The sequence below is a fragment of the Passer domesticus genome, chromosome Z, assembly GCF_036417665.1.
Source record: "Passer domesticus isolate bPasDom1 chromosome Z, bPasDom1.hap1, whole genome shotgun sequence".
Classification (NCBI taxonomy): Eukaryota; Metazoa; Chordata; class Aves; order Passeriformes; family Passeridae; genus Passer; species Passer domesticus.
In genome coordinates, this window is record NC_087512.1 from 62,712,709 (window position 1) to 62,856,887 (window position 144,179).

The window sequence follows — 144,179 nt, forward strand, 5'->3', positions numbered from 1 at the left end:
TGACAAAGGAGAATGATAAGTAGGGTTTACCAGAACTCAGAAATAGGTCACACTGTTTTGTAAACCTGCAAAAAGTAAATGAGTTGCATATGGGTTGTCTTGACATACAGAAAAAAACCCGCATTGGCTCTTCAGAGAGCAGGGGAAGATGTTGCACTAAATCTGCTCCTGACTAAAGTTGGTTAAAAATTACCTCTACATTCCCCCAGTATGCATTTTGCACTCTTGTCTTCTCCTTAAACTGTTGTTACATTTTATTAACTGCTGTTACCTTTGGTTGAAGCACAGTATGTCAAAGTAAGATCAAGTTTTTTACCAAGAGCAAGCCTTCCCCCAGCCTAGGCAGTGTTTGCATTATTTTAATAATTTAACTTTTATTTTGCCACAAGTGCTAAACTCCCAGAGAGTTAATTAAAAAATCTGTGTGGTTTTCATGATAATTTAAAATATGGGTACTGTATGGAAAAAAAATATTACGGCAGAATACCTGGGACAGATGCCAAAAAGGCTTAAGGAAGGAAATAGATACATTTGCTCTCTTATCTAAATAGACCAACAACAATATTTTCTAAGGGTCTTCATGGGAATTGAGAGAATTGGACATAATTTTAACATATTTAATTTTAACATTTTAACAATACTTACTTACTCCCACCTGTTTCTTCCTAATATACTCCCTCCTCTCTCCTAGTACCTCTTTTTATTCAGAAGGAAAAAAGCTGCTTCCTTTTTGCTTATTTTAAAATCATTAGACCATAGTGATGGCATCAATTATCTCTTTCAAGTCCATCTTTCATAATTTTTAAATTTTAAATTTCAGCATTTAAAATTTAAATTTTGTCTGCTGAAACCCAAAGCTGCATGAAGAAGCAAGTGATACAGAATGGAGACACACTAATGCTTTAGTGCACCATTTGGGTTTGATAGAGGGATTTCAAGTACTCAGGAAATTTCAAAGCCCGACATTTTGCATACTTACAGGGTTTAGGGATTGTTTTATTCAAATGTATCCATCATTAAAAAACATTATGGTTGTTTGGTGATGATTCTGTTCTGTAAGAGATCTACGGCTACCTGAAGGAGGTCATAGTGAGGTGGGTGCCAGTCTTTTCTCCTGGGTAACAAGTGGCAGGATGAGGGGAAATGGCCTCAAGGTGCACTAGAGGAGGTTTAGTTTAAATTTTTGGATTTTCTTTTTCACAGAAATGTTTGTAAAGTATGGTGGAGTCACTATCCCTGGAAGTGTTAAAAAAACCTGTGGATATGGCATTTGAGGATATGGTTTAATGGTGAACATGCTTGTGGTGCTGGGTTGACAGTGGGACTTAATGATCCTAAAGGTCTTTTCCAGCCTTATTTTTCTGTGGTCCTATGATCTACTGCTTTTATAGCTCAAAGGTGTTTGTGACCAGCCTGAGACTGAAAAGAATGTATTATGTGAGTTGTCTAAACTGTACATACATGTGCACTCCTATACACATATCTAATACAATATATTCAGTTTCAGACTGTTTAAGTATGTGGAAATGTTTTACTTTATGCCCCCTATATATAGTACTGGCAAAAACATCTGCACTTGGGTATCACTGAAACAACCTTTTTTTCCAGGCTTCTGGCTGAGAATGTTGATCAGCAGTCTGTATTTCTTCTTTCTTTAGACAGGTATATAAAATTACCTGTTCTGTTCCTTTCTAGTAGATAAGCAGTGCTTACCTTCAGTTTAATATCAGCCAAAGTAATTGGCAAATGTAAGTCTTCAGTTTGCATGTTTGTTGAAAAGTGGCAAAGCTTTGCAATTACACGTGTTAGAATGATTGTTCTGCTGGCCTAATAAAGAAAGAATAGAAATAGAGACACACTGTCAAAGCCAAGATGAAATTGTCTTATTCATACACCTACAGGGTTTCCTCTCTGTGATTTAGTGACAAAGGCAAGTTGGGAACTGTCTCAACCCGGTTTGTGTCTACATAGGCAAATATCTGTCTTGTGTCAATTACTGCTGTGACTCTTAGGCCTGAAGCTCAAGCTGTGCAGCAGAGCTGCAGTCACAGTCCCCACCTGAGCTAGAGCAGCTGCTCATTCCACCGCGGTCCCTGCCCACGGGCAGCTGCTGTTCACTGGTGCGATGGTTGGCAGTAAAACCGCTCCGCACCCTGCAGTCCTGGGGTGAAACACTGCAAGCAATGGACCCGACTGTCATCTCCAAGACTTCAGATTAATGAAGCTGATTTGCAGTCTCTTATTTAGGCGCTAGATGTCTCCGTGTGCTATAAGCACAACACACAGGCTGTGGTTACTATGCTTTAAACAAAGAGGAAATCGCTAGAGGCAAAGTTAGTAGGGCAGTATTCATAGACATACAAGTGAGTTATCACTTTGACTTCATCTGTTTGGAATATTCCCAAGGAAATAACTATGTTGGGAAATGCCTGTATTTCCTGTTTCCTAAAGCATTTCATTGAAGTATCTTGAATCCGATCAGGGCACGCTTTTTTTTTTTTTTTTTTTTTTTTTTCTTTTACTGGGTCATTTGTAATGAGTGTAGCCCAACCTTGCTGCGCGGAAATGGTGGGAGGTCCCAACTTAAGAGAAGCGCGTTGTCAGATTTGCATCAAAGCTGACAGCCTGAGGTGCCCTGAGGCTTCATAGTCCCTCTGGAATGTCTATACCAATTGATGCTCTTTGCTGTGTAACAGCTTCACGCAGGGATTCCCTGAAATTCAGAACATTTTGGGCTTTAGTTTGATTTTACTTAAAAAAACATTAGAACCCAAAACTAAATTAAAACACACACAAAAGCAAATCAGAAAGCGGAATCAGGTTCTCCAGTCGGCTCTTTCCCCTGGTGAGACTGCCCGGACTACAACGGCCGTAAGTAACTCTGTTCAGCCTGCACGTGCCCACAGCCGCCGCGAGTCTGTCTCTGCTCTCTGCCGCTGCCGCCTCTCATGCTCCGGGTGTCCCTCCATCCCTCCCCGCTGTCTCTTCCCTCGCTGCCGCCTGGCTCTCGCACCTGGCGCACACTGTACACCGCCCAGGCAGCACCTGCGCCTTTATAACTGTGGAATTATTATCATTACTATTATAAGTATTATTATCGTTATTATTAGTGGTAGTACTATTGCTGTTGTTACAATAACTTTAATAAGGACATCGGAATCTAACGGTGCGTCCGGTATCTGAGCTGCAAACCAGCTCTTTTCCATTCCGCCCAGAGGAGAGCCGTAGGTCAGGGCACGGATGCAAAGTACCCCCCTGCCTCCTCTTGGCCCCAAGAGTCGGGTGCTGCAGGAGCGGGCCCGGGTCAGCAGCGGGAGAGCCGGAGGGACGCAGCCCCGCGGGGCAGGAAGCGGCAGGCCGGGGCCGGGCAGCGCGGCGCCCGGGGAGCGCAGAGCGGAGGTGCGGCCGGGCCGGGCGAGGGGCGGGCGGGCGGCCCCGCTCCTCCCCCGGCGCGGGGGCGGCGGGAGCGCGGGAGGCGGGGCAGCGGCGGCGGGGCTCAGCCGCCTCCGCTCGGGGCCCGCGATCTGGGTCGCCCCGCGGGGCTTGCGGCCGCTGCCAGTTGCGTAAGGGCGGCAGCCGAGGCGGGGAGCGGCGGAGTTGGCGAGCAGCCGGCGGCCTCCCGCCGTGTCCGGGGCGGGGAGCGCTATGCCGCCGCCCTGAGCGCGCCGCCGCCGCCCCGAGCGCGCCGCCGCGCCGGGCCCAGGTGAGAGCGCGGCCGGGCCGGCCGGGGCCAGCGCGGGGCCGGGCCGTGCCGTGCCGGGCCGGCTGGGGCGCGGGCCGAGCCGCCGCGCCCGGCCGGCCGGGCTCCGCCGCACTGGCCTCTTTTGTTCCCGGGGCCGGCGGGAGGGGAGGGAAGGAGGGAGCGGGGGCGGCAGCGGTAGCAGCCGGCGGCGGGGCGGGAGGGCCGGCGGCGGGCGCGGCCGCCCTGAGGAGCCGCCCGGGGGCCGCGCGTGCCCGGCAGGTGTGGGCCCGCGCCGCTCCGCGGGGCCGCGGCAGGTGCCGCGGCGGGGCCGCGCTCCCGGGGCCGCGGCTTTGTTGGCGCGCCCGGTCGGATGCTGCCGGGATCGCGGTGGAGAGCGACCGCATCGCGGCATGACTGCACTGGGATTTGTCATAGGCATCGCCGAGTGCTTGGGCTGTCGTGGAATGCCGTCCTTATGACTGATAACCAACAGCTGCTTCACTTGCCCAGAGGCACGGAAGAAACAGTGAGAGTCGTACATCATCGCAGCCCCTCTAAGAAAGGAGGCTGTGCAGCGATTAATGCACTGCATTTGTGCTGTATCACGGCTAGATGAGGGCTGTGTACTGAAGATAATACCCTTGTTGGTATTTTAGTGTGTATTTAATGACACGGTTTCCTTGAAAAGGAAGAGATTTTATATTTCTGAGTAGTTCTAAAAGCAGAATAGCAGCTGTGGCTCGACAAAGACAATGTAATAAGGAGGATAAAGTAGTACTTGGTATTTTTTTTATGGCATTAGTCTGTTTTCATGGATCACAGAAAAAGATTTCCAGCTGCTTAGCTACTGATGTGAAATGGCCCATGGATAGCAGTAAAGAGAAGGGAGGTTCATCTTTGTTCTTAGGAGTCACCAGCTCTTTGAGGTGCTTTGTCTGCATGGGTCTTGCACACTGCCTGCACAAATGTGAAGTCGTCTGCCAGATCAAGTTTGTTGGGCCTGCTCCTCGTGAACTCTCTCTACTGCTATGGCATCCAGCAGACTATGCTGGGGGCTTGAGCTAGGCAAGAAGGCCTCTGAAATTTCTCTGAAATAAGTTATGTGTAAAGCATGAGAAATGCCCCCACATCCAAAGGGATTGAGGAAGAAAGGGAGTGTGGAGGAGAGAAGGACAAAGACAAGGGGTCTTGTGAGGTCCATGCTAAAATGAGAGTTATCTTTTGGAGTTCAGCGTATGGTCTCAGCTGGAGTTGTGGTGTGTCCTGTTTTGAGATGGGGATACGTGTTTTCCAGTGGCACACTGCAGGTTTTTTTAATTACAAATATTAACACATTGTCCACACAGTATTTTATGGGGAAAGTTGGCTGGAAGCTTTTAGCCAGTTTGCCTGACTTGTTGCTAGTTGTTAGAGACACTGACTAGTGGAAGATGGTGGCCCGTGTGTGTGAAGACCACTGCTTTCAGGAGCGCCTATGAAATCCTCTGAAGGTTTCCTAGCTGTTACAGGTCCTGTGACTGGAGGTAGAGTTCACTTTTCTTCCAAGTTTATAAACCAGGGGACCAAAAAACCGTTGTTTTTACTTTAAGGCATGAGTATAAAATTAGGTGGAGCACAAGCTGTTGGACTACTTTAGTTATTTTGCAGCTTTTCTTTCTTTCTTTCTTTTTTTTTTTTAAATTTGAATTGATGCATATTTGAGTAGCTTGTACTTCAGTGGAAGTTAGGAGGTTTGTTTCTTTAAGTACTGACAAGGGACAGTGGGATAGCTGCTTTTCAGTCTTACTTAAATACTTCAAAACAATATTCTTACCACCAAAGCTGTGAAGAAATGTCTGCATGCCTTGGGCAGTTGGGATTAGAAGTGTTATTTAATGATGGATAACTTTAAATGTGCTTTAAATACAAAGGACAGTCATTAACTTTCTTTATTGTATGTCCAGTGTGTTTCAGAAGATTTACTAAACAATTTTTGCATACTGTTTTTGTATGTTTTGAGATAAGTCCAGCTTCTAGCTGTGGAAGTCTTGACTGCAGAAAATGAGCAGTGACTCAGTTTTGTTTATCTTACCTGTTGAATAGGACAGAGCTGTTTGCTTCTGTACATGTGGGAAGGCTCTTGATTCTGCCTTGTACTGGAGCTGGGGGGAACCAGGGAGGAGAGGGAACCCATTGTCTGCTGGAGGCTGGTGCTGCAGCCTCCACAGCTGTGAGGGCACACCTCTGCTACCTCTGCCCTGCAGCTGAAGGAACTCCTTGGGTGATGGGCCACATCGTGTGTGACTTCAAGGCACGAGTCCCACAGTGCTTGTGATGAACTGTTCTTTACCTTCTGTGTGCATGCACCAGTGATTTAAAAACTTCAGACAGAAATCAGTGAGAAAATTGTCATATAGTAAATCCTGCCTTCTGTATATTAAAAAATTAAATCATAAGAATATAATCTGAAGTATATCAGTAAGGTTCATGCTTTGCATTAGTAAGGCTGTTCCATAGAATCACCTCAGTATGCATCAAAACATGATTAAAGTCTGTGTTGTAATTTGCAGTTTTCTTCTTTGGAGTTCAATTGTGATTAGACTTGATAGATTCTCAGCTTATTTTTACCAAAAGGAATTTCACTATTGATTTAATTGAGGTATTTTTGGCAAATGGGAATGAATTATTTGTAGATGTGGATGTAGAAATCCACAGAAATATTTTTGTGGAATAGTAATGCTGAGAAAGTGGAAAAGGAGTAGAAAAGTTGAGCAAAGACGTGAGGGAGAAAAGTTATATATTTGCCAATATGGAAAGAAAATACTGAAGACATTAAAGAGTCAAGTTCATACTTTAGAACTTGAAACTGATTTTATTGCTTTGTTGTGAAGTAGGTTAAAAGAAGGGATGTGCTAGTAGCTCTTTTATATTTTTGGCACATGGGATTAAGAAGAACATATAAAAAGGAGTAGTGCAGTCATGCAAGATGACTAGCTATACCTGGCAGGATGTTGCAGTACTTGGCAGTGGGGTGCAGAGTTCTTGGACTTTCCTAGAATGGAATTCACTGTAGGGAAGCCAAAATATGAGTGCAGCCACCAGCTCAGCAAGTGGCTAATGCATACCTAATGGTGGATTACAGGGCTTTGTTTTGCAGTTTGAAGATTGAGATTTTGCTGTTTTGAGATATCCTAAATATGCTGTTTGTGTTTTTTTTTCAAAGGAAAATTATAGAATTTTTTTTTTTTTCTTTTACAAAATTCTACAAAGGTATCATGTTGTGTAAGCTAAGTCACTGTTCCTTTTTCACCGGGTTCTCAACTCATGTAGTTCTGTGATTTCTGAGATACTTTAGAGCCATGGGTTATCTTGGCATTTAGATATACAGCCAAGTTACTCTTCTTAGTTCATCAGTAGAAACTCTTTTCACAAGACCTTGTACCCTCTTGTGTTAGCTGGTATTGCTGTGCCCTTCTGCTACATTGCCGCAATTCCTACAGCAAAATGAAAACTACTGTGTTTCAGCTACTGCGTATCAGTGTGGCATGTTAATGTAAGCAATCAGGTAAAGGTGTATTTTGTGTTGCTGATCTCAGCAGGCAATTGCAGTGACTGAGCTGAGGGGGATTTGGTCCTTAGAGGAGGAGAGGTGATTTTGGAAAAGTGAAGGTGAAAGACAGGTAAATGAGGTCTTAAAGCGTGGTAGAAGAGTGGCCACATCACATCAGGCCGAGTGTCCATCCAGGCAATTACCCAGGGTCTGATTACCCAGGGTCTGACAGTGGTGAGAAATAGTCAGCTGGTGAAGCTACAGCATTGTGTTGCTACTGCTTCCAGCATGTGTTTCAAGGACTTCCTAAAGTCGAGGCAGTGTTATTTATCCAATAAACCTCAACTGAATTCTCTTCAGCGCCTTGTTGCTCCCTGAAGTTGTGTAAATTCTTGATGTCCAAAGCATATAATACTGAAATGGGTTCAGAGACTTCTGTGTCAATTTTTTTTCCTCCTTGGAAGAGGCTTGAATCGTTGCATTCTACCAGCTATTTCTGATTCTATGGACCTGTGACATACAGCCTCTCAGTCATCCATCACCAGTCCTTTGCAGATTCAGAGTTCTCACTGGATGTGATTTGCAGCTCTTGATTATTTTTTAATGAAGACTTGGTTCTTAAAAAGGCAAGACAAAAGAATGTGGGTGTGCAGCTGCAACAATTCAGTTTTTTAGGTAGTATTTTTTTTGTAGTTGATGCACAGTTAAAATTTGCTGAGGCAGTCCTTCAAATAGGCAGAATGAGGGGTGACATATCATTTACTGAAGCTTGACTAGCACTGAAGAAAAAATTCTAAGAACTTTACAGCTTTGCCAAAGGAAGAAATCTGCATGCTGATGTGGAAGAGAGTGTGTTACTGTGCTGATTCTTGTTTTAAGTATAACTTAAACATGACAACCCTTTGATTAAGTGCTTATATGAGTACACTCAAGAGTGTTTTGCATATGTCAGTTTACCGAAGCTAAATATTGGATCTAATTCTTCTCCCCACTGCATGTTATAGTCTGCGCTTTCATGTATGCTTATAATCTATTTATAACAGCTTTTCTAATTTTAATAATAAATATCCAATCTTACTGTCCTTCTCTTAGGAGTAGGATTGTAGGCCCAGTGATTCAAACTAGTACCAGAACTCAACTTTATCTCTCTGAAGTGTTTTACCATTACATAAAAATTTTCTGCTTTGAAGTCCTAGGCTATAGCTGTTAGGTTGGGATTTGTGTTTTTCTAGAGATTGCAGATATCTGTATACAACTTCTTATTGTCTGTATGAGAAGTAGTTTAAATGCTTTTCCCTGATTTTTATTTGGATTTTTCCCTACCATCTTATTCAGGTTCCCTAAGGTGAATGTGGCAAATGCATCATTTTCATGTGAATGTTGTTGACTTAAGTGTAGCTATTTATTTACTTAAAAGTATGCTTGTACTCTGATGCATTACTGAGCTGAGGCCAAAGCGTTCTCTAAACTAACCCTCACAATGTCCCTGTCAGGTTAGTGACCACTTTTTTTTCTCGTGTTACAGGCTTGGGGCCCAAATAATCTGTGACTCATGCAGCAAGCTAATGACAGATGGGTGACTAAAATGCAAGTTTCCACTCTTGATCTTTTACACAAATTATTAAACGTTTTGTTTTTGAAAGTGTAGCAATAAAAATTATTCCATTCATTTTGCCTATTTCAGCACATGCCATATTTCCTAGTGTGCCCTTGGATGTGCTGTATTTAAGTTGTAGATAATTCACTGTTTCTGCATAGTTTCCTCCAGCAGAATATGCTGTTTTTTAAACAGTGAATGGAAAACAGAATAAACTTCCACCAGTTTATAATTTACAATGATAAACTGTGTCAAAAAGAAACAAAGGGCAGGAAAGTATAATTCACTGGAAATGTCAGATACCATTTTAGATACACTGACTACAGTTTGTTATGGCTGCTGGCTTATGTTTCTTTGTTTCAATGGGCAAAATCTGAAGCTACTACAGTTCTGCTTGAGCTGACTGAAAATTGAAGTATCTGCTATTCAATTTAGAATTCTTGAAAGCTTACCTAGAAGTTTGGTGTCTAGGAACTGGGAAAAAAAACATGTTCCTGCAGTTTCTGCAGTAAGATGCATATCTTCAGCACTACAAAAATCCCTAAGTTTTGTATTTAAACTTTCTGCAACATCAGATACTTCATCTGCTGCATTAAATGCTCTGTAAGTGAAACCAGGTGAGTGCTGCAACTTGTTCACACAAACTGTATCTGAAGGACAAAAGTCCACCTGTCATTTGAGCAGGGAACCATTTTTACTGTACAAATACCCTCTGGTCTTTGTCTCGTCCTTAATGGTGATCTGCCAAACACCTGCACAAGAGGATAGAAATGAAATTCATGGTTCTCCTGTATGCTGTCAGTGGTGGACATGAGAGTGGTTTTACTTGATCATAATTTTGTACTTACTCCCACAGCCAAGTTCTATTCCAGAGTATCCATTTACCTCTTTCCCTTGGAGTGCAATCTTTTCACCATCATCTCCCCCTCACCTCATCATCCTTTCTAATCCATAGATAATAGCTTAATTGTTTTGCATATCACCTAAACATATGTAGTCCAACTTTCCCTACCTGTATATAACTTTGAAATTTATTCTGGAGAGAGGCTTGTGTTCTTAAAGATTTCATTTCAGCTGATGAAGGTTTTTTTCTATTTATAAGCCTTCTCTACTGTAAATATAATGCATGCTTTCACTTCTGTTTCTTGATGTGTGGTACTGAAGTGGTTCTGTGATTCTGTATTTTGAAAGATTTGGTTTAAGAAATATGGACCTTGCAATTTTACATGTTTTCTACATGCCGAGAAATTCACTAAAGATTATTAATTGCTACGCAGGAAATGCAGAAAATCTAGTGCAGTAGAGCTTATCTTCCAAGTTTTGTAACTTTTACCATTCTTATCTCTTTGTTTCTTGCTGATTTTTCTTCTGAAAATGCAGAGGATTGGAGAAAACTTGGTGGAGGCGTGCAGAAAACAGCACATGTGTCTAGATGTCAGTAGAGTTTCTAAAGGGTTTTTTTTGTAACTCAGTTGAGATTTTTCAGGCTCTTCTAAATATTGTGATTTCCATCAGTTACTTAACTGTAGCAATACATTTTACTGTGCACGTATTCTTTCCAGTTTTTGTAAATGGGTGGAAAAGTAGGTTCCTTCCAATATGCTGTCTGTTGTCTTAGTGAATAGATGTAATTTCAAAATGAGGCAGGAGGAGAAAATATGAAACCAGGAAAGAAAGCATATGGGCACCCTCTCTGGAACTGTTTGTGCTACTGAGGTTGAGATTTGTTGAACTGGGGACTTCTAAGATGTTTGAAACATTGAAATTTGTATTTCTGTTGTAGTTGACCACCTTGAAGGTCAACAGAGGTGTGCAGGTCATGCTTTAGGAGCTTGCCTGACATCACATTTTGTTTAGTAATTGTTTCTGCTTAGGAGCTTTTTAATACTGAGTTCTTGTCCCTTTCCCTTTTCATGGGTTTCTCACTGCCCTTTGGTTTTATACCAGACAGATGGCTCTACCAGGAAAGCAGTAATAACTTTTGTTGTACAGAATCACTAGGTTGGAAGTGACCTTCAAGATCGAGTCCAGCCTATGCCCTAACACCTATACTGAACTATGGTGCCAGTTGCCACATCCAGTGTTTTTTTAAACACATCCAGGGATGGTGACTCCACTACCTCCCTGGGCAGACCATTCCAGTATTTTATCACTCTTTCTATAAAAAACTTTTTCCTAATAGCCAACCTGTATTTCATTTGGTGCAACTTGAGACTGTGTCCTCTTGTTCTGTCCATTGCTGCCTGGAGAAAGAGATTGACCCCCACCTGACTACAACCACTTTTCAGGAAGGTGTGGTAAGAGTGAGTCTCCTTTGCAGTAGGTAGAGATGTCCTTTAAATAGAGGGTGAGTCTCCTTTTCTCCAGCTGAACACCCCTAGCTCCCTCAGTCATTCTTCACAGGGCTTGTGTTCCAAACCCCTCACCAGCCTCATTGACCTCCCCTGGATGTGCTCAAGTGTCTCGATGTCCTTCCCAAACTGAGGGGCCCAGAACTGGACACAGCACTCAAGGTGCAGCCTCTGCAGTGCCAAGTACAGGGGAAGGATGACCTCCCTGCTCATGCTGGCCACACTACTCCTGATACAGGCCAGGATGCCCTTGGCCATCAGGGCACCTGCTGGCTCATGTTCAGCCGGCTGTTGACCAGCACCCCCAGCCACCTGGGCTCTGTCCAGCCACACCGTCCCCAGCCTGTAGCATTGCAGGGATTGTTGTGGCCAAAATGTAGGAGTTGTCACTTGGACTTACTAAACTTCATCATATTGGACTCTGCCCACCCATCCAACCATTCCAGGTCTCTCTGCAGAGGCATCCTACCTTCCAACAGATCGACATATGCTCTCAGCTTAATGTTGTCTGCAAATTTACTACTGTGTTGCATGGGGAAATATCTTTTGTGTATGTGTTGTTTTCTTCCACCCTTTGCTTGTCTTTTCCTTAGCGGTAATTATATATACTCTTAAGACTAGACAGTGTGGTAATAGGTCAGCACTAGAGCTGGTGTAGTTTGATGGCCCAGATCAACAGGAGTGTGTCATTTTTCCTGGTTTCTTTTAGTTTATTTTTTAAACCTGTGATCCTTAAAATGTGCTTAAAGGGATGCATGAATTATGAAGTAAGCAAATGTTCTATACCACACTTTCAGATGGTGCAAGTGTGGGAGTTTATTAGCATGGTTGACATGTTTTATTACACTTAGCATTTGACAACTCAGAAGTGTAAAATATCTTGGGTTTTTTCTCACTTTTTGGGTGGTGTCATATGACATTTTGAATTATCTGGTAAAATAAGCCAATTTCTTTCCAGGAAACCAGCCCCAAAATGAGTAATGGATAAGCATGCTACTTGCTTCTTAGCACACAGTCATGTCTCAGGAGGTTCATATGTTATGCCCTGGTTGTACAGTGCATATGTTTCCAGTTTCTGACTGTGTGGAACAATGTGGGCTTGTATGAGAGTGTGGTAGTGGCACAAGTTAAAAGTGGTGAAGGAATACTTGACAAGACGGGAGATGTTGCAGCCTGTTCATCGGCTCACTGCTGTCTGCATGCTGGGGTTTGCTGCCACATTTGTTTGCTCACTTGCTCTGTAGGCATATCCAGGCTTGCAAGTATTCACTGTTTTCACTTGGAAGCTGTAAAAAATAAACCTTTAATTTTTTTTTTTTTTTAATTTAAGGTGGTTTAATCTAGCTTGGCTGATGTGAGCAGTATGAGAAGTACTTGTTTGCTTGTTCATGCTGTAGGAAGGGGTGCATGAGCAGAAACCTGGATTGTGTGGAGTTGCATCACTCTTGCAAAAGCGCGATATGTAAATAGTGCAGTCATCCGGCAGATGGGTGGCAGTGAAATATCTGAGGTACTCCAGATACACCGTAGGCTGAAGCATCTGAGATTCTCCAGCTGAGTCTGTGCATTGGAAGCTTCCCTCTTACTGATGGGCTTGAAGCACATGTTTAAGTGTGGCTCTTACTAAAAGCTGTGTTGAATAGTGGATTTAAAATCTTGCATAATACTGTGTTGAAAGCTGATGTGCAAGAGGTTTGTGAGTAGTGAGAAAGCAGCATTTGTAATTGACATGACAAGTAACACATTTGTACAGATAGAGCTCTGTACAAATGTTAGGTAATTGGTTGTATATGGTGTGAGAACTTGACTGTTATTGGAAGCACACTGAAGCAAGCTGCAAAGTAAAATACTACACCATTGTGTGTACCACAATACAGAAGTGGTAGATGTTCATGTCTGGGACTGACCATCAGGATGAGATGCTCAGATCATGAGTTCCTTTAGGGGACCGTGGCACAGATCAAAGAAAATGTGGGAAAATTCAGGTACATAGGAATTTTCAATGTGGTATTTAAATAGTTCAGCAGTTTGGGTATTTTGTCCTGCATTTCACTCTGTAAATGCAGTTGCAGAGTAAAATTTGTGCTGTATTTGTGGCACACAAGCTGTATTTGTGCAGCCAAATAATTGCATTCTCTAGTGCATAACTGGCCATATAGACAAGTACTATACATACTTTTATGTGGTGCTCTTTGAGGGCTTCCACAGAATGGAAATAAACAAGCCAATAATTTGAATCAGATTATCAGTCTATCTTTCAAAAAAGCTAGTAGCTGCTCTACAGGATAGAAGACATCCTTTTTCAGCTAGAGAATTTCAAATAACGCATGAAGAGGGAAGGAAGTATTGCAATGGTTACACCTGTTGTAATGGAAAACTGTGTGGTAAGTCTTTAGAATGTACTGAGTATCTCCTTATTGGCTTAGTGTAATTATTTTTATTTTGTAATGGTTAAGACAGCAATTCTACCATCTCTTTCCCACCCAGCCTTGGGGTAGCCTGTGTTTTCACTTGAGTGGGACAGTTGAAAAGGTTTTACAGTTGCCAAAATGAGGGTTTTGCAAACAAAGCAGAATGCTTTGTACAACACAAAATATGTTTGAAATATGACACAAAGTGTTTCCAATAACTGCTGTAATTAATGTTCTTTGTTTTTTTTTCTTTAGAGGTCTGGCAGTACTTTAGGAGGCCTTGATGGGAAGAATTGTGGGGAAATTATTTTGTAAAGCTATTTCAAGTCTTGCATGGCTAATCTGGATTCAGTTGCTGTAGCTGAGTAGTTTAAAAACTTTTTAACAGTTGATATTACACTGTATCGAACACTGAAGTAATTTTGTCGGTGTCACAGAAGAATTTTCAGTCCTAACTGAAATATTAGCCAAGTTTAAGGAGTTGGGGTTTCAAACTATAAAAAAAGAAAATCTCAATGCTGGATCAGATTACTTAAAATGTTTAATTAAGAAGCTTGTCCAGCATTTGTTTAGCTAGACATAAATACTGTCTTTGAACTAGTTGAAAAGCTCCATCTCATCCCAGCTTTTAATACCACATCTAAAACACAGAAATTACTTTCATTTCTGAGAGGTGATAAGCTGAGTAAAAGCACATGAAGTTGAAGCCAACTGTTCCATAGTGCACGTAACTGGTTGGACAGTTAAGTTTGAGAGCAGAGGATTGGGTTTGTCAAAGAACAGAAAGGAGAATGCTGAAAATTAATTTGTTATAATGAACAGGTGCAAGAAGCACTTTTGGAGGACTTGGAATAATTTTTGCACTCTGGGATAGCCACTCCAGTTCATGTTTCAGTGCCTTCATTGTCTTTGTGCATATATCTGGAGGTGCATTGTCTCCCATGAAAGGGTAATCCAGCCTGTTCTATAGTAACAGCTCTTTTTCCTGGAAACAGTAAACTATCAGATTTTGCAGATTGTGGGACAAAAGGCTCCTTTGCTACTTCTCAGAATAAGATTACAGTTGTCACATTTCTCCTTCATCAGCGTGCCTGACACTTCAGAATATGGCTCAGACTTCCCTTTGTTAATGGAACAGAAAGAGGATCTTTATACTCTTCCATGATCAGTAGTTTTTATTTTTTCTACACTTTGCTGTTTAATGCACATGTCTTATGCCTAAATCCCCTTCAGGATTTAGTTTCAAAAGTTAGGTTTCAGTTAACTGAGACTTGAGCATCCTTCTCAAAAAATTTCATCTGTAAGAGGTGTTAATCGTAATCAGGTTAAAAAAAATTATGCCAGCTTTGTGAATACTCTGTGCAACACTGTTGACTGGAAAACCAGAGAAAACAGTCAGATGTAGGTTTGTCTCTTAAACTAGGCAAGTGTGGTGAGTTACATCTGCTGCAGAGGATGGGCCAGGCAGTGATGGCACTGGTATGCTTTCCTCTTGGTGTGTTTCAGAAGAAGGATGGAAACAATACTAGTAACTGAAATAAAAGCACTCACTTCTGGGCAATAGGTACAGAGATCTGGAGCAGGCATGTTGCTTCCAGGCTTTGTGTCCAAACCCAGGCATCTCAGCAGAAAAAAATCACGAGGTTTGCTGAATAAGATGTAGGTGACTTTCTTATAGAACCGTTCCTGATGTACTTTTACTAGCAATTGAATCTTGCTGTGAGTAAATCAAGAATTTTCTGGCTCTGTGCACCTCAGCTTATTAAAAGTGTTGAGTAAGTTGCATCAGCGTGACTAGAAATAAAAAAGTATTTGGTATTTTAATTTAAACAGCTTTTAGGGCTTCCAGTGTAGAAGTCAGGCTTGTCTTTTTCAGCTTCTTTTCCGAAGGGAAAGTGAGGAGTTTGTTCAGCCTCTGTGTACGGAAAAAATACATTTAGACATTCTTTGCATAACTGTGGGGAAGCAGGGGTTGCTAGCTTTCTCATTGTTCATCTGATTTCTTAATCTCATAATACAAGTTAACTGTAAAAATACTCAGTGAAAAATAACCACTGGAACTATGAAGAAATGGTCTGTGTTGTACTGGGCTGCCACACCACACGCTTTTGAGTTTAATTGTGTTGAAGATACATACGTTGTTCCATGCACTTAATACCATGGCAAGTGACCAGTAGCAACTGAGTAACAGATACTTTGTAAATAGTCACAGCTTCAGTGGCTGTTCTTGACCGATGTGGCTTAAAATTGCCTTTTGTTGGTTTTTTTTGTTTTGTTTTGTTTTGTGCATTTTGATCTGTATTCTGAAAGCCTGTCTCTTATTTTTTATCTGTCTCTGTGTGTGTGTGTGTTCCAGTGACTTTATAACATGCAAGGCACTGATTCCAGGGGGAGCTCCCCTGCATTTCTCCGTCCTCAGAACGGGAGCAGTCACAGGTCTTCGGGGTATGTCCCGGGGAGAATTGCGCCTCTCCGTCCCCCGCCGCCTTCGCAGAGCCATGCTGCAGCAGAATTTACCTCGGCAAGACAGGAAGCCCAGACAAGACTCCCATCCTTACCAGTGGAGCAGCACCGCCGACAGGCAGAAGCCAACAGACATAAAAATACTCTTATTTGTTCTGCCATTTCTAGCCTTTCACTTTTTGTTGCACTGGGGATTTTTTTGGGAATAGCTTCAAAATATGCTCCAGATGGTAAGTTCATTAAGAATATCACCCTAGAAGTTATGCTGTGAACATAATTCAATAATTCAGCGTCAGGATTATTGTTGAAAGATAATAGGACACTCATTGTGATTTTAAGATTGAAGGAGGGAGAGACTGGGGGCAAAGATCAGCTCTTTTTTTTTTTGTAATCAGTGTTGGTTTTTTAATGTATGGTTTGATTTACTTACATGAAACGGAAAGGCATAGCAGTAAATAAAGATTAGTGGTGGGGGAGAAAAAGACATGAATGTTTTATAAAGCACAGTTATTTTTATCTGCAGAAGCTGTCTCATATGTTCACAAATTGTAGGCAGAACTAAATCCTGTATAATTCAGCAATAACTAAGGAAGATAATAAAAAAATGTTCAAGTGAAATAATTTAAACAACTTTGAGAACCTGTGCTAATAGTATGTGTTTGTTTTGTTTTTATGCAAATTGGGCAGGGAACTTTTTTTATCTATTAGCCCTGATTTTTTGTTTTCACATAATTTTAGAAAACTGGGAACTCTTGGTATTTGGAGAATCTCTGAAATGTGTCCGTGATTTTAAGGCATCAACAGGTCATGTGATCACAAAGTGTACATCCCTCTAGTCAATTACTCCTGGAAGATGCTATGAGGTGTAGTTGCTAAATATTGGTGGTACAGTTTGAAGTGTGGGTTGTTTTGGTGACTTTGGAATTTTTGGCTGTTTTTAAGATAGTAGTCAGGTTTCTAGAAACAAAACAGGGTTTTTAATTGAAACTTTTGGCTACTTTAATAACAGACTTCTCAGTGGCTTTTGACATAGTAATCAAAAAGATGCTGTTTCCAAAGTCCATGCAGCACAGGCTGAACAAATCAGATAACCAACTGAAGTTTTCTGGTGACAGTACAAAATAAATGCACATATCCAACTGAAGTGCTCTTGTTGGTGGCTTGCTGAGATACCTCCTTGGGTGAAGTTGCTGAGCTTTCCTAATATGAAGGAAAATACCAAAACCTTAGGGACTAGTAAATGCAGGATCATTCCCTGTTACGGTACATATTGCTGGTAACGGGTACACATGCAGTAAGTACTTTTGTTACAGACAAATTCCAGAGGAGTTTGGAGGGTGACTTACCAGTTAACACTCTGAAGTACTTTGAAGTGCAGCCAGGCTCTTCTCAGTGCTTTTGTGCAGTAAGACAAGAGTTAATAAGAAGCTCCACCTTAATATGAGGAAGAACTTCACTGTGTGAGTGACCATGTGCTGGAGCGGATTGCCCAGAGAGGCTGTGGAGTATCACTGGATACACTCTATAACTGTCTGGACACAATTCCATGCAACGTGCTCTGGGATGGCCCTGCTTAAACAGGGAGTCTGGACCAGATGACCCACTGTGGTCCCTTCCAGCCCTGTTTATTCTGTGATGCTGTGAAACCCTGACATGAGAGAAATTCCTACAGGGACTAAGGAAAGCCTGGCTGCTGTTTTAATCTTGCAGTATAGTTGTTGCAGAAACTCCCCCAAAGTTCCCCAGCAGGTTGAAATGTTAGTATGCATAAACATGTGCATAGCAGCTCTGACCCAAGCACATGTGATGCTGCAGCGATCAGCACCAGTTCCACATAGGTGTGCTTTTCTTCAGGACTAGTTGGAAATCCATTTTGTCAGAACTTTTAATGGCTGTTTAAAAGGCAGTGGAAGGAATTACTTGGTAGTAAATGCATGTAAATTCTAAACCTCCACCGTACTTTCTCCAAAGGGAAGATGCTGCTTATCAGCATTTCTGTTTTTGCTTATCAGCTGGTTTCTGTTTCCTCCACACTTCTGTATTCCTGACTCATCTAAGGAGTCCTGAACACTGGAAATCAAGGAGAGCAATGGAAATGCAATTTCTTTCCCCATTTTTCCAGGCTTCTGATGCAAGGTTAAGCTGGGGAGACAGGGAAAAGTTCTTCAGTCTTCCAGCTCTCAGCTGGACCTTTCCCAGGGTAAACAGGATCCTCAGAAAATTTAGCTGCCGAAGTCTTACAGACTTTGCTGGGCATAATAGAACACTGATAAGTTTTTCCCAGAGGCCTTAAGAGTTCTAGACATGGTGTCTAAACAAGTAGAAAGTAACTATTTAGTTGTATCTTGAGAACTGTTCCCTGCCTGTCTTTTTCTCCTGTCAAATTTCATATGCTTGCTCCATGACAGGTTCTATCATTGAACTGGTTTTTTGGTCAGGATGCTTTGTTGTGGGTCCGATGGTGTACTTTTCCTCCACTACTTGCAGAAATTTTAGTTCTCCCCCCAGCTCTGATAGAAGCTAATAAATCTGAAGGAATGCTGATCCTATTTTAGAGAAATGTTTGAAGCAGAGGCTTGACTTAAAAAATTTTCAACATGGGTGCCTAGATTTGGCAAGGTCATCACTACCTAACGGTTTCTGTCTGTGCTTCTGTTTTTATTTAACTTTAAAGGCTCTAACTGTTATCTGTAAAATCTACTTGATAATTTTAGAGATAACATATGGTGAAGTTCTAAATATTTGATGTTTTCATGCAGCCCACCACAATTGGTAAGGGAGGATTTCAAAATACTTTTGCTAAACATCTGATCTGCTTGCCAAAAAGTTGATCCACTGTGCCCCAAAAGCATGTTTGCGTTACAGGAGTGCCTGTTCTGATTCTGAATGCTTTCTTGCTGGATTGTAATGTACAATAGATTTTAAAATAATATTTTTTTTTAATTACTGTTTTATACGTCTTCTTTCTGATTCAGCTAGAAAATACATGTTCACTAGATCTTCTCTTCCATGAATCACACTAAGTAGAAGTCACCAGGTTGCTGACTCATGGTTTCCTCACACTGCCCTTTGCTACCGGCCAGGAAATAAGTGTTTCTTCACAATGCTTGTGTGTGTGGTGTCTGGGGAAAAGGGATTAGGGACTCTGAGTGAATCAGGCAGTAGACTTTTCTTTATCTGGTGAATGCTCAGCAGTCTTGCTGATTGCAGCTCTCCTTACTTTTCAGCCTTCCCTCGTGTTGAATTACATTTTCTAAAAGCTGTCTTCATAGGATCTTCCCAAAAGACTTTTTGTTTTTATTTTCATAATACTGTTTGTCTGCCTTCTGCCCTTTCTGCAGTTTGCTAATTTTTCTCCACTGGTAGTCAAATCTTGGTTTATGTGGCTTTCCTGTGTTGGGAGGGATTTGAAATGTGGAGAGTTAATACCAAAGGAAAAACATTTATGTTAGCAAAACTAAGGCTGGCTTGTATTAAACTTGTGGATAGGTTTTGGTTTCATTAGTTATTGCAAGACTGGATAATTACTAATAGCTTTTTGCCTCCGAAGTAGCACTTCAGAAGTGTGGGTGTATTTCTTCAGAAGACAGGGTGTGAAAAAACTATTTTGGCTGTTAACCTCAGTTGGCTTGCTAACATGTTTATTTTAGCAATTTTTTCATTGTCTTTTGTACAGGAAAAAGATATCTTTAATGTTTAAATTTTTAATTTTTTTTTAATTTTGATAAGATAATCCAAGAAATCTACTTTCCAGTTTTTATGGTGTGTCTATGCTTCCCTGTTACTCAGATGCTTAATTTGTTTAAGAGATGCATGGTATAAATAGTACTACATTGCTGTAACTTTGTCTGAAATCATACAAGCCTGTCACTTCTTGCTGTTGCCTCTCCTTCTCTGGCCGTGTAGTTTGGTTTATAGCCTGTGTAGTGCCTCAGCTTTCAGCAAGGACTGCATGTGTCTTTGCTGTTGTGTGGTTCGTAGCCTGATATTTAAGCTCACTTCCTAAGGGATACAAATGTTTAAGTTAGATTCCAAATGTCTCATGTCCTGGGGAGCTGCTCTAGCTAGTTATGTTTTATACTAAATATGTTCAGGGTGTCTTGTCCTTCCTGCAAACTTCCACTGAGAGAATGATTTGAATGCTTAAAAGTAAGAAGGGATCAGCCTTTCTGACAGAGTTGAGACCTTGAGGAGGTGGGATATTTAGGTGCTTTGTAACCATGTTAGCCTAGTTAGCTGGCCTAAGGCTTCCAGTGCTCAGTGACTGCTCTCTGTCTAACTGCATTCCCTTTATCTCTTCTCATCTACTACAGGTGACCTAGCAAATAAGAGAAAAATCAGATGGGGTTCAAAAGTATCTATGGTCAATAATGTGTGGTCAGTAGTAGTTTAATTCAGTGAAATAATGCCTTCCTACCCCTGAGACTTCAGCGGTTTTCAGGTGTCTTCTTGGCTATTTCTGCAATGACTGCAGTCTTGAAAGCACAGAGGGATGTGGGAGTCCTTTGTGGGTGACTGACCCTTTCTTACTTGTGTTCATCCTAATGCTACCATGATTGGTGTGATGATGTTTGTTTTTTAAAAGTTGGATTTCACACTGTATTGCAGAGAATTGTCCTGATCAGAATCCTCGCCTTAAAAACTGGAGCCCTGGAAAAGATCCTGAAAAACGAGTTATTATCAAAAAAGGGGATTTGTTTCGTCTTAACTCAGATGCTACAGTACACTCTATAGTTATACAGGATGGAGGTATGAAATAGGAAGATGAACATCTTGCTTCAGTGTCCTGCATATTTTTTACTTCTGTGATTGCACAAAAATATGTTGAAACTTTTATCTAGCAGTTTATTGACCAGTTCCCAAGCTTTTTTACTTCTCAGCCTGCTGCCAGGTTGCATATATCGTTCAAAAGATGAATTCTGTATGATGATACTCCAGTATCTTTTCAGGATAGCATTGATGTAGTTTTCTGTGCAGTATAGGAAAGCAAGGTTGTTTAGTAGCCTGTGCAGTACTCAATCTGTTTGTCCTCCAATGGTAACTGTTGTATATTAGTAATCCTACCAAACAGGCAGAAAAAGAATAGGAATAAATCAGCAAATGCTTAGAAAGATGAATCACAATTGGTAGCAGTTACTTTCTCAAACATTCTTAAATATATGTAAGACCATAACACCTTAATTCATGGGTGTGAAAATAAATCTGTAATGTTTCTCTTGTTCTTTCTGAAAAAGGTGGTTGAGTCTCTCTGAATTTTGCTTCAATGTACAGAAATATCTTTTTTTTCCTTTAGGTTTACTTGTTTTTGGTGATGATAAAGAAGGTTCTAAAAACATTACCTTGAGAACTCAATTTATCCTGATAAAGGATGGTGGAATGCTTCATGTTGGAGCAGAGAAATGCCGCTATAAATCCAAAGCAACTATTATTTTGTATGGGAAGTCAAACGAAGGTGCTGATGTGCCAGAATTTGGCAAAAAATTTATTGGCGTGGGCCCTGAAGGAACGCTGGAGTTGCACGGGCACCAGAAGGTATCATGGACTCTTCTGTCAAAGACTGTATATTTCTCAGGGCTGGCCTATGGTCATTATACATTTAAAAAGAATTTTTCCCGAGGACTAAATGTTAGAGTGATCGATCAGGATACAGCGGAAGTTTTGGAAGTGCTGAAGTTTGATACTCATGAATTTGCAGAGGAAAGCTTAAAGCTCCAGAACTTACTGAAAAATGGGCATCCTGGTCGCATTATTGCTATTGCTGTAGGAGATTCAGCTGCTAAAAATCTTTTGGAGGAAACCAGAGTCACTATTCAAAATCTTCTGGGAAGTAGGTTTGTCAGAGGATTAAGTTACAGGTAAGTAATTTATTTTCCCTTTTGTGCTGATTAAAGATGGCATGCAGATTTCTGCTGTGGGGGATTTGTTAAACTTTGACAGTTCATAAAGTTTTCGGAGAGTTCTTGGTGTTGTACACAGTGTTGCAGTAATAGTATTCAGTTAGCAGTACAGTGCAGAGACTGGTGTCTGTGGGACAGACCTTTTTACTTGAAATTACTTGCTTTCACTGTTCTTTATAGAAATTAAACTAAGACATAGGTAAAAGTTGCTAGGTGAAGCTTTTAATTTGTATGACTTTGGAAGAGCAACAAGTGCAACTGAAGGATCTCTTAAGGTTTCTTCCAAACCAAAGTATTATTTCTAAGGGATATTAATCCCAGGTATCAAACATCTTATTCATACTCCTGCGCTGTTGAAATAAAAGTACATTGCCTCTCCATTGAGTTCTCAAAGGAGCTGACCTGTCAAATTATTTTGTGATTGAAATGTAGTTACAAGGTGTTTCTTTATCTTTTGACCGTCCTTTTCAGTTGGTCAGGATTTGGATGGTGAGACAGTAGAAGAAGTATAACAGGAGTTATTAAAACAAGAAACTTACACTGCTCCTCATTGCCCTTCATTTAGTTATTGCAAATGGATTTTTGCAGTGTGTATTCTGAATTTGGCTTTGTGCCACAGAGAGTTGTCCACATTGTTCTGGGCAACAAAAAGCAATGTGCCCTCATGGCCAGGAAGGTCCTGGCTAGTATCAGCAATAATGTGGCCAGCGGGACCAAGGTAGTGCTGTACTGGGCAGTGGTGAAGCCACACCTTGTGTCCTGTGTCCAGTTCTGGGCCCCTTACTACAATAAAGACTACCTTACTACAATAAAGACTAGTGCTGGAGTGTGTCCAGAGGAGGGCAACGGAGCTGAGGAAGCGTGTAGAGTGTAGTAAGTCATATGAGGAGCTGCTGAGGGAGCTGAGGCTGTTTAGCCTGAACTGAAGGAGGTTCAGAGGGACCTTATTGCTCTCTACAAGCCTGGTGGGGATCAGCATTTTCTGCTAGGCAACCAGTGACAGAGCAAGAGGATGTAACCTCAAGCTACATCAGAGGAGGTTTACAGATGAACATAGGAAGAATTAAGGGTTATTAAGCATTGGAACAGACTGTTCAGGGAGATGGTGGAGTCATCGTCCCTGGAGGTGTTAAAGGAATGTGGTACTTGGTACCATGGCTAGTTGACAAGATGGCCATCGGTCAAAGGCTAGACTTGATGATCTTAAAGGTATTTTCTAGCCTAAGTGATTCTGTGTTGGCAGTACAAGTGAAAAGTATATCCAGACTGTTGTTCTGTTGGGATGGTTGTATAACCTTTTGGTATTGTCCAGTGTTTTCCAGGAAATTGGTCATTTGGTTTTTCCGTTCTATTCTTATCCCTTGCTATCCCCTGACGTCTGGATTCCAGTTAGTTTCCTCCCTGTGCTTTGGCAGAGGCAGGCTGGCGTGTCAGTCAGGATGGCATGTTCTGACCTCAGTTCCTGTCAGGATTACATTTGTGTCACTGACTGTGTAAGCATAGGGGTGTGGAATGGAATGCTCTTGCCTCTGTAGCAGTTTGGCCAAAAGTGCCAAGACCTGGATGTTCTATTGTAGAATACCACTTCCTGAAAGCAGCAAAGCTTCACGTTGCTCAGGCTGTGGTGCAGCCAGCCCAGCATGTCCTGAGAGGTGCATGTTTCTGGGGTTGGTCTCTGCCCATAACTTCCACACCAGTTTGTCTGAAAGGAGGAACTTCATCTTGTAACTGGGAAGAAGCAGCCTTTTTTGTGTCTCTGCTGAACTGATCCTTGTCTGCTTTCCTTAGCCAGTAAAGGCTCTGTAAGCACGTAAAACTGTTTTGTTCTGCAGTAGCAGATAGGCAAGAAGCTGTCCCTGGTGGCTTGCTCAGGAAAAGCAGAGTCATTTTCTTAAGTCTCTAATGGTGGTGAAAAAGATGTCAGCATGGAGGTGAATACCTCATTACAGCCCTCTCCCCTTCTACATTTCTTCCTGCAACATGTGGAATGAAAGCATGCATCAAAATAACTTTATTTTGAATGTCAGTATGTGAAATGTTCAGCTTGTTTGCTGCTGCTACTAAAAAGCTGGCCCAGTATGTACTATTTCTTTGAACATGTTAATGCTGAAGTATTTTCAGGCTTTTTGATCCCAATCAACAAAAACATCAAGAAGGTTAAAATAAAGGCAACTGTATTGAAGGTGGCTTTACTATCTGCCGTTGAATTAATCATTAGCAACAGACTGCAGTCCAGCTAGCTGACACTGTTTTCACTTGGGGTGAATGATTCAACTTTAATGATGCAAAATTGTCTGGCTTTTTTGTAGATGATCTCTACTGCTTCCTTTGCACACGTGGTTATGGCATTACAGAGCAGTAAGGGACAGCAAAATAAACTTGTTTTTTTGAACTTGGTGGCACCTATCTGTGGTGCATGGTTTGGTTTAAACTTCTAAACACTCACACATGAATGGTATATTGTATGAAGGCTGTGTAACAGCATGGATTTCCTTTTCTGTGTCTGGGCATCCTGAAAGATTCAAAAGCTATTGCCTGTCTGGCACAGGGGGGAGCACCAGTGTCTGATGTGTTTCCACTGGTGCTCAGTGTGTCCATCCCTCCTGGCCTGAGGAGCATGTGCTCCTCTGGAGTCCTGACTGCTCCTTTGGGGTGTTGCTGGCAAATGGCAGGGGGCTATTGGTACTGACTTCTGCTCCTCCTGGGCCTTGCTAAAGTTGTTTGGGAGTAGGATCCTGTGTAGCTTTTGTCACACATCTGTAGCAATTTGCTTTTGGAAAAATGTGTATCTTGTTGAAGGTTTTACTAAAAATGTATATGACAGCCCTCCCCAGTAAGAGCTGTTGTTTGCCAATTTGTGTATAGGACACCCAGTTATTTTAAACTTTTTTTCTCTGCTGTTACATTTGCCCATTTCCTTCTACATTTTGAAGTTCTATTTTAAAATTAATTTGGAAGAACAAGCAAAAGGCTTTTTTATGACTTGTATACTCCTTGCCTTTCCTGGTTGTGTAAAGAATTTTTAAAGGGCCATTATATTTAAACATTTACTTTTGATTTTCACAGGCAAGCCTGGGCTTTAGTTGGTGTCATAGGTGGTGGAAATTCTTCCTGTAATGAATCAGTGAGAAACTATGAAAACCACAGCACTGGTGGGAAAGCTCTTGCTCAAAAAGAGTTTTTCACAGTGGATGGTCAGAAGTTTGTTGTGAGAGCTTACAGCGAATGGAATGATGGTAGGAAAGTGTTTTGTGAAATTCTGCATTTGAGGGGAAAAGAAAAAATACTTAATATGCCTTTTTTTCTCTAAAACTTCTGGTTGCAATTTAAATTTTTGAGTGTTGCTGTAAGTTGTTTTTTCTTGCTATGGATGAAATAGGAGGACGCAGTTCTTCAATACTACCTATTTCTCACTCTCACAGTATGTGAGCAGCATAATATTGCTCAATTTCTAGTCTTAAGTTCTAGTTTATTTAGATTAAGAGTCTTATAAGTTTTGACATTTTTAAAGTTTATTTTCGTAATTTGGCAGATCAAGTAGATTTTAAATCTGAGCTTCTGAGATGTTGGTTATGGTCCAAAAGAAAAAAAAAAACAAAAAACCAAAAAAACAAAAAAACAAACCCCAAACTTCAGAAGCCAAAAGAAATGTTTTATTCTTGTTACAATTTTTGGTTGGTCTTAGAGTGCTGAACTTTAGTCAGCTGTTCTGATACAAAGTTGAGTCTGTTCAAGCACAGAATTACAAAGTTGAGTCTGTGGTATAAAAAGCTAGACCTGCCACTTGCTTGCTTTTATCCTTTATTAATATTTTTTAAAATTTAAGATATATTTGATCCGAGTTTTTATGGGTAATAGTCTCTTTCTGTTTTTAGAATTACTAAATGCTATTGTGTTTTCTTCAAAATTTTTTATGGTAGTTAAAAATGTGTTTGTTAGGCAGTTGAGCTGTTACTACTCCTTTACTGTTCTTGATCGCCCCATGAAAATGTAAAGACTTACATAAAAAAAAATCTACCAAAATACATTTTTTACTTACTGGTGCTGTAGAGTTAGGTTCAAGAGTTAGCAAAGTGGCTGAACTTACGCAAATTCATCTTAAGCCAGTGAAATTCTGTGTCTGTGCAGTTTAGTCTGCCAAACTGTTCTATTACTTGTGCTTAAAAAAGAAAGTCCTCAACTTGGTTTTCCATGTCCTTGATTACATCTGTACAGTTCAAAATGGCAAAAAAATGTCACTTGAAACAAGCAGAGGCAGCTGGACCTACAAATTACTGCTATATGATACTAGGGTTTTTTGAAGGAGAAAAAATCATAGTTTATTCCAGTCACCATTAGTTCTGTGTTTTCCCTTTGTTTTGTTTGAGATCTAATAAGTAAACAGGCTTTAAAGGCATCTCACACTGGCATGTCTGAGGGCAAAGCAGTACTTTAGAGGGCTTTGGGGCCTGCAAAATCTCTTACCTATTTTGTTAGTATCTTCTTGGGAATTGTTTCATATGAAGGTGAATATAATATTTGTTTCCTTTTCTTTTATTTTTTAATTAGGTGTCCCAATATCAGGCTTCCAGGTGGAAGCAGTGGGTGGAGTAATACTGAATCTTCTGGATGATGTTAGTACTTGGGAGCCTGGAGACAGGATTGTCGTTGCGAGCACAGACTATTCGATGTATCAGACAGAGGAATTCACCCTCCTTCCCTGCATGGAGTGTACCAAGCATCAGGTTAAAGTCAAAGGTATGAGAGCAGTCACCATGTGAAATCTGTGTGAAATATGTGTTTGCTGCTGGACAGGCCCTTGCAGTGTAAGCAGTAAAGAGCAGCCATTTCTTGAATCACTGTATGGCTTTGTTGCCACATACACGGATGTGTAATTTTCCTTCCTATAAAATGACTCTGTATGTCAGGTCTGCCTCACAGCTCACCATGCTAACTTCTCTTTCTCATTGCTTCCAGGCTCAGTAATTGATGATGCCTTTTTTTTTTTTTTCCAGTAGGATTAGGCTTGTTTTCCTTCCTTGGCTCCTTTCTGTCTTTCCACATGCTTGAATAGCTGTTGCGGTAATTTCTTGTTTCCCTTGCCTTTAGTGTCATTTTCATCTGTTGAACTGTTAAAATATTTTTTTTTTCTTTTGTTGTTAAAAAGGTAGAACTAAAAACAGGAAGGAAAAAAGAAAATTGCAGTCTTTGAACCTGTACCTTTTTTCTTTTTTTCTCCTTTCCCTCAGTCTCCTTTTTCCCACCTCCCCTGGTGGGAAAATGGTTATAAAATAAGTGGCCCTTCCAAGATTCTGCTGTCACAGGATATCCCTGAGTAGTTGCAATCTGTTTTTCCTTTGGGTATGATGCATAAGTAAATGGTCATGAATGTTGTTGACGATTTCCTTTTTATTATCGGAGTCATTCTGTTTGACATCACAGGAGCCTCCCACGGGAATGGCTAGCCAGCTATGCTGGAGTCTCTGTTTTCCTTCTGCTGCTCCACACCTGCTCCATGGTACCGCCCTCCCCCTTGGTGTCCTCCAGCTTCTGCTCTGGAGTTTCCCCTCTTGCTCCTTCTGGGCTGCAGCATTAGTCTGAAGCACAAACTAACAAATTGTTCTGCAATGTTAGTTTGCAGCAGCTTGTGGTTGCTCTTCTCAGTCTGGTTTTGTCCCATTAATTTCTGCACAGTGCAACTTCCTCTTCTTCGAAGTGCTCTCCTTCATTCTCAGAAGTTTTCTGTCAAGACCTTCAAATTTCCCTGTACACCTCTGCCTTAAGGGACTGCCAGTCTCGCTGTCCTGCTGGTTGTGAAATTTGCTTCTCACATGTTTGTTACCATGTATCATGTATGTTTTACTGCATTGAGAAATCTCAAGTATGAGGAAAGCATATCCACATTCATGTGATTACACCATCAGAAAATGCCAGTTTGAGTGAAGCTGCAGAGCTAACCTAGTGCAATTGAATGTGATATTTCCTGAACTTTGTTCTTAAGCATTATGTTGAGTGTTTTATTGGGCACAGTGTTTTAAAGAGCAAACTTAACTGAAAAGTTGCAATATGAAGTTTAAGAAGTTTCTTGTCACCGCTGAGCAGTTTGTACATAGACTCTATTTCATCTTGGAAATTGTGCTGTGAAAAAGCAGCTGCTTTTAAAGGTTAAAAAAAAATCCTGTTTTCACAAGATATGGTGTAAAACTTGAAATCTTGGCTGCTTTTTGGTTTTTTCCCCCAAAAGTAAATCTTAATTAAAAAGATACTAAAGGAGGTGAACTTACCCAGTTGGGGTTCTTTGCCACCTTCAATGTAGTTTTCTTTGTCAAAGTAATGTATACTGTTTTAAAAAATCCACATGCCACCCTACATATTTGTTCCACAACAAATGAATTTTCTCTGTAATGGTAAACTTGACATGCTGATGAATGTGTAATCATTTGAAATTATTTCTTGCATCGTTTTGCTAGGTTTTTTGCTGGTTTCACCTTTCTTAGTAGGAAACAAGTATTGTGTTGTCGGAGCCCTGGTTGCTCTTTCTGAACTTGATTTCTTGAGTTTCTAGTCAAATACAGGGAAAAACAATAGGCAGGCCTTTAGGGCTGAGGAGTGCAGTCTCATGTACAGATGCCTCTTGTCTTTTTAAATCCTCAGAAGCAGATATAGTGTTGGTGTCACTCTTAGTTCTGCTTCATGTTGTGGTAGTTTAGGCTTATATCCTTTCTTTTAAAGGCTTGGAGAGATAGTGATAATCTGTATTCAGGATATCAATAAATGCATTTTTAAGGTTTACAGAACCAGATAATTTTCTTACTTTCAATGAGAAAGTGATTGGGTTTTTGAAGATGGGTGTAAAATCAGACTATCTTTTCTTCCCCAATTTCCTCTTTCTTAGGTAGCTATTCTGAAGATACATAAAGAGGAAATTTAGGAAATCAAGTCCTTTTTTCTTTCAGGAGGATATCAATACAGCATTTTCAAACAGTGTTTTGGCTTCACTTTCAGTTCTTAATTTGTTCTTGAAATAGATTAAGCAGCCAGCATATTTTTTTCTTCTAAAGCAAGTCTGCATCTGTGTTTCACTAAAAGTTTGATACATTGGATTAATAAACTCTTCTTTGTTTTTTTTCCCATTCTGTTCGCAAACTATTGGATCAAAACTCTAAGATGAACTTGCAAATAAAATATTGGTATTTTTTGAGGATCGATTTCTTATTAAAATGAAAAATACATCTACCATAAGAAAAGCTGAGAGAGACCAGCATGTTAAGGAAGAGGAATGCACAGGTTTTGTTGCTGCAGATATCTTTCTTATTTCTGTAAGTTGATTCTGGTTTTAATCAGTGTTGCCTTTTTTTCTTTTTCTTTTTTTTTTTTTCCTCCTGCTTCAAAACTTGTTGGACAGAAAACCCTCAGTTTCCTCATGTAGGAGAAGTAATTGATGGAGTGGACATGAGAGCAGAAGTTGGAGTTCTTACAAGAAACATCCTAATAAAGGGGGAGACAGAAAATGCCTGCTATCTTGAAAAGGAGTGTCAGTTCTTCAGTTATGATACATTTGGTGGACATATCAAGGTTTGAAAAGCATTTTAAATTAACTTTCTGTCATAGAAAGGCATATTAAGGACAAAAAGATTGATGTTTAACTTCAAGGGATTTGAAAACTTCAAGAATGTCAGTTCATTCAGTTGCTTTTTGTGGAAATTACTTCATTCTCAGCTTTACCCAGATTAGATTTAACTCCTCAAGTTAGTCTGCAGAATTGAAGGAAGGGATATCATGCTCAAACTGTTCTAGAAACGTCCAGCAGATGCTGTAACATTCTATGTCAGGGATTGAACAAGTGACATCCATGCATGTACATCCTATAACATTACAGAATAAAACTTGACCTCTCTCCCTTCCTTCCTTTCACTGCCTTTGTAGTGAAATCTGAATTAGGATTTCAGGTGATGAGCATTGAATCCTAATTCAGATTTCCCATCTGAACCTGAGCACTAGAGAGGCATGGAGGGGAAGAAACTGACTTGTACTATGGGGTTTTATATTTAGTTTCTTAAAAGTCTGAAAGTACTAAAGCTCTATAAAGGAAACTGCTTCAAATTTCTTGCATTCTGAATAAACAAAGCTGAGAGAAAGGAGGTTCTAGAAACTAGTATTTTAACTTGTGTTCACTTCTAGATGAAATATTTGAGCAGCAGTGCTTCAGTGATGCTAGAGAAGTTTGAGGCCTCAAATTTTAATTGCAAATATATTTTTGTTCATGATGTGGTCAACACAGTTTAAATCTCTTTCTAATGTATTTGTATACAGATTTTAATTTCATAGTGGTGGCCATAATAGTGGGAAAGAAAATAAGCCCTTTCCTACTATGTGGCAGCTTTTGTTTTGTGGAAGAAGGTAGGTGGGCTCAAGATGTCAAGGGTTCAAGATAACGTAATGAAAGAAGATAGTGACAAGCTGTGAATCTTGCTAAGGGCGACAAACTTATAAATAAGCAGACCTTCAGTTGTGTGGAAGGTAGAAAAGAAAACAAAGTTTTTGACTCATCAAAGCTAAATTGTTCCCAGGAGACTGAGTAGTGAGTGTCTGCTGCCAAATCTAGACTTCAGCACTGAAAGTATTTTTGGCTTATGCTAATCTTATATGCTCAAGCAGAGGGATCCTAGATGTTAAGAAATGTAATAGCTTTTGAGCATCCTGAATTTCCTACTGGTCACTGGTTCAGTAGCCTAAAGGGGGCTTAGTAGCAGTGAGGAGAGGCAATGGTTTGCAGTTTTGGTGCTTTTCAGTAGTTAAGAGCTAGAGATTAAAGATGCCTAAAAGGTCAGGTTTTGACCATCCCTCTGTATGTTAGGTATACAAACCCGAAGAGTTCAATTAGAGGAGGAGGAAAAAAGCTTAATCAGTTCCCTATGAAAATGGATATTTTTGATAATTACTCAGTACAGCTAAGTTAATGAAATTAAGTTACAAAAAAAAAAAAAGGTAGGGTTTGTTTTGGTTTGGTTTCTGATTTTTTTGTTGGGTTTTTAACTCCAGTTAGCTCCTTGCAGTTTAGCTGTTGCACTTGGTTTATGCTTTCATAGCAGGTTAGGTGGAAGAAAGTACTTTCCTGCATTACTGGTACAAGCCCATTATGACTTTACTTCATACATAGTAACATTACTGTGAAGTTGTATGGTGGTGAGGATTATTTCATATATTTCTTAGTAAAGATATTTCTCTGGAGTTCTCTGGAGTTCAGTTTTGGGTTCTCATTGCAATGAAAATGTAGATGCACTGGTCTGTGTGCTGGAAAGGTGGTGTGGCAGTGTATGATGATGAGTGATGGGGAGTTGAGAGGAGAGATCTTCAGGTACTGGTGAGGGTTCAGAGTGGCTACAGCAGTTCTTGCAGGTGCACAGCTGGAGGACAAGAGGCAATGGGACCAGGCTTAAAGAAGGCAAATAGTGCTCACATACTGCAAAAAAGAAAGGGTGGAACCAATTGACTCCATGAGCCTCTGTGTGACTGGAGCTATTCTCTGAGCAGCTGTTTTATGAAGCTGACCAAGCACCGAGCTCTCAGCTGGGCTAGGTATCTCAACAGGTTCCTTTGAATCTGCATTGTTCTGTGGTTTTTATTCAGCTAAGCCTGTCACAGATGGACCATGCAGGTGCAGCTTCCTTACTGACACTCCCAGATATGGGTGACTTCTGTTTGGTTGGACAGTACATGTAAGAATATTTAATCTGCCACTGGTAAAGACCAAATAGTAAAGTGTGGCAATATGTCTGGTGAAAATTCCTGTATTGTAGCCACATAGAGAAATCATATATGAGGGATACAGTTTTGTAAGGCTTGTAGAGCAAGACAGTAATGCTTGTTATAAGTTCTATTGTGTTGGCCTGTGACAACTGCGTACATCTAGCTTCTGTACATCCAGGGTAGATGATGTATTAAAAATTCCATTGATTAAAAGGCAAATTGGTTTTTCCCTCTGGACTTAATTTTTTTTCAGATTTTGAAGAATTTTACATCTGTTCACCTTTCCTATGTGGAATTGAAGCAAATGGGCCAGCAGCAGATTGGAAGTTACCCTGTTCACTTTCACCTTTGTGGGGATGTGGATGAAAAAGGAGGGTATACTTTTAAAACTTACCTGGAGGGTCTTTCCATTCATCACTGTTTCTCCAGATGTGTGACTGTTCATGCAACTAATGGTTTGCTGGTAGGTGCACAGAGAGTAAAACCTGTTATGTTGGAATAAATATTATAAAGAGCATTTAGAGGCTAAAATAATCCCATTCCTTATGTAAATCCAATGCTCAGCAATGGCTTTCTTATTTCAGTGGACAAATAAATTACTACAAACAGTAATTTACAGTTCTCACCATTCTGTTTTTTTTTCAGATTCTTACAGCAGCTAGCTGTAAGACAGCTGTAAGGCAGCTAAACTCTCCAGACAGCACTGTGTTTTTAAGGGATGAATAAAACCATGTGCTAGAATCATCTGAGCTGCTGATACTGACACTTTACTCTGCAGCTGTGCCAAGATAGTAAAACTAGATGGTATTTGTCAAATAAATGTCAGTAAATGCTGTTACTGCTGACATAATGAACTTATATTTCTACAGATAAAGGACACCATTGGCTATGACACATTGGGTCACTGTTTCTTCATAGAAGATGGTATTGAGCAGAGGAATACTTTGTTCCACAACCTTGGGCTAGTCACAAAACCAGGCACAATTCTACCTACAGACAGAAACAGCAGCATGTGTATTGGGATTAGGGATAAGGTATATGGAAGTTATGTCCCAGTGCCAGCCACAGACTGCATGTGAGTATGTCTTGATAAAAAGTAAAACCCAGCCAGCTGTAGCAGTTAAACTGCTGATGATCTTTTGACAAAGTACAGATGGAAACATTTTTATCTATAATTTAATCAATGTAGTTCATATAGTACTGGTATTTAAAAAGTAGCAATAAAAATAACACTTTGTCTTCTATTAAAGGAAAAAAATATTTCATAGGAACATTGTTGTTCTTGTGATACTTGGGACCTTAGAAGTCTGTTGAACGTATTCACTACTGCATGAACCTATGCATATTCTGAAGTTATAACCACTATTTTTTCTGAATACTACTTGTTTTTTGTGAAAGCTTCTTAAAAACAGTTTATCATTGCATGGGATAACTGCACAACATTAAGTACAATACTGTGCACTGAACTAAAAAAAGGCATTTTTGACTTCTAGATATGGAAGGTTTTCTGATTTGTATTTTGAATGTGAAGTAGTTACTTCATCAGTTTACCTTTTTCTGATGCTGTTAAAAAGGGAAGATATTTCTGTTGGAGATAGAGGTTGTCTTTAGTAACTAGTTTCTGAATAATATTTCAGGGCCGTTTCAACATTCTGGATTTCTCATCCCAATAATCATCTTATAAACAATGCAGCAGCAGGCTCACAGGTAAGGCATATGAGTATAATTAATGACAAACTACTTATGTTACTGGCGTTTGTAAAATCTGTAATATTTACACTGCCAGATTTACATATATTTTCTTTTTTTATATATGTATCTTTTTATGTTTGGCAGCATACTGGCATTGAAAATGCAGGGTGTATCTAGGTGTGCATTTAAGTGATGCCAAAAATCTTTGTTGTGGCTGCAACAGAGGAGATCCCTTCTTTGTATTTAATAGACCTGACAGTAGTGTCAGTGTAGAAAGGTAGTAGTGTCTGTGTAGAAATCCTTTTATTTTCACAGAATTAGTGCATTTCATATTTAGTCTTCTGTATTTTCTGTAGGTTGTCATGAGTTTAGTGACAGTTCTGCGAGAGCTGTAGTCACTGGAATGAAAAATTACTACAAAAAGTTGTTCATTGTGTAAGAAACAGCTAAAATGCTTATTTTCTGTCAGTGGTTAGGCAATTGTTTCCAGCCAGTTACTGCTGATATAGTTTTGCTTGTTCTGAACCTTATATTATTATATATATTAGCACAAATATCTTATCATAGCTGCCTGTGATATAAAGATATGTACATAATGTGGAGGAGGGGGCTGGAGTCTGTTCTGTATTGGATTAGAGGCTGAGATATGTAAGGTGTTTAATTGGACTTCTCTGAAGAGATCGGTGGGAATTGAAAACAGGAAAGGTTATTTATTGTTGTTGCAAAGGCTCTGGTATTGGAAGAGCCTATGTATTTTTAGCCCCAGATAACATTTGTCTACAAATGATAACATTTATATATGTAAATAATCTATTTATTAGCAGGTAACTGTTATTAAAAAATAGAATCAGATTCAAAATACTTACTCCAGATATTTCAATTCAGCTATTAAAAAAATCAGAAAATTTTATTCTGGTTTTTGTGTGGTCTAATTCTTGTTGCTTTTATTGTAGTGGGTTTGTTTCTGTTTGATTTTTTTTGACTGTCTATCACTAGAAGGAATCTGGACTCATCTCCCAGATTTAGCCAGTTGTTTTTTTGTCCAACACAATGTCTTTCTACTTTGCCAGATTTATGTAATATACCTAGTTTAGGCTTTGCAGGCTAAGTTAAACAGCTTTTTTTCTTCTTTATCTGGTGCTTAAGTCCTGCAAAGTCTTTTTCTGCCTGTGTAGCTCATCCCAATAGATGTTACTTCCTTTTGTTAGCAGGACTGGAACAAGCATTTGTGTCTTACAAAGTTTAGCCACTCTGATATACATCACTTGCATGGATGTAAACACATGAGTATAAAGGGACCACAGCTTATTGTTTCAGAAATAGAATAATTCAACTGTGTTAATACAGACTCTGCACTATGGAGCTTTTGCTGGTGTAAACTAGAGCAATTCACAGCCAAATAATTCCATTCCTCCCCAAGGTCCTTAATTATGCAGTGAAGCCTTTTGTAAGGCTCTATGGGCAGTAGATGTTTCTTTTGTTTTGGTGTGTATGAGAGAGAAAAGGGGAAAAAACCCAACCTTTTTCATATTTCTGAATGCTTGCAGATGCCTAACAAGCTTTTAAGTTTATTTAAGTCTATTTTTCAAGCTTCAGAGGGTGTTTTGGGTAAAATGAGTCTGCCAAACACAGAGCTGTACTTAATTATATGTGAGGTAAGATTTTGGTGTTTTTATTAATGGAACATCCATATTTGCTTTGTAATGGTTAATCAGAAATGTCAGTGCGTCATCATTACACACTGGGATGGGAACATTACTGTAAAGTAGAATTTCCAGCACTCATTGGAAAATTAGTATATTCTTGGAGTGAAATGCATGAAATCTTTAAGCCAGGGTGAATTGGCTTTATACATGATTCTTGGAAAGGTTGATGACTGTTTTTTATGAGATGGAGCACCCAGTGTTTCTTTAGCTACCATTTAATTCTTTAATGTGCCTTTTGGGGTGATTTTTTTTTTTAAATGGCACACAACCTATGGTCAGGCAAAGGTTTTGATGTCAGTAGGTATCTCCAGTGCAGATGTTGTCATGGTGCTACCTCTTGTGAATGCAGATGTAGTTGAAAGGGAAATTTTGTGGGTTTCATTTAGCAGATAAATCCAGCTTCTTTAAGAGAAGAAATATTTAGTATAGAAAATGAACAGATAATAAAATTATTACTGCATGTCATTGACACAGTGCCCTGAACTGGCCAGATTTCTTGGTGTGCTTTTTTGTTGTCTGCTGAAATCCCCTGAGGGTTTTTTTGGCTGTACCATTTAAATTTTGATGGGAGCAGAGATGAACCAACCTTAACAGACTGAAAGAGTAAAGATAGGAGGAATGATTTTGAGTATCTTACTCTGAGTAGTAGTATCTGTTAGTAAAGGAAAAATCTAGTGTGTGGTCTGACATAACTGAAATGCAGAAGTTACTTTAATTTAGACACTTTTCTACTTTGAAATATTAGAACATGTTAAATATGTGGTGTTGAATGGCTTCACTGACAAGCAAAACACTTTTTAGTTGATATTGGCCATGAGAATGTAGCCTTATTTGCAAAATCCCACGTTTTCACTATTTAAATTTTTGTTTGGAGTCTTTATTTTGAAATCTGTATCAGCACCAAAAATAGTATCAGAATCGCTTACACTATTCTCTCATTACTTGCAGGATGCTGGAATATGGTATTTGTTCCACAGGGTTGCTACAGGAGATTCTCATAGTCTAGCCATCGAAACCAAATCAGAGCTTACACCCCTAGGAATCTTCTATAACAACAGGGTTCATTCTAATTTTAAGGTAATGTAGTATGTTAATTAAAAAAAAAATGAAGTTTTTGTCTCTCTGTATTCTATATTACAACTTATCTGATCGCATTTTAAGCTGGGTAGGAGATTAGATTTTGTGCTGTGTTTGAACTCAACTGTAGAATAGTGTATAATCAGCATGGGTGCATTTTCTAGTTGCATTTTCGATATTCAGTGCTTCAGAGCTTTGTAAGACACAAACAACTAAAATCAATTAATGCTTCTGATAAAATACTTGTTTAAGAAGTAGCATTTCAGATGCTACTCTTTACAGCTTTGTTTCCTACTCAGAATAAAGCTGACCCTTGAAGAATCAAAGTTTATTATAGTAGTGATTCATCTAATAGCTTGCTGCAGTAGCTACAATTTATTTTTCTGAGTCTCAGGTGTTTGCACGTGGTGACGCAGTCTCTGGCTAGAGATCAAAGTATAATATTGCCTTCAGGAGCTCGCTTTTTTGCATCAGTTTTCTTATGAAGTTCTCAGCCTACAGTCATTGAGGAGTGTTCTGTTAGTATAACTTTTAAACCTTTTCCACATCTCAGCTAAAGTTACACTTCAGCTGAAGTCCTTAAAGTATTTAATTTGGAATCTAGTTGCTGTGGGTATGTATAAATATAATGACATTTTCAAAGCCATCTAACTCTAAATAAATAGTTGAATTTGTTTGCTGCATGAGATTCTCATAATTTAAACATTGAATCCTCATAAAATCGTTATTGGATTTTCTTTTTTCCAAGTGAAACGGATTTTGCCTTACAGTTGTCTGGGATATCAAGAAATGATGCAGTGTTTGATGGAAGTTGTGTTAATAATGTGTTTGGGACTGTAGGGCATTTTATTCAGATTGGAATTAGAACACACTCAATACAAAAGTGCATGGTGAAGAAAAGATTTTCACCTGTATAGCTATTATCATCTTTAAACAAGGGTAGCAATTTGTGTGCTAAAGTTCCATGTTGAAGGAGGGCTCCACTAGCAGGTCTGAGAATCTACTTGTGTACAAGACTCACTTGTAATCCTGATTTGGATCAGAGGTGAAAGTAGTCACAGGTATTTGTATATAGTTCAGGTAAAGGAGCACAAATGCTTCCTCATGCTTTTTTTTTTCTCAAGTCATACTGGATTATTGCATTTAAAGCTTATTACTGATCAAAAATAAAAAAAAAGATCAAAATAATCTTTTATGGTAAAGGTAGTTTAGTTTTAAAGTTAAACACAAAGATTTTTTCACAGTGGGTTTTGGGGTTTCTTTTCTTTTCCATTTATGATAATAATTCAAACTCACCACAAGATTGGCTTCCAGATCTTCCAGAACAGCAACTGGTAATAAATGGAAAACGTCAAACAGATGTTGTGAAATAAATCTGAAGTGACCATTGATAATTTTCATTGCCTTTTTTTAAAAAATCACAGATAATTCATATCATTTTAGCACTGACTGGTTTATTATATTAATTAGCTTGTTTTCCCTTAGACAATAGACCAGTTGAAACTAAACTGAAAGATCTAAGAGTTTCTAATATATGTATATAATGCAATGCCTAAATTTTTAAAATTTCATTTTTACTCTATCTTTAATTTGGGTTGTTATGGATTTTCTTTCCTTCTTTATTTCAGGCTGGTTTGTTCATTGATAAGGGTGTTAAAACAACTAATGCTAGCGCTGATGATCCCAGAGAATATCTCTGTTTGGACAACAATGCAAGGTAAAGGATATTTTCTGTCAAGTGGGTGAAAAATAGCCATGTTTTGAGACTGCTCTTCTATCCACATGGGGAAAAACCCTTTTAAAACAATAAGATAGTTTATAAATTATAACCAAGCAGTTAATATGTGTTATTTTCCTTCATTTATTCATCTGTTTTGGGAACAACAGAGATGGTGTCCCTTAAAGGGTTTGGGTTTCTTCTGAGCTTTGGCTCAGGATAGTTTCCATCCTCTTAGAGGACATTGTTTTAAACATGCTCTATTGTCGTGCTTAAAATGTTTCTGGAATTGCTGCTGATAGGAAAATATTCCTTTAAAATCTAATCTTGTGATTTATAACTGCGTTTTAACTAATTGTTAGAAAAAGGTTTCAGTAGTGCATCCACTCACCTTTCCTGCTGCTGAATGTTTCTGCTGTTCCTTCTAGACTTGGAAGTCATAGCTCGGTAGTACAGTTCTACTGAAGGCTCTTTGCAGAGGTGGTACAATCAACCACATTTTCTTCAGTTTACAAAGTGAGAGAAGGTAATGGAGAGTCTAGGAAAGTGCCAGGTTTATACTGTGCCTGGTTAGTCTTGTCCTGAACTTTAAATAAAATAGCCTGGGATATTGGTTATATGAATATTGGATAACTGTATCTGTCAACATTTTATTGTGTTAGCTAAGTATTAGCATTGAAAATATGGTTCATAGATTCTTTATTGACAGTTGACTTGTGTTTAAGACAAATGACTGCTGCAAATACAAAGAGGAAAGTTCAAAATTTTGATGATACTCAATACTTCATAATTTAGAAATGAACCTGCTATTCCATGTTTTGACAGAAAATCCATATAACCCTTGCGGTTTACCTCAGTCATAACAGTTAATTGAGAAGAGCTTGAGAGGGGCAAAATGCCCTTTGAGAGCCTGTAGTGTGTTGAGGATTCAAGAAACTCAGTGCATGAAGTGGGGTTGTGTTTCACAGCAGAAAGAAAAGGAATTGCCTACTGCATAACTATGTGAGGTCCCTAATCATTGTACATGGAACCAGACTGAAGGGATTTAAATGTTAATTGAGAAGACTGAGTCTATCAAAACCTAGCATTTACTTATCTTCCCATTTTTCCCTTGGATGGGGAGGAGGCAGATCCCCATCTCAACAAAAGAGTGTCAGGTGATTGGGATATCAGACTAGGTATCTTTACCTGCTCAAAATGCCTGTTTGCAGTTTATTAAAATGCATTAATTTTTGTCTGTTGTCCTGGGGGTAATCAAGTGAAAATGTCGCCAGTTCTTAATCAGACTGTTTCTTCCTACTGTTTAAACTAGATTCCAGTCATGATTTACTGTACAAGACCATCTTGGTAGCAATGCAATAAAAAAATCTCAGGCATGCCCAAAGAAGCAGCACTGCTGTATGTCAGAAAAACTTGAGCCATTTGAAGGATCAGTTAGACAAGTATCCAGACTGTTCTTGCATAACTAATGTCAGCCCTTTGTGTCCTTCCAAGGAGCTTATAATTCCCTTCATCAAACTTTCACATTAATGCTTCATTACAAGTGGGGAGGGCAGAAAGAAAAGGGGTATAAAGGGAGGCTAAAGGCAGGTAAAGAAATGTAGAGAGACTGAGCAAGAGCTTGTGAGAGTTACTGGAAAAGAGATATTTCACATTCCTGCTTCATGATATCCCACAGACGCTTTTCTAGCACTGGTGAGGACCAGAGGTGTACCTGCTTTTAGCTTCTTTCATTCCAAACATTAAGCAGAGTGAAACTTGCCCATCAGATGATTGTTTGTCTTTCAGGTTTACTCAGCTCAACATATATGGCGCATGTACAAAAAAGTACTTGTACTGAGTGTTTATCTCTTGTACTGAGTGTTGATCTCTCCCAGGTTTCGACCCCATCAAGATGCAGACCCTGAAAAGCCCCGAGTTGCTGCCTTGATTGACAGATTAATCTCTTTCAAAAATAATGATCATGGAGCCTGGGTCAGAGGAGGGGATATCCTCATTCGGAACTCTGGGTAGGTATTTGGAAGCAAACAGCTGCACACTGTTTTCTCTGAGGCTTTGTTTATGAAAGTGCATTACAACAGGGTTATAGGAGAGGATTGATGGTTAATTTTAGGAACTTCTCAGTATGATCAGCTCTCATACCATCCCACAACTTCAAGTATGCAGGTTTATATGTGGTTAGATGAGAACCTGCCTTAAACAGCAAAAAACCAGTTGTAGTAAAAAGAAGCCTGACAGTTGGTAGAGACAGTAAATTTGAACTGGGATTTCTGTTGTCTCCCTGAAGTTCTCAAGTCCTGTTTGAAATGTGTAGAAAATTATTTTACTACTTTTTAACAACAATGCTTTTAGAAAAGTTAACTGTGTGGTGGTTATACGTCCCATTAATAGAAAAATTCAATCCTTTTTCAGTGCATAGCAGGATGTACTCTTACATTAACCAGTTGTAGGATAATTCAGAAAAAACAACTGATGTTTTGGACTTTCTTGTAGGTTTGCAGACAATGGAATAGGTTTAACATTTGCAAGGTGAGTACACTTTAAATAATTTCTGTTATGTGTATTGTCCATAAACTCTATATTGCTTTGCTTGAGGAGGGCTGTTACAGAAGTAAAAATGGCGCTGGAGATTCTTGGCTAAAGATTTATCTTTGATGTTCTTTGATAGTGATGGGAGCTTCCCAAATGATGAAGGTGCCAGCCAGGAGGTATCAGAGTCGCTGTTCATAGGTGAGAGCAAGAATTATGGGTTTCAAGGTGGACAAAATAAATATGTGGGAACTGGAGGAATAGACAACAAGACACGCACTCTGCCTAGAAATCGGTAAGTATGTCATGAATGAAGGAAGTAGAACTGCAAGAAAAATTTGGTGTATCAGATGTAAAGTCCCTTCTTGGTTGAGCTGTCAGAGATTAAGACTGTTGAAAGTGATGCTCCCTTTTCTTTTTAATGCTATGTGTGCAGTTGTGTCACTCTCACCTTTTTACTGATGCAGGTTCATCTGATGCTTCCACAGGTTATTATTCTGTAGAAATTTAAGTTATCCTACTTAAATTAAACCTTAGACTTAACAAGTATTTGGGTCTAGAAGAGAGCTTTCAGGTAAGAGAATTTCAAAGGTCAGTTTGGGACTAGAGACTGCAGTCTGTCTGTGACAAACCACAGTCTGTGACCACGATCCTTCTCTTTTCTCTTTGACTTGGCCTGGTGCTTGTTTAACATAATGCCAAGTCCTACCCTTGCCACAGAAATAAGAAAGACTGTTTTGGTTTAAGCCCAGCTGGAAATTGAGCCCCATGTAGCCACTCCCCTTTCCTCACCTCCTCAGGTGAGAAAGACAAAAGACAGATCAAGCTGAGACAAGAGCAGTGTACTGGAAGCCATGAGATTAAGAATATTGACAATAATAGTGACAATATTAATAACAAAAGTGTACAAAACAAAGGTGATTTATGTGCAAAAAAAATTGCAAAATTCTCACAACTCAACATCCCAAAGTGCTCTCCTGTGGACAAATACTCTGGTCAGGACCAGTGTTACCTCACTGCTTCCCCAGAAAAAGTAATTATCTTCCTTCAGAAAATGAGAGAGTCCCACTTCCTAGGCATGATGTAAGATGGTATCAAGTAGCACAGTGTGTTGACCATGCCCACATGGCTCCAGGTTCTGTCCCTACACATGGAACAAGTAGGACAAAGGGTGAAGTGGGCCCCAGCCACCATAAGATTTTGCTGTTCAGCCATTTAAAGAGGAGAGATTAATGTAGTGGTGATATGAGGTGTTCAGTCTTGTTGAGTGGAATCACCTAACTGCTGGAAGGGGCCTCTGGAGGTGATCTTGTCCAATACCCCTGCTCAAGAACTGTCACCTAGGGCTCAGGTTCCAGGACTACATTCAGGTGTCTTTCCTATATCTCCAAGGGTGGATTCTCCATAAATTTCTGGGGCAACTTGTGCCAGTGGTCAATCGTTCTCTCAGTGAAAAGTTTCTCCTGTTGTTTAGCAGGGACATCTTATTTTTCATCTTGTGTGCATTGCTCCTGGTCTTGTCTCTGGGAATAGCCTGGCTCCATCTTGTTTACACCTTCCCTTCAGAGGATTGAGATTCCTGCCTGAGGCTTTTTTTACTCTAGGCTGAGCATGTCTCCTAGTGTTTCTTCCCATGAGAGATGCTCCAGGGACCTAATCATATTTGTGGCCCTTTGCTGCACTTTCCAGTATCTCCATATCTGCCTTGTACTGGGGACAAGCACTCCACATTGTCGCTTCACCAGTCCTGAAAAAATTAGAAGTATCACTTCCCTCTGTTTGCTGATAACACTTCTCACAGTGCAGCCTTGGATACTTTTTGCCTCTTTGTGGCAAGGGCACATTGTTTGGCTTATTGTTAATTTTGCTTCCTCTAGGACCCATAGGTCCTTTTCACTGGCACAAGAGGCTGTTGCTCCCAATGTGCAAGACCTTGCATTTTCCCATGTTAAACTTAATGAGGCTCCTATCCGCCCAGTTGTCCAGCCTGTCGGAGTCTGTCTGGGTGGTAGCACAACTCTCTGCTGCATCAGCTGCTTCCCTCTGTTGTGCCTTCTGCAAGCTTGGCCCATAGACTATACTTGGCCTAATCATCCAGATCTCTAATGAAAATAACAAACAAGACTAGACTTGGTATTGACCCCTGGGGTACATCACCTCTTATTAGTCACCAAGTAGGCTTTATGCCATCACTTTCTGGGCCCAGCCATTTATCCTCTCATCCCACCCATGCTTCATGAGGATCTTAGGGACAGTGTCAAAAGTCTTACTGCAGTTTGGGTAGACCCTGTCCTCTGCTCTCCCACAGCTCTACCAGGCAGTCATTTAATCACAGAAGTTTATCAGATTCTCCTTGGTGAATTCATGCTGATTATTCCTGATGACTTTGCAGTCCTCCTGGCACATGGAAGTGGTTTCTAGGATTAGCTGCTCTAGCATCTTCCTGAGGGTAAAGTTAAGCCTTACCAGCTAAATCTACCATTCTTTGTGTGCTCCTTCCTCAAGTTAGAAGTGACATTTGCTTTCCTCCTGTCTGCAGTCACTTTCAGTTGCCATGATCAATCAAAGAGCAGGTGGTATTACTTCTCTGCTGTATTTCTCATATTGAAAAAGTGGCACATTTGCACGTGCAGAGTGCAGCTCTGCTAACAGGAAAATATAGGAGTAGGGGATTTTTTGACTCATTAGAGAAGTGCTGAAACTGTATTTCTTTTGCTAAATTCTATCTTGTGAATCATTCTGTAATTGTTGCTTTATTGATTTCTGAGAAGAGATGTATTTGACACAGATTCAAGTGTACCATGAATTTTGTTACAGGATGGTATAAATATTTGCTTGCATCAACAGGACATTTCCAATCAGAGGCTTTCAGATTTATGATGGACCTATTCACCTTACCAAGTGCACATTTAAAAACTTCATGCCAACTCCAGACAGATTTACCAGTGCAATTGGGTTCTTGATGAAAAATCCGTGGCAGATGACTCCAAAAAATAACATTTCTCTTGTGAAGTTTGGTCCAAACGTAAGTTTACTACAAGCTTTCTTGAAGTCTGCAAATGGTTTTCTTTTCTTGTATTTAACATACACAAACAAGAGCTGTAGGTCATCCTTCCTACACATACCTACTTCAGAGTTTATCTCCTAGCTGGAGGGCACACACCTTTGTCTCCTGACCAAAAAATCCAATACCAACAGAGATGTAGGATATGTTACTCTAAATGATTCACAGCTTGTGGTAAAGCTGAAAAGAAATTTTTGTAAGGTTTGTAAGGTTTGGTATATCCTTAGTAACGAATTTTCTGCAGCAAACATTAACACTGTTCAGAAGCAAGGACTGGCCTGAGCCTATTAGTAAAACCCAGAATATCTGCTTTGCAAGATTCTGCTATCCTTGCTGTAAAGTTTTTAATCAGCTTTGTCAAATTCCTGTGTTTCTGCATAAGTGGAGATGTTAGTCTGTGTTTCACCTCAGGAAAAACAAAAACTTCTATTGTTGTTGTCAGGTTTCTTTGAAAGCCTTCTTTGGGAAGCCTGGTCCGTGGTTTGAAGAAGGAGATCTGGATGGTGACAAGAACTCAATATTTCATGATCTAGATGGCTCAGTGACTGACTACACAGATACCTATGTGGGCCGAATGGATAATTACTTGATTCAACACCCCAAATGCAATAACATCACAGAATGGAATGGAGTGGTTTGCAGTGGAAACTATGCACAGGCTAGTACTTTTGGCTTTCTCTTTGGGGCAAATCTATAATATGAACTACTTTTGGAGTCAGGTAGTGTAAGAAATAAAAAATTACCTGTCTTTGGATTTCAAAATTTTTTGACTTTTAAAAATACTTGTATACATATCACACCTTTGAACCAGTTGTCAATGCATCATGCTTCCTCTCAGCAGACTGAGGGTACAGTATCAGATGCTGCAAGATAAAACTAAATGTGTTTGTCAAGGATTCTATGTTGCAGCTGTATCTGCTAAAACATTTTTGTGTTGAAGGTGTCTTCTTCCACACAAGTTCTCTCTGCTTTTTTTCACAGAGTGGATTTTAAGAGGTTATTTTGTTGGTTTGTTTTCTGGATATGTTAAATATCACCTTCTGAATACAAGTCTTACGGGTTTGATTCCCATTCTGGTTCCTGCTCTGTGTGGCCAGGTGTTATAGCTGATTTTTTTTTTTCTCCTCCATACACTTTTTTGTCTGTAAGAATGGAAAAATCTATAATAGTTTTTAAAGAGGACTTTTATTCAGGAGAGATTTGTGTATTACATAACTCAGAACATCAGATTGCAGCATTTTGGTTAATAATATCCTGATCATGCTTCAAAATTTCATTTTCTTTTGCAAAGAGACCAAATTTTCCTATTTTCACCCTCTTAAATATCATATAGGTTTATGTCCAAACCTGGAATGGACAGAATCTTTCCATGACTATTGTCCGAGATGAGTATCCAGCCAATCCCATGGTTCTTCGAGGTATTAATCAGAGAGCAGCTGCCTTTCAGCAGTACCAGCCAGTGGTGATGCTCCAAAAGGGCTATACAATACATTGGAATGGAAAAGCTCCAAATGTCACCTATCTGTATCTCATTAACTTCAACAAGTATGTTTATTTTCTTTCGTGGCTTTGATCCATAAGGCTGAAGTTATGTCCTGCAAAATGATTGTGCATGAGTTTGCAACCATCTGGAAGACCAGAGCTTGAGTTTTGGGGTTTTTTTTCATAGTTACAAATACAGGATCTCCCCCGATGTTAAACACTTGTCCACTACAGGGTCTTTAAGGAAAAACCTTTGGAGAGGATGATGTAGCAATAGTCAAGTCGAGCAGAATTGCAGTTGAATAGCTTATCATACTTGATTTTGTTGGCAGATGAACTTATTAAATATCTCTGCAATATATAACCAAATATATCCTGCGAGAATCAGTTACTAAAATGTTTAATGAAAGGCTGTGCAGATTTGATCATCTGGTTGAGGGTTTAGGAGCTTTTTGTGTTCCTGTTTCTTGTATTTTTGGAGTGATCTCTTTGCTCTATATTGACACCTAAACTGTTCCTACAAGGACTCATACATTTCATTTTGGTTTAGGAATGACTGGATTCGTGTTGGTCTTTGTTACCAACCAAAGACAGATTTTCTTATAGTGCTGGAAACCTTTCAAAGGCGGTCCTCTGCTCTGTCAAGCAAGGTGGAGCGCTACATGCCTGTATCTTCAATGATGGAGCTTGAAAGAAATCGATCAGACAAGAGGTTTTACTTTGACAACAGTACTGGGTAACTCTTGTCATTTGACTCTACTAGAAGATGTTGTTTAACTTTGAAATGTCCAGTTTGAAAGTGTTAAAAGCAACTGGTTGAAGCACCTGCATAAGGGGAAAGCTGTTGAGAAGGACTCCAAAACTCTTTGGAATAATGTTCATATGTCTTCAAATCTCCAAACTACTATAGTTGCCATTGAAATACTTTCTATGAGCACCACAGTGGCCAAAGATATTTCCTAGCCCATGTCTGGGAAAAATATAGTATCTGGTGTGCTGCAGAGCAGTGCCTTTTAGGATTTAATTTCTTAGTCTTTAGAGAAAGCACCTGTTTTCTTGTTAAGCATAAAATTCTATAAATTTCCAAGAAACTTTCTCTTCCAACATTTAAAAATTACATTTTTTGAAAATCCTCATCTGTTTTCAGCTGTCTCAAAAGAACTTGAAAGTCCTAATCTCTCTTTCAAAAGTACTTTCAAAAGTACTTCTCACAGAGGCCACTAAGATCCTTCTGAGAGGTTTTAGATATCATCAGCTTCCAATAAATTAAGTCCTATGTACATCAGTTGTGAGTTTTGCAAACATTGATTCTAAATTTATAATTTTTGCTCTTACTTATTTTGTTCTGTTACCTGCTACTGTGCCTGTCTGTAATAAATACACAAATGAATGTAGTTTTTGAACAGACATTTATGTTGCTTTGTGTAAGAGATTTACACCCTAAATTGCCTTTCAGGCATTTGAAGTAGCACAACTATATTGTTCAGTCTTGATGGGTGAAACTGAATATTTCTGCTGCATGTCTGAAAAGATCTATGAACAAGGAAAAAATTCATGCTCTGCAATTTGGTTTTTGTTTTCTGTAAGCTGCTGATATGAGGACTGATTTTTCTTCGCAAAGCATCTACATTTATATTGATGTCTCCTTTAACTGTGAGGAATTTTAGATAAGTTGCTAGGGATTTCCTAACTCTAGTGAACTGTAAATACCTTGAAACCTTTGGACAGTGGTTCAGAAGTGAATACTGTAGTTTGTCTGCTTCTGAAAATCATGAAATATAGCTGCTAAGGTTAAATATAAGTACCTATATTTCACAAGTTAATTTAGATTATTTTTTCCCCTTTTTGTGTAGATTACTGTTTTTATTTCTTCAAGCCAAATATAATAGGGATGGTCACAGTTATTGCTCATCTCAGGGATGTGAAAGGATCAAGATTGTGACCAAAGATTCATCAAAAGGGATAAGTAATTGCATGACAAAAGCTTACCCAAAGTACTACCAAGTACCAACCGTCATAAAGCAGATGCCAGAGAAAACTACTGTACCATGTACAAAATGTGGCACAACTCAGGTAAAATAAAATAAGCTAAAACTTTCATGAACTGTAGAATTGGTGATGCTGTCTGCTCAATTTAAGTCCAAATTTCAATCTTCCAGCACAGAATACTGCATTTATCAAATTACAGTGGTCAGTTTGTTAATCTTCTTGGACTCCTTGAAGGTTTGGAGTCCTCCTTTCTGTAGCACAAAGGTTTCAGGGTTTTTTTTCCTTCTTTTGTTCAACTCTTGCTCCAAGTGCTACAGAAAAGGGACATAGGTGGATTGATGGCTTGCACTGCGGTGTTGTCTCTGCTACATGGAGAGCTTTGCTGCAGAGATCTACGTGGCAAACCTTTTCTCTGTTTGGATCTTTACTTATTAGCATGAACTTGAAATTGTCTCAGCTATAAAAGCTGAGAAAAATATTGAAATTAAGAGATAAAATAGGTTACACTATTTATCATTCTATTTATTAGGATTAGTAGTACCATAAATAATGCCACTGACAAATGGATATATTTGCTTTGGAGCATGGGCTGTCTGTTGTAAACTGATAAAGTGTTGAAGAAACAGTAATATGTGTACTTAACTGTTTTGTTTGATATCCAGATGGTATTCACCAGTGACCCTCACAGAAACTACCTCCTTGTGCAGATTAATTCATCTGATGAAAAAGAATCAAGCAGAAGTCAGAAAGCATTTATATATGTAAGTATTCTTTATGGTTTTCTTCTTAAATATCACTATAGCAGTTTGTATTATAGAAGTTGTACAGCTCTACATAATTTAGATCTCAGTTTTCTTCACTGGAATGAAAAGATAGGTTCATTTTTTAAAAACTAGAGTCAAAAAGCTTCTATTTAAACATTAGAAAGTGGGGCTTCAAAGCTGCATATTTGCTGAAGAGAAAAATGTTCCCATTAGAGTTTAAAATGTTTAGCTTATGTTTACATCTGTGTGGGTATACATTTATGGCTGGTTTTGGAAATAAACAGAACACATAAATTAATAATTTGTTAGTTAAATCCATTTTGTTGAAATTGTCCTCATTGCAAGCACATTAGTAAGTTAGTGAAATGGGTCACATGAACCATTAAGCTTTGTGGAAGTCCTCTACATGGCAATTGCTAAAGAATCAGTAGATTTCTGTATTTGTTCTGATATGGCCCAAATAAGCCCAGTCATCTGGTTCTGTATAACAAGTAGTTTAGTTTGAATTTTCCATCCAGATGCTGAAGTAGACTTGCATGTGAAGGTGAAATACCACTTAGTCTGCACATGCCTTTAATTCTGCTGTCATTGTTGGCCTGGCTGAACCTTCAGTTATTCAGGTAGACAAATGGCACATGAGCAAACTTCTCCAGGAACGTGTGTGCCATATGCAAAGCAGGAGGAAGAAACTGGGCTGGAACTAACCTGCTGCAGGGATCAATTTCAATTAATAATCAATGTATTACTGTAAAGATGTTCAGGGGATTTAGTATCTGAATTTTAGCTTCCCAAAGCAGGAGCAATCACTGAGGTAGGTAGTAAGTCACCTGGAATGTGCAATATTCCTGTGGAAGCTACAGGCTTAAGACGCCCATGCAATTTCATAAGTCACATTAAGCAGCGTCCTTTCAAAGGGAATACAGAAAAGTTTCTAGGGAGAAGCAAGTATTAGTAAGGAAATTACTGTGTCTAAACTAGAGTAAGATTGATTAACATTGAGCGCAGTAGAATTGCTGTTTGATTCATATTAACTTCTTTTTCTCTCTCTTTTTCTTGCAATTCAGGTCAATGATACCATGTTTTCCTTCAAGGATAATGGAATACTTATTGTTGTAGTAGATGCCTGCACTGGCACAGTGGTGGGAAACAAATTATTTTCTGGAGTAGACATTAGGCGTGTAGATGGATATTTAAAATCTGGAATTCCACAAAGGTATGTGCAATGATCAATCATTTCCAGTATGTCCTGCAAGCTGTAGCTCTGCTCTGTGACAAGGATTTAAATAATGATGAATAGATAATGATACCTGAGCGCTGAAAGTGAACAAAACATATGTCTAAGTTCAGGCAAAAGGAGAAACGGAGGAGCAATTTATTGGACAGTGTAGTTTCCTTTAACAAAACTAAGCAGATTTTGAGTGCTTAAATTTTTTCTGGTGTTGCCTTTTTCCTCAAAAATAATTTTCTTTAACAAAACATCATGTAATGAAACTGCTTTGCTTAAAACAAGAATAATCTTTTGTTTAATAAGGACAGTGGCAAGGGCTATGTGAAAGATGTCATACTGTTCTCCAGAAAATTATTTATCCCTAAATAAAGATCATTAGTGTCAGAAAATAATTAGGATTTTAATTCTCTAATTTTGGATCGGTATCCAAACTTGACTTTTCTGATACAAAATACTATACTGTATTTAAATAACACTTTCCAATAATCTTGAAGTTAAATTTAAAGTTACTTTAAAATCAAGAAATTCTGAGTCCTGCTTTCAGAAAGGGTTGACTATTTCCATGTGATAAGTATTCATGAGGAGTTGGACACTGAGGGCAGCTAGCTGGAAAGGTGTGTAGCAGAATATTAAAAAATATGTTTATAATAGCTGTTGTGTCATGCCATTCCTGTTGCAGGTCTATCATTCTGCTGAGCACAAGAGGTGATGTAGCAATTCCTAATAGTTTAGCTGAAGCCTTAATGTCCCTGGGGACAGCGAAACCACCTTATCTCCAGAGCAAAGGTTGGTGGAAATGTTGCATATTTCTTTGGCACCACCTTGGTCTTTGTGCTTGTGTTGGCGTGGTGGGTTTCTTACGGAGTGTTAGAGAAGGGTGCAGCTGGTGGCGGGTGGTTGCCAGTTTGTGCTGGTGTGGCTGCTGTGTGTCAGCTCTTGTTGAGAAGGGAGATGGGTAGCCCTCTAGCAGATGGGGCAGAAAAGCTCTTTATCCCATTGTGCGAAGCTTGTTGCAAACAGAGAAGTAACTAGCAGTTCTTTGTGCCTATGGATCACACAAGAGTCCCAGGCTTTTTTTCTGAAGCCTGTATTTTGTGCCTCACCCAGCAAATGTATCTTTAAGCAATCTCCTGTGCCTGCCTAGTATTTCCTGTTCTATAACAGCTTGAAGCTATAAATGAGAAGCTATTGGTATTTTGAGGGATGATGAGTTTATAGGCGGCATGGGGTAGCTGTGATCTGTTCAGGGTGATGTCACAAGTTGTGGTTGAGAAAACAGGTTTTATAACTGTCCAATTAGCTGTGTTTTTAAATTAAGATTTCAGGGTATTTAATACTAAGTATTGAGGCAGGAAATTGCAAATCATTATTTCCTTGTAAGGTGCATATAAAGCTGAGAGTGGATGAATGCCCTGAATAATGTGGGGGAAGGAATTTTGGGGGTGCATGCCTTTTCCTGCCTAACCAGTCCTGTATGATGCTGCAGTGAGCTTGCCGGTTTGCTAATGCTGAGCTTTTTCTGTCACAGGAAGCTTGGCCTTTCTGGGCTTCAGAGGAAACATTAAGCCATCCTGGATTAAGCTGTTTACCAGTCCTGCTGGGCATGGGCTCGTTCAGATAGAAAAGTATATTCCTCTGCAACTGGAAGAGTATGGCTGTGCCAGAGCAATTAAAAGGCGTCAGAAAGACCTTGAGCTTCTGAAGAAGGCTGCACGATCTCATTAAAGACTAAGATGTACATAAAATCTGGGGAAAAAAATGTGAACTAACTTATTTTTTAATTTATGGCATTTTAAACTATATTGTTATCCAAGTAAATCATGTTATTGTCTGACAGATGTTTGCCAGCATTGACTGCTTGAATGCCAATCTGTGCACCTTCTAGTTGTACAAAATATTAAAGAATTTATTAGTATTTGTATAAACAGGTTTCAGAGATTTTTCAGATGTTTGTATTTACTGTAAACAAGTTCCTTCTGTTTAATACTCCTTTTGTATGTAAGAGGGTATCCATAAAAGCCTTAAGTTTTTAGTAACAGGTGTTGGAGTGCATTTTGGATTACTTGAAAGATTAAAATCAATGTCTTCATAAACAGCTTGAATTGGTCATTATAACTTAAGCATTTTTCCCTCAGCTGTTTAGGTGTTTCCACCGGAGTTTATCTGTTAGCTCACTTACATTCTCAGTCTGCTTTCCAATGTGTTAAAATCCAATTTCCCCTATGTATGAGGCTGACTCAAGGGATTTTTAGCTGCAGTAAAAATTTTTGCTTTTCTATGGGAAAGATGGAGGGAGGAATTCAAAGATCCAGCCTGGGGCTGGGTGGGGATTGTGTAGCATTCAGCAGAGTTTTACAAGGCTTTGTGTACAAGCATGGCACACAGAGCAGGAAATTACTCCTGTTCTTTAGGATCATTGTTTATTATTCTTTCTAAAAACACAGGTGTGTCTGTAAGAGTTACTTTAATAAACAGTCTAGAAGTTAAGGCTGCAGTCTTCAGTACAGCTTGACTTCAGCTTAGTCTTTTAAAGCTTTTAGCCAGAAGGGCAAAGCTGAGACACTGTTACTCTCAATTTGTTAGGAAATGAGGCTTCTACTCTTGCAGTGGTGCATTTTTTTGTTTTGTTTTGATTTTGTTATTTTTTTGTTGTTTTGGGTGTTTGGTTGGTTGGTTGGTTTTGGGTTGTTTTTGTTTGTTTGTTTTTTGGTGTTGGTTTTTCTTTAATTATTTTTAAGGCTATCTCAGCTTTAAGTTCTAAGTGAATGGAAAGTGCTCTCAGTTCATTAAGTCATACCTTCTGCCTTAACTTTGATTCTTTCAGTATACTCATGTTGTTAATTCTTGTTGACTTTATATTAGGTCTGTTGATTTAATCTGGTTTTGTTGCAATTATTTGGCTGTGCCAATAGTGTAAAAATCATTTAGAACCGTGGCACAGATGCTCTTTTTCAGGATCCTTGTCTTTGAAATTAAATTTCAGGGATGGTAAAGATGCATTTCATAATAGGGAACAATAGGTGCCATAGGGCTAAAATGTAACCCTACTTCTAATAAAACTGACATATTTCCTTCTTCTTGTATATGTTCTCATTCATTTGAGCTGGTATAATGTATCTACCATTCATGGATGCTTTGTGCTTTGAATTCAAAATAGAATGGCTGTTGGAAATTAACTATACACCTGTCTTCTCCAAAGATGTTGAAAAACTGTGGGGATGTTTTTTTGTGCTTTAAAGGAGAAGAGGCACAATATCAAATGGATTACTCTGTTCAACTAAAATATGCTACCTCAGTGCTACAATTAAACTGCCTGGTCTAGTGTAATTTCCTAAGTGAGAAATGAAGGGGTAAGGAGTATGACACAAGAGCTGAAGTTAACAAATAGATGACTGATACTATTTTTATTGTAAAACCAAGCCAAATGGGTGATTGTGTATTTTGCAGTTGTTCCGATGCACAGTTCTCTTGTTATGTTCAAAAGAAAAGTAATTTTGTTAGGGGAAGCTGTGATAAATCTTTACAACTAACTGTAATGTTTGGTGTTATTATTGCAGGGCAGTGATGTAAATGCTCTGAGTGCAGTAGTGATAGTGTTTGGGGATTAAAATGGCTTTAAGGCTTCCTCTATTCTCATGCTCGGCAGAGAAATAGTGATGAGGTAGTGATCCTCAGGCTTGTGAAGTTAGCCATTATTTATAATATTCTGCTGTTCTAAGCGTCTTGTAAAAATTTTCCTTGGAAATATCAAGGTTATTCTGATGTAGGGCTTACTGATGAACAATTGGACCTGAAGTTAAAGTGTTTGTCTTTTGTGTAAATTTAAACACTTGACAAATAGCATAAATAAATTTTTACATCTGACAAGGCAATAAAATTATGGGTGTCTTCTGTTCTTGTATCAAGTAATTTTATAACGTGTTCTGTGTCAGTAATACAAACTATCTTATTTCACCACTGGTTTACGTGTGAAGTTCGCGGTGTATATCCTACTCTTCATTCAGAGACAAGCTAGCAACTCTGGAAAGGAGACGTTGATGGTGACTGAAGTTATGGGACTATCTTGAAAGCCAGATATCTCAAAATCTGTCTGAGCTGCTGGGTCTACAGTCATTTCAGCTCAAGGGAGCAAGGACCAGTCTTGTTACTGGCTTGGGCATCCTATCCATGTCTTTAACTACCTGGTGGGGGAGTGGAGAAGCTGAAGCCAGCCATGCTCAGTGGGGCCCAGTGGCAAAGAAAAAGAGTCTGTGGGGACACATTGAAATGCAGGCAGTTCCACAAGAACAGAGGGAAAGTTTTTATTGAGTCAGGCATTGGAATTGATTGGTAGTGCACCTGTGGAGTGTTTTTCTATGGAGGAGCAGTTTTAACTGACAGTGCTTTGGGACAGCAAGTGTCCTGGGCCCTCTCCAGTTGTGATTGCCAGCCAGGTGATCCTGTTATTGTGGGAAGTTAAGGCCACTGATGTACCTAAGCCTCTCTCTTCAAGTGCACCAGCTGTTGCAGCCTGCAAGGGCTGAGCAAGACACTTCTCATGTCTGAAACATGGCGAGTCCCCAGACCCATTACAAAAGGCATTGTAATTGCTTCCTTGTGCTCAGGCTTTATATACATGTAGGCTGATTTCCATTCCTGGCTCAAATTATGTCATCCTGCAGTAAAGAAATTTTAAAAAACAAGCCAAAGAACAAATTCCTTGGAGCCAGTAGCAGATTAAGTGTGGAATCAATAAGGCACTCTCTCTGACCAAAGGCACCACTGGAAATCCAGTATATGAAGGGCAAGAGACTCATCCCCAAAGAGCCAGAATGAGGGCAAGGACATGCTTAGGAAAATAGAGACTGAATTTTGTGTATTGTGGGACAGCAGTGACAGCTGAGGCCCCAGATAACTTCTGACCCAAGCCATGAGTTTCCTGTTCAGGGCAAGTCCCATGATTTCCTCTGCTTCCCCTCAATTCCTTTTCACCTTATGTAGGAAGGATGTGGATCTAAGGATAGTCATCCAGCTCTGACTGAAAAGCTAAGTCAGCTGGGTTTGATGCTCTCTATGTCTGTAGCTGCGCTGGTCAGTGAAGGTCTTAGTGTTTGTCATGGTTGTATTTGTATAAGGTAATTCTGATCTCACCTTAGTGCCAGAATATCTGTGAAAACCAGTAACTTTTTTCTATGTCAAAATGTGAGCTTTACCCAGTCATTATTTTTCTTTGTCTTCTGGTCATACTTGTTCTAGCACTTATGGGAAGGTTTTGATTCTTCCTAAAGTTCACAAAGATATTTTTCTTTCCTAATGCCTTTTCTTTTCCCTGTGTCTTGGGCTAGTTAAAGTTCTAAAATAATAATCAATATTGAAGTACTGGGGACTACTGCAATTTTACAGATCAAATTTGTACTAGCAATGGCAACATGCTAAATAAAAAAAAAAAAAGACTTGTCTGGCCACTGACTTGCATGGCTGGGAGTGATGGGACTGGTAAGTCATAGAATTCCCCTTCTATTTTTTTTTTCCATTATGAAATCCTGGAGGGTGCAGGGAGCGGGGGAAAACAGTTTTTGGATATAATAGGAACAATTTTAGAGAGAGGGGGTACTACCACTGCCTCCTAGTACCTGAAGGTACAGGATTGCTGGAGAGGGACTTCTTGTAAGGGCATGTGGTGATAGAACAAGGGGGAATGGCTTCAAACTGAAAGAGTGTAGGTCAGATATGAGAAAGAATCTTTTTACTATGAAGATGGTGAGACACAGGAACAGGTCACCCAGAGAAGCTGTGGATGCCCTGTCCTTGGCAGTGTTCAAGGCTAGGCTCTAGGCTAGATGGGGCTGTGAGCAGCCTGGTTTAACTGAAGGTGTCTCTGCTCATGGCAGGGGGTTGGAACTGGATGATCACTATGTCCCTTCCAACCCAAGCCATTCTGTCTGTGAAGCTGTGAATTTTGGGAGACAGCAATCTTGGGATCTTCTGAGATCAGGTTAGCCTTTTTGATAGATCATCTTGTGCTTTTAACACACAATGAAAAAATTCAGAGAAACTTTAGCTTTTCTTGAAAGGTTTGTAGCTGTCACATTTGATTTATTAGTGAGAAATTGGCGTGGTCAGATCACAGAGAAATTTCAAAACAATCAGTCTGTATAAACTTTCTCCTTAAAGGTGAACTTTGAAACTTTTTCTATTTCTGTTGTATTTACAAGTACCAAGCAGACTTAACTGCTTTGCCATGAGAGGGAATTCTTTGTTTCATCTTTATAATATTTTTTTGAGAAATTGTTCACAGAACATGCAAAGGCCTGACTTTATATATAGTTTATTCTAAATGGAGAATAAAAACAAAGTGGTATTTCAGGATTATTTTAATATGTGCAATTATTCTATGTAGAAAAGTTCTTTGCTAGAGCTACTATAAGCAGACGGAAACACAACCATCTCTTTCCATGCAGCATTTCCAGTGAAATGCCTTTTTTTTCCCCCCATTTTTTTCAACAGATACCCTAAAGTCAGTTCAGGGTGTGTTTTGTGTAATTGGTAGCTTTTGGGGATGGATGTCAGATGATATCATCTTTTTAATATCTGTGAAGTTCATGAGCAGAAGATGGCTTATCCCATCTGTAGGGTGTGAACCATGATCTAATAGTTTTCCTTCAGCTCCAGTGCAAGTGACTGGTGTATGTTCATAGTAACAGCAAACAAAACTATAGTTATCTGTGGTCTCATTTCTACTTCTGAAAAATAATTCTATGATGAGTATCACTCAGTACTATATATTGCACATTTCTGCTTTTCAATTTTTTATAGTGTAATGTAAATTTCCATATGCAGCATGTTTTGGTTACATGCTTCTTTTTAATGTTCTTCTGCTGATATCAGGTTTTTCTGTCCTTTACTACAGTGAAATACAAAGTGTTAGAAGATATGAGTATCTATAACCCCATGAATCATAGCAGCAAGCACAATTGCCACTGGGTTGATTCTGCTAGCCAGCAGAAAACATACAGTAAGAACTCATTGTCAGGCTTTAATAGCTGAACATGGAAGAAAATGAAGATATAAGAAAAAGTTCTTTGCAGTCTCTATTCTCTGTAAGCTGTTCACACCTTTCTCTTTTTGCTTTGTGGGGACCCCCACCATTTTCCTCTCAGTCCTTAAGGGCTGGGATGCTATTCTGGTTAAGTATCTTATTCCCATAGAGTTTTCCATTTCTGATATTTCCAATGTTTTGCCTGCAGATTTGAGTAACTGCCAATCCTTCTTTTCCATTAAATCTATTTTCAAAGTTTCTTAGAGAGGAGGTAGGCCTCTCTTGTTTTCCCATCCTTTTTGAGTTTCAGAATTTAACCTGTCTCTTTGTGCTGGTGCATCTCTCCTGCTGTCTCCTCGAGCTGCACTGACTTCAGAAATGCTCATTAGGCCTTTGCCTTGATGTGGGAAATTACTGTGGGTAAAGCAAATTTTCTTGCAGTCCTCAAAATAGTGGTGCCAAGTGAGACCCTTTGAATTCCCCTGGGCCACAGTGGGGTGTGACCAGAAATCTCTCAGGGAGTGGGCACCTTTTGGAGCCCCCTCCCTGAGTGAAGGATACTTGGGGGTCGCAGCAAGCACTGACCCCATCCTCAGGGCTCAACCCTTCACCCACTGGGGAGGTACAAAGGCATCCCATGTGAGTACTTCTCTGAGCTTGAGGGCAATTTTTCACAGGTATATGCCTTGTACATACTCCTCTGGGTCTGCGTGCATACAGGTGTGAATATGTTATAGCAAATGTGCTGTAACTATTGCCCTCTTAGATGCTTAGGTGCTTCAGATTTTTAAGTTAAACCTATAAGTGAGTTACTGTTGTGCTTGCAGTAAATTCTATAGAATCTTCTGACAAATTATTTAAGTCAGGCTATTGATTGAGTGCTGTTAAGTTTAAGTGATGTTAACATCTTAATCAAGTCCAAGGCTCAGTTTGGCAAAGACATTCACTCTGAATCCTGTGATTCAATAGGGGAGTCTCCCTTATTTCTTCCGATCCTTATCTTTGCCATCCTTACCCTTTCCCCATCCCAAGCTTCTATGTATGTAATTTTAAATTGATTTTGTTTTTAGACTGATTGATTCAGATTTTAGTCTGATTTTTCTGTGTGCTCTAACTATTCAATTAGTAATAGAGTGAACTTTGTCAACAAACTTTTTTACGCTTTCACTTCTATATTAAACCTTCTTTACCAATACCTTTGCCAGTGATTCCTTAAGCAACCTAATACACTCATTCATGACTCTCTAAACAGAGTCATCACTCAAAATATACTTATTTAATAAAATTCTCTGCTCCTTGTTACTCACACTGTAGCATCATGTTCAAAATCAAAGAGATGCGTAGAAATATCGTTGGTGAATAGGCAGCAGGTGTGGGGACATGCCCAAGTCACAGAATCACAGAATCAGTCACCTTGGAAGGGACTGCAGTGGATCATGTGGTCCAACCTCTCTACTCAAGCAGGGTTGTTCCAGAGCACATGGCATTGTATCCAGACAGTTCTCAAAAGATTATCTCAAATGAGGGAGACTCCACAACCTCTCAGCGTCAAGCTGAAGGAATTAATAGCACAGAACTTGTGTAAAAATGTTGCTTTCGCCTCCCTATTTTTATGTACAGTGTTGCTTGCTGAGCATCAAACAGGCCCTTTGTAATCTGTGAGTCAGGGTGGGTTTCAGTTCTTCCACAGGCATCATGTTGAATGAGCCAGATTAAACCCTTTGCAGTGCAGATTATGGAATTAGAATGAGTGTCAATATGAAGCTTAGAAATGTTGATATCCTCTCATTGTAGGAATAATTGGTTGAGGTTTTTTCTTTTTCTTCATCCTTGCTTTCATACTTCAGTCACTGTGCACTCTTTACCCCCTGCATGCTCCCACCCTGGGCAATTGTACACAAATAACATCATGGTTTGTAGTGACAAGCAAGATCAGTTTCCAAAATGAAGGTAATAAATAAAGTTAATACTAATACGTATATGTTTAACAGTTATTGATTATACAAGTAGAAAACAAGAGTCCTGAGTGAATTGCAGTTTCTAGATTTATGCATGTTTAATACATAAGTGGGTAAACAACTGTATTACTCTATTTTTCAGAGAAGATCCTAAAAATTACAAAAATATTTTTGTTTGCAAACAGTTCCCCTCTTTGCCTATGAAAGAGTAAATGATATTACAAATTGCCTAGAACTGAAGCTGATAAGGAAGGTCACTGCTGGATTGCCCAGAGCACGAAGTCTCAATACAGAGCTTAGCTGGGAAGCAAATGTTCTGTTAGGAGCACAGTGTATGGTAAATTTGAGTAAAAATCCTGTTTTCTCTCTCACAGGTGACTATACATACACTATAACCAGTGAACCCACACATACAGTTAACCAAATTATGGTCATGGGTTTAAAAAACTCAAACACACTGTATCTTAACTGTAAACATTAAGAATTCTCAGAAATGTTATACAAAAGTAACAAAGCTGTACAGAGACATGTCATTTGCTAGAATATGCCTGCATAATGTAAGTACAAAGTGAGATGAAGTTTCTCACTGGGCAGAGGTGCAACAATATAGTTACAGGCACATCCTTGATCTCTGAAGACAAGTAATTACCCTGGTCATCTTTGTAATTTTTTTTAGTTGTCATCCAGCAAATGTTTAACTTGTGCACAATCTGCTATGTGAAGTTAAGGTCATAGGAACAAGTGTTTGAATGGAAGTGTGGCATTTTGTTCATAATTGTTGCAGAAGTAATTTGGCCATTTGTACCTAAAGTGAGTGTTTAATTCTGCTTTTCTTTTTTTAGTCCATTAATTCTTGCTTTAAATTCTGCTCCTTGTAAACCAAGTTCTTATATTGGACCTGTGAACCTTCTTCATAAACAATTAATGAACCCAACTGTATCCAGAGGAGCCATTGGTGAGATTTAGAGGAAAAAAGCAAACAAAACCTGCCTTTCTCCATGTAACAGTGCATAGCAAGGTGTGGGGGGTGTGTGTATTTTCACTGACTTTTCACAGATTTCTTTGCCCTTCCTTGGCATTGATACATTTGCTGTAAAACAGGGGGTTTTTTATGTGATAGGTAAGTTACAGGAATACAATTGTACATAATTTTTTGGAAGATAGGAAACCAATGTTACTGTTACCAAGAATATGCAGTCCATATAATAATCGACTAGGAATGGGATATCCAGATCTTCAGGTCTGGTTTTGAAATCCAATGCAGTAGTTATATATAGACATATTTTCATTTCCAGCAAAGTCACCAAAGCTCATCCCCAAAGCTTCTTTTACTGGTTGTGTAGAGACTGTCCCAGAGAAAGTGCAGGGCTATCACAGGATAGAGATTTATCGTGGAAGAGAATTAGTTTAGGAAAGAAATGTTTGTAAAGGTTGGCATGATTTTTTTTTTTTTTTTTCAGATAAAGTATGTCACAAACAGGAACAGGTTCCTGTGCAGGAAACAGCTCTTCCATAAAATGGGCCAGGGAACAGAATGTGTTAGGCCAAGACAGTGGCAGAGCAAGCAAAACAAGTACAGTGGCTACTGATTTCCTTCCTCTGTCATGCATAATTCATAGCAAAACTGCAGAGAAGCAAATGCTCCAGCTTTCAACACGTCTGAATCAGACAAAGTAATGTATGCTCTCCTCTTAACTGATACTTAGGTCAAAAGGTAACAGATATGGAAAAACAAACGTGGGCAGATGAACACATTTGCCAGCAAAATAATTTTCCCAGAAGTATTACCAGAAAAATGAAAGTTCTCTTCTGAAGGAAGTTTTTCAAGAAAAGATTGGCATCAGGCTATGGATTGTTTTGACCAGTAGAATCTACATTTTTGTGCCTCCAGCAAGGTAATATTTGTGAAGCCAGAAGTGCTATGATCTGTAAAACTAAAATTTACTTCTATTGATTTTACAAGCATTGCCATCAGAAGCAGAGAAAACTCTTCATGGTCTGTGGTCTCATGCTCAGAGAAACCATAGACAAACTCACAGAAAAGTGTCACACCTGCCTGTCTGGAGCTAGCAGACAGAGAGAGAAAGAATATGGATGAGCAGCTCAGAAATTCAGTTCAAGAGAATCTGTAGCCGAGGATTTCTGGAGTTAAACGTTTTGGAGTGAGCCTTCTTTGAAACACAACTTTTCTTGAGCCTTTCAGGAGTGTTAGCCAGTGTATGGTATCTCAGACCCTGGGAGGCCTGTGATTGTTTGCAAAAGGTGGTTTTGGTGTGTCTCAGCTACAGCCTGTAATGGTGAGGAGTCGCTTGCTGGCGTATTGGCAGCTCCAGCATGCTCGGAGCCAGAAGAGGCAGTGCCAGATGGCAGGGGTTCTGGATTGCTTTACCACTTGGCGCCTGTCCAGCAGATACTGCAATTTCAGGAGATCTCCCTGCCAGGCAAAACAGCAAAGAAAGACTTGCCACCACATTAACTGGTTAAGATGAATTTGCTGTAATAAAAAAAAGGTCACTTTAATTAATGGTTTAGTGTAAGCCTCTAAATTGAAATCTTGATGGAAGGAATTAGAATAACCTTTGAGTGAGCTTAGCTGGAGCTATAATTTGAGCGCCACAATAAGAAACATAAAGTGTGCATTGCCATGAGCAGAGATTAAGGAGTATCTTGGATGGGAGTGCTGGGGAAATGAAGAAAGAATTTAAAGAGACAACACCATTTATTAAAGAAGGGATTTTTCTTGGGTCTGAGCTCCCACTACAACCGGAGCATTAAACTACAGATGTTACTCACAGAAAATCTGCACACATGTCCATCTTCAAACACCCTGAGAACAGGCTGGTGAGTAAAATCTGAGGCTGACTCTCAGCAAGATTGAGGATCATGGTTTAATCAACCAGCAGAGATGTTCTCAGATGTCTCTGCCATAGCTCTCATGCCATTTTACATTGCAATTAAAAAACACAGCAACAAAACCTTAGAAGCAGGTTGTATTGCCTCTTGTATAAAACATGGCAACAATCCGCTGGAGACAGGAGAAATTGAACGCGGTTGGGAGGTAGGAGTCTGGTTTTCCCATCCTGGGGTTTTTTTCTTTAGAAGCTATGCTTTCACCAAACATTAGTGTGTGGGCTCTGAAGAGCAGATATGCATGGCAATGAAGATAGCCTCTGCCTTTCAGTTGCAGATTGAAAGGTACAGATGGAGACAGAGGAGAGCAACTGCATTGGGATATTTGATGCCAGCTAATAATTGCAACCGCAGACTGCTCCAAACATGCTTGTAGCTGAGCCTGTGGAGTTGTTTGTTCCTAACCCACTGCCTATTTAACTTCTTTAAATACTGCGCAGGGAGTCAGGCCTCATGCATTGCCCAGCACACCATATCATGAGGGGCATCTGAAGTACTTTTTTCCTTGCCCATTACAGAGTTCTTCCTGCCGGATAAATTTTTTCAAGAGATGTCAAATTACTAAAGGTCATTAATTGACGTTAGTTCAGACTTAAACATCTATTAGACATTTTCCTCTCTCCTGGGCTTGGTCACCATTTTTCCCCTCAACCATAAGAAATAAGGCTCAAGAAAGTACTGGAACACCTGGGCTGGCCATGTAAGAGTGTGTACGAATCAGGTGGGGACCCGTCAGGTCACTGGAATGGCCACCATGAAGGGTGGTGGCCTCCATCCCAGCTGTGACAGGCCCTGGTGGTGGAAATGTGACTGTCAGAGTCTCGTGAATGGTCAGGCTGGCAAGGTCCCTTAACAAGGCTCTCTGGTGTTTGTTATGAGTTGTGCTGCACAGTTTTCATAGCAGAGCAGCAAGGTTGGAAACAAAATGTTTCCCAACAACATTGCTGTGAAAGGAAAACCTACAGTCCCAAACAGCTCTTCAAAACTACTTTTATCATTCATATTTGAATAGGAATTATGTTATTCTTATGCCTGTTTGGGTTTTTAAACATTGTTTATTTTTTGGTATAGGTCTTTATATTTCAGCAGAGGGCACTGTGACCATACATTGAATTCAATCCATTGATTGGGTCACATGAAAATGCAAAAATATTGTTCTGTTTTTACTCTGTCCTTAAGATACTGGGCTATACATGTAGAATTTACTTAATCTCCAGTTTAATCACTGCCTCTTTGTCATAGCTAAAAGATGGCAAACAAGTCAGAAAAACAACTTATTGAATTAATATATTTAAAAAGAAAATAATCTTCTCACTTTTCTGTAGGGAAAAATTAGCTAAGTAAAGGCTTGGACATTTTTCCTCTAGGGCAGCATAGTTTCTCACAGTAAAATGATGTACTGTGGGAAACTATGCTACTGACTGGGCATTTTAACACCAAAATGTAGGCATTTTAACAAAGAATTTACAGCAGCTACTGTATCAGACGATATGAACACAAAGGTCAAAAACCCCAAAACCAGCAGTTTGTCCCTGCTGTAGCCCAAGGTACACTGGCCACTACACCTCCAGCATCAGCTGCCAGGCTGCCCTTGCTCTGTCAAGGTCTGTGAGCTGAGCAGGTCCTGTGTGAATAGGAAGCAAAGGTGTTGCTATCAGTTGCACTTTGACTGATCCTATTCATTCAGCTACTACACAGAAAGTGCCAGCAAAAGGGTAGCAATAGAGATCTTTCATATGAGCCAGTTTAGGGAAAGAACCTAATATACACTAGTAAAACCATCCTTTAAATTTTCTGCATTGAGTCCAAAACTTATGTTTGTTTAATGCTATTTCATCTAAAGGTGGTATTTGCATTTCTCACAGACCATTCATGACTTGGCAGGATTGCTTTCAGCTCTCCAGATAGAAGATCTTATTCAAGATATCTCCAGTTGGTTTTGATGGTAGCATATGTCTGAGGAAAAACAACTTGTTTTTCAAGAATGATCCTCTTTCCCTTCTTCTCTGGATTAAACATTATATTTTTGCAAAACAGAAACATGAGCACCTTGTGTTTTAGACATCAGGTTTTTAATTCTGGGTTCTGCAGGGTGCTGTGGTGCTAGACACCTATCATTTTCTGTGGCACATGATCCACTCCCTGTGGTTGTCCTGCTGGTGTTGGCTCTGATCCATTATACAGGGCTTGTGCAAAAAGACCTTGGGAAAGTTGGGAGAGATCTTGGGAGGCTCTTTGTGGCTTACAGGTATCTAATGCCATTACTGAAAACAGGTAATACAAAAAGGGAGCTTTCCTGTGGGCTGTGTGGTAGAGTCCTGCTCTGATGGAATCATATGTCCTGAGAATTTTTTCTAGTCCCATGGATGTGCAACACACCTGACAAACACTAGTTGTGTACTGTTTTTAGGCAAAAGTTTATGGCGTACTTGCCCACCACCTTTTTGACAGGTTGCCTTAACAAAAAGCTGTCAGCAGGAACCTTCTAATGAGACAACTTTTTTCCTTCAAAATGTACTAAATAAAAAATCTACCTGTTTGTAGAGGTCAAACAACAGTGACCTCTATCTACCTCTAATTATTGTTCCTGTTCCACCCACAGGAAGAGCTGCAGTAGTACAATTTTTCTGAAATTGTTTATGTCTTTTATTTGGGGATAAACATGACAGCTGAGGCTAACAGAATCCTCAGTGACAATGTGAGAACAATGCCTGGTTTTTTTCACTTGTGCTTTTCATTTGACATGTTATCACCCTTGTTGCTTTCAGAGGATTGATGGGTTTTACTGTGTGACTCCATTCGTCCCCCCACTGACCCACAGAAATAACCTCCGTGACCATTCTTTCCTGCATGGCCAAACCAAGCAATTTAAAAAATGTACTTATCCCCATTTGTGATTCTAAATGATGCCATTCCCATTGTATTTAAAAGCCTCTCTCTGGTGTCTTCTTGTGAGCCTGTAGGTAGTGCAGGTCTCTAAGAGAGCAGTGTTGCCTTTGTACACTGACATTTACAATATAGCTGCCGCTTACTATTCATTCTTTTTGTCTTATAAAATACACAAAGAGATCCTACACTGCCTTTTACTTCTCACCCCCACGCTTGTATAAAATGGGAAGCATGGAAAATAAGGTTAGATGTTTAACTTTTTCAGAATTTTTTTAATGATTCAACTTATGTGAGAAGAAGAAGGAAAGGCGATAACACTGTGCATTTGTATTGGTTTGAAAAGAAACAGGTGATGAGCAGAGTGATGAGAATAAAAGATGACATAATTGGCATAAACATTTCCCGTCATGTGAAGATGGATTTTATGTAGCCATGTTGTCATCTAGATCTATGGATTTAACAAAAAAATCAAAACCGAACAAAAACATTTTTTATTGAGTTTTAGTAATTTGCAGCACATCCATTGCAACAGAAATTAATTAGAACTCTGGTCTGCCAGTGTAAATACAGCTCAGTCATCTAAGATCATCCCCTTGTATTTCTTGTGGGTAATACTGCGAATTGCCCCCATGAAAGTTCAGCTGTGCCCTGTCAGGCTGCAGCAGACTGCAGAAAAGGATGAGTTTGCTGGAGTTGCATTTCATGGAGGTGTGTCCTAGATGAAGAGTTGACCTGAGAGGGGGCAATATTGAAGATGAGAATCAGGTCATGGAGACATGGGAAACACAGGTGCAGGTTTGAGTGGCCCCATCAGCCACAGGAGCAGTTGGAGGGCCATAAGCAGCAGTGGGGGAAACAGCATTGCTCACAGTGGCCATGGACCACTGTGGCCCATGCCATGGCTGGCAGTGGAACTGATTGTCCCAGAGCCAGAGTGGGATGTCCAGGTCTCCCAAGGGCAGGAGTATCCTGTGGCAGAGCAGATTTCTGAGAGTCACACTCATCCACACACTTATGGCACACTTCTGCTGTGGCCATTGGTAGACAAAGGATATCCTGCAGGGCAGAAGAGAGGATGGAGACTAATGTGGGGATGTCAGGAAAGAGAAATATATCTGTTTCATTATTTGTTCCCCATCAGGTCCTTTCCTCAGCCCATTTCCTTAATTTCCTTGCAGGGGTGGCCTCTCTCCCAGTGTCCATATCAATCATGCTAGTTAGACTGATGACTCTGGATAAACTATTTAATTTAAACCATCAATCCTATTTGATTCTTGCAGTGCAAATGGTTTAAATGGCTCTATTCTGATTTTAATGCTCTTTCCTTCAGAAATATTGCAGACTCTCTGAGAATGGTTTTGATTAAGTTTTGATTTTAAAGTGATACAAGCATGCCACTAGATTGTAATTATTTATTTCATAATCAAGTTAACTGAATTTAGATCTGATGCCTGTAAGATTATTTCTTGCCTCACATTTAATACTGTCTGTGGCATCTCATTTTAATGTGTACACAAACCCACCAATTTTTGCTGATTTCATTCTGGTTATCTCCATCTTCCAATCTTTGATGCAGATTTTTCATTAGCCTGCTCAGCAATGTTTTTTTTTGCAAATTTTTGTAATATCTGCTGCTGTGTACACACACCTAGTCTAGTAGTTAGAAACTCTCAGGATGACTACACATATATTTCACTGTGTCATAAAAAGAGAGGTAGCTGAAAATTGCATACCTGTTTTCTTTATGCTGAGATGCTAGTAAATGTTGTCAGGCCATGGATGTTGTAATTTAATATGACTTGATTCTCTAAGAGGGCTTTTGCTTTTCTCAGCCTAAGCTGGTTACAAGGCAATCAAGTCTTTATGAAAATTTATTTAAATGGATATTGGCTGAAGAGAAGAATTGTCTTTATGTTTAGGCTTGGAAACTTTGACCTGAAAAGAGTGGTGTGGTAAGAAGAGCAAAATCTTGAGTCAGCCCAAGAGCAGCTGCCTATAAAAGTATGTCATTCAAACCCACCAGTTCTAAGCGCATGTTTAGCCCAGCAGGCAACACTGTATTATAAACGTTCTCAAACACAGCTGAGAGCCAAGAGCAGCAGACTGTGTTTACCTCAAGACCCAGCTTTGCTACCCTGCAATGCTGATGGCATGAAGATCTCCAGGCATGTCCACAGAGAATCATAGAACCACAGAACATCTCAGGTTGATAGCACCCATAAGGCTCCTTGAGTCCCAATGCCTGGACCTCAGAGAATTAAAACCGTATGACTCAGAGCATCCAGGTGCTCCTTGAACTCTGTCAGCCTGGGACAGCTGCTGGGACCACTTCCCTGGGGAGCCTGTTCCAGTGACCCTACTTAGTACTATCAGGATCTGATTAAATGATTACATTTTGAAAAAAAACCTTTTGGTGGAAAAGGCACTCATTTTGACATGTGCTGCTTTTGTAATAGCTTTGTTTCTCAGTTACTTGTTCTTGCTTTGTAATTGGTGGTTTTATATTCCAGAAAGAGTTTTGATGGCTACTTTTTCTATTTTTCCCAGGATAAAACTGTTAGACAAGTAGTTATTACAATACAAATATTTTAGAACATGTTATTTGGTACAGTTCAGGTACTGAGATACGCCCCGTATGACAGAGTAGGAATGGATGCAGATGGATAGATATACAAATATACAAACACTTGTCAGGATCCTGATGGTAAGTTTGGCTCTCAGTCCTCACATTCAGCAAGTACCACAGTGCTCTTTTGAGCCCTCATTTGCTCTATCTGAAGTATCATTGGATTAATGAAATTATCTCTGTTACATGGGAGATAATTACAGGAGAGGTTTTGTATTCAAACTCCAATTTCAGTCCTTTGTTTGTGCAGAAGGCTCTTCTCTGTTCAGCTCAATCCTCATGTATCATCTATCATTATCTTATCATCATAATGTTGATGGTAAGACTTCCTTTCCTGAAAATAAATTTTCCTGTCAAATCACGCTGCATCAAGTAAATAAATCTTGAATGGAGAATTTGGGAAAAAATATTTTGAAGCAAGATTTATTTTTTCATCAGCTATCTTCATGCATGTCACTACTCCATTGCATCTTATGTTGGACTTCATAAGTAACTGAATTTTTCTTACAATTTATTTCTGGGGAATTTATTGAGCAAATAGTTTTTCCTTTTTTCCTCATTCATTTTTTACTGTTCTCTCAATTTGCCATTATTTTTCTACTGCTCTTCCTTTCTCTGTGTTTGCAAAAGTAGCACAAAATAAACATACAGAAGAGTGTGTTCTATACCTAAAATCCGACAGACTAACAAAATTATTGGATTGCAAATTGGGCAGGTCTTTGCAATAGACAAGTCTTGCAAAGAGCAATATCAGCAGCCCTCATGTGCTAGGTTTCTTCTAATCAGGTAATCTAGCCCAACCAGCTGCCGAAGTAATTGAAGCCACTGCTCTGATATTTGAATAAGAAAAGGGAAATGATGAGGCTCTAGGCAGAGGGGTTTAAAGGCTGACTGCCCCTTGCTCCTCACTGATTTCCATAGATGACAGTGAGACAGCCCTGTGGGTTTTCCTGGCAGCCATTCCATAACCATCTTCTTTTCCTTCTGACATGGGTGTCATGCTGCTGCTCGGCTCCTTGGGTGCTCCAGCTGCAGTCCCCTTGCTGCTTTCTGCTCACAGCTCTGTATCCTTTGACCCAGGCCCTGGGGACAGGCCTTCCCAGGGCCTGTGATGCAGTATTCTATCTGTCTTGTGGCCACACTGCTATGCTGTAGGTCTCACAGCCTTTCCCATGGCCAGCCCTGTGCTGTTGTTACACAAATTCTCCTGGGAAGCGGTTGCTGGTGGGATGAGATTCATTCCTCTGTTTTCCTACTCTGCAGCTGCTGCTCTGGCTTTCATTTGGAGACACAGGAGATCCAGTAACATACCAGTACAAAACTCAGCCGAGCTCTGCCGAATGTCCTTGTAGCCCATAAATTCTACATTCTTTGTGTCTGATATGGTTGATACATCCTTCTTCCTAAGCTTTGTTAACTCCTACCTAGGTCTGAGATCATTAAAGTATGTCAAGCCCTAAACTTTAGCAAAGCTATTTTACCAAAAAGTAATTTATCTTTCAAGCACTTGGACATCAAAAGCACCACCAACCAGCAGAGACTTCAAACAGGCCCTGATGAAAACCTGTTGTGTTAGTAAGGGGAAGAGCTTTGAGGTAAATCACCTGGTGCATGAGGGAGGAAGGACACCCACACTTGGGAGTATGTTCCTCTGAGAACACCACAGCACTTTTTCTCCCTGCACCCCACCTGCTCCTTTTGTTTGCCTGATTTTCCTCTGAAAGTAACTTAGAGTCATTAAATATCACCAGTTACAGACCCTGCCAACCTGTTTTTTCCAGCATGGAAGACATTTAATGTAGCAGCTTTCTCCTACTTTTGTGAATTGTTCTGAAGAGGTTTTTCTTGACCACTTTGTGAGAGGTTTTACTTAAATTTTATAAGAATTATAAATATACTATATTTGTATGGCATGCTTCTGCTGTGCCTGCAAAAGAAATACAGCTTTTTGAAGCAAAATAAGGAGCATCCATTGGAATCTGTCACACTCAAACTTGTTAGCTAATTAAATTACATGTTGGGCTGCTGTCCCCACTAGCTTAACAGGTTTTTGCTTTGAAGTAATGCTTCTGCCCTTTGTCCTATCAGGTCCAGCTATCCTATCTATTCCTCTGTGTTCCTTCATATCTGTTAGAGTACTTTAATAATTAGTACATTAATCTGTGCTAGTGAAACCTTTTGCTATTCAATAATAAAAGGAGTAATTTTGTTTAAATTTTGATAGGTTAATCTTAATTTGTTGCAGTGTAGCAACCTGTTTTTATATAAATGAAAAGTCACACACAGAAGCATACATATGTGTCTGACCCTTCTGATATTTTTCCTCCAGTACATGTCTCAAAAGTTTTGCAGTGCAGGTAGAGAAACCCTTTGAAAATCTAGCACCTTGGCAGAAATTATTGAGCTATCATTGCAGATAACCTGAACATGTTTATATTGCAAAATACTTAAACTGTACAGGTCATTTCAGTCTTCTGGCTCAGTCTGAGAAATATGTAGAAACTAATAATGCAATTTTAGGTTTTGGGCAAAGACAGAATTGTAACAGATACATGGTAGTCTCCATTTGGTCTGATTGGAAAATAGACTTAAAACTTTACCTCAGGAAGAGCATCAGGCAGCAGAAAGAGAGATGGTTTTGAAGATGGAAACACAAATCAAAATCTCCCATTTTTTTTCCCAGTAGTTTTAAATGTCAGGAATTACTACCTTGCACATGGCTTTTAGAACTTTTCCCTCTAATTAAAGTCATGACGTTTTTAGGTATCACTAATTTTAAAGTGAACCCAAGCTTTGAGTATGCAGTGAAAGGTCCATTCATAAATGTTTCATGCATAATCATTAAATCAGAGTCATATTGTCAGTCCAGTTTCTCCATGGATAAAATTGCTTTCTTTTGGATTATTTTTCTCTCTCTTTTAAAGTAACTTAACAACACTTGGAAACTTGCGTGTACTGTTTCACAACCAGGATCCACTGCCTTGTTCTAATCTTAACACAGTGTGCTGATAATCACAGCTGCATCTTACACACAAGAAAGTTTTGGTTTCCTGAAGATACCAACCACTAGAAAGAAGATAGTGGAAATGAAGCAGCCATAATAGTCTAGGTACAGGCAAAGTTTGTGGAGAATGGTGAGTAGTTTTGGGGGAGGGAGAACACAAACTAAGAGGAACACGGCCCCCTTGGGAGTCAATGTGAGAGCAAAAACTGTTTGCTGTCTTTCAAGAAATCTTTGGTTACCTGGAGATGGAAATTTCTCTTCCTCTGCAGGTACTCTTTGAACAGAAAAGCATGTGCTGCATGTCTCCTTGGGAGGGGATGAGAGGCCTTGTGGTGCAGCCAGCACATCTTCTCACTGCACCATTGCCATCACTTTGCTCACACTCTCTAATGATGGTTTGTTTTCTGCAGAGCTCCAGAGGTTTGACCTGACTTCCTAGTCTGGCTTTTCCAGCCATGGCATGCTCATTTCAGTTTTTCATCTCTGTTTGGATGCTTCATGAGCCATCCTAAGAAATTTTGTGGATGGCAGAAGAAGGGATCTACAGTTGTGGGAAAAAAAAAAAAAAAAGTGGCATTTTGAAAATAAATTCAGTATAAAATAGAAACCTCTGAAGACAAACATGTGGTATATTTCAGTATACATTCAAACATTTCCAGATTGATAGCAATTTTATATAGAATACTCTGTTAGGGGGTCCTTATTGTGGATCCAATAAGGATTGTGGATCCTTTTTGTCCTCTTCTGTCAGCTGATTGTTGAGGCAAATTAACTGTATTTTCAAAGGCATGATCTAGTTTTCTCTTTGGGGCTTTTATTTTACATTATCTGCAGTGCCAGAAGCACCCTATATCCTGTGACTATATGCTGGAGAAAGCAAACCCGTTTCCAATCTGTAATTACTCTTCACTTCTCTTTGATCATTTAATCAGCAGAACCTGCAAATGCAAAAGAAACTATGTAAATATTTGTATGCATAGCATGGTCAGGACATAGTGGATCTCTTATCACACTTGTAAAGTGCAAATAGAGGGGAAAAAATGAAAGAGATTCAACATGGATCTCACAGAAGCCACACATCCTGGCATGCTGTTAAATAAAAGAATGACCTTCATGACCTTTTTTGCATATGTGCAGGGTGATTCAGATACCTTCTACTTGATGACTGACTTTTCCAAGTCCTCCATAGCCATAAAGTAGTGGCAGGGAAGATTATTAAAAATGTAGAAAATTGATTGACTCTCTACAGAACTAGGCAAGTACCTGTAATTAGTGTACAGAATAATGTTGAAATGTTGTTAAATTTTTTTAAAGTCATTCTGGTCTTGCTAAATGACAAACTGAGTAGTAGCCTAATTTTTTAATGAATCCATTTTCAAGTAAGTTGTTCCATCAATCTCCAGCTATTAATTTGAAGCTTAAATGAAAAATCCTATTAACATTTTGTCTGCGTCCTCTCACTTGTGATATTGAGAAACGTTGTTCTGAGAACAGGTGAGCAGTAAGACATGTGCAGTCTGGGATTCCTTGAGGGATGCATCCTCAATAATGCCAGCCCCTCTTGAAGATTTCCTGCACACTGGTGGTGGGTTAGGACAGCTGCTTTTCTTGTCTCAGCTATGGGCAGGATTCTCCTTTTGCCATCCAATGGCAAAACAAAGGGTTTGAAAATGCTGTGGTATCTTCCTGGAGGTCTGCACATAAGAGTGTGTGGGTGAGTGCTATTAAAAACCAACATGCCCTCTAGCTGGCTTCTTAAATATTGGTCCAGACTCTGTTTAAAGGATAAATTCTATACATGCTAAAACAAAATGAGATAAGCTTTCCAAACGAGTTTCTGATTTTAAAAGAATGGAAAAATGTGAAAGATCATGAGTGACTAAGATTGCCTATCCAATGGACTGTATTTCCTTCTCATTATGTAGTTGGAAAAAATGACATATTTGACCAATACAAAGCTCTGGTTCTGTTCAGAAGTGAAAACAGAATTTAATTTTCCAGGGTCAAAGGAGGGAGTAGCCCAGATAGGTTTTTTTGGGAGACACAAGCTACTTTGGTTTTGCTGTTTTAATATATACATTTTATTTGAAAAAATTGAAATTACTTTATAAAGCATCACTAATTCCATGCCAGTGCTGGGAAAAAAATAATTTCCTGCAATCACAAAATACATCAGAAGTAGAGTCTGTAGTGTAGATAGTCCTTGTGCATCTCATCTTCTTCACCTGAAAGCGCTGAGAATCTACAGAGGTCCTGTCATTAGGAAAAATATTAGCATAAGTGAACTTCAAAACTGCGTTGAGCAATTTATATTTTTTGATTATTAAAAAGGTTGTTTTTTCCTTTATAAATAAATCAAAGATAAAGTCCCAATAAAAAGGGAGACACACAGCTTTCCTCACTATTCAGACAGCTCAAGACACTTAACACCTTCAGTCTAATTTTGAAAGTGTTTTGTTTTATGGACCATTCACAAGACTATTGTGTTGATATTAACAAATTTATTACTTTGATTATTTTGATTGCTTACTCTGATCATATTAGAATCAACTACTGTCCAGAGAACTCTTGGTGACAAGAAAGTGGAATTCATGTATGGTGTTGAGATACAAGGTACAAAGGAAGACAAATAATTGGTTCAGATCTCTTATTTCTGTGGGGAAGAGTATGTTCAATAACTGCCCTTTAATATTTCAATACTTGAAATGCATTTGAAGTATACTGAGTGGCTGAGTTTCTTCAGTAAACTGTCCTGCATGTTTATAAATAGACCAAACATAGCAATCTTTACTGCATATCTTATAAACAATTTTGTATACAAATAACTGATTCTTAATCCAGCCCTGGTAAATTTGTAATTTTTTCTCCTTCACTTTATTGATGGAGAACTGGAAGCAGACAAATGTGTGATGATTTCCTCCATAAAACACAAGAGTGTGTTGGTCACAGCCCGGAGATGGGACTTACAGGTCCCTGATCGTGGGCTCTTCAGCAGCACAACCTGCCCTGAGCCTCCAGACTAGTTATGCTGCAACAATAGAGACTCATGGACTAGAATAATTTTCTGAGAAGAGCCCTAGAGGTTTCTGAAATGTCACCATAACCTCTGTGGGACACGAAATGTGCGCAGATGGCATTCTGTTCCGATACGGCAGTATGAATGTGTCGTTGGAGAAATGGTTCAGCTGTCATTAGCCGAAAGAAAGAAGAAGCCAAACCCTCTGGCTGAGGAGGGTGGCTCGTGCCTTGCTGCAGTGAACCCCAGCTCTGCTCTGATCTTCCACGCTCACCCGTGGCTCTGAGCACAACCAGCCTTGGGCAAGGCTCCTAGGAAAATAGAGGGAACGCCTGTCGGCTGGTCTACACGCAGATTTGGGGACATGTTTATGTTGATTTAGAAAGGTCTGTAGCTCTTTGGTTTGCATCAGTGAATTTATATTATCATCATGTGGCTTTCTAACACAATGGGTGATTGTTAAGATTCTCTGTTGGAAAATAAAATATGGAACATTGGCTAGCTAAAGAATTCCTCTTGCCTGCTGTTCTTCTGTTTGCCTAAGATTGCTGCATTTTTTTGTGAAAAAGGACACACCTTTAAAATAAATCCCAGCTGGAATATTTTCACTAATGTTAAAGGAAGGAAGGACTGGGTAGCAGCCTGGAGTTTTCACTGAAACTAATAAAAGTGCAAGCTCACATGGAGGGAAAGGCAGTTTAAGGCCATGTAAGGAAGAGGCACTTACCATTTAATGGATCTATCAGTTTCTCTCACAGAGGTCACAAAAAGACTCAAAATTGCATTTCTCTTTGCCATACTTATGTATATGTATACTTACTTTTAGAGTAAGAAGAGCTTGCAAGCTAGAACAAATGTCAAGGGTTTTTTGTTTAAATAGCTAAGAAAATTGGTGTAGTTTACTGATGATACAAAAAGCCTTCCCCGGATTTCAGGGCAGGTAAAACAACTGAACAGCAAGAATGCAATGCTGGTTTTAAAAACTATAATAAAGCCCTGATTTTTTCAGTACACTTATTTGCATCTTCTTCATGTCAACTTAAAGAGTAATTTAGAGAGCTCTTTCTCTCCTGGTGCAGAGTGAGCACTAGGCAGGGGTTCTGTGATGGCATGATGAAGTGGCTTGACAGCCTCAAGTCAAAGATAAATGGATGGGGAAAGGCATATGTCAATATTGATATGATTTTCTTTGAACTTGAGAAATCAAGCTGTCAAGCTGAGACAATCTAAGTGTAAAAAACCTTCAAAAATCCTTCTCATTTTTCTGTCAACAACATCACCACCACCTTTGCAATCCCCAGCAAGACTGGTGTTATAGCTTTTATAAAACTGTATTACTGTACAACAACAACACAGCAAACAAACATGTTTGTACAACAAACCCACCCCAAAATACTTTTTTTTATTAATTCAAGATTAAACATGAGGATGTCCCCTGTTTAATTTTGAACCTCTCCAAACCTAATGGCAATTTTAGGTCTCAGCTGTCTACTCAGCCTCTTCTCCATAAAAGCCTGCCTAGCTAGCACTTTCTTTTCTTTTTACAATAGCAAGGATTCAAGTCTTGCCTCATCTTCAGAGCGCAACTGAAGAGTACCTTATGCACTCAGCCCTGCTTTTCTCTGCATAGCTAGATTGAGCAGGCAGCTGGAAATACTGTAATCTGTTTAATTTAGGAAAATAAATTTCAGCTGAATTACTTTATATTTACTTTTCTTGTCAAGTTTTAAATGCCAAAAGATAGAATCTGTTGGCCCAGAGCCTGGCCAGGCCTTGCCTTCAAGACCTACCTGTTTCTAGAACATCAAAGATAAAAGAAGAGAAAAGGATATTAATCACATCTAAATTAATTTCTGCTTCACTGGCATGTAATTTAAATGTGCTCTCCTGTTACAGGGATTTTGCTATTAGATTTTAATTACAGATATGAGCTATATGCTAGTTGCAGAGTTTTAGCTCTGTGTGTCTGTTGGAAACAGAGATTTGATATGAAAATAGGTGTTTCTAGGCAGAAAGTATTGTTTTAGCTTTCTGGCTCTGTAAGAACACCATATTTAAAACTGTCTCAGATGAAAGGTATTTACTCTGCTTAACCTATAACATTGTGTGAATCAACATATACAAGTAACCTAGGGCAGCATCAAATCACAGCCAAAATGCTGAGTGGATTTATGTCATTACCTCACTAACAATGCTGGATGGGGGCACAGGCTCTTGTTCCCTGGGAACACAGGCTCTGTGCTCTCTGGGACACAGGCTCCTGTTCCCTGGGCACACAGGCACTAATTCACTAGGGACACAGGCTCCTGCTCCCTGGGGTCACAGGCTCCCTGGAGGTAGAGGATGAACAACATTAGGCATAATAAATGGCATTTTTTCATACTGACATTTTTAACATTCCCAGCTGCAAGGTCACTTTGAACCAAACTTCTCCCTCCTCCTCCCTAAGTCCTCCAGGTTTAGTTATTTTCTCCCAATAAACATTAAAACCTTTCTCTATATGTAATAATACATTCATGTAGCATCAAAATAATTTTGCCTGCATTAGGTTAATTTTACATTTTTTGTGCCTTTTTAACATTATTGTGTTTCAAGAACAGTATCTGTCATGTGAAAATTCCTGACAAATTTTAGACTTGCTAAACAAAACTGTTTTGATGAAATTCGTTCATAATGGGACTTCAATATATAGCATTTTGTGACATGCTACATCTGATACATTTAAGAACCTGGTTGTATGGTGGAGAAAATGAAATGTATATGTTGAAACTTTCCAAAGGCAACAGGCAAAGCCAAAAGCCTGTGTCTTTTATATCTCTTGAAGCCTGAAGGAAAAAATGGGTTTTCAGAACTGGGAAGACATGTGGGCAGGAAAATGCAGTATGAACAAACAGAGTACAACAGCTTTTATTTGCTTTGTTTTTACTCATATTTATCTTCCAGGATAATGTGCCCAAAGGTTCTGCAGAAATTCTCCTTGTGGCATATATAGCAGTGAGTTCATCTCCAGCTTACCATGGTCCAGGATCTTGTAAACACTCAAGCATCTGCAGAAACTTTGGTCTTTTTGTGTTGAAGCCATGATTGCATCCTCATTTATTTTTCTCATCTGAAAAAGGTCCTGGTCTTAGTTTTTTCCCTTTTTTCCTATTTTTTTTTTTTTCAAATGCCTTGAGAGTTGATGAAATTGGTTATAATTGAGTTAATCAGAGCTTCAAATTACACCCAAGGGTTGGATTAAACACAGCTTTGTCAATGTGTCATGGACTCCTTACCAGAAGCTGGATTTTGATGTCTGACTCAGCAGAAGCAGCCACAAGAGATTCCAATGTGCAGGCTGTTTACTCAAGGAACCACAGCATGTTAAATATTAAACAAAGAAGTTAGGCAAAAGATGCAGATTCAAGGGGAGCTTAAAAATAGCCAAACTGCAGACAAGATACAGTGCTACAGCAGAATAAACTCTGAGAGAACTGGTGGGGTTGTGGCAATCTCAGAGGTCTGTGAATGCTTGAATTTCTTCTGTGAGCTGCAGCATGCCTGTTTTGTAAGTATTTTGTAAGTACTACCAAAAGTGTGATGAATTTGTATTTGAATTTGAATGTTGTAATCCCAAATAGGCCCAATGTGTTAGTGTTGCAAAGAGCAGTAGAGTGTAGCTGGCTCCCCTCCCACACTTGATGTGCTATGCTCTGTTGAATCTTTTGGGCAGAGAAGATACCTACAGAATCTCTCTTTTTGGAATCCAGGAGTGTAAACTCTTCAATAGCTACACAGGAAATCTCATTACTTTCGGTATGTTCCTGCAGCTAATGAATATGTACAGAGAGAACAAAAAAAAAAAAAAAAAAAAAAAAAAAAAAAAAAAAAAAAAAAAGACAGGCCTGACAAATGCTGTATTTGCAACAAATAAGAAAGCTCCCACAATTTTGTTTTAGTTTTGCTGATGAATACTTTAGTTAGTGTCACAATAAACAGAAAAACTGTGTGAACTAATGCTCTGGTTTGAGATGAGAAGAAAGAGCTCAAGAAACATGGAGATTGCTAGTTTCAGAAACTAGGCAGAATTAAACAAGTTTGCACTTGTGTCTAAGGGTCCTGCTGAGAATCAGTTAACACAATAGATGCCATTTGAAGCTCTATTTAGTATAACTTGTCTTTCCCTCTTCTGGTGACAAATTTTTTTTCTAAAAATAACAATACATCTCTTGAATGTCCATTTCATCATCTCTTTATGTTACTACTAGACTTTGAGGGAAAGAAGGTAGCTTTCAGACAAAAGTGTCTTCCTGACTTTTCCACCATGCTTGTATCCAGAAGGTAACATTTACATTCCAAGGAAAGAAAAAAAAAAAAGTCAACAAATATGAAGACTGATTTTTTTAGCAATCAGATCAGGCAAAGTCTGGCAGTACAATTGCTTTATAAGGCTATATATCAGTGGGTCCTTCCCTTTGGAAAGCCTCGCTGTAGGCTCTGGGCTTGGCAGAACTTAGTCCTTTGAGTCCCACTCTCTAATGACAGAATGCAAGTTCAACAGTTTAGATAACTCCAGCTGTGAAGCTGTGTGTTTCATAATCATAGAATCACATAATGACCAGGGCTAGAAAGCACCTTAAAGTTCCAAACTTCTGCCTTGAGATCTTCAGGTAGCAACCTCTTTGCAGGTATTTGCTGACCCTTTTGGTTATCCCTGTTCACACCTATCCTTGCTTCCTGCGTGTGGTTGATACCTAATGTCCTGAAACCTTCTTTTCTGCCCTCTTCCCTTGTGACTCCCACAAGCCTGCACTCACATTGGCCTTCTCTTGCCTTTGATTATGTCCCATCTCTGTCAGACTGTGGTAACAAGTGTTCCTGTAATTGGTCAGTCCTGCACAGTCCTACCAGCACTGAGGCAGAAACAAGGGGGTTAGTTTGTCCCGCAGCAATAAATCCATTGAACCTATTTCCTTGGAAGCTAGGGGACAGGAAGAAAAGAAGCCAGGTTAAGCTTGTAGGGGGCGATTCACAGATTTGCATTTTATTTCTGAGGTTCCAGTGATTCCTTCTTCATATAAACTATCAGACAGGATTAAAAAGAGAGAGGATAAATAATGCATGGTGTTATTCACTGAAAAAATATTGCTAAAATTCACTTCAAACAGCATACTCTATTATATAGTCAGATTTTCCAGAGCCCTTCCATTAGTGCCCATTTAAACATGTAATATTTTCCAATTAAATGTGTTGGTAGGAATTATTCATTTTAATAATTAAAGCATTTCCAGAGCTCCCTGAAGAGCGTTACCATGGAGGATTGGACCCTCTGCTGGGAACACTCACAGCATGTTAGTGTACACTGGAGGCCAGCTGCTTAATCAGTCGTGCGGGAGCATGAAATCCAATCCTGAGGAACATTAACATTGGTTGCATATAGTTGTCCTGTCTGTGGCTGTGCCAAAGTTAGATTTTTGCAGCAGCTTTTGAATTCTGGGGCTTTTGAAGCACCTTAGTGTAAGCTGCAAATCTCTGTGTCTCCTGCTGTACCTTATGGCAATGGCTTCCTCAGAGATTTGGTCCTCTTAGATTTGGTCCTCTTAGATTGTTTATCAAGGACAAAGTGAAGGCTTTTATGCTCCAGTCATTTGCCTTGTCTCACTTCTGGAACACTGCTAGCCCAGACTATTGACAAGTTGGTCTTTCCTTCGACTAAGTTGTGTTCTTGGCATGAATGTTTAGAAATTAAGACACCTGCTCCTCACAGCTACTGAAAACCTTGTGGGATACTCTACAGAGGAGGGTTTGATGCAGCATCCCTGGCCAATATTCCCATTTGTCACTGCCATGAAGTGCTTTGGTTGGCTACCAGTAGGCTTGTGTGGCTGTCACCCTCCCACTGGAGATGGCTGATGCTCTGTGTGGGAGCATGAAATGAGACAGACAGACTGCAAAGTAGTTTAGAAGCAAGAGATATGATACAAAATTTGGTTTTGTATCATCAGATCTCCAGTTCATATTGAAAGACTTCAGCTAAACTAAAAAGAAACCTGAAAAACAGCTGAAGATGAGAATCCCAAGGTGCATAAGTCTCTTGAAATCAATAAATCTGCTTCTGGTTTTGTTTTGTATAAATAAAAAACGAAGAAGATCAGAAAAGTGGTTAAAATATCATGTTGTTTTAGGAAAGCTTAGCAATAATGCTATGAAATATTCAAATGTTTTCTTGGTTGATTTTTAATGCTTATTTCATACCCTTATATCCTTGGAATACTTACAAATAAAATTCACAGTTTCTATTTTTCAGGCTGTGATTTGGAGATGTATGAAAGTTTATCAACAGTGGGAAAATTATCAGTGGTCAAAGATAAAATATAATAATTTGGCATTGAAAGAATCCTTAAAAAAAGAGTTCTGAAGCCAGCAGAACCACTGGCAAGATCTGAGAGAACTTTTCATCTTGAAAATATCAGCCTAATTAAATAAAACATGCTAAAACCTAGACCAAACAATCAGGGCAATTGTTTAGTCATTCCAATAATAAACAGAAACCAAACTCTCATCTGAAATTGGGATAGACCCTGTTGAAAGGTTTCACAATAAACAGGAAGATAATTTTCTACCTATGTGCCATATATTTTAATTCACTGGAGGGTAAATGTAATTATAAAAAATCCTTCTGCTAGAAAGACCTTTTTTTACAAGGACAAATAAATTTCATTGGTCCATCTTTTCTGATAGCTATTTTCACATGAAAGTAAAAATTTGGAATTGGATTAACTGTTTACTGGTGGGATTTAGAATGCTTAAACTTCTCCTGCACTGTAACTGATGGCTAATGTGCATAGAATATATAAGTGGAAGTGTGCTTTTATACTTTATGCAACAAAAGCCATTCTACAGTCAGTACTGACATCAAACCTTGCCCCATTTCTTCTGCCTAGGTGTTGGCTGACAGTGCACCACTGCAGCAACCAAGGTAAATCAAGTCTTGGGCTGCACCCACAGGGACACTGCTGGTGACAGAGAGAGGATCATCCCAATCCTCTCAGAGCTTGTCAGGCTGCACCTGGAGTATTGCAGGCAGTTCTGGGCCCCACAGATCAAGAAAGATGCAGAAAGACTGGAGAAAGTCAAAGAAAGCTATGAAGGTGATCAAAGGGCTGAGGAAGTTTCCCTGGGAAAAAGCTGAAGGAGTTTTGTCTCTTCCTCCTGGAGAAGAGACTGCTCATGGAGACCACATCCCAGTATTTGGACACTTAGAGGGTGGACACAAAGAGAATGGAAGTTCTCTTCATAAGTAGACACAGGGTGACTGCAGGAGGCAATGGCATTTGCACTGGGAGAGATTTCATATTGACAGAAGAAAGAAAGTGTCCACAGTGAGGACAACCCATCACTGGAACAACTTCCCCAAGTATGTGGTAGAGAGGATACTGTTGCTGGAGATTTTCATGATGCTTTTGGACAGGGCAGTCATACAGCTTCCTTTACCCCAAATATTGGACCAGGTGTTCCTCTGAGGTCCTTACCAATCTGGACTGCTCTGTGATTCCACGATCCCACAGAACCAGAGAAATATTAAACAGCCAGAAAATTTTGCTTTGATAAATCCACTCATGTTTTGTTTGTTTTGTATGTATCAATCTCACAACTCCCTCTAGAATGTTACGTTTTCTTCATGTCATTACAGTTACTTCAGTGTGCAGAAATAACAATATATTTTATACTCAGCTTTACTTCAGTGTGCAGAAATAACAATACATTTTATACTCAGCTTGGTGTCTGTGAGACACAAGACTGAGCTATAATTATTTAACAAGCATATTCACTAAGGATAGCCAGGATATAGCTCTGGATCTGCTCTTCTGTAGCCTGAATAAGTGCACTGTGTTTCTGCTCCTTTCTTCAATGTTTCTTTGCCAAAGAAGTGACAGTCCATAACTTTGCATAAAAACTGTGTTTACCTGCATTTCAATATCACTTTGTAACTGTTATGAAACTAAGTTTGGAAAGTGCTGGCACTTAATTCTTCATGTTCTTTGTGTCCCTTAACTTATCACCGGCATTATCTGATGAAAACAGACTGAGCTTAGTAGCACTGAATGAAGTAACAGACAGTACTACTGGCTTGAAATAATTCTCATTTACAATTATCTGTATTGCAAAAATGACATTGCACTCATTGATGAGAGCAGAGAAAATAACTAATGTCACTTATATATCTAAGTTTTAGCCTTGAGCAGTGATTTGCACAATCAGTTTCCATCTTCACAATGACTTGCCTAGTTGTGCAGCTTGTAGCATCATTTAACACGCATTAGTTAAACTGTGATGGACTGGAAGAAGCGAATCAAACTAGGGACAAAAATAAGCAATTGATTTATAAAATGTATAAAATATAATCCACAAAATTGTCTTATTTTTTTCTTCCTTTGCTTTTATTTTCTGAATACTGCAGCTTCCTTCAGAGTTGCCTCTTATGACAGTACTCACTGGTGCCTCTGAACTGATGTAGTAAGGTCACAGGTACTTGGTCTTCTCTTTTAGAAGGGAGGACCTTGAAAGTGGATCCATGACAGAGGAGTCCACACTGACATCACTAAGGTGGCCACACATTGCTAGTAAATATGATACAGGAGTACCAGCAGCTGGGTACTCAAAGATGACCAACTATAACAGAGCAATATGCTCCCACCCACCTCTGGAAACCAGAACAGGACAATCAACAGTTGCCTTCTTCAGAATCTAGGGGCTTACTCCTAGTAAATATCCAAGACCAAGGTTGTTAAATCTAAAATCAGATGCTCGTCTGTCCTGTACTAGGAGCCCCTGCTGCTACTGCTCTAACTGTCAGCATTCAGTCTTTGGGAACCACATCCTCTCCCTGTGCCTGTCATGATCACAATCAACTTTCTTCCTTGTCAACATGGTCTAAGCTGTCCCTGTAGCTGAGACAAGATGGATGTCAGTGTGTCTTAGCTCAGACATGAGCAGGAAAGGTTCACTGGAAAGGCTGACAAGGTTAGTTATCCTCCAAAATAGAAATTGTTTGAAAATTTGCAAAATTGTTCTCAAACCTCTGAAGTTAACAGCACAGTATACAAAGGCAGACCAGCGCTCATTTCACTACCTCTGCCTTAATCCACCATAGCATGAGCTACAGCCAATAAGGAATGAATTTCCAAAAAGTTAAGGCCACAGGACCAGTTCTGATTCCATAGGTACTCTCTGTATCTAGTGCTCCTTTTGTAAGCCCAAGCTTGCAAATGTTCTTGGTTTATAATTAGATTCTCAGGCATGTGAAGGTGCATCAACAGACAATAAACAAGCTTAGTGGCTGATAAAAAATTAAAATGTTTGGCGAAACCATGTATGTCTCTGTAGTATTGCATTTTATTTAAATGACATGCTCTGTCTCACCCCTCCAAAATGTATGGTATATCTCAAGCCTGTGGTCCTGCCCTGAACCATCCTGTGTCTGTAATCCCATTGGCACAAGTCTGATTCCGCGCCCAATTTGAATCTGCCTCTTAAAGCATGCGAGCAAGACCAGCCGCTCTCTTAGCCTTTCCCCTCTCTTAGCCTTCCTCCCCTCTTGTCCCTTCCCTCCCCTAGGCTCCCCCTCCTTCCCCCTCCCCCTCTCCCCTTTCCCCCTCAGTAACCATGCTGTTCCTGGGGGTGGGACCCCCAATAAACTCCCATCTAATCAGCTTCCTCAAAGCCATGTGGAGTCTCCTTGCCTGCCTGCTGCTGCCCGCCAACTCACAGCCTGGGGGGCCCTCGGGGACTCCTCGGGGTGCCCCTCTCCAAAACAAACCACATCGTGTCTCCACAAATATTTTGCTTATCTTAGGTTCTCCACAACTCTTGGCCATGGGTTCCTTAAGGAGTCCAGGATGCCCCAAGCCTACAAGGAGTTTCCTTGTCAATGTGCAGTCTCAGGATCTCTTCTTGCCCCCTCACTTTCAATATTTTTCTTTTGACAGCCAGTCCCACCATTAAAAAAGAGCTCTGTACCAGGAAAGCACCTTTATTTCTCACTGCATTATCAGCTCCTGGCTTGTAAGACTAGTTGGCATATCTCAAGCTTTGCCTAACTTAAAAAAACTTCCAACATTATCTTGGACACCACTTTTTCTTGAAATTCCACCTGTCTTGTTTACACAAGCTTCACCTCAGTGGGAGATTTTCAAGAAAAGTGTGAGTCTGCACCATCACAGCTTGCATGAATGCCATTGTGTGGGAGAAGGTAAAGATGAAAAGTTTGTGTTCTGACAGAATCAAACTTAAGGACCAACTGCATCAAAGAGAATTTTATAGAAGTCCAGTAAGATATCCTCAATGCTACTGCATGCTTTATTCTTTTTTTTTCCCAATCAGACTTGTTGGCCAGTAAAGGCAACAAGTACGGGAAGTGTTTGTGGGGGAAAATGAGGAGAAGAGAGACAGCCAAGGAAACTTGTGCTGCTTGCCACTCCTTGTCTCAAGCAAAAAATGTCCGATGTGAAGCTTGGCTGTAAAGGCTTTGAACCAGGTTATCAGGTGCTGTGCTGCCAGAGCTGGTTCAAGGAGATGAGATGTTGAAGCAAGAGGCGTTGTTCGTACTGGAGAGCTGAAACACGTTTGTCTAACACTCTTCTTGGTATCTACCCTGACAGCTAATGAGTTAATTAGAATGCATGTATATATAGTCATTATTTACACCTTCCCCCAACTTTGTGGTATGGATCTGACCTGTTTCTTCTCCACTCATCTCCCACTCCACCCACCTCCAAATGGCTACCAATCTGTGACATTTTTTGCTCATTTGTTAACAGTTGTGCAAGCTGGCCTTCCTGTGCATGGAAAAACAAAGTGGTTCATTTCCTCTCTGCATTTCTACCCCATATGAACAGCATCAACAAGGGGCTCTCTTGGAAAATATTTCTATAGCAACTGGTCTCAGGTGTCTCCCAGCAAAAGCATTCAATACTGTAGAAAATCTATTCAGCTCAACATATTAATCCATTTGACCTCATTGCCAGTTTTGCTCCTGAGAAGAAAAAAGAAGTTTGAAATTAGAGAATTAATAAAATCACTGAGTACCTGGTAACAAATAGTAAGACAAATATATGAATAAGTAATCAAATAAGAATTAGTAACATTTACTTCCAAACTCTTACTTCAGGTGAAACATTCCACTTCAAGTTTTTCAGTAATCATATTCCAGCAACCCTTTTCAAAGCTACTTTCCACTGGCAATAATTGTGCAAGCTATGACAGGGAAGACTGTGCTTTATGAATTCTTGAGGGTGTTTTTCATTCTAAGTCAATTACTTAGTGTATCTCATGGTATTTAGCTACATGATTGCAACGAATGTTTCTTTGAGCACATGAGGATTAAGAAAGAAATATATTTTCAGTTTCAAATCTAATACATTACTTTGACAGGAAAAAGCTTTCTTAACGTCATTATTGTAAAGAAAATACTTTTAATACTTTTAACAAATACTAATTCTTATTAGTATCTAATAAGATTATTTCAAGGTTTTGTATTAATTACACTGGTGGATCAAAGTCTTTTTCAGCAGGTAAAGGACTCAAAAAAACCGTGTCAGATTGAACATGTGTGTGCACATTTACATACCCAAGCATAATATAAAAAAACAACATTGAACAACACAAGAAAAGCAGAAGTTTATAAAATGGTAAAGAAAATTTTAACTTACTCCTATTTGCCCAAGCTGCCAGTGGTCATCTCAACAAATCTGAAACAGCAAAGTCCAGAGATAAATACAGTGCATGCTTATGTCTGCTTGAAAACAGAATTGTTTTTTGTGTGGCTAAAAAAAGTAATGCAGTGAGTTATATTACACGTCTCCTTGTCATGTGTTACTTCTGCATGTCACTCACAATAGCAGATTTTAGCAAGGTTTGTGAAGTTGTGGTGGGATTACCCTGCTCCTTGCAGGGAAAAGACACACCCTCATTTAAAAACAAATATAATTTTGACTTCTACACAAGAAGTCATATTCATAGCATTATATTATTGTAATTCAAATCCAGAGAACAGCTATTGGCAGTCTGTGCTTTGTTTCTGGAGTTTACCGTGTCATTTTCTTTCACAGTAAAATTCCAGTGGCTACAGTATAATTAAGCCATTCTAATTATTATCTTGTAGTCTACATTCCAAACAAGTTAGAAGTCAGTCCACCAAAAAATGGAAGTTTGAAAACGAGCTTTTAAATACCCTAAAATATTTTATTTTTTTCCCCACTGCACAATAAATATATAAGTATACATAAAATTGAAAACTATTTCTCAAATAGTAACATGTTTGTAACTCAGACATTGCTGCATAGCTGAAGGAGAACATCATAAATAATACCATTATTTTCTTCCATTGCTACAAGTTAGAAAGTCTAAGTTGTAAAGAGCATACATTTTGTCTGGACAAATTCTTAACATTGATTGACTTTAGACATATTTGAGATGAGAGAGGTAAAGTATATTTTTGTATTGTAAATTTTTAAGTTTGTCATGTAGCTTTGTGTATTAATAAAACAAACTTAATTCCATAATTTTTTTTACCAATCCTTCTATCTTTTGTTTTAAAATAAACTAGATTGTAGTTGTTATTCTCTCCAGGATGAAATCTGGAGTAAGGTCTGACTCACACCTGCTGTTTTATCCACATGTTATCTTAGCTGTCAAAACCTTTATTGGAAGAAAGTAGTATGAGTGAGATGAAAAGGATAAAGAACCTTGTATGTCATAATGATAATGTCTTTCTCTGCTTTCTGTTTTCTTCAGTAATAATGTGATTAGAAATGTTTACTTTTTGCTGTAAAAAATGTAAGTTTCTGGAAATAGACAAAAAAATTAAGGCTTTGACTTTTATCAGTCTTTTGGAAAAAAAGGGAGAGGAGAGGAGAGGAGAGGAGAGGAGAGGAGAGGAGAGGAGAGGAGAGGAGAGGAGAGGAGAGGAGAGGAGAGGAGAGGAGAGGAGAGGAGAGGAGAGGAGAGGAGAGGAGAGGAGAGGAGAGGAGAGGAGAGGAGAGGAGAGGAGAGGAGAGGAGAGGAGAGGAGAGGAGAGGAGAGGAGAGGAGAGGAGAGGAGAGGAGAGGAGAGGAGAGGAGAGGAGAGGAGAGGAGAGGAGAGGAGAGGAGAGGAGAGGAGAGGAGATAGAGAAAGGGTCTGGATCTCCTGTATCTGGAAGAGGTTTTTTTCTTACCTGAAATCCAATTTTGCATGAAAACTCTTCAGGTATGGTACTCCTTAGACCTCAGTTCAAAGTCAGTTCACACAGAACAGCAAACTACCCCAGAAGAGCAAACTGACCCAGAACAGCACACCAACCTAGGACAGCACTGCCCCAAGTTAGTCAGGAAGAAACTGCTGATACGAACAGGGACTTTCATTAGACCTTTCAAATGCTACACTTAAAACTGCAGAAAGTTGTATACATGTGCTCCAGAATAAGTTCTTGGGTGGACCTAATCCTGATATTTTTCTTTTTCAAGCAAAATTTCCAGACTAACTTACAGATGTAGAAAGTAGTGTTTGGGTGTACCTGTATATAGTAGTGTCTAGCATTTCCTGAAAACAGGGAGAACTGTGGATATGCATACATAGAAATAGAAATGTGTGTGAATGCCTGTTGCCTGCTGTGGGGTGCAAATCGCTGGTGTCTGTGACAACCCAGGGACATCCCAGTGGGAACAGGCTGAGGAAACATTCAAGGTCTGCAGGGACAAGGAAATAGTTTACAAGAACAAGTGTTATGTGAGCAGAAAATTCTGCTCCATATTTCCGGGATGCCTAACATTTCTGGTGATTAAGGTAGCCACTGGATGTTATGGCATACGTAATAAGATTTCACATGGGAGTGAGAATCTGTACCTGCTCCAGGACACCTGGAGCTCACTGCTGCACTGAAGCACTGTCCTCAGTTTCTCTCAGTCCTGCATTAATCTCGACTCATGCACTGCAGTGAAGTGGTTAGGGTAAAAGTTGTGAGATGAGAGAGAAATTTTAAATGTGTAGAAGCAAAGAGAGGAAAGAAATTTGGGTTTGGTATATAAGAGGTGACCCAGCTTACTGACAGAAATGTTTTCCTCCTCTCAAGTTCTCAGTGATTATTTTAAATGAGGGCAGTTTAACAGCGTGTTCTGAGCAGACAGAGGTTCTTGCTAAAAGGTATTTATACAGTCTGAAGGATTGGTTGTCTAGCAGAGGGCATGGCTATGGAAGCAGAGGTCAGAGTGCTTCTGGCTAAATGTCACAGTCAGACCAATGGTGCAAAACCCGTACCAAGGTTCTTAGAGCTTCCTGGTATCTAGAAGGTTTAATAAAAAATTGAGGTATTTAAGAAACTTTGCCAAGTTTTAGAGAGTGGCAGAGAGAAAAAAACCACAGGTCTGGGTTTACTGAGTCACTGAACTTTTTCAGATTTGATAAAGTGAAATTCAATAAAGTCACATACAATGTATGGGGGAAAAAAGTCTCATTCTTACTACTGTTTCTGCTCAGGGTATTATTTTTTTGTAGTTGTATTTTTTACAAGTACGTTCTTCAATATTCTGATGCCTGTCCAAAGGCACCATCAGGCAAACTTCACCTTGAACAAATGCTTTTGGTCTATCTCTACCAGTGACTTGGAATTTCTCACTGCTTCTTCACCTGCTTACAAAGAGGTGAAATTATTTAATTAGTGTGTTGAATTTAAGGGCAATAAGCAATGCCTGAAAGCAGAGCTCAGGCTGCAGGGGTGATATGTCTGGTATATCATGCCCCTCTGCCTCTTAAGAAAATGCATCTTCTCCATCTGTGATACTGACAAAGCTGATTCAAGCCTTTATTTATAGAGTCATAAATAAATTGAATTGTTAAGTAAACACCACCTGTTTTATTGTAGTTTGCCATTAGTGTTAAAGGTTTGACAATTTATGCATGTAGTAAGCAATGATATCAACTAGGAAAAGAGGAAGCTCTTCTCTCAGGGGAAAACTCCTATCTCTCCCTGAATTCAACATGAATGTAAACAGAGTAAAAATTAATCTATAAATAAACCAAATGAACGCATATGCCACAATGCCTTTCACACCAGTTTTAATAATCATGATCAGTGTCATTTAGAAGCTGTTTTAAGAACCAGTTGAGGTAATTATCACTTGGCTTTGAATCCAACATTAGTACTAGAATTAGGAAATTGATCATTCTATCCCAGGTGCCAGGTGGCAAAACTTCTTTCCTCCCCAGGTTTTGATAAACCCCCAGGGCTTACTGCAGGAGACAGCCCGAGGTGCACAGTGATAAGCCTTGCTTTGCACTCTCCAGCTCTACAGGCAGCAATGTCAGAGGAGGGGAGATCAGCTAAAGCCAGTCATAGCAATCTGTGGCAATAACAACATGCCAGAACTCTTAAAGTGCTGTGAGGGCTGATTTTTCTCCTTCCACCTCTGCTTTTTCTGCTTCCCTGCTGTAGAAATGCACCAGCATTGCACTCTGCTGATAGACTTGAACCTTTCACATCTACATCTCCTAGAATGAGAGAAAGGCAGCTGGATTCATAGCACCTCATCTGCAGAGCTTTTGCTGCCCAAATGAAGAATAAACAGGTGAATTTGGTGAGTTTCTTGTTCTATTTAAATGTGTTGAAAAGAAGTAAGAGGGTTTTCTTAAAAGTTAATTTCAGATGTTGTGATTGCTCTTTCCTAAGTCTCTAGAGTGGTGTGGCTAGGAAACTCCGGAAATTTACTTTAATAGCTCATGCTGATCCTCTGAGATCAACTGCAGTAGAATGACTGCAAAGCTACAAATGCCTGAAAATATCACTCTTCTTGACTGATGCAGCATCAGGATACTAGAGACCTTGTATCATACAGCAATTAGCTCTTTATAGATTTGTTGCTCCAGAATGGGCAAACAAAGTGATGAATACAGAAAGGTTTCAAATGTCTTATATAAATGAGCACTGTCATGAACGGGAAAAATTAGTTCAAAACTGCTACCCAGTTTAATGTTATAGAACTGCATTAATTACTTCCCTATACTTTTAAATAATAGGAATGAAATAAACAAAAGTTACTTTTTCAGTTATGAAAGAATACTAGTGTCTTAACTTCTCTGATTGTTCTGATTGTTCAATGCTTAATTCTTGTACACAGAGTGCATATATAGAGTGCCTGTGTTTTGGTCTTTGTTACTTATAGAATTTATCTACTTTTTCAGCAGCATTTGTTATATGGGGTAGGAAGTTGATTAAATGACAGTTGGTTTCTGCACCCTGTTCTGGTACCAACATGCAAATGCATTTCTAGGGCTGATACTTAACTCTGTTGAGAACTTTGACCAACCGGAATTTGTTTTGGATGAGTGAGATGTTTTCATCGAGGGTTTTGATTGTTATTGCTTTGGACCTCACAGCTTATTAGACTAAAGAAACAAGGGTTTTCAGGTGCCGTAAAACTTTTTATGTTATTTGTGTGAAAAGAACGTAGAATTTTCTTGCTCTGTGAAATGAATTTTACACAGAACATGTTCTTCTGTAACTAAAACTGTACAAATAAAATAAATTTTCCCAAAGAAGGTTAATTTGGAAAGGTGCTCCAACTATGGTAAGTGATCTTACTGCTTCCTAAATTATTAACTGTGAAGTGAAATGTCTTGCTTCCTCTACTTTCCATATTATGACTTTGGTTTAGAGGCATTCTAAGTGAGGTAAGTGCTGAGAGCTGATGTCTGACAGCAGTGTTATGGGTGGGGACAGAAGGAGCTTCTTCAGAAAGAGTAGGGTTTGAGCAAGTTTAAAAACAAGCATTATATGGAACAGCCATGACAGCCCTCTGGCACAGAAGAGTGGGGACCTGAATTTTATTTTTGCAACTTTCTGTAAACATACAATTTGATTTATTGACAGCATTAAAACCTGTCTATAGATGGCTGGAAATTATAGCATTCTTATTATTGGGAGAATGGACAGATGAAATGTAAAATGGATTTTCTGTTACTATTCAGGTTAAGAGAAGAAATATTTTGAGATGCTAAATAGGCAGGTTTCTCTTGCTTGTGTGCAGCCTCAGAAGCAGAGATGCACAGGCTGTCATATTTTAAAGCATACCAAAGGAGATGAAGATATTCAGGAGTATTTCCCCAGCAAGTGAATAGCAAGGTCTAAAGATCTTGGTGTTTCTGAAAGATTCTTAAAAATACATGCTGTTTATGTTGTTAGTTATGCTAACTAAACTTGTATGGGGAAGAGGGCTTGGGGAGAAGTTAGGATTGGCATTTTGATTTGCCATTTCTGGATCCCAAACATAGTATGTTAAAATTATACATAAAGATTATTTTAGAGATCTTATTTTTATAACCCAGTGATAAAAATATATTTTTCTAATTCCACTCTCTTCATGCAATTAATGAATTGCATGAAAGTCACTAGCTTTTCATGAAGTTGTCTTGTAAAGGTCTGATATGCTTTTTGTATATTTTTATATTTCCTCTTTTAATGTAAAAAATTGCACATACTTAAGGTATCTTAACACCTGCTGATCTCAGTGTTCTCTGCAGCAGTCCTGTGACTGTTTTGTCACAAATGGTGAAGGGAATACATACATGGAGTACAGTACTGCTAAAACAATAAACATAAGTTCACTTGGGAACAAAATAATATTAAAGAAGAAGAAAAGTAAAACCCAATGTTGTCCAATATCAGGAATTTTTCTGAATGATTAGACTACTTTCAGAAAGACAACAGTATATTTTAAAATGGCTAGGAATGTAATTTGGAAGATATAATTTATAATAGAGATGAAAGGATTAATTGCTTGCAGGTTTTGTTTCTAGCCATTGAAAATGATACTTTAGCTGTGTGATTACATTCTTCCCTGCTTACATATCTTTATTACAAAAAGAGCAGTGTAGTCCTTACCTGTACTGCTGTATTTTTGACTTTTAGTAGTACTGTACTTTATTAGCATGAACAGTAGTGATCCTGTCTTCACATACACCCAAAAAAGTATTGAAAATTGTCATTGTTGTTTAAAGGAAGCATCTTGGAATAAGTCCTCTTAATGGTTGTAACAATATTTGGTTGAGGATATGATTCAAAAACTCCTGTTGTTGCACTCCTGTTTCCTCTTCTTCAAGAAACTGATATGTCAAGGTTGGCCAGGGAGGATCAGCTTGCCTAGGGTGGCTCTGGTAAAGATTTCCTGTGACTAGCACAAAAAGGAAAATGACCGGCTTTTCAGTATCATGTATCTTTAAAGTAGATTTCTGCTGCTTTGGTCTTTTTGAGTCTGCTTCTATTGGTGTCCTCCAGCTCCAGCCCATCCTGGGACTCATCGGCTCACAGGAGGGCCTTCAGAAAATCACCTAGAAAGGTATCTCAAGGAATACATTTTCAGTGCAGTCAGGCCCAAAACCATGTGCGAATTAGACATCACAACTTCTTCCATTCACAGATTTTAAAGGGATGGGTGCATCCCTGAGCAGTACCAGGTGGATCATTTTCTAGACTGTGGGCATAGCAGCCAATTTTCTTGCAGTGATTGTTAATACTGGCATTTTCCATACATCTGGTTATCGGCCTACTCCACTTTCTGACACTCTGCTCTGCTGGATGAAGGATTGCCTTTCTGCCTTTGGAGTGCTCATTGCTGCTGAGGTATGTTTCATGGATCTTCAGTTCATATGAGATCATATCTCACTGGAAAATAAGTGCTCTACCAACAAGCTGTAGGGGTGATATGCCAGTGTCTGGGTCAGCAGAAGTTTTGTCATGACTGAAAGCCAGCTGTGGTGATGTGTATGTGAGTGTGGTGTGAGAGTTGCTGGTTGTCTTGAGAAGCAGGTGTGAAGTTTTCATGGCATGCAACACCACTCCTCACTTTGCTATAAATGGCTGGTTACTGGATGGCACTCTTGCCTGAGAAACACTGTACTCACAAAATTACATCTAGAGTTACACTGACTGTGCTGATCATTAATTGTTTTTGTCTAATTGTTAATTTTCTTCGGTATGTATAGCACAGAGTCTCAGGGGAAAATATAAAATCTTAGGAAGACGCTGATCAGAAAGATAGAAGGGAAGCAGACTTTATGTGAAGCATCCGAATAGGTGTTTTGTCTGAAATACAGTGAGATGCCAGTGAGTTTTGGTTTCCGTTAAGTGGGACCTTTCCTTTAAAAGACAAGGTGCATGAAGGGTTTGAAATACATTTTGGGGACTGAATACATTCTATGGAATAAATGCATATTTGCTAGGTTTTTCTCATCAGCATCAAGTGAAAGGCATCCTCTAACCATCATTTTAAATAGGGTGGGTTGTCTTGTGATAGCTGGCTACCCTACCATGATTTTAAATGTGCCATATGAACAGGATGACAGTGTCTTGTTGAAATGGAGACTGCATCCAGGCTTGAGGGTCACTCCAATATAGAGCCAATGCTTCCAGAGATGAAGTTTCAATGCTTTTTCTCTCTAAATAGATTTCTAGATCAGAGTATTTTCTAATGAGTTCAAAACTAAGGGTGGAAGCGATATCTAATGTGAATTATTCCTTTAGTTCTTCTCATATTGTTCTTCTTAATTTCTTATAGCAAAATTTTGGGAATTCCCACAAATACCGAAAAAGGTTATCACAAGGTAATGAAGCTGTTGTTTAATTATGCTGCCAGGCCTTTAATTTAATATCCTGGAGATGCTGCGACCTTCCTGGAGACAGGGGGTGTTGGCTGGTGATTGCAATTAGTTGCAATTAGTGTGCGAACTGCGAGCGGCTCGTCCTGAAGCCCCTTCTCACTCCGGGCGGCGGGACTGAGCCGGGATGAGGTCGGGTGTTCCTGATCCGGCTTTGCCCTCTGGTGGTACCCGCTTGAAAGATTCCCTGAGGTCGAGAGAGATAAAGCCTCTGAAGACCCTGAAAAGATCTGGGGAAACAGCAGGTGTGTATGATGAATGTAAAAGTACACTAAAAGAAGGAAAGGTCTCGCAGATATCAGTGCTGTGGATGCCAAGGAAGTCAGAGGCAGCATGGTTCAGTGCTCCTTCATAGAGGTAAGCCTAACCAAGGAGTTTTTCTGACATGCAGTTCCTCACTGCTCTGACCAATCCTGCGACATGACAAATACACACACTTGAAAAATATCACAAGTATTGTCTTATTGAAGCTCAGTTCCTTTCCTGATTATAAGGACACCCCGAAAAGACTGTCCTGTATCTTGTATTGAGAGAACTTTAGGGAACTGGGAACTTTAATGGGAGAATTCCTGTCCCCAGCCTTCAGAAAGCTCTGAGTAATTCTAACGGGTTTTCATGGAGTGGCCTTTCAAATGAAAGGCCATTTTAACTGGCAGGTGTTTCCAATGGGAGACAGCTTTTTATTTTTACAACTTGGGTGTTTTACGTGCTGGCAGTTCTGCATGTGTGTGAATAAAATTTCTGCTTCTCCTCTTGAAGAAAAAAATACCAATTATTTATAGCCTATACGGGAAAGGAATGCAAAATACTTATCTAAGAATACAATTGAGGTGTAAATCTGGTGTTTAACAGCAATCAGAATAAAGAATGTTGTGGTTTGAGGGGAATAACTGCCTTAGGCAATATTTAAAAAAAAGTGCACATTTTGATGTCTAGATGCAGCTTTGTTTAATGTTTTTGCTGGTTTTTTTCCTACCTTAAATTAGGAAACAAAGAGATTAATGCCTTTCAGGTAAAGGATGGATTTTTTTTCTCCTGAATAAATTTTTTTTTAGTCTTAGGGAAAAAGTTTGGAGCAGTTGTTATATCCAGTCATGTAAAAAAGCAATACAGAACCTCCCTTTTGATTATTTTTTTTTAGCAAGTACACACAGAAATTACCAGTAAAAAGAGAATCAATGTACTTACAGAGGACATGCAAATGTAGGTTTAATCACTGCAATAATTTTGTGGAAATTGCTACTAAGATATTACTAAAAATCTACAGCCTGGCACAAATAATGTATTTTGACCACAATAATCTATTTCACCACATTCTGAAACAGCCTGGTTATAAGATACAGGCCTTGCTTGGACATTGCTGTTACTGTATCCTGTGTCATGGTCTTTGAAAGGAAGAGCAATAAAATAATCCTTCCCATCATCTATATGACCACCCTTCATATACCTCCCTTCTTTAAAAATTTGTTTTCTCTTTTATGTTTGATCCTGACTTTAATTATTTAAGCCTTGCAAATCACTGAGCTGGAAATGGACAATACAGTATAGTTTTGTTATTCTGGCAGTATCTCATGACCTGGAACCAAGGATCCATACAGTCAGAAAATGGTGTCCTGAGAAAGATGTCAAAGCACTACTAAAAAGCCTAAAGCCAAAAAACTCTGGAAGGCATTCCCTTCACACTGATCAGCAGTTTTTTGTTTTTACACCAGAAATTATAAGATTCTGTGTACCCAAAATGATGCTGCCTATTTAATTGCAGCAGAGTTCTCAAGGTATTTTGTACGCATGGTAGAAAAAAGAATAAATTAAAACCTGAAATATATATATTTCTGAACCTTTTCATGTCAAATGAGATCTTTGTGCTCTCATCTTCAACTTTCCTATTTAGCAACAAAAGAAAAACTACTTCTCTTTTATCTCAGTGTAAAGGATCCAGATTGTTATGTTCCGATTTCAGCATTCAAATTTTTGATGCTCTCTTTTAGTCAATAGGGCTTCTTCTTGACACAACCATGCCTGCAAAGCCCTGAAATAAATAATTACCAGAGATATAACCTATATCACCAGAGTTGCTATATTGGATGGCATCTGTGTATTTGGGAAGAATCACTGGCATGCTTTAAAATGTACAAATTTCTTACATTCTTTCTTACATTTCTTTTAGTTTCTTACATTGAAATTCTGGACAAAAGCATGAATGCTTCTTTAAACAGTCTGTTCAAAACACACCAATTTTTTTTTTTAAAGAGAAATAAATTTGAAATGCTACTCTCTTTAAAAACGTGCTTTTTCTTCTTGTTGAAGATGAATAAGCAATGTACTTCTGATTCTTCTTCTTTCTCTTAAAATTTCATGTGTTTACGTGGCCATTTTTCTCCTTTAAAGGATAAAAGAATATAAAGATTATTAATAACTGCATGAATATAGGCTTTCAAAGCAGACAATAATTCTGGATTTCTAAAGTAATTTGGTAAGATTAACACATATTCTGTACTTTGGAGCACTAGTTTTGGTAGCTAATATTTATGCAATTCACTTCCAAACAAAAATATAAGCTGCTTCTAATTACTCTTTGGTATCACTTCAGTTTTCTTAGTAGGTGTCTTCTAAAACACTATTAACCATGGAGAGATTTGTGGATGCTTAAAAGGAAGACTTTCCAGGTTTAGTGTACAGCATCTAAAACCACATGAAAAGGATGAGAAATGGGTAATTGAGACAGCGTGGGAAGAAAATTAGGAGAGATGAAATAAAGAATTGAACTTGAAGTTAGTATCACATTTTTGTATTTTGCAGTTGGAGGGATTCAAAAGTTTAAATATGGTGAAAATTGTCTATGAGGAAAATGGCTTATGACCGACGCTTGAGTGGGTGTGGGCAGAATGGTGAGGAGGAGAGAAAATCAAGACAAATACTGAGACCTGCAAGACCCAGACAAACACTTTGGTAATTAGGATTTGGTTTGGAAAGCCAACCTCATTCTCTCCACTGCAAATACCTACACTCTTCTACCTACAAAATCCCTTGCCATTTCCTTTAGCCCCATTCTTCTTCCAGTTCTGCAGGTTACTCTACAAAATAGTGTAGGAACAGTGAATTCCCTAGCAGGATCACTTAAGCTTAGTGGTTATTTCCAGATCATGATTGAAGACATCATCCTGCATATTTTAACAACGTATCCAAACAAATAATTCTCACAGTTCCCTGCTACTGACAAACATTTGCTGAAGACTTGAGAAGAATCTTCTACCTCAGCTGTTTAATCACAAACAATTGTAAGTAGATGATGGGTTGGCATTTATACAGCATGTAATGGTACTCTTCTTTCTCAGAGAATCTGATTTAAACTGTTGTCAGCTTCCTAAATATCCTAATAGGTGTAAATCTTTTTGTCCTTATATGGTTCTTATTTTTTGTAGCTTTCCAGTTTATACCCTACCTCTAATAAAGGGTATTAAAAAATCTTGTCTTTGAAGGACTATCAATGAACCTTTGACTTCAGGATACTTTTGCTGATTTGAAATTTTAGTAATGCAAAATAGTCAAGTAAGCGACCTGGAAAAGACTTAGGCCTGTTATAAGCTGTATTCCTGTTTGAGATGGATTCAATCCTACATAAGACTACATGGATGACAATTTTGAGAACTTTATTTACAGTTCTGGGATAAAATGTCTTCTCCTTTTTTTCCTATAGAGAAAATGCTGACACAGAACTCAGTCACACTAACTAACTTAAATACTGTAAACTGTTTCTACTTCTGCATTTTTTTTTAATTTTATTTTTCATGTCATTATTATGCTCTTAAAGCCAATACTTTCCATTTGAAACCAAAGAGGAGTAGAACAGACTAGATTTTTAGTTTTTGTCACTTTAGAGTAGGGACAAAATTGTAACTGAGGAATATTCTACCAAGGAGTGGACAGCTTCACATATAGAGGTATGTGAAGCTGCTTGCCTGGCTGTTTTGGCTACATTGCCAAATTGCTTCCTGGTCTCTTCCAATCTGAATCTCTCCAAGTTCACTTTCATCCCAAAGCAGGTTAATAATTGTGTTACAGGTGCCCGAGGACCCAGCCGGTCTCATTTAGTTATTCTTCATAGCTGATCTCACACAGACATACATGATTAGAGCCTTCCCAAAATACACAATTTTTTAGCAAAATTTCTTAAGGAGTGTGATCACTAGAGAAGGGGTTGATCGGCTCAACACCACCAGTCATGTTTGGAGTATTTACTCTGCCCAGGCTAACATGTTTTGAATACCTCCTGTAACCCCTGGGAGAGCCCTGCTTGATGATCAGGAAACTGGTTTGAGCAGGGGGAAAGTCCTTCACCTTCTTTCAGAGTGTGTAGAGTTAGGTTTATAGGATGGAGGATGTCCACAGGTGGGCTCACTTCCTATATGAGTGTTTTTTTTAAAGATCCCTGTGCTCTCCTGATGATGCTTTATCCACAATTCCACTGTTCTCTGCCTCCTTATAGAGGTGCACATTCTTTTTTTCATGTTCTCTTTAATGTCCTGGTACAAACTGTTTTAGAATGAGGGAATGGAATTTGCCTCTAAAGCAGAAAATGTTCAGTGAAACAAAGCTGGCTCTTTCAAATATATGTGCCATGAAGAATCTTCACCTTACCTGTGATAAACTAAAAACCTGTCAGAAACAACACTGCCCTTAGCTCCATAAAATCCTTGTCACAGAGGGTCTGGCATACATTCTGATTTAGACACTAAAATTGATTTTGGAGCATTAAGCCTTTTGTGACTCACTAACCTATTAGACAAATCCCAGATGCATTAGAATAACTTTAAAAAAGCTAAGTTATTTCCTCTTCAGGTATAATGAAGATCTAAAAATAATAATTTTTTAAGTTTGTAAATTTCAGGAAAAGATAATTGGTTTTATTAATGTTAAAGATTCTGTGAAGTACATCAAATTGTGATGTGATATTAATGCATAAGGATGTGAGCATAGCTGTTTGCCTACAAAGTAGGCAGATGCTGGAATAACACTTGAATCTCCTTGGAATGGGCTAAAATCCAGTAATCAAAACAGAAGATGAGAAGTAAGCATATGGAGAGGCAACACATTATCCACTACTCTATGCTTTAATTAGAGCTAATTATTCAAAGTGGGACGTTTCAGCTGTGGTGTCATAATTCTACATCATAATAATCGTGGACATATTAAATTTGCTATTTTCTATGGCAGCATGTACTGTGATTTAAACTGCAAGCACCTAATTACTTGTAGGTAAGTAAAACACAATAAAATGAAGTGAAATGCTGTTAAGAGAATTTTTTTTTCTATGGACTGGGATTTTCTCTTATAACCTCTACAGTGATTGCAACTGTAAATAATGGCAAGAGGGTTTATTTAACTCTGTCCTTTAAATGTAAGAGGAAGAGACTTCCAGTCTTCATGTAATTTTCTGTGAAATTTGAATGAGATTTAAAAAAATTTAGTCAGAAATTCTCAGTCTCCATGCTGAAGAATGGTCTTGCAGGCAGATGGTTTTCCAACTTGTATTACCAAATAAAGTCTGGCTAAAAGAAGTTGCATATAAGCTCAATTTATATTGGCTGATGAAACATAAAGTACTTGCAGCTTTTCTAGCAAGGCTGGGTTTTGGGTTATTTTGGTTTGTTTTTTTTTTTGTCCAGAAATTTAGACATTTTCAAAACTGAGCATTTGGGAATTAAGTTTTCTTATAAATTGACACTAAGCATGTAATATATATTTCAGGCTTTCTGCCCTCCTGATGATGAATAACAGAATATAGTTGAGCAGTTGTTTCTTTTAGCTTTAAAACAAATGTGTCCTTCAAAAGTATTTACATAGCTTTCATTCTATCTGTTAAACTTTCCTGCATCCTTTGTGTTTGGGTGGGGCTTTTCCCCTCCCTTTTCTCCTTTTTGTCTTCCAATAGACAGCAGTAAGTTTGTCAATTGTGGTTAATAGAGCAATACTACAGCTGCATTTGGAGAGCCCAGGTGGGACCAACAATCTTGCAATAGTAATCAAATTTTCCTATTTCTGACATCTTAGTAGCAGAAGGAAGCAGCAGGTCATTCTTTCACATCAGAAATGGAGAAAAGTGAAAATGTTTGTTTCGATTTTGACTTTTGAAATGGCAGAAGCAGATGTTAAGGAGAAAGGTCTTCCATCTTTTTCCCTACTCCCACCCGAATACAAGGGAGTCTTCAACCCCCAACCCAAAGCACATGGTGTCTTACGTGGGATGTTGAATCAGGGCTAGTGCATGAACATGGCTTGCTGATTGATTACTAGGAGTAGAGAGGATGAGTATCATGAAAACAGCAATCCTACAGAGGTTGGAGGGAGGTCAGAGCATCAGTGGATTAATCTACAGATATACATCTGTAGAACTTGGTGTAGATAGGGGTTTGTACAGAGGCATCTGTTTCATTAGCTATTATGATAACCATTACCAGTTTAATATTACACGACTATGGGTTGTTTTCTGTGAAATCACCAAAGAACTCTTATATCACTATATGTTATCACTAAGATTGTTAAATATACCACAAAAAATATTATTTCCTAGGTGGTGGTTGTTGGAGGTTAGGCATACTAATTGCTAACATTAAGACAGAAGTAGAAACTAAGTCAAAGTGCACTTTCCTAACTGAGCTGCATGCTGTTATTTGGAGAAGTTTTCAGCCTGCAAGTACTCATTCCCCACCCTCAGTGTGAGCTGCCTCATCCTTCTGCAGCAGGTTCAGAGGGGGGCCACAAAGATGATTAAAAAAATGGAGCATCTCTCCTGTGAGGAAAAGCTGAGGGAATTGGGATTGTTCAGCCGGCAGGAAAGATAGTACAGGGGAGACCTTGTTGTGGCCTTCCAGTATTTTTAGGGAGCCTTTAAGAAGGATGGGAACAAATGTTTCAGTGGGGCCTGTTGGACTGGGACAAGGGGAAATGTTTTTTACCTGAAAAGACAGTTAATTTGGACCATTATAAGGAGTAAGTTTTCTACAATGAGGGTGGTGAAAAACTGGCACATATTGCCTAGAGATGTGGTGAGTGCTGTATCCCTGGAAACTCTCAAGATCAGGTTGAACAAGGCTCTGAACCACTTGATCTACTTAAAGATGTTCCTGCTAATTGGAGGGGCTTTTGACTAGAAGGCTTTTGAAGGCCCCTTCCAATCCAAACTATTCTATGATTCCATGGCCCACCAGCTAAGAGCACTGGCGTAGCAGAGCATCACCTCGTCACCCTTCACCTTGCTGAAGGCAACAGGGCTGAGCAGAAAAGTCATAACAGACAGCTTCACACTTTCACATAATAGACCTGGCTTTATCATTTTCTCCCTGAGGGAGACAAACCTTTGAGGAACAAGTAAGGGAAGCTTGATTTTGCCTTGCTGCAATTTCATACACTCAGAATTGGAAATGAGGAGGCGAAAGGCTGTGGGGGCTCCACCTGTCCTCCTTTCCTCTCCCTTCTTTGCTCTTTAGAGCCCAAACTTTGTAGAAGAAGTGGGGAACAGAAAACAGTTGAAGAAATAGTTGTCACATACCTTTCTGTAAACTCTGGGTATTCTCAGGAACCTCTTGCTAAAAAAATATGTATGAAGTGAGTTCATTATAATCACAGGATCATGTAGGCCAAGTTCTAAAGAGTGTCCAGTAGCTAATGACCCTTTTGTCAAATATGTCATGTTGTTTACTTGTGTCATACTTAGGCTGTGCAGGCTCCCTGCTCCTGCTCTTGTTAGGATGATATATCATTAATATAACTCTTTTTATGCTTCTATTTCTTTCTTCTGAATACTGACCATTTGCCACTGATTGGAAGTAAAGGGGAGATGTATTCACATATCCACTGATACATATTTCCTGCATCATTATTCTATTTGCTAGCATCAGTTCTTTTTGTTTTTTAATGATCTGACTCATTGTTTACTTTCCATGCACCTTTGCTTAGGAAAAAACTTTTTAGGTCTTCCTTACTTAGGAATAAACATTGTGGTCTTAGGAAGAAACATATGCTGTAGCATTTCTTAGATCAAATATTTCTTGTAACTTCCCACACAGATTTTAACCTGCTAATCAAAATAGTGAATTAGCAGAGTTCCCTTTACTTTTTCCAGAAGAATTGAGGAAAGGGTGAAAGAGTGTCCTCTGGCATGGATAAAAGGAAGAACTCATGCTTATGAAAGTAGATATCAGGTTGACAGAGGTTTTCATTTACTTTCATATTTTAGGAATTAGAGAGACAATCAGTGCTATAACAGAAATGGGTTATCTGAGCCCACAAATGTTGGTGTGGCCCTCTAGAATAATGTACTGTCCTGCTGACACTATAACACAGCACTGAAGCTCAAAGTACCTGTCTACGTACACCATACATCATAGCCCTCCCCACTTTTGGTGTTTCGAGTCAGAGAGCCGATCCTGTCATTTGTGTCTCCATAACTGCTGTCAGGCATCTGAGCCCTGTTAATTGTCAGCCAGCCTGTGCTTGCAGGCAGTAGGATGTGTCCCTTGTGGGCTAAGCCCACATTAAGAGGGTAAAGATAAATCAAACTGATGTACACTTACCATGTCCTGTAGCTGAAAATACAGGCACTCAGAACAAGCCAGCTTCATGAACCATGGATAAGAGACCACATGCTGAAATTCAGCATAAGAATGTGCCCCAAGGATGCAAACTGGAACACATTTTATTGACTCCCTTTCACAGTGAATTCTGGTTTCTGCTGCTGCAGTCACTTTTGAAAGACATGGAATCATTAAAATCCTGTTTGGAAAAAAAAAAAAAAAGCAGCGGACTTCTCCCATGCAAACCTATAGGCATATTGCATTCTTCTACTCTCCTACTTGAATAGCAACTCCTACTTGGTGTATTGCACTATTCTACTCTCCTACAAGTAATGCTTTGCTGTTCAGTGAAATAGCTAGTAAACTAAAACAATAATTTTGCCTTTTTGCCCAAAGTCATTAGCTATGACTCCCCTTTATGTACTGTATCACTGTTAATGGCCAGTTAACTGTATCCTTCCCTTCTTCTCTGTGTTCTGAGTAAAAGGAAATAACAGCTCTGCAATTAAAGGAAATAGCAGCTCTGGTACATTATGTCATAATGTACCAGATTTATTTCCACTGACATTTAATTCTCATGTCTTTCTAAAGCTCTTTTAAGCTAACTGTTGCATGTGATTCAACTACAACTGCAATTTTTACTCTGTTACAACAAAAACCTTTTAAACTCTTTGCTACATTGTTTTGCTTCTACACTAATTGTTAAAGTAGTCACGTTTGACTTGCATTTAGGGTTAAGCGGCCAGCTGCACAATTTTCTTTTTAGTCTTTCATGAGTTTTAAGATAGGCCTCACTTACTGTCTGCCTGAGATTAATCTGTGCTGTAGGTCAAGAAAATATGATTGTATGCAGTTGCTATGATAACCATCTTACTGATGAAAAGGACCAGGGGGTGGGTGGGGGAGGAGAGGTCATACCAACTCAGAGCTCATCTCTTTGGATGAATGGACTCTTCAGGTTTGGATTTGCTCAGATACTTCAATTATTTAATTGTTTGTAGTCTAATCAATTTTAATATCATGAGACAAGTGAACCTATATTTTGCAATATCCTTTATTTTTTTATGTCTATGAGGGAAAATTATATTTGTAAACTCATACAGCTGCTGCTCAGTTAGCCCAGATATATCTTTTTCAGCCCTTTTTTTTTTTCCCTGAAACATACTTGCTGGTGAGTCTTATGCACAAACATGAGGAAAAAAGTTTACCAGAAGGCCATTAAATATTTGGTGTCTTTAGTATGGAAAGATAAACTCTAAAAACAGCTGATTTGGAAAGGGAGGAGCCTGAAAAAGTTTCATTCATATGAATGCTGATCCAGGTGTAAATGTCCCCTACAGGATGTGACCCAAAGAGTGCAGCCAACAGTCTGCAACCTCTGTGAAAAAATGTTTGTCTCAACCAGGAGGTATCAAAGCAGACAGAGTGGATACTTTTCCTTAAAAGTAGACTGTGGCAACTGGCACTCTCATTATGTATTTTCCTGAGAATGCTAAGGGAGTTTCTTAGATAAATGTAGTGATACTGAGGTTCTTAGTCATATTGAGTCATGCTGTTATCTTGCCTTTGTGTTCATTGGTGGATAAAAGCTCTTAGTTTCTGTCAAGAAGGGTTGCTGTCCTCCAGCCTCCAAACTTGGATGAGAAGTATGGAGGACACTGGTGACATGTTACTCTCCTCTTTAAATCAAGAATAGATGAGATTTATTTCATTCACTTTTTTGTTTTTGGCCTTGCAAGTAATGACAGAGACCTCACTAGAGCACAGCATTAAGTATAAAAAAGAGAGGGGGATAAAAAGATGAAATTGAGATATTTTTTGTTCTGTGTGTGTAAAACAGTGTATGAAAAAAGTATTAAACAAAAACAAAAATACTGGAGCTGTGCTGAAGGATTCCAAATGAGAAGTGTGTTAAATTAGAGTAGCTCAGTCAGTGCAAAACAATTCCCATGTTGACTGCTATTTAAGCCTGGCCTAAACAGCTCTCCATTTGAGGCCCATTCTCACCATTCTAGTGAATGCCCCTTGCTGATGTCAGTCAGACTTTGTGCTGTCACTGGAGGCTTTAACTTCACCCTGATGCAGAAATGAATGTCCTGCAGTGGAGAATTCCTGTGAGCACAGCAAGATAGGACAAGAGGAGAGATGAGGCATAGAAGTCTCATGAATTGCTCTTGTGGACAGTGTGTTCTATGTCATTTCACAATAAGTCCCAGAGCTTTTAAGCAATAAAATACATCTCTGTAATGACCTACTTTCCAGAGATACAAATTGGGGCAGGGGCGAGGGGGGATGTCCTTCTCTGCTCTTCAGCAAGAGATTGCAGGAACCATCCCTTTTATTAAATTTACTGAACTTACTGAAAACAGAATCTGTAAGTTACTCAAACTAAAAACCACAATATAGTGCCCTCTACTGAGGCATTTCACCTCTAAAGAGTTTTTGGGAAAGCTGTGGGAAGTTTTCACATTTACCAGGGCTAGCTGGTAATCGTAGCAGCTACACTGCTTCATTTTGTGCCAGATAACAGGCTCAGCAGAAGAAACATAGCACAAGTCATCAGAGCTGGATTATTTTCACCACTTGATTTTCAGCTCTGAGCCTAAAAATGCCAGTATGTATGCAATTTTTGTTTCATTAAGTTCTTTTAATGATTCATTCCTTTCTCCTTCTACAGCTGTAGGAAGGATAATCTGAGTTAGAAACATTAAAAAATAAGCAGGCAGGACTCTAACGGGAATTGATCTGTGTAAACACAATGGAAAACCATAATGTATTAGTTGTGTGAGTCTTTGCATGGGTGATTATGCTATACAGAACACTCTCATCTATTATCCTTTTGCATGTCTGTGTTACCTTTTTTTTCATTTTGGACTGAAGTCACTAAATTGTCTTCCTCATGCTTTATTGCTAAAGTTAATTTTCTCCTAAATTAATAAATAGAAATGAAAAGGGTGTGTTTGTTGTAGAAGAAGGAAGGAAGAATGCAACCATCTTGAAATTAATAAAAAAGCTCTTAAATCTTTAAACTGTGAGTGGCTGGTGCTTCACCCCCACATACCTCCTGCACACTGAACATCTGTATAAGACATCTGGATATTTGTCAGTTTTGAAATATCTTTGCCTGCACATCAAACATGGGCTCAGATGTGTTCTGGTACATATCATGTTCTCCAGTACTATCAGTAACAGAGAAACATCCTATAACATCTAATTATAGAAGGCTTAAATTTTTTGTATTTTTTACATGTCTTTCAATTTCAACCAAATTTACATAATTTTTGAAAATGTTCTGTATTACTAAGTCACCTTCAACTACTAGCAAAAAACATGCTGAGTACAGAGTTTTTTGCATTACTCTTTCAGCATTATAATGTATGGCAGACGTTTTGTAGTCTGTTTGAATGAAGTATCTTAATGTTCAACATAACCACACCTTTAACGTTGCTTCTTGTGAAATGGCGGACTCGATTCTTGTTTATTTTATTGAAGAATGTATTCCTTTTTTCCTCTCCCTCTCCTGTTTTTACTCTAGTTTAACTCTTAATGGGTTTCTAAGAAAAACCTCTTAAAAACTCTTTCCTTCTTCAAAACATGATCATAAATAAGAATTTTGGTGTTAACAGTTTAGATTTTTTTTCTTTAACTTACAATATGTAGTGGGAGACATTAAATTAAGAAAATATTGCTGGACTGTAGTTTTTACATTAAACGAAATATGCAGTGTTTTCTACATTGGCAAAGAACTTAGGAAGCAAGTTTTCAAATAAATCTAGGATAAATTCTCCTGAAATTTAGTCTAGAAGCATGTCAAAAGTTGTTGATTTATTATTATAATATGTCTAAATTAGATTTTAAAATTATTATTTCTAGAAGTTACATATATGCATATTTTTTAAACAGCTTAACATTTCTGGATACTGAATCTGTTGCAACAACAGAACCAGTAGGCATAAAACCAATGTATTTGAATGACTTTATTTTCCTTACGTATATAGAAAAAAAATGTGTTCACAATAGGTAGCTTAGGTTTCTGTGTGTTTGGTGGTTTTTTTACCTTCTGAGTGCTACCATTACGTCCCAAAACTGCTCAGCTACAGAGTCATAAATAGATGTTATTCATAACAAGAGCAGGTGGCTAATTAAAAAGATACTGTAGAAGGTGTTAGGAAGTTTTGCAAACCAGTGTTAATTTTTTTGCGTGGTGTCAAATAAAAGCATAATTGTATTTGTAAAATTTTATTTGTATTGGGCAGAATTATTCAATAAAACTAAAAGTAGCTTTATCACCTCTGATTAATGGATTTTCAAAAATAAGTTCTGCTATATGGATTCCAATGTCAGTGCAATCTGGCATGGCTTAATCATGGCTTCACTACAAGCTCTCCTCTGTATTTTGACAGGAGATTTCAGGAATCAATCCCAATATTTCCCCCCAGTCTCTATAATTGCCATGGAATGGTGGACATGTAGGGCTATTACTCTAGCAGCAATGCAGAGTTAGCCATCACTTCCTCTGATTCTCACTTTTATCTGATGAGAAGTATGTACACAATCATTTTGACAGTGAATAATTTCAGAAACACCAAATATCCCTTAAAGAACAAATACCCATTTCACTTCCCTTTTTTATAGGATGGGAATTCTGGGGTGTGCAAGACCCCTTGAAGCCTGAAAAACATCTCTTTCCTCACTCCTCTGCACCATGTATTTACGACAGCTCCTCCCTGGCATACCACTCTTCTCCTTACCTCATGTAAAATTCTTTTGGCTTGTCTTCTTTTTTCATGTGGTTTATCTTCCTTTCTTTCATCTCCCCATCTTCTCCCTCATGGCCCCAAGCTCTCTATTTTCTTAATAAACTAAGCTAAAATAGTACTGTCTCCCCGAATTCTGTCACACACCCTCCATCACCTCCCCTCCCTTCTTATTTCAGAAGATATAATACAAGATTAGACCTAAAAGAAGTCAGCCTCAGTGCAATACCCTTAAATTATCAGTACTGTTTATAACATCTGAATGTTTAAAATAACTGCTCCTAAGATGCTACTGGTGCTGGGATTTTTTAATTTTATTTTATTTTTTAAGAATAACCTAATTAATGAATTTTGTTTTCTGCTTTTTGCATTCTGGCACACTCTGGAAGAAAACTCTCACAATGTACATTTAAAGCTCCATACCTGTAAAACAATGAATTGCTCCTTTTTGTTTCACCCTCTACCAGAAGCTCTTGTTCCAGATTTATTTTATGGAAATTGAACCAGATCCTTACATTCACACAAACTGTTCATTTTAAACACTAAAATTCCTTGGCAGAGTGAGGTTAAGTTTTAACCAAAATTAAAGATTACCCTATTTGTAGACTTTGAAGGGGAGGACTGTGGCACAGATTCTGTCTTCTCTATCCTTTTTGTTCCAGCCCAGGTCATGATGTGGCTACAGGGAATTTTAGACTCCAAGTTTTTTTCTCGCTTTCAAACAATCTCCAGTATCCATGCATACATTTTGCGGAAAAGTAGTACAAGGGAACACAGCATGAAATATTTTGGACAGAAAAGGTGATACTTGTTTATGAAATCTTTAGGCAAGCTGGTTTTATGTATTCACACTTTTTCTGTCATGGTCTTCATGCACTCACTCTTTTACATGCACACACACCTACACAAATGCACGTACTTGCAAGCACCAAGATGTGTGTGTTCCAAGGGAACATGCAGGTGTTTCCATTTATACCTACTGCATTCATACAACAACTTTAATATTTCTGTAAAAAATCTACAGTATCAAATAATGAAGTATTTGGGGAAAAAAATCTGGAAAACTTTGCTTTTTTTTCTTTCTGCTGTACAGACTATGTCATAAGGAGAGGTAAAAAAGTGAATCACCTGTATTTTAATGTAACACATATCTCTGCTCTAAGATCATAGTGACTGTCACTTGAGTAGAAAAAAGGCTAGGTGATAGCAAACATTCTCCTCTGAATATAACTCATCCGTATTTTTGAGTATGTGATCATATTAAAAGACACAGAAGTCCCAAATATGGGAGAGAATTAAGCTGCTAAAAGAACATCAGTACCATGGTAACTATTATTTCCAGAATTCACAAGTTACAACTGGAGTTAAAAAGATATCTGCCACTAATTATGGAAGATTCTTTGTATGGGCTAATGAAATAAAGTCCAAGAAATCAATTTTTAAATTTTTTTAACCCAGTCATTAAAAAATTTCAGTCTTTATGCTTAAGACTAAAATACACTTTATTTTTCCCTACATTGAAAGACCAACAACTTTTTCTTGCAGTGTAACATTTACTAGTTTAAGGTTTATAGTTAGATCATTAATTAGAAACAGCCCCAATAGGCTCTTTCTTGGCTTTGAAGGGTGCATAAAGTAATGCTTTTTTCTACTCATTATTTAAATTCCTCCAAAGTGCTATAATCAAAGGAATGAATACAATAGAGTAGTGTTAGTGGGTTTATTTTGCAAAAGTTTGCAAAGGTTCAAGTGCTAATCTGCTTAAATATGTATGTAGCTCCAGAGGTAAACTTACTAATGCAGAGCAAGTAATTATTGTATTCAGGGTTTGTGTCTAATAACACTTGGACTGAATACAATGTCTAAGATCAGGCTTCTCATCTAAAACACTGGTGATATGAAAATCAAACATTGAATAGCTGGCACATTAGTACTCCATGTAGCAGTACTTGCACATTCAGCAGTACTTCATGAAACTCCAATAAAAATCACTAGCAGTTCTACTGGCTGTAGGTCCCAGTGCTTTTTGGGCCAAGACCTTCATTTTATTTGAAAGAAAATGTTATGACAATCAACTCAATAAAAGTCAAAATCTTTATGTATGTGAATAATAACTGAACTGTTAAACTTCCATCTGCCAGGTGTCAGAAGTAAGAATAACATTAAAAGATTGTGAATTTCCTCTTATATAGACTTAACAGCTAATAGGGGTTGGATCGTTTCAATATTGTTCCTGTTCATCTCTTCTGCAAAGAATGGTGTTTGGTAGCCCTTTGAATCAGTTCTGTGGTCACTGCCATTCCAGCTGGGCATTAAGTCTGGCAGAGTGTCTAGGAGAATGAAGGCAAGCCTACAGCAATAAAGATTATGGTGTGGTTATTTACAAAGGGGAATGAATAACTTTTCCAGGTGAGATAAACCAGTTCTATTTATCAGAAAAATACACACCCCATTCAAGCTTGGGAACTGTCAGTATTGGAAGGTTTTCTGTGTGAAGGGGCATTGAGGTGGCACATACTAGGAATTCTCTTTTAGACATAAAGAAAAGTGAGGAAAAAATTGCTTATGTTAACCTTCAAGATTTCCAGAACTTTTGAAATGAATATCTCTACTCCTTCCTTAAAAAATTGAAAGAGCATTGCAGGGGTCAGAGAACTTCTGTGCACTGTACAGGAAAATCTGAAAGAATAATCAAAATATATTGTCCCTCTCTCTTTTCCTAGAAGCTTTACTTCCTTACTTGCAGATATTTTTATGAATTGTGTAGTGCTCTGCTATTCAACCATTTGTATGACAGATTTCTACAGGGGGAACAGAGCAGTGAACCAGTTATGATTTGGGGCATTAATAGTCTAAAAGGAAAAGGCAAATGCAAAATCAGAGAAAAGACCCAGCCTTAAATAGACTAACCTGGCACTACTTCTGTTCCCCTTGGCATTTAGTGTTTTGCCCCTGACAGCCAACTATATAGTCATCAAAGATCTCTTACAATTTGATTCACAATTAATTCAGCAATCCAAAATTATCACAGAGTGGACTTCAGCATTACCACACATTTAGGCTAGTGTGTCCCAAAGCTTTGCATATATTAACAAAAATATAATTACAAGAGTGGGGTTCAAAAAAAAAGGGATAAATATGCACAGGTACATCTTTGTTTGCTTTTTTTTTTTTAATTGAGAGGAATTAATTCAAAGACAGAGTGTAAGGATGAAAACTACTCCTCACAGTTGCAGATGTTTTTCTCCATGTTGGTCACATGGCAAACTAATACACCTGGGGTTTTTAGGCAAAAATATGGGGTGACTGATTTATATGCTGAGGAAACCCACTCAGTTTTCAAATACTGACCTGGGTTTTCAAAGCCAAGGAATAGTACTAAGATTAATCTCAGCATTGTGCCTTACTTAGTGACTGAAGGATTAAATACTGTGGACTCATATTCACACAAACGTGTTGTTTAAGGCTACGCTCATCATTCAGGTGGCTGGTGAAAGCATGATTTATTATAATGACTGTGTAAAGATAAACTTTAGTTCTTAAAGAAAGTGTCATTTTTAGAACTATAACATCAATGCAGGGTGACCCTAATGTGGGAATAACATGCAATAACTCCATGATTCAGAAGGCTGACTAATGGCTTCATTAAGCTATACTATACTACATACTATACTATACTAAACTCTATACTACTAAAGAAAAACTGATGACCCTTTCAGACAGTCACAACACAGCTTTGACCTAATTGGTCAATCAATCCAAACAACCATCACCAGACTCCAATCAACAAATGATTCTTTGGTAAACAATCTCCATAACACATTCCACATGTGCCAAACAACAGGAGCAGTGAATAGAGGTAAGAATTGTTTTCATTCCCTTCTCTGAGCTTTCTCACTGCCTTCCCCAAGAAAAATCCTAGAAGAGAGAATTATGTCTCTCTCTCTGTTCAGAAAATGTGAATACCACAATAACTCTCCTTATTCTCTTGAAGTTTTAAATTGGTGAAGAAAAATTACTGACATTTGTATCTAATAATTTAGCCCAACCAGAGGTCACCAGTGTGACCTTTAAGGTGCCTTCCAACTCAGATAATTCTGTGATTTGATGACTTGCTACATTGACTTTTTTACTTGTCTCTATTAACTGATATTTGCATATTTTAAACAAAACCACAAATATTGTGAAGATATTGGGTGCACCTTGATATTTTTGTCTTAGGCAAGATGCCTAAGAGTAACACTGCTTCCATACACATCCGAACTCTAAAGGCCCCTCACTTGAAGGCAGAATGAGCATCTGTAATGGCACAAAAATTGTTCACTTCTTGGGTTACAAGCAAGTTTTATGGTCTAAGCATAAATATGTTGTGTCATCAAATGCTGTACTACCAAGTGCCAAATGTGTCTTGAAATGAATATTCAATTTAATGTTTATGTAAAAATAAGCTAAAATCCAAGCTGAGCAATTCTTTGTTTTGTTCTGAATTTGTTGCCTGTTTTTTTGCATAATGAATGACAGCCCAAAATACTGTGGACTTTTTGTTCATGATGTCTGCTCACTTTCTAAGGTATTTCAAATGTTTCTCACAATGTTGTAGTGGAGACTGTGAACTTTTGTTGTGAACAGATGGGAGAAAGAAAAACTCAGTGTAATTAAAACTTAAATGTTGAAAGTTTGATCTTGCAGCCTCTACTCAAAATGAGTTCCCTGTGTAAGGAGTTCAGCTTGAATAAACACCACACTAAAGGCTTCTAAGAAACCATAAAAATTTTCCCATTGTTTGTCCTTTCATGCTTCAATGAGGTGACCAGGCATAATTTGGAAAAAGAAGTTATTAATCACCAATGTTCTATACTGCTTCTTCCAGTGGTGACCCAGAAAACAATCTATCTGTTCTCAGTGTCAAGGGTGCCTAAACACTGCAAGGCAAGAATGAACAAGTGGCTGAGACATTAGAGGCAATTTAAAAAATAGACATTAATAATACCTGATTCAGTTTTCAAGTTACTGTGACACACCAGAGGTCACTTCAATGTTATTTTCCAGAAATAAATTGGCAACAGTGCTTTTCTATTTAGTCCATTATCCTATGATGATGACTCAGATAAACATAAAAATACAAAGTTCATTTTCTAGTGATCTGGTAGCATAAAGCTCTACCTCCACATCTTTCAGATTGAATGGAAAAAAATAAACTAAAAAACCCCAACATTTTCATCCAGTGCTTGGGCTGTTTGTAACAAGAAGCCTATTCCTGTTTAGTTCATAACTTTTTTTTTTCTGTGAATATGTGAATGATACAAACAACAGTTAACTTCAAAGGTTTCACCTATAACCTTCAAAACCTAGAGACTGCTATTGATTTGTGCTTTAGAAAATAAATTGTACTATGGTAATCTCCAAAAATTTCAATAGAAATAGCTTTATGACCTAAAATGTGGAATTTGAGACATTTTCATGGCACATTCAGACTATCAATTCTAGGTGAGTTTCAAGGATGATTTTGTTGTCTGACTTTCAGAAAAGTGTATGATCACCTTCAGTCTTTGTGCAAGCAAGTTATGACTTGTTACTCCTTTCAAAATCAAATTTGTATTTTGTTGGGGTCTTGCCAATCTCAGAACATTCTTTCATTGAACTAAAGAATACTTTTATTAGTATCCACCAAAAAAGTATTCGTATAGGATTTATCTGTCTCTCTACAATATTGTAAGGTATAAACAAATAAGAAAAACACTTGTGTTAGTTAGAAAATAAGAACAGTATGCAGCAACTCTGGTACAAAACTTCTAAATACAACTCTTGCCAGCTTTTGATTTCAGTGTTTTTAACTTCCTTAATCAAAATTCTGTAAATTGAAGAATAGAAAAAAGGTCTTCCACAGTGCAGGTTATAAAAAGCAGAGGTGTATGATCCACTCCTAGCAGTAGACACATGAAAGAAATTATAACATTTTTCCCATTTTAAGGGAAGTGAATAGTTGACAGCAGCTCTTCCTGTACTAGTAGAAAATTTTGAGAGGAATTTGTTTACTAAAAAAAAAGTTTGGCAGAGTACTTGGCCTTTGAAAAATGTATATTTTATATTATGATCAACACTTTGAAAAGGAACCTCATGAGCTTGAGGCAAAAGCAGAAGTACTTTCAAGCCCAAAAATAAGTTGTCTGTGCCCTACAACGTCATAGCAATGGCAAACTTGCAAAGATGACAGTCCCGCAGAAGACTCTCAGTAACAGCTCTGGCAGCACCATGCTGCTGTGACAGCAAACTGAGTACACCTAAAGCAGATATACATACAAATAAATTCTTCAATAACAGGAAGTGGGCATCAAAAACTGTTCTCAGAAACACGGCAAGGAATAGCACGTTTTACATGGTGCTTGTGACTGCTTTTCTGTTTCTTGTACCATAATTATGAAATATCCACAAGGCCTTCATTCACAGGCCTTTCCTCAAGACATTCTTGCCAGACCCAACAGCAGCTGGGCATCAGCTTTCCTGATGTCACCACTTTGTGTTAGAAGATGCTAGGATCTCTGTATTCCTCCCAGGCATCCTGTCACTGCCTTTACCTTCTGTACGCTTTTCTTTACATCTGTGTTTTGCCCTTATCTTCTTGCCCTAATTTCCATGCAGGCCTGCCTCCTGGTGTTTTCTTGAATTCCTGAATTTCTTGCTCATCAGGATGGACTGCTCTGGAGCGTGGGAAAGGAGACCCTTTCCCTGCTTCCTTCAGTAACAGTCAACTCTCTTGCTAACCCCTTCTAACTTCAGGTGCTTGTGTTACAGGACTCTTTCAAGCAGATTCATGAAGAGGCCAATGTCTGCTCATGCCTGGATGTAGTGTGCCTCCAGCAGACATTGGGGTGGTTGAACATCCCCCATGAGCACCAGGACCGAAAAATGTGAGGTTACTTCCTGCTCTTTGCAGAGAGTCTCATCCATATGACTGACGAGACTGGGAGCATGAAGTTCTCTAGTCTCAAGGACAGAGACTACAGGGAGTCTGAATTTCTGCCCCTGACTGCTGAATGGGAAGGTGTAGAGAAGACAGAGCCAGGCTGTCCCTGAAATTGTTTGGTGAAGGAACAAGTGGAAACACATAAATGTTTGAACATGAGAAATTCCAGTTAGGTGTAATAGAAAGCTTTTTGACTGAGACCATGCTTAAGCACTGAAACATTGTCTAGAGGAGCAATGAAATCTTCAGTTCTGGGTTTTTTCAGGACCTGATTGGACAAAGCCCTGAGCAAACTGATGTACACAAACCTACTTTAGGGAGAGGCTTGGACTAGGTGACCTTCAGTGGCCCCCTCCAGCATAAATCACCCTATAACTTTTGTCTTGTAAACGGAACGTGAAAAGAAAGTTTTTCACCAGTCTTGAATGACTGCTTCCAAGTCTCTCAGTAGTTCAAACTGTTCCAAACACTTCAGTGGGTCTTGGACTCTGCTCAGTTAGAAGACCTAAATCAGACAAATGTCACCACCCTGTCACCACCTGTTGACATGCCTTCATGTAGTTCTTGATAAATATTTGAACATACTAATGAATGACTGTGAAGAATAAGTTTGTAGGTGGAATGAGAAGGGCTGAAATGACAATATCAGGCAACTGGATCCATAACATGCAGTCATGTCCTTATCTGCCAGGAATGAAAATACTTTCTTGCCAGGTATACAGTGTATTGATAAAGACCATAACAGCAGCATTCAGAAGCATGTGTGGAACAGCTTTGTGGTGTGTCTAATACATACGTGTGTAAGAATATGTGTAATGGTGTTGGAAAACAATCCTGTGAAGTGGTCATTAAGCAAACACATTGCACTAAAAGTTGACAGGTCAGATAAAAAGTTGAAACTTTTGACAATTTATATAAAAGCTGCCTGGAACTTAGATTGTCAGATTCAGTCTAATCATGGACAGAAGTAAGAAGAAGGAAGATGTTATCTGTGCTAAAGATTTAATCCTAACATCAGAGGAAAAAAATATATATTTCTTGTCTGTTGATGTGTGAATTGCTTTTTACAAAATGTGTCTTTCTGATGCTATTCAAATGATCTGTGCTGTATATTAGATTTACTGAAGTTTAATTGCTTTTGGCTATGATTTTGCTCTATTTCAGTTTGAAGTTTGCATCTTATTTTAAATAGCTTTTCTATTTTTTACTGGGTTTGGTATATTTGTTTTAAATAGGAACATTTTTTGCTTTTCTCATATTTTACATGGTACTGTGAGCTGAATTAGTAGTATAGTGTTGTCTGTGTAGGTAAAGAGATGAAGGCAGCATCCTTCATATTCCAGCTGGCAAAGTGTTAAACAAGACTAGGGACAAATCAGTAACACAAACATGTTTTTATCCTGTCCTTCAATTCTTTTGATTTCTTGAGATTTCTGTTCCCCATTGTCCCAACAAGAATCCATAAGAGCATGTTTTCTGAGTTGTATATAATTTGACTTTTTAACCTACTTACAAATTTTTGTGAGATTTGAAAATCACTAGATTCCTCTAAAGAATATTTTAAGGAAAACATGGGATTTGGGAAATTTGACAGTTACTACTAAGAGATAGAGAAGACATCAGATAAATTAATCTATAGATTAATCCATTAATGTATTAAATTTTTAAAATCACCATTAAAGTGATATAGCTAATTAACACAATCAGCAAAGCTGACAAAATGCTGATGTGCCTCAGAGAGGAATAAATGAAGATAAATCATTCATGACAATAATTCACCCAAATGAAGTAACTTGCTATTCTAGGTATTGGAAAAACAGATCCTCCCAATAATGCCTGTCTCCACCAAATGGAAGTCTGCAGTGACTAGGGGTTGCACAGCATTAGACTACCTAAAGTGACAACAAAATCCTTAATCATTTTCTTCCAACATGTATTTAATAAGAGTTTAGTGTGTTCTTTGGAAACTCTGACCCAGCTTTTTTGTTTAATATTATGACATTAGATACACTGTGAGGAAAATGTAATGTATGCTTTCATAAATCACTTAAACTATAACTAGAATAATATCATTCATTATGTCATAACATCTTTTTAGAACAGAAAGTTAAGCTACTTGAGAAAGGAGCAGGGATATGTCTGAGTTTGCCAGTAAAATGGTCTTTCAATAAATCTTTGTAAGAAGGGCTAAATCATAAATGAAAATCAATGGTTTAATACCTGTAAAACACTCACTGTGTTTTTAATCTTACCTAGAAAACAGAGATTAGCTGCCTTGTTATTTCAGCTGTGGAGACTTGAGCATCCTCTCCCTTTGGGAAGAAAAATCAGCAGTGAGCTCGGAGTGCAGAGATGAGGCAGATTTCCTCTGTGGCACTGCAGCAGTGTCCTGTGCTCAGCATGCACAGATGATGAACCCCTGTGTTTGTTCTTAAGTGCCTGAAAGGGCATAATGAACCAGGACCCTGACCAGGACTGCAGGAAACCCTTTTGGTCTTCGTAAAGAGACTAAATTTCAGAGCTGCTCCTTCTTGATCTTATGAAAGAAAAGCAGGCCACACGGCTCCCCAGGGTGTGTCACAGTACAACAGGTACTATGCCATCTTTCCCTGACTTGGTGTTTTCATCCTCTGATATGTAAACCGTAGAGGAAAATGCTTGGTTTAGAGCGGAGGCTGTGCAAATGTGACTGTTGCTAGACATCAAGGATGAACGTATTTTATTATAGGGAGACTACTAATTTATTTCCCTATAATTATTAACGTAGTGTACTTAGAAAAAGCCTCCTGACGCGATTTTGGCACAATCTAGACGGGAGACGAACAGGTGTCATAACTTGTCATGTCTGAGCACAGTACACCTACTCGTCCCTTTCTCTTTCTGCGCCTGCTTTCTAATTCACGTTGCAGACTAAAACTTCGTTTTGCTGCGGGATAGGCCGCCTGCCCGGAGCCCCCGGGGCGGTCCCTCGGTGCGGTCCCTCGGCGCGGTGCCCGGGGCGGTCCCGCGGCCCGGGCGGTGCCGCCCCGCCCCAGCCCGCCCCTCCCCGCTCCCGCAGCGCCGATAAAGCGCCCGCGGCGGGCCCGGCGGGCTGCGGGGCTCAGCCGCGCCGCGGGCATGGAGCAGCGGCGGCTGAGCCCCGGCAGAGCCGAGCGGGGCAGCGCCGCCGAGGGCGCGGCGAGCGGCGGCCGAGGGCGCCTGGCCGAGTCCTGGCGGCGGCTGAGCTCCCGGCGCGGCTCCAAGCGCACCGGAGCCTCCTCGCCCGCGCTGGCGGTGAGTGAGCGACCGCGGCCGCGCCGCCCGCTCCGGGCACCTGCTGGCTCCGGGGGCTGGGGCGGGGACGGTGAGGAGCAACCTGTTGCGCTTCGGGAAGAGGGATCGCCTTTCCCGTGCGCTGAGCCTGACTTTGTAGTTGTTAACAGATGCGGGTCTCCGCTTCGGCTCGCTCCTTGTGCTCGCTGCGGGGCAGCCGCTCGACTAGCTCCGCTCGGCCGGGAGCGCAGCTGGCGTGGTGGGAAGGTCTGCCTGCTACTCGTGCTCTCGTTGTGCAGCTGAGGGGGGCAGCGGTAGCAATCGTAAGCGAAAGACCCGAGGGCATGTGGGCAGAAAGCAGGTTCCTGGGAACCAGAGGTTTTCCTCCAGGGTGGGTGTCCCCTTGTTGCTATATCTGCCTTCAGCCAGATCGATGGGATGTGTTTTGAATCTCTGGGGTGCGTAGGCAAACATTTTAATGGAGGTGCATGCTACAGCATAGGTTGCAAGTTAGGAAAACTAACATCTTGACCATAAAGGGAAACTGAGAGAACAAATTTGAGCACTCAAACAGAAGTGACATTTATTAGCGTGCATGATGGCCTGTCTCCTTGGGATCAGAATCCTATAGGTAAGTGCTGAACAAACGCACAAAAACACAGATTTTGGAAGAACTTCTCACTGTCCAAGGACAGTCTCAGTTCTCGTGTGCTTAGAAACAGCATTGTGTATTCCTACCTAAAGCAGACTGGCTGAGGTCTGGAGTGATACACCTTATCCAATAGATCAAATGTATAATTTTGAAAATAAACAAATATTTCTAAGCTTTTGACCTGGGAGTAAAATGACCACGGGTTGAAATTCAGTAGGGAAAATAGTGTAAGTGTAAAGAGATCTACGGTATAAAGGATGTCATGGCAACAAGAAAGCATCATACAAAGTAACAACATTATCTTGTGGAGGGGAAAAAGGAGTAGCATTGTATTCATCTGTACCATGCAGTGGATTAAAATACTGTAATTTAGGGTGGGGTTTTGGAGTGGGTCTTTTTAATAATACACAAACTTTGCAATTAGATGGCTTAAACCCAGATAAGGATTATATGGCTAGAACTCATCAGAAAAATGCACAGTGCAGTTGAGGGATGGGGTTTATTGGTTGGTTTGTGGGGGTTTTTGTTTTGTTTTTTTGAGGGCTTGTTGAGTTTCTGTTGTTCTAAACAAAGTTGTTGTTCTTGTGGCTTACAACTTAGATGAATTCTTACTCCAGTCAGAACCCTGAATCAGATTCAGGTTGCAAGTGTTTCACCTAAATTGAAAGGTTGTATTAATTTTTGCTTAATCTTTGCTTTTCCACAATCTTTCTGAAAGGAAAGATTTTCCTTTTTTCGACTCAAAAGTAGTACTATATTGGTGATTTTTATATTAATGAATTTTCATTACATTAAGCCCACTAAACTTCATAAAGTGCAGGACAGATGGGAATGACAGATTCTGAATTTTTTAGTTTGGTAATTTGCTGGGGGTTTTTTCTCAATTTTTTTGGTCAGTTTTTTGAAAATGTTAGGGGTTTTTTGTTGAGAATGCGTAACTATTAGTTTGTCTTCTTCATGTATGCCTTTTTTTTTATGAGAGTTTTTTTAATGAGAGAATAGGGTTTCTGAAATCACATTTCAACACTAAGAATAAATCACTTGGAACTACTTTCCAAAGAAAGTAGGCAGAACATAGTAATTCTTGAGACATTTTCCACCAGCAGCTTTTTTTTCCTTTCCCACTTGCACCCACACTCTCCCTGGGAGGTGGGGGGGGGGAGGGAAATGAAGTGTAATATTTCAGACCTTGTAACATCAGTGTTTGGTCTCATCCCCCCAGCTTTGTCCCTTGAATTTCTTCTTTTTTGTGGTAACTTCGGTTTGTCTGCCACAGTTTACTTTTTAAAGCTTGTCTGAGGAGAATTTTTGGGGTGCAGTGCTGAAGGAGGACTTTGGTACAAGTGATGGTATGCATGTGTACTTTTTGGTTTTTTTTTTCCCCAAAAAATCTATATTTTCTGGCTTTCCTTTTTTTTTTTTTACACCCTTGTAGAAATTGTCGATACTGATGTTTCACACTTATTCATTACTTGTTACATTTGTACTGAATAATCCCAAGAGTTGGCTGCTGTTTTATTACTTTGTTAATTCCTGAAGAATAATTGGTAATATTATTTCTTTACCAAAATGATCAGGAAGGGAGTTTGTGGGGGTGGAATGGAGGAGTGTTAAATTTTATTTACCTTGTTTTGATATCAGTGTTTCAGTGATAGAGAAGAAATTGCTATATTGACAGGAACTGAAGAAGTGAAGAGTTTTTGAGATAGAAAAAGTTTGCAAGAGCCAATGCTGCCTACAGGACACACGTGGCTGATTCCAAATGATCTCTAGCTGTGATCTTTGTTTAGAATAACCGTGCTTTCATTTTGAGTGAAGGCATTACATATTGAAGGAGTGAAGTATGGTTATAGCTTTAGAAATTAAGCCTTTTCTGCTTTTTTTTTTTCTCTCTCCATCATCTACTTGTGTAACTCTGGAAAGGGAAAAGAGTGTGGAACCCCCCTATTCAAACTGATAAAAGTTTTGCCATGCAAATCAGCAGATCACATTTTGGATCACGCCTAATTTCTGCCCATAGAGGGAATTGTTTTGGCATTTTCTGCCAAGACCTCGAGATTCATGTGTACTTGCAGCCTCTGAATTATGTGAGTTTTCTAACCCATTTTCAGCAGATGCTTCACAGTGTTCTAGTTCAATAAAAACTGAGATAACTGGCTGCTCTGCTCTACAGTTTCTGATCACAGCAGATTTTTCTATTTTGTTCAAATATTAAATTGCTTCTGAGGTGAAATTTCCCCCAGGATGTTTACAGTAGCTAAGATACAAAATGACAAGTGAGAAACATAAGAACACATGATATAAAACTTTACTTTGCTGTGGCACCAGTGAAATTATAGCTGCGACCTAGGTCATTGGTCCTGTCTCGCATGCTGAGAATCAGATGTACAATGTGCGAGTACAAATGACTGAGAAGAAGTAATCTGTCCCTTTATGGCAGAACAGAACTCTGTATGTGGGTGAAGAACATTATATATACAGGTGTAATCCACTGAGTAAAGAGCTGAATTTCAGATTTGTTATGGAGCAGATTGAATAAAATTTAGTTTGACCTCTGAATTTCGTATTTGTGAATTTGAGAAATCTGATGTCACTTTCCCTTTCTCATTTATGATAGCAAAAGCACCTTTGCCATGAGGCTGGCTAGTCTGGTGAGGAGACTGTTAAATTAGCAGTGATGTGGGAGGCACATTACAGCCCTGAGTTTTATGATAAAATGGTGGAGCAAGGACAGAAAGCAAAAGTACAGGGTGTGGGAGGGACAAGGCAAAGCTTGGGCATGTTGAAGTAAGGGTGCAGAGTGTGTACCTGTCTGCACAGTGCTTGGGATTTGAGCAGCAGGGGCAAGAGCTGCAGCATTGCTGGGATACCTATGGTGTGGTAGTGCTGTGATTGATGGAGACAAGCCCTTCAGGAGAGGCAGACAGGGAAGAGGAGTAATAGGGCTGTCCTTCATGTGGAGGAGCAGCTCAGATGTGTAGGGCTCAGGTCAGTGTAGAGCTTGTGGGTCAGGGAGGGTTTGTTGAGTGTTTTGGGATGTGTTACAGGTCACTGATCAGGGTAAGGAGGTGGATGGAGCTTTCTCTGAACACCTCCATCCTCTTTGGGAAATGTAATACATCACAGAACCAGTCATCCAGGAGATTGCTGGAGGTTAAGGAAAACATTTTGTCACTGGATGGTGCTTGAAAAGCACACTGTGACCCTGTCCATACAAGGCTGACTTGTTTGCTCATTTTAGCTATTGTATAATTTTTTTCCAAACAATAGCTGAAATATATTTGAGCTACTTTCTGCTGGCAAGAAGAAACAATGTTCTTACAAGAATTTATTGCTGCAGTTCTGGATGAAGGCATGGTGGCGCAGGTGCTGTAATTGCTGGTGATGAGGGGGGGGTGTCTGCATGCCCCTGTCCTAAAATGAGTTTGTCCTGCAATCAAGGAATTTGTGTGGCACGGTGTGGCTTGAAGGCCAAGTCATGTGTGCAGTCTAACACAGCACAAGTCAGGGTGTACTCAGATTACCTGGTGTGTGGATCACTGACTCCTTGATGTACAATGGTCTTCCTATCAGGATCCCTGTAGGAGAAGGTGATGCAGTGACAGCAGACATAGATAAGGCAGGTCCTCACCACCCATGTCTGCTGGGCCTCTGCACTCACTGATTTGGCTGCAGGAGGAGAAAAGCTGGTCATCAGCCTGAGGCAAAACCAAGGAAGGAGACCTCCTGGAACCCACATCTGGGCACTTGAAGGAGCTGACAGCGACAGGAAACAGTGAGTAAGGATTTACCAAGGACCAGCCGTGCAGGATCCAGCCCTCATGCCTTCTGCAATGTAGTTGGGATGAGAGGAGAGCAGTGAATGCCAACTGCCTTTGCTGTAGCCAGGCTTCTGTAGCTGGGCTGTGGCATTGTAGTCTGGGTGGGATGATGTACTGGTGGGGGTGGAGTAGTGGTGGAGCCAGGGCTGGGGGAAAGTGGGCTTTTTCCTGGCTTGGGGGTTTCACATCCCAACTGGGTGAAACCCTGAGCCACCTGATCTGTCCCTATCAGCAGCAGCTGGAACTAGACACCTCCCCAAGTCCCTGCCAGCCTGAGTTACCTTGGGATTGTGTAAATCTACATCAGAAAGTCCTTTGAGAACTAATTTACAAGATACTCACTAGAACAGATAGTAACTGTTGCTTACACTTTGTCTGCTTGAAAATCTTAGAAGCATGCCTAACCCTCATTATCAGATGTGAAAATACACTTAGGAAAAATAAAAATGGTAGTTCAAGCCCAGGGCAAGGACTGGTAGAATAATTTGTTAATACTGTAAGATGGAAAATAACATGCTGTCTCTGAAGGAAATATTTATTTTTGTTGTTAATTTTTTAAGTTCTTGGTAGCAGAAGGGAGACTAACTAATCCTGTGCATGAACAATTTGTCATGTATGACAAATTGTACATTTTGTCTAGCTTTTATTTTAGGCAGATGCTTCTTTCTTCTTAATTTCTGCAACTTTAAAGTGGTTTTAAAAATTTTTATATAGTATATAGCAGAGTGCTCTCATGTTTTTTACATTTGTTTCTGCATGCCATGGATGAGCAGCACTTTTCCTGACTGCTTATTTGGATGATTTAGTAATAAAGGTAGAAAGTATGACTACTTAAATTTCACTTCAAGTGAGGTTTCCTGAACTTATATATGAGGTTGCCTTTTTTTAGAATCTCTCCTGAATATATTGCCTAGTGTCTCCCTATGGCTGGTCTCCAGTGAGGAAACCTGTCAAGAAACTTCCTATAATAGACCAGTCCTAAATACTTGTCTGAATAATTGATCTTGTGTTTGCTCCTTTAGTGGTGGTGGGAAAAAAGTTATGTTCTATGCATTACTTCTTTGGTGCATATGTGGACTAGTCTGTTAAGTAGTATGATTTTTAAAGGTTAATAATTCATTATGATTTTAGGGATTAGGTTATTATCAGAAATAAAAATGTTTTTGCTTTCCTGTTAACATTTTTGTTAAGATATTCTCTAATTGAGAATAATATCCTAGTACTGCCTGATGCTGGACAAACATTCATAAACCTCTATGATTAGTATGAAGTGATTTTGAAATAGCTAATTTTGTTCTGAAGGAAAAATTTCAGATTTTGGATTTAAATAATCCTGGAAAATGCTTATGTAAGACAACCCTCAGAAGTCTCATCCATGCTAATTTATTCTATGACTTTACCTTTCAAGAGTAGTATTCTGTACCTGGTAGAGCAGAGTGTAATAATGCTGATTGCAGTCATATGCAATGCAAGTCATTGCAGAGCTATAATGGGATTTTTAGCACTAAAGATAAGAAAATCAGGAAAAAAATTTCCTAAACCAAATGAAGAGGGGAAATGAATTCTCATTAAAATAACAGAACAGTAGTTCAATTTCCACAATTCTCATCTAGTTGTCTCCCCTGAAAAGACATAAAGGAATGTTATATTGAAGGCATAGCATGTAAGAAAATCCCAAAGACTGAAGTTATTTTGCTCTTTTTCTTCCTTTCTTATGGAGATAATAATCATTAATTATTAATGTATAGCCTATTCTGTATCTGAAATGAAAGTACATGTATTTCAAAAGAAGGTGGTTGTTTAATAATTAGAATGATAGAGTCAATCTTCATGAGCAGAATTTAAAAAATATTTGTAATTGGGGATTTCTGGCTTTATCTGATTTACTTCTTTGGGTCCTGATGATTTTTAAGAGGTGGCTGACCTCCCTTTTTATTTTTATTAAGAGATTGATTTCCAGAATATCCAGAATCAATAGACTTCTTTAAAATCTTGAGCACTTGCAGTTGTACGCTGGATGTGGATAAACTTGTGAGCCTGAGAATTGCTGATGTAGGAGGTGCTGTTGTCCATGACCAATCCACAAAAGGCAAAACACTCTTCTGAAGGCTTGCTTTCCTGTAGGGTTCTTATCTGTTATCTTTCTATACACCGGCTCAGGTCCTTGAAAATAATGGAATTAATTAAAAAGAGTAATATCTTTAAATTACAGACAACACTTAGAAGCAAGAAAAAAGAAGAAAAAAACCCCAAAACAGTGTAAGGAGATGAGAAAGCTCTAGACCCGTGACACAGAACATGAAAACTTCTGTCTAGATAAGGGGACAATTTTACCTTTCACTTTTTTTTTTCTCTATGATTTTGTTTTTGCCATAGGATGCAGATACTGTGAGGCATGTATGTAGGCTTTTGGAATTTATATTAGGTTTATGAGATGTTTTATTCATCACAACATAATACAGAGAAGCACTTCTTAATCTATTGGAGATGGTAATATTGGTTATGAAAGCAGGAGCACATTTTAACTCACACAACTTAGTCTAACATTGGCTGGGCAGTGATAGATTTGTTCTGTTATAACCTGTTTTCTGTGTAGCTGAAAGCAACTCTTTCCAAACATAATTTATTTCTTCTGATGAAGCAGCATTTCAACAATCCTGTGACATTTCAAAATGACTGTGGAAAGAAGAAGAGTCTTATTATTTCCTGGTATAGGCATTTTTTTCCTGGTATTCTTATGTTCTTTTTGCTTTTAGATAACATAATTGCTTTAATGACATAATGGAAGTGTTTCATGGAGAGTATTCAAAATAGGTAATCTCCTGTTGCAATTTTTTAAAGTTTACTGTGAAGTGCAGAGAAACTGACATGTTATGAAACCCTGTGAATCATAGTGACTGCAGAGGTGAAAGGAAAATAAAATTAATGTTTTGTCTAAATAAAAAAGCAAATGAAAAGTTTCTGCTTATTATTGCCAGATTATAAGTGCTTGCTCTCCAGAAATACTGTAATAAGAAAAAGCACTTGATGATAATATGTTAATCATTACAGCTATTTATTCTCTCTTATTTTCTAAGTATTTCTCCTGAGTGATTAATTGAATATACTCAGTTGGAAGGGACCCATCAGGACCATTGAGTCCAATTCCTGGCCCTTTGCAGGAGATCCGAAGAATCACACCATGTGCCTGAGAGCATTGTCCAAAAATTTCTGGAGCTCAGGCTTGATGCTGTGACCACTTTCTTGGGGAGTCTGTTCCAGTGTTCAACAGCTCTCTGAGTAAAATAAGGCGTTTCCTGATACCCAACCTAAACCTCCTCTGACACAGCTTCATGCGGTTTTCTTGAGTCCTCTCACTGGTCACAAGAGTGAAGAGATCAGTGCCTGCCTCTTCATTTCCTCTTATAAAGATGTTTAAGAGATCTCTCCTCAGTCTCCTCTTCCCCAGACTGAAGAGACCAAGGCACCTCAGCCACCCCTTATATGGCTTCCCCTCAAGACTCTTCACCATCCTCCTTGCCCTCCTTTGGATGCTCGCTAATGTCTGTTTCATGTCGTGGCACCCAAAGCTGCCCCCAGCACTCGAGGTGAGGCCACCCCAGAGCAGAGCAGGTCAGGACAATCCCCTCCCTTGCCCAGCTGGTGATGCTGTCTCTGATGCCCCCAGGACATGCTCAGCTCTCCTGGCTGCCAGGGCACTGCTGGCTCACATTCAACTTGCCATTGACAAGGACCCCCAGGTCACTTTCTGCAGCACTGTTCTCCAGCCTCTCATTCCCCAATCTGTGAGCACAGACAGGGTTGTCTCATGCCAGGTACAGAATCCAGCACATTCATATAGTTGATGATTGCTCAGCTCACTAATTTCTTGAGGTCTTTCTGCAGGACTTCTCTACCCTTAAGGGAATTAACATTAACCTTCCAGGTCAGAGTCATTGGCAAACTAATTATGCCTTTGAATCCTTTGTCCAAGATGTTGAAGAGAAGTGGGCTGAGGAAGGAGCCCTCTGGAGACCCGCTAATGAGCAGATTCCAGTGTGATGTCACCTCAATCACCACAACCCTTGATGCTCAACCCATGAACCAATTGCTGACTCATCAGGTAATGTTCAGCTGTCTTCTGGACGTCTGGTCTGGGAGGAGAGACAGTTTCCAGGGCTTTGCTGAAGTCCAGAAAAATTGCCTCTGTTGGTTTTCCTAGATCAACTCAGTGGGTTATCCTGTTGTAGAAGGAAGTCAGTTTTGGTAAGCAGGAGTTCCCCCTAATGAAGATGTGCTGGCTGTCTCTGGTGACTGTGTTGTCCTCCCAGTGTTTTTTCAATACCTCCTCAATATCTTCAAAATAATAATATTTTCCATGGTTTTACCAGGCACTGAAATGAGACTGAGAGCCTGTAGTTTCCAGAGGCCTCCTTCTTGATCTTTTTGGAAATCAGAACAGTTTCCAGTTTCCAGTCAGCTGAGACTTTTCTGGGTTCCCAAGACTCCACAATCATCGAGGAAGGCTTTGTGATGGTGCCAGCCAGCTCTTTGGGTATGGTCAGATGAATCTCATTAGGCCCCATAGGTTTGTAGGGATGCAGCCAAGTAGTTTAAAAGCAGAACTAAGGTGACTCTAACCTGGAATGCTGAAATTGCTTTCTCATTGGAAAAGCTGATGAGTTAGAATAAGTTTCACTATTTGCTCTTTTTATTTTGAAGCTTGTTATCATGGAGAGTCCAAATTTGTAGTAGCTTTACTCATTCAGATTTCCCTGCTTCTGCAGTGTAAGCCAACTTTTGCCGTTAAAGGTTTCCTGGACACCAGAAGTTCTTAACAGTCAGATGTGCTCCCAGGTAATTTTGCTAATGGTCTCTCAAGAGAATAGGACACAAGAGAGGAAATACCTGTGACTGGATGACTTAGAATTTCAAAGGGCCTGGAAGGAAGCTCTGTGCTGTCAAGAAGTTGTCATAGGAAATGAGTAAGACTATAGTAGTGTCAGAAGTTGTAAATGAAACTTGGAGTCAATTGGAAAACTATTGAGGCAATGAGGCAGGCAACTGAGACTTTAATGAGCTCAGCAGTGAGGATGGATGCAGTGAGATTCACCTCACAGCATTAACTTATTTGTTCTCCCATTCAGTTATTAAAATTGTGACAGGGCTGCATTTGATTCAATATAACTGTTTTGAAGATGGCAATCTTTTGGTTTTAGATGTGCTTCTTGGTTTTGAGTAAGCATTTCCCTCATGTCTAGGTATTAGAGAGTTATTTTAAAAGTTATTATTAAAAGACATCTGTCAATCTCTTACATTGACAATGGAAGAACACAGGTGCTGTGTTGTATGAAAACACAATTGAATCAGAATTTGAATTTTCAACCCATGTGGACAAGAGCTAAAAAGTCTCAGATTCATTTTTGACACAATGTGTTTGAATTTGGTGGGATATGTTCTCATGCTGAGCATATAAAACCTTTAAATATAAGAATGTGAAAGTCTAGGGGTACTATAAAGCTGTTATGGGTTCATAAAATTAGTTTACATAAGCCATTAAGAAGTCAGGCTCCTTAGTTATGATTGTTCTCTGTAAGCAGATTTGACAACCTTACTAAAAGTTAAGGTAGTTATTTCTCTGGAGTACGGAGAGGCCATTTGAGATGTCTTGTTTCACCCTGTTGCATCAGGCACCTCTTGATGCAAATAGAGCAGTAATAATTTAGTCCACTGTCAGTGTTGGAGTGTGACAGTATAGAAGCCATCTCATATTCCAGCTAGGGTGACATTACTCGACTACAAACAGTTACGCTGCCTACAGTTGCTGAAAATCTAAGCTGAGTAATTAGGAAAATGCAGAATACAAGAGGTGGGTTGCAATGCACAACAGTCTTAATGGTACAGAAGAAAGTGGTTTCATTAAGTGAGACACAGTGCTGTTAATAATGTGGGTTTTCTGTGGTGGTTTACAGAGAGTACTACTAGCAAAATTGCAAATCATAGAAGGATATTATTCAAAACATAACTAATGAATATCCTTCCATTAGTAGATTATCAAATAAGTGTTGGATCTTAATTCAGTAAAGAAACACGTGTGATTTTGGTTGATCAAGGTTTGGCTTATAAAGGGTTTTTCTCATTGTTATGAACAAGAGGTTTCTAGGCTACAGAGATGCTGGTTTGGATTTTTTTCCCCTTGCAGTCACAAAGTAATTACTGCATGCCAAATAAACAATGTCTATGAAGTATAAGCACAAGTTACTACTTGCATACCTGTAACTTACTGAGTGCAGCATTGCTCTTTCCTTGTGGTACCTCAATGAGAGAGCCATAGCAAAATAGAAGCTTTGTACAAAAATGTCTGTTAAGCAGAAGTTTGCCTTAACTATTTAATTGGTTTTCTTGAAAAGGGGGAAGGATAAAACCCAACATCCTCACTGCTGCATGCTTTTGGAAGGGTTTCTAATTCAAAGAGGAAATCAGATTCCTATGCATGATGACTTAATTTGGCTTAAGAAAAAGTGCAGCTCATCCAGCTTCTGTAGATTGCTTTTTGCACTCACCAAAATATTCTTGTGCTTCTCTTTTCTTGACATAATTACTTTTCCCTCCATTTTATATTTTGTCACTCAAAGGACTGTCTGAAACTCCCACAGTTCCATGTCCCTTTCAAGGAATTAATTGTATTTTAAAAATGTCAGGTTTTTCTTGGAAATCAGTGGTTTGTCTGTGTGTGCCTTTCCTGGACTGTTCTTTGCATGAGTTAGCTATCCTATTCTTTCCTTCAGACTCTCTGCAACACTGAGACTACCATCTCTATGCATATTTTTCTCTTCCCACTCCAATTTTCATATATATATGTGTGTGTGTGTGTATGAATGTGTGTATACAGATATGCATACAAAGTATTTTTGAAAGATGAGTCATAAGGATGTATTTATATATTGCTATTTTTGAAGAATAAGCAGAAGTACTATTAAAGTGAGAAGCATTGATGGGCTCATCCCACTTTTTAATTTGGCTTCTTATCTATAGACAAGTACAGGATGCCTTAAGCAATGTCTCTTTACCGCAATATCTCCTACCCACTAATTTTTTTTTTTTTTTTTTTTTTTTCCTCACAGCCTTTCCTCCTTTGTTTCATTTTCTTAGAAACAGCAGTATATTTCATATGATGCTCAAACTGGTACCTGGCTCTTTCTGAGTCAGGCAAGTTGTACCTGCCAGAACTGAAAAATGAAAAGATCTGCTACTCCTATGCCTAGCTGGGGGTCTTATGACATAAAACAAGCCATTTAATATTGAAACTGTAGGCAAGGCTTAAAAAAGGTGCCTGTCCAAATATGTGTTCTGTCTGGTTTTTATCTCTTTTCTTTATTTATTTTTTAACTTCTGGCAAAGGTCAAAAAAATAAAGTGATGAATTTGTATAAGGACATTTCCAGCTGCTCATTTGGCATTGTAACAGGATAGTAAATGATTCTCATTTCTGGTCAAAAAGTGAGATGGTCTCTGATAGAACTACTCTCATAGTTAATATTATTTAGTGTCATGATTTTGAGGGTAATCTTCTGTTTTGTGCTGGAAATACAAGGTGTGTTCCATTTGCATAAAGGTTAAAATATTTTAAATTTTCTATTGGCAGCGAATCTAAAAAAAAAAAAAAATCCTACCATCTCAAAAGAGTGTTTTTCTTCACTTAGTAATGTAGCATTAGAAAGGTATAGCTGATTGTGCCTCCTCTGCTAATGACCCTGCTGCATATGATGCTGTTACTACAGGCAGCCAGGGAGATCCTGGTTTATTGCTATGCTGTTTATTGGGATGGGTGTTCGACTTGCAGCTATCTCAGTAGAGTGGATGATAAAGGAACACTTAAGTTAAATTGAGAAAACTGAGGATCTTTCATTGTTCCAGTAATCTGAGTAGATGAGGTGCCCATACCATCATAATCAGAACTAAATCACTGAGAGTATGGTCTCAGGTTCACTCTATTAAAATCCTTAAGTGTTTTCTTAATTTGTTTTATTAATGGCTGAACTTCAGTTGCTGTAATTGCCAGGCCTCTGGATCTTGATGTTCCCCTTAAAGAGAAATCAATGCTCTGCTGCCAGATAGGGAGATGATAAATCTCAAATTTTATGAGGTAAATCAGCTGTTAAAATGTTGATTCTGCTGGAAACATACTGTTAGTGTGATAGCTGTGTATTTATTCACACAGCACTTAAAATTTGTGTTAAGGGCTGGTAATGGACAAACAGCTGATTCAGTGCATAATGAAGTGGATATGAAAAGAATAGCTAACGATTACCTGGGAAGTATTCTACTTGCCTCCACCTGTCCTTGTTCAGTGGAATTTGTTTTTATGGTATTTTTTAGATATCCCACAGCTATTTTTCCATTCAGAGATCCAGCATATCTGGGTACACATGCAGGTAAGGAATCTAGCACATACGTGATAGATCTGCTAGAAAGCAAGTGTTTTCAAAAGTGGCTTGTGTATATGAGGTACATTTGGCATCTGATGCACTTAGACTGCTCTGGGCTTTCATACATGTGAAACTTGTAAACTGTTTTACACACATCAACAGCATGAACTGTTTTATTCTTGAAAAAGTCACAGGTCAGGGCAGTTATGGTTCTCACTGAAGAATGAACTTGTTGTTCATCCCCAAATTTTAAGCAGTGACTTGGTATATTAGGAATGCATCCTGTTGGTTACTCTAAGACTCCTGGAGGGCTAATGCAATATGGAATAAATAGGACATTTAAAGTCTCTTACAATTTTTTTTTGATACCAAGTTGCAGCAACCAGCTCTTGATTTCTTAAAAACTGCTCTGAGCTATAATAGTCTTAATTTCAGTTAGTTTAAAGTTCAAGGCAAGCACCACTATTTTCTCATTGCATTTAGGAATGTTTTTGTGCAGATGATGATATGCTTTTTCTTTGCCTACTTCAACATGGCATGAGGAATGTGAGAGGTCAGAAATTCTGGCCTAATCATTTGCTTATTTCATTGCAAGAGATCTCATAATTGAACTGCTGAATTGTTACCCCCAGAGAGGTAAGATGAAATTAGGAAAGGGAATAATAATTAAAATATATTTTAAAACATGATAATTCAAAAATTATTTTTGTGGATTTCAGAGTCAGTAAATTTAAAGGGTGTGGATGTTACAGAAGTAAATGCAACTTAGAACTTACTTTAAAAAGTGCTTAAAGAAACACTTACTCTTGATATATACTGTTATTAGTTTTTCATTTGTAACCTTGGAAATATTTATGACAGGATTCCGTAATGAATTTGGAATCTGTCAACAGATGTCAACAACAAAAGAGAAGAAATTCCAGTTAATCTGTTCTCAACATATACCTAGGTTTGCCCTTTCAAAAAAGCTTTTGGGAGAGAAGGGAAAAAAAATTTATATATTTGAAGGGCTTGTCTCATGGATATTTTCTCTCCACAAAGAGAACTGAAATTTTGTTGAACACAGTCATCCATTTGCCAGACACTGTGGGATGTGTCTGAGGAAAATTGGCAAAAAAAAAAATTGAGATTTTTCGTTACTGTTGTAGAAAAACACACAGTTAAGACATGCATAAATTGTACAGGCTACCTATTGCAGCAAATGGACTTAGAAACAAAAATTTTTATAATGAAAAAAGAGCTCAATGTCAAGTCAAATGTTTAGGCTATTCAACTCTGAATCAGAGTATTTCTGTTGGAATGAATCTTACTTGAGTGTGTGCAGTGTAAAGTGTATACCTGATTTTTGTATATTGCATAAAATTTTCCTTTTAAATGTAATTCCACTTGACAACGTCACATGAGAACTGATTCACACACGTCGATATACAAGATTAGATTATAGCCCATAGTAATAAATAGTTTTGTTTCAGCCTTGTTGGAAAACAGCTCCTGGCTTGCAAATAAGTCTTTAACAGAGCTCTCAGAAAGAGAGCGGAAATAGTCTGTATAAGCAATGTGGGAGAACAAATATTAGTCTTCTGGGTTTCAAGGGACATATGTGCAGAATGTGGTTTCAAAGTCTCTTGCCTATCATTTCTTCTGGCTTTTTTTGCTGTTAAAAGTGCTCTACATCACTGCAGGTGCTGGACTTCTGCAGAGCTTCATTGAATTTTCTTTTGTGATGGAGATTATTTTCTCAGATGGAAATTATCTATTTCATGAAGTTCTGTGTGTGACTACAGCAACGTCTTCCTGCCATGATGCTTGGAGGATTTTTGTTCCTCTTTAGCTGCATTCTCAGTGAGTTACTACAAGCCCATTGGGCTGTTCTTGCTTAGTCAGGATAATACCTGGAAGTGAAGCATAAGGCTGGTTTGTCAGATAAATACTAGTAGGATCTAAACACTCAGAAGAAAGAAATTCAGAAATTATTTGCCATTTCTGAATTTGGCCGTACTTTGTGCTAATATAGTTACACTGTATGACTCTACAGTCTACATTGTGCAAAAATTGCCTTTGTCAAAAATACTTAGCCTGGCATTGTGTTGAGCATGTGTATCCTTGAATACCTGGAGCTGTGCTACATATCCCAAGAGAAAAAGGGCTGCTGCATGAGAGAATGCAGTCTCAACTCTCATTTGTTCTAAGATGCATCCAGTAACAATCTGGAGGGGACTTAGAAAATTCCTTATCAGTTTCCAGATGACAGATAACTGTGCAATCATGCTTTAGCAAATTTGTGTCTGTTAGTCATTTTAACATCTACACTATGATTCATCTTAGGCTCAAGAGCTCACTTACACAAGCTTGTTTTTATCTCTTTGGAGGATTTTTTAGGAAATGCCTGTTATGATTAGAGATGTCTTTTAGAGACCTCCTAGAGGACATCACCTGCCTAAAGCTTGTTTAATGTGGACAAAACCTCAGCAATTTCCAGTTGTCTGCCCTGAAACCAAAGAGGCCAAAATTTATTGAAATTGTGGAAGGTGTCTCTGCATTGCTCTGTCTACTTCTCCATTCTTCAGGCATCTTTCTAACTCAAAAGCCCTTCTTTGTTCTGACTCTAAAAGAAGCAAATCCTCTCTCCACCCTTCACCCCATTTTCTTTTCATAAATGTTTAGATAGTACAGTTTACTGATACAGAATTTCAACATTTCTCTCTCCCCAGATATATTTATTGACATCTCCTAGGACTTGGCGACATATAGTCTAATCATCTAATCCCCCTTGCCACTTAACAGCTGTTGAGCATATAACCTTACTCTTTATACTACCAAATGATCTTTTTTTCTGCTGGCTAACATGGATAGTCACCCAGGTACTTCTGTGTGACTGCTACTTTCCAAAATTCTGTCTTTTAAAAATGTGGCTGGCACTGCTGAGACTTTTTACATTAAAGCAATTTATGAAGCTGAGGAATAGGTCTGTGCTTCAGAATGATACGTGAGAAAACCTGCTTGTAATCTTGTAATCTCCCTCTTGCCTAATGTGTTTTTATTCATAACTATCCTTCCATGTAGTTTTGACTTTCTTTAATGATTTAATGTCCTGTAGTTTATCTAATCTCTTGCTATGTGTCATATCAGATGTTTTATTTCAGGCAGAAGAGTAAAAAAATATTGTTACACTTCCCCTTTAATCAGAAATCTGGCCTTTTTTATCCAGGGAGGCTGTTTGGTCCATCCAACAACCTTAATTTGTGTTGGATCTCCTCAAATTATTGTCCTAAATATTTTGTCCAATTCTGTTACAACAGAAACAGCTAGGGTTTTTTTTTTTTTTTTTTTTTTTTTTTTTTTTTTTTTTTTTTTTTTTTTTTTTTGCAAAACTGTATGAAAAAGTCAGGGGATTTATTCTTTTTTTATTTTTTTTTCTGGTTTGGGAATCTCAGGACTACCTGAATAGTCCTGAGACTCCCAAAGGACTACTGATAAAGTTTAGTCCTGCACTAAACTTCTGTATAAAAAGTTTAATTTTATTAGAGAACTAGAGAGACCACAGTAAGGATAAGGTGTGGCATTTATGTTCCTCAAGCAGCCTTTTGATTGTCATTTGCATGAAAATGTCGAAAACCTCCCACATATGTATATCTTTTCTCTTAAGTATTCTGCTTACAGTGGAATAACTTATAATTAAAAAATAGTCCTGAAGCCTGACATATATTTGGCTTTACATTGCTGTTACATAAATTTCTAGACATTGTAAATGCAGGCACTGTCATCCAAGTTTGACAACTTAGTTGAATCTTCCTACTGAAACAAAGGTTTTAAGTACTGAATGCATTTGACAATATTTCTGCTGGCAGAGGATGGCTCCCATCCTTTCTTGTTGTGAGATCTTGCCTTCTATTCTGCTTTTTGTGTATGTGATGGTTCCTGGGAAGAGACCAGAGTCACTCTAGTCAGGGAGGCAGCAGAAGAATTTTGTAAATGGAGCACATGAAGGAGCCGAAATTGGAAGATATGAACAGTTCAAGTGGCAAAGGAGGTTTATGTGCGTAACATAAGCAGTGGAGCATTATGACAACACATGATTACACCAAATGTAAGTATGTGGGAAAAGCCTTGAAATGTCCATCTTGAGGAACATGAATGCACCTTGATATCAATTATATGCTGTAATTTAGATGCTGCAGAGGATGTGCTGTGGTACTTGTGGGAGGAGCCACTGCAAATCCCTAAAGCCATTTTCATAGACCAGTCACTCGTGCCTAACAGTAATTGTTTTTTAAAGTTTTAGTGCTAAGCAGGAACCACAGACTTAGCAGAGGTGTGTGGCTTGTTTTTAGTTCTGTGTCCTGATGAGAAGCTTGGACACATCAATACTGCATCAATACTGTGTAGCCAGATATAATCTGTTCTAGCCATTGTGCCTCTTCCTTGTTGAGAATGATAACCATTGGAAGGTGTCTTATATTCTATTTTTATGCAGTGTTTCAGAGTCTCCATTAAGGGGCATGGCATGTACAAATGACAAGTATAAAACTCAGCCTTTTTATACTCCAAATGCACATGTCAGTCAATATGATTTACAGGTTTTGCCCTCATAGAAACTGCCTCATTTGTATAGCCAGAGGGAAGAAAGTAATGTGTGGCCCTTGTGGCTAGTGGCAGAACCTAGCATTTCAGAAAGTTGCCTCCAGAGCCTGATGAAGTTAAACTGTGTTCCAGGTTCTACTCCCTGTTGTATTCTAAATGAAATACAATTTATATCTTTGCTTTGCTATGGTCACCTCAGTCATACCAATAATGTTCCTAGATACAAACTACAGTTTGTAAAGTTGCATCATTTCCCCTGTTCATGGCAAATGTTTGCTGTCATGCGACTTGCTGCTATAGATTTCATCATCAGGGTTCAGGTTAACCAAGGGTTCAGCAATAGTTTTGACCACTGTATACAAACGCTTCTACATGACGATTTTTGAACTAAGCAGGCTTTAATAGAAAAAACTGGCTGTTCTCAGAGGTAAAGACACTCCCTGGGTGTCTTTGTTGCTGCATGGGTATCACTGTATGATTTGTGCAATATTGGTGAGGAGAATCCTCTCAGAAATCCTGGGGGACTGAGCCTCAGCATGGAGGTTAGGTCATGATCTCCAAGAGGTCTCCTCCATTCTGTGAAAATATCAAACCAAAATTATTTCTCTTGCAACATTTTTCCCCCTTAAATATTTTTTTTTAGTCTTGTGTTCCAAAGGGAATTTTCAACATTTAAAGAAAAGTCCGATAGAATGGCATTGAATTAATGGAATGGGCAAAGGGCAGAAACAGTGTAAATTAGTGCATAAAAATATAACTAATCTAACTGACCTGAGAAAAGTTTAAGATTCTTGTTTCAAATGCCATACAGGAGCCTTTAGAATTTCTACTACTATTTTAATTTTGATGCGTATGTTCTGTGTTTTGTTGCATGTATCAAGCTACTGTATAATTTGGAGTAAAAATTTCAAGTGGTAGGGCATCCTCATTTTCCTAATATTCTTCTCTGGATCTACTTGCTGTCTTTAAATATAATAAATTATAAATTCCTACATTAACAAGTGTTTTTACATACTTGGCTTTTATATGTTTGCTGTGAATACATTGCACAGTGTTTTATGCAAGCGCGTTTAGAAGCACTGTTGCTGAACTGCTTACAAATATTAATCTAGTAGCACTCTTCTCCAGTGCAGAGGGTCCCTATTGAGGGCTAATTGCAAAGAAAAAACTCATCAGTGCATTACATAGTTTAATTTAACCCTCTGAATTGCCTTGGGATTACAAAAAATATCTGTCCAATTTTAGAGTCAACTTGAGGAAGCTCAGATGCCAAGATGCAAGTTTAAAGAAATCAGATATCAAAAAAGACCAAAACACTCCCCTAGATACGGAAGGTTAGAGGCCAGGTTGGGTGGGGTTCTGAGCAACCTGGTCTAGTGTAAGGTGTTGGAAGGAGATGGTCTTTAAAAGGTCCCTGCCAACCCAAACCATTCTGTGAATGGAGAGCAAATTCTGCGAAAACGTTCTTTCAGTCCTGTCACTGAACAAAGTTGATGTCCCAATACCAGAAAAAACCACAATGCTAGTTGGATTGTCTTTAAATCATCAAGGTATGTCAACTACCCAATCCTTTGAAAATAAATTCTGAATTAGTTGCACATATGTATTTCTAGAAAAAGAAAAACAAACCCAAACAATGAAAAAAACAATAGTTGAACATTAAAGCTATAGTATAGAAGACGATAGACTAGGTCAGATTGCATAGGCAGTTTTGCCAAGCAAGGAAGTGCTGTGGTTAAAACAGTATTACAGTAATATTGCATTTATTTTCAAGGATAGGAGGGGTGAGTAGGATCTTTATATATATATTTTTTTTTTTCTCCAAATTATTAAATAGCATCTTTTGCTTTCTGGAATATGAGAATATGCATTATTTATGTTATAGAGAGGGCAAACATTTAGAAGAAGATTTAAAATACTGGCACCCTTCCAGGAAAAGATCAAAATCTAAACATGGAGCATTACCCTTGTGTAATTTGTGGGTTTGTTCTTTTCCAGGGCTTAATTGTCATATCTATGAAGGAATATTAATAATGCAAACATATATCTATTTATAAAAAAATCAGTAAGAAATTTGTAGCCTGCATATAGTATACAGATTACTGAACCCTATCAAAATCAAGGGGAAGAGGCTTAGTTATGCACATATTCTGCATTCTCCCTTATGATTTCCTCCTCTGGAATGGGATCTGCCAGAATCTTTGGGATCATTAGACCTCCACTGAGCACATGGCAAGAGGGGTGTGACGACATGATTTTCAGCAAAATCTCTCACAATCACAGATGTGTTTAGACAGTCCTGTCTGTCATTCATACTATATCTGAACAGATTGGGCCCCTGAAAACGTTTCTGCATTTCATTCTCCAAGCTGGCATGCCAGAAACCAAACTCCCTGTTGTAAATTTATGTACTGTTTCCCCCATGAAGGACTCTTGGAAGGGTTACTTTGAACTGTGCTGCGGTGATGTGCACTCAAGCATGGGCTTCCTCTGCTGGCCACCCAAGGGTCTCTGGGTTAGAGGACCATATTAAAGGAGATAACAGGCCCCTTTGCTTTTTTTAAATGAACTCATTCTACTTAGAGCATAGTGAGATTCTGTTCCTAATCTTTTCTGCTGTGTCTTGATTTAAACCACAGAACTCACAGTAAAGGCAGAGGAGACAGGTGTTTTAGGCTAACACAACCAGATTAGAGCTGTTTCCTTTTCTGAAAAAGGTGACCTCTGTTTAATGACTTTTTTATAGCTACTACATATTGTAAATTGAATATTGAACACATTTCTTAAATATGGTGTGAAAAATTGTCATTTTTGAGGAATTTGATTTTGAGGAATCTAGGTAAGTTCCTTGAAGAAATTGAGCTGTTGTTGAGGTCCCAATCAACTTTACCTTGGTCTAACTTCTCACAATACTGAATTTCTTCTTTCAATATGTTTTCTAATTAAGAGTTTGTGAAAGGATCCTCAAAATATTTACCTAGAAACAATTTTTGTTCCTATTCATTCAATAAATAATCATGAAATGGCACCACCCACAGTGGTGTTGAGCAAGTTGTTCTGTCCATTCCTCAGGTCAGAATGGGGCGGTTGCAGCAGATTGCTTAGAAATGTGTCCACTTGATTCTGTGTATCTCCAAGGACAGACATGCCACAGGAATTCTTTGGACGAGTTGTGCCAGTCCATAACCATCATCACCACTGAAAAAGGCTTCTCCTTTTTAAGTGGAATTTCATGTATCTCAATGTGTGCCCATTGCCTCTTGTCCTGTCACTGTGAAACACTGAGAAAAGCCTTGACCCTGTTCTTTCCCCATCACGTATTTGGATATATGTAGATAAAATCGCTCTGAGCTTTCTCTTGTCCAGTCCAGACCTCTCAGCACCTCCTTGTATGACAGCAGTTGCTTCAAGCCCTTCACCATCTTCATGGCTCTTTGCTGGTCTATCTCCAGTGGTTCCATGTCTCTCTCGTGGTGTCCAGAGTCCAGAGCTGAACACAGCACTCCAGAAGCAGCCTCACTGGTGCTGAGTAGAGGCCAAGGACCATGTCCCATCTCTTGCTGGCAGTGGTCTTCCTGGTGCACTCAGGATGACCTTGGTCTTTGCTTTGCCAGAAACCCCACAGCATTTTCTGAAAAGACATGTTTCAGTTAGCCTGTGCTGGAGCCTCAAGTTTTTCCTCCCCTGGGACAGGACTTGGTACTTCCTGTTGTTGGACCAATTGAGGCTGCTTGTCAGCCTGTTTCTCCAGCTTGTCACAGTCCCTCTTACATGCAGCACACCCATTTGCTTGCAGCCCCTCATCCCACATTTATGTCATCTGCAGGTCTGATAACAAATAGGTGTGAGCAGAAAAACCTAGTTGCCTTGATCTAAATTGCTGCATGAAAATTACTTTATTTCCTTTCTCAAAATGCTTCAAAATTGTTCAAAATGTTTCATTCTATGATGTTGCTAATGTGATTCTGTGAATTAATTTTGTCAATATCTTCAGCTCTATCTTTTGGATACTACCACATTCCGTGCTGAGAAGGACAAATCCTACATCCGCTGTCAGCTCAGAAGTCTGAATAAGTAATTGAAACTGTTGGTCAACTACTGAAATTCTTAGTAGTATTCAGAGGTTCCAGGAGATTGATCATCTGATCAGAGGTCCCTGTTTTCAATGACAATTTCAGGCCAATTTCTGAGCTGTCAGAGTCTATAGGTTGCAGGCTAGGAAGGAGGTTTTTTCTCTCTGGTCAATAGCATGCCAGTGAAGTGCCTTCTTTTCAAAATTTGATTGCTTTTTAAACTACATCAGGCTATATGAAATAGCTAGGCTTTTTCTTTATTTTACTTCAAACAGGCCATCATTCATAATTATATGGTATGAAAACATTTGATGTCAATGTGATTTGAAGTGTAATTTTAATTTTTCTTTAGTAAACAGTGGAACAACTCTTTTATTTGTGGTATATCCTTAAATAAAATCAAAATATAAACTTAAACATAATCAAATATGTGGGTTTTGATGAGGGATATTCAGAGTTTTCTTATATTGTTCTTGCAAGGGGAAATGAAGAAAACATGTCTAGTAGTAATTTATGCTGAAGAATAAGTTGTAATTCAGTTTGAGAGGTATTTAATAGAAACTTTTCTCAGCAGCCTTTATTTTTCTGTCTTCTTAGAAGTAAGTCGGCTCCTCTTAATTTCAAATAAGCACTTCTAAGCCAATTCAAATAAATTGCAGTGAAAGATTCATTGCAAATTCTTGGGATATGCTGCAGGGGAGTCTTTAGGTTACATCCTTCCTTTCTTTTCAAGATGAGAAATACTGTATTATGACTAATCACGCTTTGAAAATAAAAGTGAGATTCTAATACTCAGTGATTCTCACTCCTGGTAAAGAACAGAAAATATTTTACTTCATTGAATGGCATTAATTTGCACAAGTGTATGTGAAATTAGACTAGGCAGTCATAAATAAGTCCTGTCATTTAAATTACCTTCTTCTTGTATTGATCTTTGATTGTGGGATTATTTCAAAGCAAAATGAAATTGCCTGAAATCCTCTGGCTACTTTTATACTCAGTATTTGCCTGTGTGCACTGCATGGCATTTTGCTCACACAAAAGACACACTGCAAATTCAGTATATCATGAAGTAAGGTTTTAGGTACAGTCAGTCTTGCGGAACTGGTGTTGGCTTTCCAGCAAAGCAGAGCAGTCTGTGCCCATTGGGTGCTGCAGACAGCCTGCAGTGAGGGTTGCTACTCGAGTTCCAATCCAGCTTGAGGCTGCTGCAAGTCTCATGGATTACACCATGGCCCACCACTCCGAACTCCGGGGGAGTTCTGCAACCTCTCCCCTCTCCTTGGACATCAAGGAAACATCTTGACTGTGCAGGGAGCTACTCCGTGCAACTCCTGAGAGGTCTGGAGCCTACCTACATCTGCAGACTGAGAGCTGTGCCCTGGGCATGACATCTATGGTGAGGAACCAATACGTCTTTCAGCTTCTTTAAGGGCCTTTGCACAAACAAAAAAAATGTAATTTCACAGACTTTGTTCGGATAAAGTACTGGAAGCTGCTGACTGGCAGGTCTGCAGGAGGATCATGGGGAAAAAGAAACCTATTCAGTCAGGAGCTTCTGATGGCTGTGATGAGAGTGGTATGTTGACAGCTAATGTGGGAACAGAAAAAAAATTCCCCAAAATATCAGTTTGAAGTGTAAAAAAGTGGAGAGAAAATAGTATGTGCCATGTCAATCTATATGCTAATGAGCAATAAGAGGATAAAATGTCTTAATGAACCCAAACAAAATATACTAAACTGCAAGTATTTCTTGAAGCTTTCTGTGTATCAGCAGGTATTGGTAACTTCATTCGGGAAGTATTTGTTTGACTTTGTTGACAGGTCTTTTATATGCTGGTTAAAAATGTTGAAAGCTTCCAGCAGTAAGTATTGGAACAAAGGAGAAGGTGGAATATGCAAAGTGCAAGCAGGATAAAGATTTGATACTGTAACAGGAAGAGGTTTTTAGCCCTGCTGTATCCTTGTGCCACAAGCTGAGGAGAAATTAGGGGAAAATAAAATTGTGTCTGTGTTTAATTCAGATAACAGTTAGTGAATGAAGGAATATTTCCCAAATTTTAAAATTGCATTTGTAGATTTTAAAAATTTTTCCTGGCGTGGTTACTTCTGCAAAAATTTTTTTCAGTGGGTGTTTCAAGATATGCATGGACTCAAAGGTCACATATGAGCCAAACTTGAGATAAGTTAGAATTGCAAATGTGACCAAAAATAATCATTGCAGTCATTTTTATCAATAACATTCCATCTCTGGTTTAGAAGCAATACTCAGAATTATGAGCAATTTACTGCAATCTGTAGGGAAAATAATATCTTTTTAATCCACTGGTATTTTATACAGCATATTTTCCATAAAGGCAAACCAGATATTTTTCTGATAATGTTATGGTTGTATTATGGTGTTTAAGATAATTACTTTTTGTACTTTGTAACAAAATACACATACTTCTAGGAGATATCTGGTTTATTCTGTTTTCATAAAGACATTCTTGCAAGAAAAATTTAACTCAATTTAATTCAACTGACTCAATGTCAGTTGATATGTTGTACATTTTAGTGATATAAGTACAATGCTGTAAAACAACTAAATCATTACAAAGCAGATGCAAGTTGGGAAAACCATTTGCGGTCTACTTTGTTTCTTCAAAAGCAAATGAGTCAGTGAAAATGACAGGTTTTGTGTGCATTAATGAAGTGAAGACAGTAGTAAGTGAAAACATATTCTTTTGAAATATAATAAAGGTGGCTGGTGCCATCTTCTGGAGGTGGCACTGATGATTCAGACCACCTAGGATTCTAGACTGAAAAATGTGGTTTTGTTTTTTAAATATAAAAACCCCAAAGTATGTTGAAAAGACGTTACACAGCTTGGTAGCACTTGCTCTGTCTGGGATACATAAGGTACTTTTCCAATGCTGATTATCCAGTTTTTGTAAGCCCTGAATTGAGATAGCTAAAAGCATTTGTCTCTAACTCACAGAAAATGATCTTGTGTAAGCTATCTAGCATTTAACACTAAATGACTGGGGTTGTTTTGTTTTGTGGTTTATTTGTTTGTTCTTTGGTTTGGTTTTGTGTTTGTCTTGTGGGGTTTTATTTTAAGGGTTTGCTGTATCAGTGTTTTGGTGTCAGAGCAGAGTTCTATGGTAGCTATCCCAGGAGCAGGCTAAGCCTGGAGCTGTGGGTGTGTACATGTGGCTCTATGTCAAGCCAAGTAGAACCAAAATATGATATGCTTTCCAATATAACTGGTAGGTTTTGTCTCTCCTTATGCTCCTCTACTTAGATGATACATTTTCTGTTAAGAAAATCAGGTTCTGTCATTGTTTAAATGCTACAGTTTATTCTTCTTTCTTCCATTCCTTCATTTCATTGACAGCTGAGGGTGAGCTTGTCTTCATGGGACAGCTGTGAACCTTCTGTAACAGGGTCATGTGGCTTCTGTAATTCAGGCCTGCTACTTGGTATAAAAGGGCTTATGAAACAAAACAAACAGTGCAACGCACCAGAGGAAGACTGTAAAGGATGTGGCTCTGTCTCTTGGATATTTTTACAATCAGAGTGGAAGATTAGTAACTTTCTAATCTTATTTCAGGCTTCACTTCAATTGATTTTTTTTAATAGTTACCACTTTCATAGAATTTATTGTTTCTATCTTCACTTCTCACTGTGTTTGGAGACAGTAGCATCTTGATGGGGAAGCTGCTGTGTTTGGCTTTTATAGGAGGCACAGGGTTACTGAAGCCATCTGAAGTTCAGAACTGCCAGAAAACATTTGCTTTGGTTTGTGTGCAAATGTTACCAAAAGATGTGCCCAATAGTTAATACTGAAGTAAAATACTGGATGCCTTTTTTTCTTTCTAAAAAAACACGGTTCCCTAGATGCTTGTGTAGATTGGGTTTTTTAAATTTCTATTTCAAATGAGTACATAGCAAAGAAAATTAGTTGTCTGCCTCCTGTCTTCCCTTCAGTGTTGCTGTGACAGGATACTGCTGTGCTTGATTGGTTACTGGAAAGCTACTGAAATAGGGGAAAGAATATCTTATGTAAGATATTCTTTGTTTGTCACAGCAGGGAGCCCACAATTGCTTTTTATTTTTGTAATACACAACTATCTGACTGGTAATGAGAAAATAGTTGTTCTAATCACCTTTCTAAGCACAGTGATGTATTCTCCTCCCCCTAGAATATTGTGTGAATACCCTGTCCTTAATCTCTGCATATGTTAATGGTTAAGAGCTCCAAACCTCCATGCTCCTTTTTGATGAAAAGCAGGAAAGTCCCAGTAACACAGCTCATCTGTGCATAGCTACATTCCTGTCTTGCAGGCTGATTTTGTGGTAAGATGCCAGATGAAAGATAAATGCAATATTATTTAACTAACAACAGGTTCTTATTTACCTGTAGCTTTCTCAAAAGGTAATTTTTTTCTTTCAGTTGTCATTGTTTTCTTGGAAGAAGGTATTATGCAGTTGTGTAGGCATTGAGTAAGGCATTGGATTAAAGCACTTCCAGTTTAAATACATAGGAAAAATTATTCTTCTAACTTGAAACATGCAGAAGTAGAAAATAAAAATTATTGTTGGTATATTGAATACAGAGAAAAAGCTCAGATGTCATCTGTAGTTGAGCAAAATTCTATGAAAGTATTAAGTAAAATAATTCTAACCAACATTCAGTTATAATGTAATATCCTCAAGAGAACAGCAGGGTGATTAAAATAACTTTTAAAATACAACTCTTTCACTTTAGAGAGGAAACATCATTAGCACTGAAAAATTACTTGGTCTTGGAAAGGAAAGGAATATTATTTCCTGATGTTTGCTTAGCATCAGTTTCAGCAGGAGATGCTGCTGTGTATATGTATACATTTAGGCATGTATGTCACTTTTGCAGTGTAAAGCCCTTATGGAAAGTCATAAGTGACATTAACACAGGCAGACTAAGGAATGTGGAAGGAATATCCTCTTAAGAAGTGCTGGGTGTGTTCAGCCTCTCCTGTGGGTGGATTTTGTAAAACTGGATTGCACTGTAATATTTAATGCTAAAGGTGTAATACTGAGATGATTGAAAACAGCATGTCCTTTTGGAAATTTGAGCAATTTTTCCTTTGTAATTTGAGGGAGGAATGGAACTCCAAAGTGCTCATCAACTATAATGTTAGTTTGTGCTCATATAGTGATGACTTTGTTAATTAATTTGTGTGAGGTTATAGTATAATCAGAAATATAATCACATATTCAATTAATATTTTCTAAATGACAGTTAATAAAAAGTGTATGTGGAAAATATGAAAAAATTCTCTGCTTAATAATTGCTTTGCCAGCTAGTAGGAAAGGTACTTTTAGGTCGGATGACAAGCCAAATTACTTAATTCCACTTTAAAAGTATATATGCACAGAGGAGTGTTGCCTTTGTACAGCCACACCAGGGATTTGTTCTAATTTTCCATTAAAACATACTGTTAATTTTATGGGTAGAATATATTGTAGTATTTGTGTGGCAAAAATTGCTTGTGTTATACAGGACAACTATGTTAAAACATGCACACACTCTACATATTTATTAAAACATGCACTTTCTTGCACATTTAAAATGCTTTTGCTAGGATTTTTTATTTGCATCTTCAGGGAAAAAGGTCACATTCTTCTGAAAATATATATTCAGTTAAATTATAAATCTAATAGTTACAGTGTTTCCTTTTCAGTAATGTTTGGCATTTTATTCAATAATACCTGGAAATGTTTGAGTAACTGGGAATTTGACTCCTACTGCTCATCAGCAAAAACTGTTCATTCTATTTATTTGCCCCAGTGCAGTCTGCTTAGGTTAAAATAACCTAAGATTAATTCTAAGATTTACTCTAAAATAACCTTAGATTATTTCTTTATTTCAACAATTTGATAAACTGGGCAACCTTTGTGAATGATGTGCTGTTTCTCAGGACTGTAATACAGAAGATTTACTTTATTGTGCAAAATAATCCCACTCTTCTCAGAAATATTGCCAAAGTTTTGGCATATTTGTTGATTTCTACGCTTTCTATTCTCTATTTCATTATCCTAGCCCCTTGTGAATCACTCAGATTTCACACCATTCCTGCTTTTCAGTTCAAATGTAGTTCAGCTGCTTAAATGGGGGAGTTGATAATATTTGTTACTACTTCTTTATGTTTAAATGACCTTCAAGTTCATGCACAAAATTTTCTAACTTCTGTACTTTTTATCATTCTTGCCTCTTCACATCATGAATAAGGACTTGGCAAGCAGTTTCTCCTACAGATGTTTCCCTGCCTCTATAAGCACAGTATCTTACACATTCTTCCTAGTTCAGAGAACAGTCCTCAGCCAGTCAGACTTAGCTGTGGTTAACTGTATCTGTGGTCCTCCATCTGGATCTTTGCAGATATATAGACAGATCGATGCCTACTTGTATTTATTTAAATAATCTAACTCTTTTTTTCCTACCACTTCTTGGAATTCCCTCTGAGCATATGTTCTGCGGGGAAGAACAAATTAGACCTCTAGTATTTGTGCAATATTTGGTATTCTGGGGTTTCAAAAATAAATATGTGCTTGGCAGTGCCTGATTGTAAGAGAGAAATCTGGTGCCAAGCACCTATAATTTAACTAAATCCATTTTCTATTTTGTTCCAAAGTATGCAGGGACACAAGACACTTAAATATTGAAGCAATATTTAAGTAATATGATGTAGTTCTGACGTCACTAAGTTTGCAATGCTGCCCTCAAAGAAGTGTTGCAGTACACCTGTTATATGTTTAAATGCATATTTTTACAGGCCAAGACAGTTTATCATCATACAGTTCTGGTTGAAAATCTTGAATAAATCCATCAAAACTGTAAGAGTGGTCCATGGGCTTTGTCTAATAGAGATCCCTTTTGAATCAAATAAGCTGAATTGGATTAATTTTGGTTTTCACTTTCCTGCATTCACTTTGAAACTTTGGGCATGTAGGAATAGGTATTTTAATAGAAATGCTAGATTAGTTCCTACTTTGGAGAAGTTATTTAGGCATGTGAAAAATAGACAGTGCAGAGGATGGCATTTTAAATTAATTTCCAGCACCCATGGAAAAGAAAAGAA

The 144,179-nt window shown here is 38.8% G+C and overlaps 2 protein-coding genes and 1 long non-coding RNA gene across 9 annotated transcripts in view; 2 read left to right on the forward strand and 1 right to left on the reverse strand.

The window, feature by feature from the left end:
- Window positions 1–2,489: 2,489 nt before the first annotated feature.
- On the reverse strand, window positions 2,490–3,318 carry LOC135289256 (uncharacterized). The gene is made up of 2 exons (XR_010352041.1): window positions 2,795–3,318; window positions 2,490–2,713 (listed from the first exon to the last, which is right to left on the reverse strand). It is a non-coding gene; the product is annotated as an uncharacterized LOC135289256 (long non-coding RNA).
- On the forward strand, window positions 2,620–52,787 carry CEMIP2 (cell migration inducing hyaluronidase 2). 2 transcript variants are annotated; one of them, XM_064402711.1, is made up of 24 exons: window positions 2,620–2,871; window positions 15,927–16,263; window positions 20,642–20,782; window positions 21,327–21,888; window positions 24,997–25,166; window positions 26,479–26,667; window positions 29,315–29,484; window positions 31,913–32,122; window positions 32,529–32,734; window positions 33,297–33,366; window positions 36,006–36,134; window positions 37,763–37,851; window positions 39,729–39,860; window positions 40,345–40,380; window positions 40,520–40,675; window positions 43,228–43,405; window positions 43,887–44,102; window positions 44,778–44,989; window positions 45,477–45,662; window positions 46,780–46,999; window positions 47,578–47,676; window positions 48,744–48,892; window positions 49,587–49,693; window positions 50,436–52,787. In XM_064402711.1, exons 2-24 carry the CDS (start codon window positions 15,939–15,941, stop codon window positions 50,630–50,632), a joined length of 4,149 nt encoding a protein of 1,382 aa, XP_064258781.1. In that variant the 5' UTR covers window positions 2,620–2,871; window positions 15,927–15,938; the 3' UTR covers window positions 50,633–52,787. The 2 variants fall into 2 exon arrangements, with proteins under 2 accessions (XP_064258781.1, XP_064258780.1); XM_064402710.1 differs by lacking the exon at window positions 2,620–2,871 and adding an exon at window positions 3,476–3,703.
- A 34,964-nt stretch (window positions 52,788–87,751) lies between these two features.
- The window catches only part of TRPM3 (transient receptor potential cation channel subfamily M member 3), a 404,729-nt gene continuing 348,301 nt past the window's right edge, over window positions 87,752–144,179 (forward strand). For 3 of the 6 annotated variants that reach the window (XR_010354336.1, XM_064405782.1, XM_064405783.1), the window contains exon 1: window positions 115,340–115,560. Coding sequence is in view for 5 of the 6 variants with exons in the window: in XM_064405782.1 (XP_064261852.1) it covers window positions 115,405–115,560 (156 nt within the window). In the remaining variant the exon portion in view is untranslated. Of the gene's footprint in view, window positions 87,919–115,339; window positions 115,561–144,179 lie in introns of those variants that run through there. The other 3 variants (XM_064405786.1, XM_064405788.1, XM_064405787.1) reach the window with 2 other exon arrangements.

What these genes read in the sequence shown, in the direction of transcription:
- CEMIP2 (XM_064402711.1), top strand. Translation starts at nt 15,939, where the DNA reads ATGCAAGGCACTGATTCCAGGGGGAGCTCCCCTGCATTTCTCCGTCCT. An exon ending in TTACAGCGAATGGAATGATG is followed by an intron (nt 25,167 to 26,478) that starts GTAGGAAAGTGT and finishes TTTTTTAATTAG; the next exon opens with GTGTCCCAATATCAGGCTTC. An exon ending in GCATCAGGTTAAAGTCAAAG is followed by an intron (nt 26,668 to 29,314) that starts GTATGAGAGCAG and finishes CTTGTTGGACAG; the next exon opens with AAAACCCTCAGTTTCCTCAT.